The sequence below is a fragment of the Triticum urartu genome, chromosome 5A, assembly GCF_056163025.1.
Source record: "Triticum urartu cultivar PI428250 chromosome 5A, HENAU_Tu73, whole genome shotgun sequence".
In the NCBI taxonomy this organism is placed as follows: domain Eukaryota; kingdom Viridiplantae; phylum Streptophyta; class Magnoliopsida; order Poales; family Poaceae; genus Triticum; species Triticum urartu.
Genome location: NC_141877.1, coordinates 605,499,770 through 605,643,948, shown reverse-complemented (window position 1 = coordinate 605,643,948; position 144,179 = coordinate 605,499,770). Strand labels below are relative to the sequence as shown.

Sequence of the window (144,179 nt, the reverse complement as noted above, 5' to 3'; positions counted from 1 at the left end):
GTGAATCTAAGCCTGACACTTGGCTCGAAGATTACCGAGTGGCTGTATAGATTGGCGGTGGCAATGATGAGGTGGCCATGAAGCATTTGCCTCTCATGTTAGAGGGCTCAGCCAGAGCGTGGTTAAATCAGTTGGCACCCGGCAGCATCTACACTTGGGAGGACCTCTCCCGAGTGTTTGTCACAACCTTCGAGGGAACATGCAAGTGACCCGCGGGCCTTACGAAATTGCGGTCTTGTGTGCAGAAGCCGAATGAAACTCTGAGGAATTACATCCAGAGGTGGATCACACTGCATCACACGGTTGAGAATGTGCCAGACCATCAAGCAGTTTGTGCCTTCAAGGAAGGTGTTAAATATAGAGAATTGAATCTGAAGTTCGGTCGAACTGGAGAGATGTCTCTGAATCGGATGATGGAGATTGCCACCAAGTACGCTAATGGTGAAGACGAAGATCGACTCCGGAGCGGCAAGTACAAGGCAGTCGCCCAAGAAACCGGAGGGAACTCCAGTCGAAAACAGAAGCGGAAGGCCGAGCCAGCTGCCCCTGGGGAGGCCCTGGCCGTAGCCCAGGGAAACTTCAAGGGAAAACCCAAGGGCACCTGGAAGCCCAAGAAAGTCAAGGATCAGGATGGGAACGATGTTTTGGATCTGCCATGTCACATCCACACCAAGAAAGATGAAGAGGGTAATTTTATTTACCCAAAACATACCACTCGACAGTGCCGGCTCCTAATCCAACAGTTTCAAGGCAAGCAGTCCAAGGACAAGGAAAAAGAGTCGGACAGAGTTGAGGACAAGGAAGACAGTGACGATGGATACCCCAACTCAATTCCACCCTGATGATTTTTGCCGATGTCGAAAGCAAAAGTCGACTGAAAGTCATTAACCGCGAGGTGAACATGGTTGCTCCGGCAACACCTAGTTACCAGAAGTGGTCTCAGACTGCCATCACCTTCGACCAGTCTGATCACCCGACGCACATTGCCACCCCTGGGAGGCAAGCTTTGGTGGTCGACCCAATTGTCGAAGGCACTCGACTGACCAAAGTCCTGATGGATGGTGGCAGTGGCCTGAACATACTATATGCTGAAACATTGAAAGGGATGGGCATTCTGATGTCCAGGCTCAGTGCCAGTAACATGAGCTTCCACGGAGTCATTCCTGGGAAGAAAGCCCAATCACTCGGCCAGATTGCTCTTGATGTGGTTTTCGGTGATTCAAAGAATTACCGCAAGGAAAAGTTGACATTCGAGGTTGTGGACTTCCAAAGTGCTTATCATGCCATTTTGGGCAGGCCAGCTTACGCACGCTTCATGGCCCGACCATGTTACGTGTATCTCAAACTGAAGATGCCTGGCCCAAAAGGTGTGATCACTGTTATGGGCAATCGGAAGAAGGTGGAAGAGTGTTTTCAGAAAGGCTCAAAGATTGCAGATGCTCAGATGGCAGTGGTCGAACTGCAAGAGTACCAAAAGACTGCCGATCCGAGTGAATTGCTACGAGCCAAGAAGCCTGCTTCAGAATCTGCTTTCCAGTCGTCCGGTGAAACAAAGACAGTCCACGTTCACCCGACCGACCCCAATGCTGCCCCGACGCTTGAATCTAAATAGGAAGAAGCGCTCGTCCAGCTCCTCCGTGAGAACTGGGACATCTTCGCATGGAAACCCTCTGACATGCCTGGAGTTCCCAGAGGGCTGGCCGAGCACCGTCTACGAGTCGACCCAAAATTCAAGCCTGTGAAGGAACATCTTCGACGGTCCGCCGTCCAGAAGAAGCAAGCCATTGGCGAGGAGGTGGCTTGGCTCTTAGCAGCAGAGTTCATCCGAGAGATCTACCACTCCGAGTGGCTCGCCAATGTCGTCATGGTCCCCAAGAAGGACAAGTCACTTCGCATGTGCATTGATTTCAAACATATCAATCGGGCCTGCCCGAAAGATCATTTCCTCTCCCTCGCATCGACCAAATAGTCGACTCGACTGCGGGGTGCGAGAGACTGTCTTTTCTAGATGCCTATTCCGGGTACCATCAGATCCGTCTGTATGGACCCGACGAGATCAAAACAGATTTCATCACTCCATTCGGATGCTTCTGTTATGTCACCATGCCGTTCGGCCTCAAGAACGCCGGAGCCACGTTCATGAGAATGATTCAGAAGTGTTTACTCACTCAAATCAGTCGGAATGTGGAGGCATACATGGATGATATTGTGGTCAAGTCACGCAAAGGTTCCGACCTGCGGGCTGACCTTGCTGAAACCTTTGCCAACCTCAGGAGGTATGTTATCAAGCTCAATCCATCAAAATGACATTCGGAGTTCCAGGTGGAAAGTTACTCGGTTTTCTCGTTTCTGAACGGGGGATCGACGCCAATCCTGAAAAAATTGGTACCATACTCCGGATGAAGCGTCCTATGCGTGTGCACGATGTCCAAAAGCTTACGGGCTGCTTGGCCGCCCTAGTCAATTCATTTCTCGTCTCGGTGAAAAGGCGTTGCCTCTTTACCGACTGATGAAGAAGTCTGAGAAGTTCGAGTGGACTCCAGAAGCTGATGTAGCATTTGCAGAACTCAAAGTTCTGCTCTCCACCCAGCCGGTGCTTGCTGCCCCAATCAGCAAAGAGCCTCTGCTGCTTTACATTGCAGCCACAGGACAAGTTGTCAGTACAGTACTTACGGTCGAGCGGGAAGAAGAAGGAAAGGCCTTCAGAGTTCAGCGCCCAGTCTATTATGTGTCTGAAGTTTTGACCCCTTCAAAGCAAAGATACCCCCACTACCAGAAGCTTGTATATGGGATTTACATGACCATGAAGAAGGTTGCACATTACTTCTTTGACCACTCCATTACAGTCGTCAGCAACGCCCCATTGTCAGAGATCCTGCACAACAGAGATGCAACTGGTCGAGTGGCTAAGTGGGCGATTGAACTCCTTCCCTTAGATATCAAGTTCGAAGCAAAGAAGGCTATCAAGTCCCAAGCAATCGCAGATTTCATCGCCGAGTGGATTGAACAGCAACTTCCGACTCAAGTTCACTCGGAGCACTGGACCATGTTCTTCGATGGATCTAAGATGCTGAATGGTTCCGGTGCTGGGGTAGTATTAGTCTCCCCCCGAGGAGATAAGCTCAGATACGTTCTCCAGATTCACTTCGATTCCTCCAATAATGAAGCAGAATATGAAGCACTTTTATATGGGTTGCGCATGGCCATTTCACTTGGCGTCCGTCGCCTCATGGTCTATGGCGACTCAGATTTGGTGGTTAATCAGGTGATGAAGGAGTGGGACGTCAGAAGTCCAGCTATGACTGGGTATTGCAATGCAGTGAGGAAATTAGAGAAGAAATTTGAGGGGTTAGAGTTCCATCACATCCCCCGACTGAAAAATCAAGCGACTGATGATTTGGCAAAGATAGGCTCCAAGAGAGAAGCCATCCCCAGCAATGTGTTCTTGGAACACATCCACTCGCCATCAGTCCAAGAAGATCCTTTTACAGATGAAGCCCCGCAGCCAAAGAGCGCCACAGATCCGACTGAAGTTGAAATTCCGGCAGTGGTCGGCCTAATCATGGAAGTTCATAAGGCGTCGTCTCAACGGATTTTGATGGTGCCCTATTTAACGTGAATGCAGCCGTCTCTAGAGCATAACCCCAAAACGATAGCGGTAAATCAGTAAGAGACATCATAGATCGCACCATATCTAGTAATGTACGATTACGACGTTCGGACACACCATTACGCTGTGGTGTTCCGGGTGGCGTGAGTTGCGAAACTATTCCATAGTTTTTCAAATGTACACCAAACTCGTAACTCAAATATTCTCCACCACGATCAGATCGTAGAAACTTTATTTTCTTGTTACGATGATTTTCAACTTCACTCTGAAATTCTTTGAACTTTTCAAATGTTTCAGATTTATGTTTCATTAAGTAGATATGCCCATATCTGCTTAAATCATCTGTGAAGGTGAGAAAATAACGATATCCGCCATGAGCCTCAATATTCATCGGACCACACACATCGGTATGTATGATTTCCAACAAATCTGTTGCTCTCTCCATAGTACCGGAGAACGGTGTTTTAGTCATCTTGCCCATGAGGCACGGTTCGCAAGTACCAAGTGATTCATAATCAAGTGGTTCCAAAAGTCCATCAGTATGGAGTTTCTTCATGCACTTTATACCGATATGACCTAAACGACAGTGCCACAAATAAGTTGCACTTTCATTATCAACTTTGCATATTTTGGTTTCAACATTATGAATATGTGTATTACTACTATCGAGATTCAATAAGAATAGACCACTCTTCAAGGGTGCATGACCATAAAAGATATTATTCATATAAATAGAACAACCATTATTCTCTGATTTAAATGAATAACCGTCTCGCATTAAACAAGATCCAGATATAATGTTCATGCTCAACGCTGGCACCAAATAACAATTATTTAGGTCTAATATTAATCCCGAAGGTAGATGTAGAGGTAGCGTGCCGACCGCGATCACATCGACTTTGGAACCGTTTCCCACGCGCATCGTCACCTCATCCTTTGCCAGTGCCCGCTTATTCCGTAGTCCCTGTTTCGAGTTGCAAATATTAGCAACAGAACCAGTATCAAATACCCAGGTGCTACTGCGAGCTCTAGTAAGGTACACATCAATAACATGTATATCACATATACCTTTGTTCACCTTGCCATCCTTCTTATCCGCCAAATACTTGGGGCAGTTCCGCTTCCAGTGACAAGTCTGCTTGCAGTAGAAGCACTCAGTTTCAGGCTTAGGTCCAGACTTGGGTTTCTTCTCTTGAGTAGCAACTTGCTTGCCGTTCTTTTTTAAGTTCCCCTTTTTCTTCCCTTTGCCCTTTTTCTTGAAACTAGTGGTCTTGTTAACCATCAACACTTGATGCTCTTTCTTGATTTCTACCTCCGCGGCTTTCAGCATTGCGAAGAGCTCGGGAATAGTCTTGTTCATCCCTTGCATATTATAGTTCATCACGAAGCTCTTGTAGCTTGGTGGCAGTGATTGGAGAATTCTGTCAATGACGCAATCATCCGGAAGATTAACTCCCAATTGAATCAAGTGATTATTATACCCAGACATTTTGAGTATATGCTCACTGACAGAACTGTTCTCCTCCATCTTGCAGCTATAGAACTTATTGGAGACTTCATATCTCTCAATCCGGGCATTTGCTTGAAATATTAACTTCAACTCCTGGAACATCTCATATGCTCCATGACGTTCAAAACGTCGTTGAAGTCCCGATTCTAAGCCGTAAAGCATGGCGCACTGAACTATCGAGTAGTCATCAGCTTTGCTCTGCCAGACGTACATAACATCTGGTGTTGCTCGAGCAGCAGGCCTGGCACCCAGCGGTGCTTCCAGGACGTAATTCTTCTGAGCAGCAATGAGGATAATCCTCAAGTTACGGACCCAGTCCGTGTAATTGCTACCATCATCTTTCAACTTTGCTTTCTCAAGGAACGCATTAAAATTCAACGGAACAACAGCACGAGCCATCTATCAACAATCAACATAAACAAGCAAGATACTATCAGGTACTAAGTTCATGATAAATTTAAGTTCAATTAATCATATTACTTAAGAACTCCCACTTAGATAGACATCCCTCTAATCTTCTAAGTGATTACGTGATCCAAATCAACTAAACCATGGCCGATCATCAAGTGAGATGGAGTAGTTTTCAATGGTGAACATCGTTTATGTTGATCATATCTACTATATGGTTCACGCTCGACCTTTCGGTCTTCGTGTTCCGAGGCCATATCTGCATATGCTAGGCTCGTCAAGTTTAACCTGAGTATTCTGCTTGTGCAAAACTGGCTTGCACCCGTTGTAGATGGACGTAGAGCTTATCACACCCGATCATCACATGGTGTCTGGGCACGACGAACTTTGGCAACGGTGCATACTCAGGGAGAACACTTCTTGATAATTTAGTGAGAGATCATCTTATAATGCTACCGTCAATCAAAGCAAGATAAGATGCATAAAAAGATAAACATCACATGCAATCAATATAAGTGATATGATATGGCCATCATCATCTTGTGCTTGTGATCTCCATCTCCGAAGCACCGTCATGATCACCATCGTCACCGGCGCGACACCTTGATCTCCATCGTAGCATCGTTGTCGTCTCGCCAATCTTATGCTTCCACGACTATCACTACCGTTAGTAATAAAGTAAAGCATTACATCGCGATTGCATTGCATACAATAAAGCGACAACCATATGGCTCCTGCCAGTTGCCGATAACTCGGTTACAGAACATGATCATCTCATACAATAAAATTCAGCATCATGCCTTGACCATATCACATCACAACATGCCCTGCAAAAACAAGTTAGACTTCCTCTAGTTTGTTGTTGCAAGTTTTACGTGGCTGCTACGGGCTTAAGCAAGAACCAATCTCACCTACGCATCAAAACCACAACGATAGTTTGTCAAATAGACTCCGTTTTAACCTTCGCAAGGATCGGGCGTAGCCACACTTGGTTCAACTAAAGTTGGAGAGACAGTCGCCCGCAAGCCACCTGTGTGCAAAGCACGTCGGGAGAACCGGTCTCGCGTAAGCGTACGCGTAATGTTGGTCTGGGTCGTCTCGTCCAACAATGCCGCCGAACCAAAGTATGACATGCTGGTAGGCAGTATGACTTGTATCATCCACAACTCACTTGTGTTCTACTCGTGCATATAACATCAACATAAATAACCTAGGCTCGGATACCACTGTTGGGTTTCGTAGTAATTTCAAAAAAATTCCTACGCACACGCAAGATCATGTGATGCATAGCAACGAGGGGGAGAGTGTTGTCTACGTACCCAACGCAGACCGACTGCGGAAGCGCTGACACGATGTAGAGGAAGTAGTCGTACGTCTTCACGATCCAACCGATCAAGCACCGAAACTACGGCACCTCCGAGTTCGAGCACACGTTCAGCTCGATGACGATCCCCGGACTCCGATCCAGCAAAGTGTCGGGGAAGAGTTCCGTCAGCACGACGGCGTGGTGACGATCTTGATGAACTACAGCAGCAAGGCTTCGCCTAAACTCCGCTACAGTATTATCGAGGAATATGGTGGCAGGGGGCACCGCACACGGCTAAGGAATAGATCACGTGGATCAACTTGTGTGTTTCTGGGGTGCCTCTGCCTCAGTATATAAAGGAGCCAAGGGGGAAGGGGGCGCCGGCCAAGGCAGGAGGGCGCAGGAGGAGTCCTACTCCTTCCGGGAGTAGGACTCCCCCCAATCCTATTCCAACTAGGATTCCCCAAAGGGGGAAAGAGGGAGAGGGGGGCCGGCCACCTTCTCCTAGTCCTAATAGGACTAGGGGAGGGGGAAGTGGTGCAGCCACCTTGGCTGCCCCTTTCTCCTTTCCACTAAGGCCCATGAAGGCCCATATGGCTCCCGGGGGGTTCCGGTAACCTCCCGGTAACCAGGTAAAATCCCGATTTCACCCGGAACACTTCCGATATCCAAATGTAGGCTTCCAATATATCAATCTTTACGTCTCGACCATTTCGAGACTCCTCGTCATGTCCGTGATCACATCCGGGACTCCGAACAACCTTCGGTACATCAAAATGCATTAACTCATAATATAACTGTCATCGTAACCTTAAGCGTGCAGACCCTACGGGTTCGAGAACAATGTAGACATGACCGAGACACGTCTCCGGTCAATAACCAATAGCGGGACCTGGATGCCCATATTGGCTCCTACATATTCTACGAAGATCTTTATCGGTCAGACCGCATAACAACATACGTTGTTCCCTTTGTCATCGGTATGTTACTTGCCCGAGATTCGATCGTCGGTATCCAATACCTAGTTCAATCTCGTTACCGGCAAGTCTCTTTACTCGTTCCGTAATACATCATCTCACAACTACCATATTAGTTGTAATGCTTGCAAGGCTTATGTGATGTGTATTACCGAGAGGGCCCAGAGATACCTCTCCGACAATCGGAGTGACAAATCCTAATCTCGAAATACGCCAACCCAACATCTACCTTTGGGGACACCTGTAATGCTCCTTTATAATCACTCAGTTATGTTGTGACGTTTGGTAGCACCCAAAGTGTTCCTCCGGCAAACGGGAGTTGCATAATCTCATAGTCATAGGAACATGTATAAGTCATGAAGAAAGCAGTAGCAACATACTAAACGATCGGGTGCTAAGCTAATGGAATGGGTCATGTCAATCAGATCATTCAACTAATGATGTGACCTCGTTAATCAAATAACAACTCATTGTTGATGGTTAGAAAACATAACCATCTTTGATTAACGAGCTAGTCAAGTAGAGGCATACTAGTGACACTTTGTTTGTCTATGTATTCACACATGTATTATGTTTCCGGTTAATACAATTCTAGCATGAATAATAAACATTTATCATGATTATAAGGAAATAAATAATAACTTTATTATTGCCTCTAGGGCATATTTCCTTCAGACCACCCCTAACCGGTCGACTGGAAGAACTCCATTCTTTCTGGTCTATGGAGCTGAAGCAGTTCTGCCGACTGATCTTCTTCGCAACGCACCCCGAGTCGAACTGTACACTGAAGATGAAGCAGAACAAGCCCGGCAAGACGCAATCGACCTGCTAGAAGAAGAGAGGGAGATGGCCATGATCACATCGACCATTTATCAACAAGACTTGCGTCGATTCCATGCCCGGCATGTGAAGAGTCGAGCCTTCCAAGAAGGAGATTTGGTGCTCCGAGTGGATCAACAGAAACCACACAAGCTTGCTCCTACTTGGGAAGGCCCCTTCATCGTCACCAGAGTCCTCCACAACGGGGCGTATCACCTCTACAATGTTGATCGCCAGATCGACGAGCCGCGAGCTTGGAACGCGGAGCTGCTCCGCCACTTTTACACTTGAGTTCCTTCCTCTAAAGATGTAATAAGAGAAACTTCTGCAGTTCATTTTTATCAAAGACAAGAGTGTTCCAATGATTGCTGTCACTTTTGTTTGCATACGAAATCCCCAAGTGGGTGACTTAGCCGCGAATCCGTTTCGCCTAAGTTTGAAAAAATCCTACCGAGTGGAGAGCAATCGTCCCACTCGGGGGCTTAGCTGCAGTCTAGTACTCGCCTAAGTTCTGCCACTAAGAGACTTAGCTGCAGTCAGACACTCACCTAAGTATTAAAAATCCTACCGAGTGGAGAGCAAACCTCCCACTCGGGGGCTTAGCTGCAGTCCAGTACTCGCCTAAGTTCTCCCACTAAGAGACTTAGCTGCAGTCAGCACTCGCCTAAGTTTGAAAAAATCCTACCGAGTGGAGAGCAAACCTCCCACTCGGGGGCTTAGCTGCAGTCTAGTACTCGCCTAAGTTCTCCCACTAAGAGACTTAGCTGCAGTCAGACACTCGCCTAAGTTCGAAAAATCCTACCGAGTGGAGAGCAAACCTCCCACTCAGGGGCTTAGCTGCAGTCCAGTACTCGCCTAAGTTCTCCCACTAAGAGACTTAGCTGCAGTCAGACACTCGCCTAAGTATTAAAAAAATCCTACCGAGTGGAGAGCAAACCTCCCACTCAGGGGCTTAGCTGCAGCCCAGTGCTCGCCTAAGTATTCAAAAATCCTACCGAGTGAGAGCAAACCTCCCACTCGGGGGCTTAGCTGCAGCCCAGTGCTCGCCTAAGTATTAAAAAATCCTACCGAGTGGAGAGCAAACCTCCCACTCGGGGGCTTAGCTGCAGCCCAGTGCTCACCTAAGTATTCAAAAATCCTACTGAGTGAGAGCAAACCTCCCACTCGGGGGCTTAGCTGCAGCCCAGTGCTCACCTAAGAATTAAAAAATCCTACCGAGTGGAGAGCAAACCTCCCACTCGGGGGCTTAGCTGCAGCCCAGTGCTCGCCTAAGTATTCAAAAATCCTACCGAGTGAGAGCAAACCTCCCACTCGGGGGCTTAGCTGCAGCCCAGTGCTCGCCTAAGTATTTAAAAATCATACCGAGTGAGAGCAAACCTCTCACTTGGGGGCTTAGCTGCAGCCCAGCGCTCGCCTAAGTACGGAACGCAACCCGATCCGCAAGGACGATGAGGTGCAAATCGACTGCTACCTTCTCCTTCGGAGCTGCACCACAAATACAAAGTTATTTCGAGCGAAGACCAAGTTCCACTCGACGGATCATCCACAAAGATGTTCAACGATAAATCAAGTTCAAATAAAGCCTAAAAGGCCCCAGACCTCAGATCAAAGCATTCGAACCCTCGGCTCGGCAGAGTTTAAACTGTTACAATTCCACTCGGCATTCCGAGGCGAATTTAAGGCAGAAGTTCAACGCTTACAGATCCACTCAGCATTCCGAGGCAAATTTAAGTGCAGCTTAAAAGTTTTTCATTCCTCAGGTGGAGGACTGGAAGGGGCGATGAACTCATCCAAGTCGATCCCGTCTGCGATACGGGTGGCAGCAGCAATAAATGTCTCCATGAAGTCCTGGAAGTTGTGCTTCCTCGTATTGGCAACTTGGATGGCGGCCAGCTTCTCCTCCCGCGCCTCCTTGCAATGGACGCGGACCAGAGACAGAGCCACATCAGCGCCACACCGAGCAGAGGACTTCTTCCACTCCTGCACTCGGTCAGGGATTCCGTTAAGTCGAGTCATTAGAGACTCGAGATCGTTCTGGAGCGTAGACTCTGGCCAAAGTGCCGGGTCGATCCGCGACATGGCAACCTTCAGTCGAGCCAAGTAATCCACGACGCCGTCAATGCGAGATTCCAGTCGGAGCAGATTCATGGCAGCTTCATCTTTCACCGGAGAGTTGATTGGATCCAAACCTGTTTCGATCCGCCCAGTCTCCTCTTCAAAGTTCTAGCAAAGCTCTGCACACACGATCCAAGGATGAGTCAATTTTCATAAGACTGAGTCGACACAAAAAAACCAGTCGGAACTGAATGTGCACCTTCGAGTTTGATGTACAACTTCTTGGAGAGGCTCCTCAAGTAGCTCTCCAGGTCGTCCCTCCTGCGAGCGATGCCTTCCATCTTCTCGTTCAGGGTGAGGTTCTCCTTCTTCCAACGTGAACACTCCCTGTTGGCTTCATTCAGAGCGGTCTTCAGCTCGGTATTCTCTCCTTCCAATTGGTTGACTGAAGCCAGCTTCTGTACGGCCAGAGCGGTCTTGTCATTAGCCTCCTTACGGGCAGCAGCCAAGTCCTGATCCTTCTTCGCCAGAGCTTCGTTCAGTTTTTCTGCGAAGAAATGATGATTGATTCGGAGATAGCAGAAGGGTACTCAAGCCTAAAAACCAACCAGTCGACAAAATCGTCTTACCTGCGGCGCCGTCTCTGACCTTTTGCAGCTCTGTCCTGGCCAGCTCCAGATCAAGGTTCAGTTGAATATGCTGCTTCTCCAAGTCAGCCAAGCGGGCTCCAAGATTGCAAGATTTCTGAGGAGAGAAGTTATCGTTACAGTAAAAAAACAACAAAGGCAATAAATGCTAAGACTACGGTCGACTGCCAGCAGTCCACCATAGTCTCGGGGACTACACCCAGTGGGTGCACTTAGCGTGCCCCCACCGGTTCCTACCCCACCCGACCGGCCCCCGAAGTCGAGTCCAAAACAAGTTGCTTCCGAGTAACTAAGAGACAATGATGGTGTTTCTAAGACTACAGCCGAAGCAAAAACATTCGACAGTAGTCTCGGGGACTACACCCAGTGGGTGCACTCAGCGTGCCCCCACTGTATAAAAAAAAGTCGACTTCCCGCAGTCGACAGGATACCGTTCCATTCGACATGGCCCTACCAGACCGAGTGAAGAAACACAGCTACAACAACTCAATATAAAGACTACAGTCGACTGCCAGCAGTCCACCATAGTCTCGGGGACTACACCCAGTGGGTGCACTTAGCGTGCCCCCACTCGTCCAAGAATTGGCAGACACACCCAGTGGGTGTACAAACATAAAGATCTTCGGAAAAGAGATTCTTCAAAGAACATATCGTAACAGACCAAGTGTTGAAGTATACTGACCTGGACGTCGCTCTGAAGAGCCGAGCTCGTTTCATAAGCCACCTGGCAGGCCTCCCGAGCCACTTTCACTTGTTCCATCATGATCCCCGCCTGGTGTACAGCCTCTTTTGCAGCAGCCGCTTGATCCTCAGGGACGGGGTACGCAGCAAAAAGCGAAGACGGATCCGCAGTCGACGCCGAGGGCCGCACAGTCGTCAGAGGAACGGCGAAAGTCACAGAAGTCCGAGTGGGTTCGCCATCATCCCGAGCTACGGCCTCAGGCGCCGGAGTGTATTGTGGGGTCTTTCCAGTCGACGCCCTCTTGTTCCTCCTCACTCTCAGTGGTTCGTTGTCGTCGTGGTCCGGGAGGTCGATAACGTGAGGAGGAGCTACAAGGAAAACATTCAATCGACCAGAGTTGCAAAAAGTGTTCAGTCAACTCAAAGCGGAATGTCAGTAATCGTACCAGGGTTGGAGGTAATAGCATCCTCCACCTCTTGGTCGTCATCCCTGGCGGAGACCTCAGAAGTAGCACCGCTGCAAATCTCGAGAGTCAATCGGTTGACTCAACGAATCGACCAAGGATCTGTCCACGGTCGACTAAGGAAAACGAGTTTTGCTATTACCCGGAGATGGTAGGAACAGCTATCTTCATCTTAGGCAGAGCCTTGGGCGGCTTGGACGGCGTCACGCGTGGGTGCTTGGGAGCCTTCCCAGTCGGCGGAGGAGAAGAGGTCCGAGGGCGTTTTGACGACTGCCCAACAGGAGCAGTCGCCTTGCCACGTTCCCGCGCTGGATCGTGGGTGAGCTTGGATCGCCCCTCCAGACGGGGGGGGGGGGGGGTTCAACCTCCTCCTCCTCCTCTTCGCTGGAGAAGACGTCGTCGCCTCCCTCTCCCTCACTGTCGGACTCCCACTCGCCTTGGTCGTCCCCGCTCTCGCCTCCGCTCGCCTCCCCTTCCTCAGTCGACCCCTCTGCCCCGTTGGGCGTCGAATACATCTCGGTGGTCGCCTGGAAAACAACAGACAAGACGAAAGTCAATCGACCTACTCAAAGGAGACCAATGCAGAAAACAAGATATCAGTCGAGGGCATAAGACATACCTGGTCCACCTCATACGAGTTGTCGAGTGGGATTACCCTCCTGGCTCCTCGGGGGTTGTCCTTGTTCCCCGTGATGCTCGACAGCCACCCCTCCAGCATCTCGTCGGTGACCTCCTCTGGGTGGATCCGAGTGGTGTCGTCGAGACCCGAATACAGCCACATCGGGTGGTCGCGGGCCTAGAGCGGTTGGATGAGCCTTTGGAGGAAGACCTCTAGCAGGTCGATTCCAGTCACACCCTCACGGACAAGCTCAACCACTCGACCTGCCAACACCTTTACTTGGGCCCTTTCCTCCGGCGCGACTTTCAGAGAGGCAGGCTTCTCGGCTCAGTCGAGGGAAAAAGGAGGAAGACCAGTCGACTGTCCTGGGGTCACCTAGTCCTGGCAGTAGAACCAGGTTGACTGCCAACCACTGACCGACTCCGGGAAGGTGATAGATGGAAAACAACTCTTTCCCCTCGTCTGGATCGCCAGGCCACCGCACAGCTAGATCACCTGCGTCCTCTCGTCACTCGACTTGGCCTTCTTGACCGATTGAGAACGGCAGGTAAAGATGTGCTTGAAAAGCCCCCCATGGGGGCGGCAACCCAAGAAAGCCTCACACATGGAAATGAAGGCAGCAAGGTACACGATGGAGTTGGGAGTGAAGTGGTGGAGCTGCGCTCCGAAGAAGTTCAGGAAACTCCGGAAGAAAGGATGGGGCGGCAGAGAAAACCCTCGGTCGATGTGGGTGGCTAGGAGCACGCACTCACCGTCGCGGGGTTGAGGTTCGATCTCTCCCCCCGGAAGACGTGCAGCTTCGTGGGGAATGACTCCCCCCTCGACCATGTCGTTGAGATCCTCTTGCCGGAGCATCGACGACATCCAGTCGCCCTGGATCCAACCTTTGGGCAGAGCGGTCCTGGAGGAGGATCCGCCCCGAGGAGACCTCTTCCCTTTCCCCGCCGCCGCCGCCTTCTTCGCGCGCTCCAAAGCAGTCGTCTTGCCCTTCACCATCATCGCTGGTGAGATCTCACACGGGCTTGCAGCGCTAGGGTGAGAGCGGAGGTAGCGGAAGGACTTGCGAAGGGAGAGAGGAAGAAGGAAGGAGAAGAGAGCGCACGGCTTGGAAACCACGAGCCGGCAACTTATAAGGGGACGCTCCCGAGTGGCTGACTGGTAGGCCCAGGCTATCCAGTCAAATCCCGCAGCAGACGCGCGTGCAGTACGTGCCGAAAAAGGCGACGCGGGGATCGAGGAGCTTCCGCTTTATCGCTTCCGATTACTGCGGCTACTCCCGTCCCGCGCGCTTCCCAAAATCCGAATCCCGCGACATCCGCGGGACACAGAACAACTTGTCAAAACAGAAGACCCCGCTCGCGCCGACACTCGTCATGTCACAAGCAAAGAAATTCACTTGACGAAAGGCCTGGAATGGATCAAGGCGACTGAAAGAGGTTGATGACGTCATCCGTGACAATTGGCCCGAAACGAGGCACTCATGCAGCCCCAAAGAACCAGTCAGAAAGATCCCCAACTCTTTCCCCACTCTAACCTCGATCCATTCGGGGGCTAATGATGAAGCTATGTACCTAGGGTAGGGGCACGGACCCGTCCAAAGAGCCCTACCCAAGGTCATCCCTAGGAGAAACCACCTTTCAATCGACTTGAAGGTATCCTACTTGACGGGTTCAAGACACTCGACCAAGAAGCCATCACTCGACCATGAAGCCAACCACTCGACTGACCAGGAGACCTAAAGTCACTCCGCAGGCAAACGGTCGGCTATAAGTAGTCTTTATGGTCATTATAGCGCCTTATTAGGGGCGTTATCTGTAACGCCCAACCTTAAACGTACCTTAAAACCCTGCATTACTGAGGGCAGGAGGGGGCCGGCGAACTCTATATAAGCCACCCCCTCCTCAGTATGAAGGCTTCGCACCCCTGTAATCCAGACACGCATAATCCAGTCGACCGCCTCCGGGCTCCGAGACGTAGGGCTATTACTTCCTCCGAGATGGGCCTGAACTCGTAAACCTCGCGTGTTACAATTTCCCAATAGCTAAGATCTAGCCTCTCCATACTCACCCCCCTACATCACTGTCAGAGTTAGAACCACGACACCACCACTGCCGCGATCTCCCGCCGCCGCCTCCACCTCTCCTCCCCGCGCGCCCTCTGTCGTGGTTCTAACTCTGACAGTGATGTAGGGGGGTATGTATGGAGAGGCTAGATCTTAGCTATGGAGGAGTTGTAAGCACACGAGGATTACGAGTTCAGGCCCTTCTCGAAGGAAGTAGCAGCCCTACGTCTCGGTGCCCGGAGGCGGTCGACTGAATTATGTGTGTGTGAATAACAGGGGTGCCAACGCTAGATACTGAGGAGGGGGTGGCTTATATAGAGTTCGCCAGGCCCCTCCAGCCCTCAGTAATGCAGGGTTTAAAGTACATTAAGAATGGGGGTTACAGGTAACGCCCCTAATAAAGTGCTATGATGACCATAAAAGCTACTTAATGACCGACCGTTTGAGTGCGGAGTGACTTTAGTTCTCCTGGCAGTCGAGTGGTTGGCTTCGTGGTCGAGTGATAGCTTCGTGGTCGAGTGTCTTGAATCCGTCAAGTGGGATACCTCCAAGTTGATTGAAAGGTGACTTCTTCTAGGGATGTCCTTGAGTAGGGCACTTAGGACAGGTCCATGCCCCTACCCTAGGTACGTAGCTTCATCATTATCCCCCGAATGGATCGAGGTTTGAGTGGGGAAGGAGTTGGGGATCTTTCCGACTGGTTTTTCATGTTATATGAATGTCTTGTTTTGGATCAATTGTCACGGATGACGTCGTCAACTTCTTTCAGTCGCCTTGATCCATTCTTGGCCTCTTGTCGAGTGAATTTCTTTACTTGTGAAGTTCCGAGTGATGGTGTGAAAGGGATCTTCTATTTGACGAGTTGTTCTGCGGCCCGCGGATTTTGCGGGATTTGAATTTCGGGAAGCGCACGGGACGGGGGCGGCCGCAGTAATCGGATGGGATAGGACGGAAGCTCCTCGATCCCCGTGCCACCTTTTTCGCCACGTACCGTGCGCATGCCTGTTGTGGGATTTGATGGGATTGCTTGGGCCTACCAGTCAGCCACTCGGAGGCGACCTCTTATAAGTTGCCGGCTCGGGGCCCCCGAACAGTGCGCCTCCACTTTTCCCTCTTCCTTCACAAGATCCTCCGCCACCTCCGCTCTCACCTTGGTGCCGTAGGCCTATTCGAGCTTCGCCAGCGACGATGGTGAAGGAGAAGACGTCGGCTCTAGAGCGCGCGAAGAAGGCGGCGGTGCAGGGGAAGGGGAAGAAGTCCGCTCGGGGCGGATCTTCCTCGGGGACTGCTCTGCCCAAGGATTGGATCCAGGGCGACTGGATGCCATCAGCGATTCGGCAGGATGATCTTGATGATCTGGTCAAGGGGGGATTCATTCCCCACGAATCTGCGTGTCTTCCGGGGAAAGAAGTCGAACCCCAGCCTCGTGATGTTGAGTGCGTCCTCCTCACCACCCATATCGATCGCGGATTCTCTTTGCCTCCTCATCCTTTTTTCCGGAGCTTCTTGAACTTCTTCAGAGCGCAGCTCCATCACTTTACTCCCAATTCTATTGTGTATCTTGCAGCTTTCGTTTCCTTGTGTGAAAACTTCTTGGGTTGCCGCCTGCATTGGGGACTCTTCAAGCACATCTTCACTTGCCGCTCTCAGTCGGTCAAGAAGGCCAAGTCGAGTGACGAACGACGCAGGTGATTCAGCTGTGCGGGGGCCTGGCGATCCAGACGAGGTGAAAAAGTTCCTTTCCATCTATCACTTTTCCCGAGTCAGTCCGTGGGTGGCAATCGACTTGGTTTTACTGTAAAGACCAGGTGACCCCGAGACAGTCGACTGGGCTTCCCCCTTTTTCTCTGAATCGAACACAAAAACCTGCCTCTCTGAAAGTGATGCCGGAGGAAAAGGCGCAAGTCAAGGTGCTGGTCGGTCGAGTGGTTCAGCTTGTCCGCGAGGGTGTGACTGGCATGGACTTGCTGGAAGTCTTTCTTCGGAGGCGTATCCAACCGCTTCAGGCTCGTGACCACCCGATGTGGCTGTACTCGGGTCTCGAAGACACCACTCGGATTCACCCAGAGGAGGTCACTGACGAGATGTTGGAAGGGTGGCTGTCGAGTATCACAGGGAACAAGGACAACCCCCGAGGTGCCAGGAGGATTCCTCCACTCGACCAATCATACGAAGTGGATCAGGTCTGACCTTGCGTTTCCGACTGAGATCTTGCTTTCTTTATTTGTTCTCTTTGGATCAGTCAATTGACTTTTGTCTTGTTTGCTGTCTTCTAGGCCACTACTGAGATGTACTCGACACCCAATGGAGCACAGGAGCAGGCCGAGGAAGGAGAGGCGAGCGGAGGCGAAAGTGGAGATGAGAGAGAAGAGTGGGAATCTGACGGCGAAGGAGAGGGGGATGATGACGACGACTCCAGTGAAGAAGAGGAGGAAGAAGTCGAACCTCCCCGCTCGGAACGGCGATCCAAGCTTACACACGACCTTGCGCGGGAACGTGGTAAGGCGACTGTCCCTGTTGGGCAGTCGTCGAAGCGCCCTCGAACCTTATCTCCAGCACCGACAGAAAAAACTCCCAAGCATCCACGCGCGATGCCGTCCATGCCGCCCAAGGCTCTGCCCAAGATGAAGATGACTGTCCCCACCATTTCTGGGTAATAGTAGAATTTGTTTTCCTTTGTCGAACGTGACAGACTCTTGGTCGACTCGTTGAATAAGCCGACTGACTTTCGAAATTTGCTGTGCTGCCACCTCGGAGATCTCCGCCAAGGACGATGATCAAGAGATAGAAGACGCTGTTACCTCCAACCCTGGTACGATTACTGATGCTCTGCTTTTAGTCGACTGACAATTTCTTATAATTCTGGTCGATTGGATTTTTCTTGTAGCTCCTCCTCATGTCATCGACCTCCCTGATGATGAAGACGAAGTGCCGCTGAGGGCGAGAAGGAACAGGAGAGTGCCGGCTGGCCAGACCCCACAAACTACTTCAGCGCCTGAGGCCGTAGCTCGAGAGGGTGGTGACACCACTCGGGCTTCTGTGACCTTCGTTGTTCCCCTGACGAGTGTCCAGCCTTTGACGTCGACTGAAAATCCGCCTTCGCTTTTTGCCACACACCACGTCCCTGAGGACCAAGCGGGTGCCGCTAAGGAGGCTATACGCCAGGCGGGGATCATGATGGAGCAAGTGAAGGTGGTTCGGGAAGCCAGCCAAGCAGCTTATGACGCGAGTTCAGCTCTTCAGAGCAACGTCCAGGTCAGTCGATTCACCGCTTGTTCTGTTAGGATATGCTATCTGAAGAATCTCTTTTCCGAAGATCTTTATATCTGTACACCCACTGGGTGTGAGTGGGGGCACGCTGAGTGCACCCACTGGGTGTAGTCCCCGAGACTACGGTGGACTGTTGGCAGTCAACTGTAGTCTTTATATTGTTTTGCTTTAGTTGAACTTCTTCACTCGGTCTAGTCAGGCCATGTCGAATGGAACTGTACATGGTCGACTACGGGCAGTCGATTTTTTTGGTCGAACCAGTGGGGGCACGCTGAGTGCACCCACTGGGTGTAGTCCCCGAGACTACTGTCGTATGTTTTTGATTCGGCTGTAGTCTTAGAAACGCCATCATTGTCTCTTGGTTACTCGGAAGCAACTTATCTTGGACGTCTGTCGACTAATTTTTTGCAGAAATCCTGCGAACATGTGGCTCGCTACACTGAGTTGGAGAACAAACAGATCCAGCTCAACCTTGACTTGAAGCTTGCTTAGGAGAACTTGCAGAAGGCGAGGGACGAAGCAAAAGGTATGGCTGGTGAGCTTTTGTTGACTGTCCTTTCTTTCTGGCCGTCCTCGATGTTGATCTCACTTGCTGTTTCGCAGACAAAGTGGAGGAGGCTCTGAAGAAGAAGGATCAAGACCTTGCCGAAGCTCAGAAGGAGGCCCTGAACAAAACGAAGCTTGCTGAAGAAAAATTGGCTTCGGTCGGTACTCTTGAAAAGGAAAACTCCAGGCTGAAAAGTGCTCTCGACGTGGCTAATCAAGAGGTCAGCCGTCTGGAGAAAGACAAGATGACTCTGAGTGACCAGGCAGGTGAACTGGCGGGGCAGAGGAACGATCTGGAGGTTTATCTTGGTGGACTCGCCAAGAAGCTGTTCGTCATGCTCGAGGGTAATTACTCCGGTCCGACTAACTTGTAGTTACCAAACCTGCGTAGAGCCACTGACTTATCCTTGAATTTTGTTTACAGAATTCTGCCAGAACTTCAAAGAGGAGACCAGTCGAGTGGAGACAGGCTTGGACCCCATCAATTCTTCAGTGAAGGATGAGGCTTTTATGAACGTGCTCCGACTGGAATCTCGTGTTGCCGGAGTTGTGGACTATCTTGCTCGGTTGAAGGTTGCGATATCGCGGATCGACATGTCGCTCTGGCCTAGGACGACGCTTTAGAATGACCTCGAGTCCCTGATGACTCGACTGAATGAAGTCCCAGGTCGAGTGGTGGAATGGAAGAAATCTTCTGCTAGATGTGGCGTTGACGTCGCTCTGTCTCTGGTCCGCGTCCACTGCAAGGAGGTGCGAGAAGAAAAGTTGGCCGCCATCCAAGTTGCCAATACCAGGAAGCACAACTTTCAAGACTTCATGGAGACTTTTATCCAAGCTGCCACTCGCATTGCAGACGGGATCGACTTGGACGAGTTCGTCGCCCCTTCCAGTCCTCCGCCTAAGGAATAAAAACTTTTATGCTTCACTTTAATTTTGCCTCGGAATGCCGAGTGGATTTTGTAACCGTTAAACTCTGTCGAGCTGGAGGCTCGAGTACTTTGATCTGTGGTCTAGGACCTTTGGATCTTATCTGAACTTGATTTATCGTTGAATATCTTCATGAATTATCTGTCGAGTGGAACTTGTTCTTCACTCGAAATAACTTTGTATTTGTGGTGCAGCTCCTAAGGAGAAGGTAGCAGTTGATTTGCACCTCGTCGTCCTTGTGGATTGGGATGCGTTCCGTACTTAGGCGAGCACTGGGCTGCAGCTAAGCCCCCGAGTGGGAGGTCTGCTCTCCACTCGATAGGATTTTAAAAAATTAGGCAAGTACTGGACTGCAGCTAAGCCTCCAAGTGGGAGGTCTGCTCTCCACTCGGTAGGATTTTTTCAAACTTAGGCGAGTACTAGACTGCAGCTAAGCCTCTGAGTGGGAGGTCTGCTCTCCACTCGGTAGGATTTTTTCAAACCTAGGCGAGTACTGGACTGTGGCTAAGCCCCCGAGTGGGAGTCTGGCTCGCCACTCGGTAGGATTTTAAAAACTTAGGCGAGTACTGGACTGCAGCTAAGCCTCCGAGTGGGAGGTCTACTCTCCACTCGGTAGGATTTTTTCAAACTTAGGCGAGTACTGGACTGCAGCTAAGCCCCCGAGTGGGAGTCTGGCTCGCCACTCAGTAGGATTTTAAAAACTTAGGCGAGTACTGGACTGCAGCTAAGTCTCCGAGTGGGAGGTCTGCTCTCCACTCGGTAGGATTTTTAAACACTTAGACGAGCACTGGGCTGCAGCTAAGCCCCAGAGTGGGAGTCTGGCTCGCCGCTCGGTAGGATTTTTTAAACACTTAGGCGAGCACTGGGCTGCAGCTAAGCCCCCGAGTGAGAGTCTGGCTCACCACTCGGTAGGATTTTTTAAACACTTAGGCGAGCACTGGGCTGCAGCTAAGCCCCCGAGTGGGAGTCTGGCTCGCCACTCGGTAGGATTTTTTAAACTCTTAGGCGAGCACTGGGCTGCAGCTAAGCCCCCGAGTGAGAGTCTGGCTCGCCACTCGGTAGGATTTTTTAAACACTTAGACGAGCACTGGGCCGCAGCTAAGCCCCCGAGTGGGAGGTCTGCTCTCCACTTGGTAGGATTTTTTAAACACTTAGGCGAGCACTGGGCTGCAGCTAAGCCCCCGAGTGAGAGTCTGGCTCGCCACTCGGTAGGATTTTTTTAAACACTTAGGCGAGCACTGGGCTGCAGCTAAGCCCCCGAGTGAGAGTCTAGCTCGCCACTCGGTAGGATTTTTTAAACACTTAGGCGAGTACTGGGCTGCAGCTAAGCCCCCGAGTGGGAGTCTGGCTCGCCACTCGGTAGGATTTTTAAACACTTAGGCGAGCACTGGGCTGCAGCTAAGCCCCCAAGTGGGTGTCTGGCTCACCACTCGGTAGGATTTTTTTTACAAACTTAGGCGAAACGGATTCGCAGCTAAGCTACCCACTGGGGGATTTCATACCAAACAAAGGAGACAGCAATTATAGGAAAAATTGTAACACTCTTGATAAATAGACTACAGAAGTTTTTCTTATTACATCTCATCCGAGTGAGAATTCAAGTGTAAAAGGGCCAGAGCAGTTCCGCATTCCAAGCTCGTGGCTCATCGATCTGGCGACCGATATCGTAAAGGTGATATGCTCCATTGTGGAGGACTCTGGTGACGACGAAGGGGCCTTCCCAAGTAGGGGCGAGCTTGTGTGGTTTCTGTTGATCCACTCGGAGGACCAAATCTCCTTCTTGGAAGGCTCGACTCTTCACATTTCTGGCATGGAATTGACGCAAGTCTTGCTGGTAAATGGTCGATCGGATCATAGCCATTTCTCTTTCTTCTTCCAGGAGGTCGACTGCATCTTGCCGGGCTTGTTGAAAGTGCAACTATCCCTAGGTGGTTTTGGTAATTCATAACAACATATAGCTCATTGAGCTAATGCTATTTCAAGATGATTATTTCAGGAAAGCTCAATGATTGGCATGGCATGGATGGTGAAAGTGGAACCCTCAAAATGCTAAGGACAAAGGATTGGCTCAAGCTCAAAAGCTCAAGACTCTTCATTTTATATTTTAGTGATCCAAGATCACATTGAGTCTTTAGGAAAAGCCAATACTATCAAGGAGGGATGAGGTGTTGCTTAATGAGCCTCTTGCTTCATGTGCTTAATGATATGCTCCAAATTGCTCAGCTACTTTCCCATATCCACAAATGACCTAAACCCTAAGCCAAACTCGGTCCTACCGATTCTTTCAATCCGGTGCCACCGAGTTTCACTTGTCATAAGCCACTGCCAAACCCTAGCAATTCGGTTCTACCGATGGGGATCTCGGTCTCACCGAGATGGGATTGCAAACTCTCTGTTTCCCTTTCGTAACTTTTCGGTCTCACCGAAAGAGCGAATCGGTCCCACCGAGATTGCAATGTAAACTCTCTGTTTCCTTTTTGTAACTTTTTGGTCTCACCGAAAGAGCAAATCGGTCCCACCGAGTTTGCCTGACCAACTCTCTGGTTAGCTAATTACCAAAATCGGTCTCACCGAGTTTGTGTAATCGGTCTCACCGAGATTACGTTATGCCCTAACCCTAATCATATCGGTCCTACCGAGTTGCATGTCAGTCCCACCGAAAATCTCTAACGGTCACTAGGTTTACATTTTCGGTCCGACCGAGTGTGTTGATTCGGTCCCACCGAGATTGGAAAACTGTGTGTAACGGTTGGATTTTGTGTGGAGGCTATATATACCCCTCCACCTCCTCTTCCTTCGTGGAGAGAGCCATCAGAACACATCTACACTTCCAACTCATATGTTCTGAGAGAAAGCTACCTACTCATGTGTTGAGACCAAGATATTCCATTCCTACCCTATGAATCTTGATCTCTAGCCTTCCCCAAGTTGCTTTCCACTCAAATCTTCTTTCCACCAAATCCAAATCCTGTGAGAGAGAGTTGAGTGCTGGGGAGACTATCATTTGAAGCACAAGAGCAAGGAGTTCATCATCAACACACCATTTTTTACTTCTTGGAGAGTGGTGTCTCCTAGATTGGCTAGGTGTCACTTGGGAGCCTCCAACAAGATTGTGGAGTTGAACCAAGGAGTTTGTAAGGGCAAGGAGATCGCCTACTTCATGAAGATCTACCACTAGTGAGGCAAGTCCTTCGTGGGCGATGGCCATGGTGGGATAGACAAGGTTGCTACTTCGTGGACCCTTCGTGGGTGGAGCCTTCCGTGGACTCGCGCAACCGTTACCCTTCGTGGGTTGAAGTCTCCATCAACGTAGATGTAGGATAGCACCACCTATCCGAACCACGGGAAAACATCCGTGTCTCCAATTGCGTTTGAATTCTCTAAACCCTTCCCTTTACATTCTTGCAAGTTGCATGCTTTACATTCCGCTGCCAATATACTCTTTGCATGCTTGCTTGAATTGTGTGATGATTGCTTGGCTTGTCCTAAGATAGCTAAAATCTGCCAAGAACTAAAATTGGGAAAAGGTTAAGTTTTTATTTGGTCAAGTAGTCTAATCACCCCCCCCCCTCTAGACATACTTTCGATCCTAGACTTGTTCTGCTTCATCTTCGGTGTAAAGCTCGACTCGTGGCGCATTGTGAAGTAGATCGCTCGGCAGGACTGCTTCAGCTCTGTAAACCAGAAAGAACGGAGTTCTTCCAGTCGATCGATTTGGGGTGGTCCTCAATCCCCACAGAACTAACGGAAGCTCGTTGACCCATGCGCCCGCTGCGTGCTTGAGATCACGCATCAGCCGAGGCTTTAGTCCTTTGAGAATCAGACCATTTGCCCTTTCTGCTTGTCCATTCGACTGGGGATGGGCGACCGATGCGTAGTCGACTCGTGTGCCTTGAGAGGCGCAAAAAGCTCTGAACTTGTCCGAATCAAAGTTTGACCCATTGTCATTGATGATGCTATGCGGGACTCCATATCTGAATGTTAACTCCCTGACGAAACTGATAGCAGTGCAAGCATCAAGATTCTTGATAGGCTTAGCTTCAATCCATTTGGTAAACTTGTCGACTGCCACAAGCACATGTGTGAAACCGCTCCTGCCTGTTCTCAGTGGACCAACCATGTCCAGTCCCCAAACAGTGAAGGGCCAGACGAGTGGAATGGTCTTCAGGGCTGATGCAGGCTTGTGTGACATGTTGGAGTAGAACTGGCACCCTCCACACTTGTCGACTATCTCTTTTGCCATTTCATTCGCTCTTGGCCAGTAAAATCCCGCCCGGTATGCTTTAGCCACAATGGTCCGAGAGGACGCATGATGACCACAGGTCCCCGAGTGGATATCATCAAGGATTATCTGACCTTCTTCTGGTGTTATACACTTCTGACCGACTCCAGTCGCACTTTCTCTATACAACTGTCCCTTTATGACTGTAAAGGCCTTGGATCGACGGACGATCTGTCGAGCCTCTTCTTCGTCCTCCGGAAGTTCCTTTCTCAGGATATATGCGATGTACGGTATCGTCCAGTCGGGGGTGATTGCCAAAACTTCCATGATTAGGCCGACCACTGCCGGAATTTCAACTTCAGTCGGATCTGTGGCGCTCTTTGGCTGCGGGGCTTCATCTGTAAAAGGATCTTCTTGGACTGATGGCGAGTGGATGTGTTCCAAGAACACATTGCTGGGGATGGCTTCTCTCTTGGAGCCTATCTTTGCCAAATCATCAGCCGCTTGATTTTTCAGTCGGGGGATGTGATGGAGCTCTAACCCCTCAAATTTCTTCTCTAATTTCCTCACTGCATTGCAATACCCAGTCATAGCTGGACTTCTGACGTCCCACTCCTTCATCACCTGATTAACCACCAAATCTGAGTCGCCATAGACCATGAGGCGACGGACGCCGAGTGAAATGGCCATGCGCAACCCATATAAAAGTGCTTCATATTCTGCTTCGTTATTGGAGGAATCGAAGTGAATCTGGAGAACATATCTGAGCTTATCTCCTCGGGGGGGGGGGGGGGGAAACCAATACTACCCCAGCACCGGAACCATTCAGCATCTTAGATCCATCGAAGAACATGGTCCAGTGCTCCGAGTGAACTTGAGTCGGAAGTTGCTGTTCGATCCACTCGGCGACGAAATCTGCAATTGCTTGGGACTTGATAGCTTTCTTTGCCTCAAACTTGATATCTAGGGGAAGAAGTTCAATCGCCCATTTGGCCACTCGGCCAGTTGCATCTCTGTTGTGCAAAATCTCTGATAGCGGAGCATCGCTGACGATTGTAATGGAATGATCAGAGAAGTAATGTGCAACCTTCTTCTTGGTCATATAAATCCCATATACAAGCTTCTGGTAGTGAGGATATCTTTGCTTTAAAGGAGTCAAAACTTCAGAAACATAATATACTGGGCACTGAACTTTGAAGGCCTTTCCTTCTTCTTCCCGCTCGACCGTAAGTACTGTACTGACAACTTGTCCTGTGGCTGCAATGTAAAGCAGCAAAGGCTCCTTGCTGTTGGGGCAGCAAGCACCGGCTGGGTGGAGAGCAGATCTTTTAGCTCTGCAAACGCTGCATCAGCTTCTGGAGTCCACTCAAACTTGTCGGGCTTCTTCATCAGTCGGTAAAGAGGCAATGCCTTTTCACCGAGACGAGATATGAATCGACTTAAAGCGGCCAAGCAACCTGTAAGCTTCTGAACGTAATGTACACGCATAGGATGCTTCATCCGGAGTATAGTACCAATTTTTTCAGGGTTGGCGTCGATTCCCCGTTCAGAAACGAGAAAACCGAGTAACTTTCCACCTGGAACTCCGAATGCGCATTTTGATGTGTTGAGCTTGATATCATACCCCCTGAGGTTGGCAAAGGTTTCAGCAAGGTCAGTCAGCAGGTCGGAACCTTTGTGTGACTTAACCACAATATCATCCATGTATGCCTCCATGTTCCGACTGATTTGAGTGAGCAAACACTTCTGAATCATCCTCATGAACATGGCTCCGGCATTCTTGAGGCCGAATGGCATGGTAACATAACAGAAGCACTCGAACGGAGTGATGAAAGCTGTTTTGATTTCGTCGGGCCCGTACAAACGGATCTGATGGTACCCGGAATAGGCGTCTAGAAAAGACAAGCGCTCACATCCCGCAGTCGAGTCAACTATCTGGTCGATGCGGGGGAGAGGAAAATGATCTTTCAGGCAGGCCCGATTGATATGCTTAAAATCAATGCACATGCGAAGTGACTTGTCCTTCTTGGGGACCATGACAACATTGGCGAGCCACTCGGAGTGGTAAATTTCTCGGATGAACTCCGCTGCTAAGAGCTGAGCCACCTCCTCGCCAATGGCCTTTCTCTTCTGGACGGCGGACCGTCGAAGATGTTCTTTCACAGGTTTAAATTTTGGGTCGACTCGTAGGCGGTGCTCAACCAGCCCCCTGGGAACTCCAGGCAAGTCAGAAGGCTTCCATGCGAAGATGTCCCAGTTCTCACGGAGGAACTGGATGAGCGCTTCTTCCTATTTGGAGTCGAGCGTCGTTGAGATGTGAGTCGGAGCAGCATTTGGATCGGTCGGGTGAATGTGAACTGCCTTCGTTTCACCGGACGAATGAAAAGCTGATTCTGAAGCAGGCTTCTTAGCTTGTAGCAACTCACTCGGATCTGCAGTCTTCTGATACTCTTGCAGCTCGACCACTGATATCTGAGCGTCAGCAATCTTTGAGCCTTTCTGAAAACACTCTTCTGCCTTCTTCCGATTGCCTGTAACAGTGATCACACCTTTGGGACCAGGCATCTTCAATTTGAGATACACATAACATGGTCGAGCCATGAAGCGTGCATAAGCTGGCCTGCCCAAAATAGCATGATAAGCACTTTGGAAATCCACAACTTCGAATGTCAACTTTTCCTTGCGGTAATTCTTGGAATCACCAAAAACCACATCAAGAGCAATTTGGCCGAGTGACTCTGCTTTCTTCCCAGGAATGACTCCATGGAAACTCATGTTACTGGTACTGATCCTGGACATCGGAATGCCCATCCCTTTCAATGTTTCTGCATACAGTATGTTCAAACCGCTGCCTCCATCCATCAGGACTTTGGTCAGTCGAGTGCCTTCGACAACTAGGTAGACCACCAGAGCTTGCCTCCCAGGGGTGGCAATGTGCGTAGGGTGATCAGACTGGTCGAATGTGATGGCAGTCTGGGACCACTTCAGATAATTGGGTGTTGCCGGAGCAACCATATTTACCTCACGGTTAATAACCTTCAGTCGACTTTTGCTCTCAACATCAGCAAAAATCATCAGGGTGGAATTGACCTGGGGGTACCCATCGTCACTATTTTCCTTGTCCTCAACTTTGTCCGACTCTTTTTCCTTATCTTTTGACTGCTTGCCCTGAAACTGCTGGATCAGGAGCCGACACTGTCGAGTGGTATGCTTTGGGTAAATGAATTTACCCTCTTCATCTTTCTTGGTGTGGATGTGACACGGTAGATCCAAAACATCATTTCCATCTTGGTCTTTAACTTTCTTAGGGTTCCAAGGCCCTTTGGGTTTTCCCTTAAATTTTCCCTGGGTTACGGTCAGGGCCTCTCCAGGAGCGGCCGGCTCGGCTTTCCGCTTCTGTTTCCGATTGGAATTTCCTCCGGTTTCCTGGGCGACTGCTTTATGCTTGCCACTCCGGAGTCGATCCTCATCTTCACCATTGGCATATTTGGTGGCAATCTCCATCATCCGATTCAGAGACATCTCTCCGGTTCGACCGAATTTCAGAATCAATTCTCTGTACTTAACACCTTCTTTAAAGGCACAAACTGCTTGATGATCTGGTACATTTTCAACTGTGTGATGCAATGTGATCCACCTCTGGATGTAATCTCTCAGAGTTTCATTCGGTTTCTGCATGCAAGACCGCAATTCCGTAAGGCCTGCAGGTCGCTTGCATGTTCCTTCAAATGTGGTGACAAACACTCGGGAGAGATCCTCCCAAGTGTAAATGCTGCTGGGTGCTAACTGATTCAGCCACGCTCTGGCCGAGCCTTCTAACATGAGAGGCAGGTGCTTCATGGCTACCTCATCATTCCCACCACCAATCTGGACAGCCACTCGGTAATCTTCGAGCCAAGTATCGGGCTTGGACTCACCGGTGAACTTACTAACTCCAGTCGCCAACCTGAAGTTGGGAGGAATTACCGCGGCTCTGATGGCTCGACTGAAACACTCCGGCCCTGAAACATGTACTCTGCTACTGGTAGGCGCATCTCTGTCGTGGCCTTCTCGGTGAGCTCTATTCCTGTCGACCAAACCTTCAACGAGAATGGATCTTGCATCAAAGCCTGGTTCCCTGGGGTCGACTGGAATTCTCCACCCAACACTATGAGGGCGCCTGTCATCCTGCTGTCGAGGCACATATGATCCACTCCTCGGGGGAGGGGTTGGCACTCGACGTCGATCATCACGATCGAATCGGTGATCATACTGCTCATTCCTTCTGTACTGATCATGCCGGTCTCCACGTCCCTCACGCCTCAGAGGCGATCTTGGGCTGTGAGCCGATTGGACTGTATCCGCTGCAACGGATCGATTGTGGATCCTGTTCCGCAACTGAGAAACAGCGGAATTCTGGTCTCCTGCTGCCCGGTGCAACGCTCTGATTTGCAACAAACCTCTGCCAGCCTCTGACTAGGAGGGCTGAATTGACTCTGCTATACGGGCTGCAGCTGCTAAATTTTGAATCGGAGTTCGATATTGTAGGACCTTGAAGTAGATGTGTCTAGAGGGGGGGTGATTAGACACTTAATGCTAAAGTTGCAGTTTTTAAGCTTTTTCGGTTTAAGTGGAGTTTAGGCACAATTTCAACATTCACAATACATATCAAGCAAGCATGCAAAGAGTATATAGGCAGCGGAAAGTAAAGCATGCAACTTGCAAGAATGTAAAGGGAAGGGTTTGGAGAATTCAAACGCAATTGGAGACACGGATGTTTTTCCCGTGGTTCGGATAGGTGGTGCTATCCTACATCCACGTTGATGGAGACTTCAACCCACGAAGGGTAACGGTTGCGCGAGTCCACGGAGGGCTCCACCCACGAAGGGTCCACGAAGAAGCAACCTTGTCTATCCCACCATGGCCATCGCCCATGAAGGACTTGCCTCACTAGCGGTAGATCTTCACGAAGTAGGCGATCTCCTTGCCCTTACAAACTCCTTGGTTCAACTCCACAATCTTGTCGGAGGCTCCCAAGTGACACCTAGCCAATCTAGGAGACACCACTCTCCAAGAAGTAACAAATGGTGTGTTGATGATGAACTCCTTGCTCTTGTGCTTCAAATGATAGTCTCCCCAACACTCAACTCTCTCTCACAGGATTTGGATTTGGTGGAAAGAAGATTTGAGTGGAAAGCAACTTGGGGAAGGCTAGAGATCAAGATTCATGTGGTAGGAATGGAATATCTTGGCCTCAACACATGAGTAGGTGGTTCTCTCTCAGAACATGTGAGTTGGAAGTGTAGATGTGTTCTGATGGCTCTCTCCACGAGTGAAGAGGAGGTGGAGGGGTATATATAGCCTCCACACAAAATCCAACCGTTACACACAATTTACCAATCTCGGTGGGACCGAATCAACAAACTCGGTCGGACCGAAATAGTAAACCTAGTGACCGTTAGAGATTTTCGGTGGGACTGACATGCAACTCGGTAGGACCGATATGGTTAGGGTTAGGGCATAACGTAATCTCGGTGAGACCGATTTGGTAATAAGCTAACCAGAGGGTTGGTCAGGCAAACTCGGTGGGACCGATTACACAAACTCGGTGAGACCGATTTTGGTAATGAGCATACACAGTGAGTTTGCATTGTAACCTCGGTAGTACCGATTGCCTAAACTCGGTGAGACCGGTTTTGGCAATGGACATACACAGAGAGATTACAATCCCATCTCGGTGAGACCGAGATCCCTATCGGTAGAACTGATTTGCTAGGGTTTGGCAATGGCTATGACAAGTGAAACTCGGTGGCGCCGGATAGAAATAATCGGTAGGTCCGAGTTTGGCTTAGGTTTAGGTCATATGTGGAAGTGAGAAAGTAGCTGAGGATTTTGGAGCATATCATTAAGCACTTGAAGCAAGAGGCTCATTAAGTAACACCTCATCCCTCCTTGATAGTATTGGCTTTTCCTATGGACTCAATGTGATATTGGATCACTAAAATGTAAAATGAAGACTCTTGAGCTTTAAGCTTTAGCCAATCCTTTGTACTTAGCATCTTGGAGAATTTCCCACAACCTTTAGTCCATGCCACTCCATTGTTGAACTTATCTGAAACATACTAGATAGAAACGTTAGTCCAACAAGAGATATGTTGTCATTAATTACCAAAACCACCTAGGGGGCACTTGTGCTTTCAATCTCCCCCTTTTTGGTAATTGATGGCAACATACATCAAAGCTTTAGATAAAGATATAAAGAACAGCAAGTAAAGCTTTGGAAGGACATGTAACAAGCATAGGCTCCCCCTACATGTATGCACTCATGTAAATGTGAAATATAGAGGCATGTGAGAGCATAACCATGACAGAGTAGCCAATGTGTTACATGTATCTTGGCCATATGCATCAGAGCAAAAGATTATCAAGGAAAATACCTTCATGCTCATGAGTCCTTGCAAATAGTATGTACATAAGCAAGAATTCCTCATACTCATGATTTTGATGCATACACTTACCTTGTAGTCTTTAGCTGGCTTAGGATGGAATGAATCTGCACAAACAAGGTTAGATAACACAGGTACCTCCACTAGCCAGAGCAAACCAAAGAAGCCACAAGAGTACCAAGACTGGGATGACATGTAGAGAGTGAGTACAAGGTACCACAATGGATTCAACATGTCCCCAAGAGTAAAGATATGCAATGAATTTGACTGATTTCTTTCCCTTAGGCGTCTTGCTCCCCCTGAATCTTACATGGGATATTGGGAGAAGATAGGGAACAGAAAATCAGAGCTGAAAGATATAAATGGATAGAACTTAATGCAAATAAGCACATATGAACATATGAACATGTCTTTCCCCCAAAAAGACATGTGACATCTCTCCTCTTGAACATCAAGCATCTGGGATCCTTGAGTATTCTCTCCCCCTGGAAATCTCTTTCTCCCCCTTAATACTTTCTCCCTTGTAGGTGATAAGCTTTGATGTGATCTCTCTCTCCCCCTTTGACATCAATTTCCAAGAAGGGCTTTCTGGAATCCGTCGTATAGGTTTGGTCCTTGAGACTCAGCATAAAGCAATGGATAAAACTGTGATGCTTGTAGAGGACAAGATTCATTGAGTAGAGCTGGATCAGAAGAAATATAGAACAAGTGGCAAACTATTTTTCCTGTTGTGAAGTCGGTGGCACCGAGTGGCATGTTTCGCTGGGGCCGAAAAGATTCAGTTGGACCGAAAACTACAAGTCGGTGAAACCGAGTTCAACACAGAGAAAAACACTTGTCACCTCAGCTCACTAAACATGTAGGATCTCACAAAGATTTGCAATGAATTATCTGAAGGATTTGCAAGGAATTGAATGCAGAGAATGCAAAACAAAAACAAAAAGAAAAGAGAAGAAACTGAAAGATCTAGATGAAGTTTTTTTTGAAAGAAAATAAATATGCATGAGACAAATGCAATAACACAGAAAAGAACACAAGATAACTTCATCTAGAGTTGGGCGGTGACATAGTCACCTATGTTAGAGTATATTGACTTAGGAGTCAAGTGAGAACACTTGATCATAGGTCATACTCATCGTTTAAGCTCAAAATGGGGTTACCATTTTTCGTTTAAGCATCTTGATGTATTCACATCTTGTTGAGTTGCTTTGACTCATGTCTTGGAGTAAAGCTTCTCTAAGATGGAATAACATACCTTGGGTGGTGGTGCGGTTCTTGCTCATGTAGTTGAACTTGTGTGGGTGCTCAAGGTTGATGTAGCTCATCAAGAGTTGGGAGCACCACTTGGAGTTTGAGTTCATCTACCTACATGGGTTAGTTCTTGCAAGGAAGAGCACTTGTGTATCCAAAAATGACAATCATGAAGCTCAACATAGAATTTGTCAAAGGATATGTTTGAATGGTTTTGTGCTTCCTTGTCTTCAACCACCATTGTGTAGAGACTTGGTGATGTAGAGATTGCTCAAGATGTGAGTGAGTCGCAATCTCATGGAATTAGATTCAACCAAGCACCTACATGGGTTAGGCAACATGCAAGGTACAAATATATCCAAGACATAAGATAGTCATCATAAGAGATATATCATGGATTAGTCATAAGCTCATGTCTTGCATGTATCCAATGGAGTTCCTACTCCAAGTTCGAAGCATCAATAATGTTCAATTCACCTCTCAACCTGAAAAATGCTTTCTCATCAAGAGGTTTAGTAAATATATCCGCTAATTGCTTATCGGTGCGAACATGCTTAAGATCAATGTCACCCTTAGCAACATGGTCTCGAATGAAATGATGACGAACTTCAATATGCTTAGTTCGAGAATGTTGTACATGATTATGACCAATTTTGATAGCAGTTTCATTGTCACAAAGCAGTGGAACATGTTTCACATAGATCCCATAATCTTTAAGAGTTTGGGTCATCCAAAGTAATTGAGCACAACATGAACCAGCGGCAATGTATTCCGCTTCGGCGGTGGATAAGGATACCGAGTTTTGTTTCTTGGAAGACCAAGACACAAGAGATCTACCAAGAAATTGACAAGTACCCGAAGTGGACTTTCTATCAACCTTGTCTCCGGCATAATCCGAGTCAGAATAGCCAACAAGATCAAAAGAAGACCTCTTAGGATACCAAATGCCAAAGTTTGGTGTATGAATTAAGTATCTCACTATCCTTCTCACGGCCTTAAGATGACATTCTTTAGGAGCAGCTTGATAACGTGCACACATGCACACGCTTAGCATAATGTCGGGACATGAAGCACATAGGTATAACAAAGAACCAATCATAGAGCGATAAACCTTTTGATCAACCGGTTCACCATCTTTGGTCAAATATAGATGTCCACTAGTAGGCATGGGTGTAGGCATACCTTTGCATTCTTGCATATTGAACTTCTTGAATAAGTCCTTGGTGTACTTCGTTTGAGAGACAAATGTACCTTCCTTAGTTTTCTTGATTTGCAAACCGAGAAAGAATTTGAGTTCACTCATCATAGACATCTCAAACTTCTCTGACATTAGCTTTCCAAACTTTTCACTAAAGAGAGAGTTAGTTGAACCAAATATGATATCATCAACATAAATTTGGCATAAAAATAGTTCTCCATTAACCCTTTTAGTAAAAAGAGTAGAATCAATTTTACCAATTTCAAAACCACTTGCAATAAGGAACTTGGTCAAGCATTTATACCATGCTCTAGGAGCTTGTTTAAGACCATAAAGAGCTTTGTGAAGTTTGTTAACATGATTTGGTTTCTTAGGATTGATAAAGCCGGGAGGTTGTTTGAAATAAACTTCCTCCTCTATTTCACCATTTAGAAAAGCACTTTTAATGTCCATTTGGTACAAGGTGATATTATGGTGATTAGCATAGGCAAGTAAGATGCGAATGGACTCAAGTCTAGCAACGGGAGCATATGTCTCACCATAGTCCATACCTTCGACTTGTGTGTACCCTTGGGCGACGAGACGTGCTTTGTTGCGAACCACTTGTCCATCTTCATCTTGCTTGTTGCAAAACACCCATTTGGTACCAATGATGTTGTGGTTGTTGTCGGGCTTCTCAACCAATGTCCAAACTTGGTTTCTCTCAAAGTTGTGTATCTCTTCATGCATAGTGTTTATCCAATCCGGATCTTCCAATGCTTCTTCAACCTTCATAGGTTCAATGCTAGAGATGAATGAATAGTTTTCACAAAAGTTAGCTAAACGAGTTTTTGAGTGAGTGATTCTCCCGGTTTGAATATCATTGTAGATTTGCTCGACGGGATGATCTCTGGCAATTCTTGCTCTAACTCGTGAGAGCTTTTGCTTGGGTCTTCGTTGAACATCTTCTTCATCTTGTTCTTCTTCTTGGCCTTCTTCATTGTTGACGTTGTCATTCTCTTGTCGTGGTGGAGAAGGAGGTTGTTGATGTTCGTCTTGATGCATTTCCTCGTCTTCTTCATCTTGGTGTGTCCCACTTATGGATGCTTCCGTATCAATTCTTGGTTCACCTTCTCGTGAAGTAGAAGCTTCCACTTGGACGAACGAGGTACTCTCCTTCACCTCCGTTGGACGAATTTTGCCAATAGACAAGTCTTGGATTGCTTCTGAAGGGTCTTTGTCTCCTACATCGATTGGCAATTGCTCTACTTGCGAGCCATTAGATTCATCAAACTTCACATCTACCGTCTCTTCAACCTTTCGGGTGAAATTGTTGTAGACACGGTAAGTGTGAGAGTTTGAGCCATAACGAAGTAGAAAACCTTCATGAGATTTAGGAGCAAACTTTGAACGACGATGCTTGTCAAGAATGTAGCACTTTGAGCCGAATACTCGAAAGTATCCAACTTGGGGTTTGTTACCGGTGAGGAGCTCGTATGCCGTCTTGCCGAGTAGCTTGTGAATATACAAGCGATTTGTTGCATGACAAGCTGTCTCAACCGCTTCTGCCCAAAAGTGCTTCGGCGTCTTGTACTCATCAAGCATCGTTCTCGCCATTTCGATGAGCGTCCAGTTCTTCCTCTCAACAACTCCATTTTGTTGAGGTGTGTACGTAGCCGAGAACTCGTGTGAAATCCCTTCTTCGTCAAGAAAGGTCTCCACATTTGCGTTCTTGAACTCCGTTCCGTTGTCACTCCGAACCTTCTTGATCTTCACGTCAAACTGATTTTGGGCCTTCCTAGCGAAGTTTTTGAAGATCTTCTGGACCTGCGACTTGTCATCAAGAAAGAACACCCACATAAATCTTGAAAAATCATCAACTATAACTAGACCAAAAGAATTTCCACCGAGACTCTTGTAGGCGTTGGGACCAAAGAGATCCATATGAAGTAGCTCGATTGGCCTCCTTGTGGTCATGATGTTCTTCACGGGATGCCTTCCTCCAACCTGTTTACCTGCTTGACAAGCACTGCAAAGTCTATCCTTATCAAATATGACATCGTTAACTCCAAGGATATGATTTCCTTTAATAAGCTTGTCAAGGTTTCTCATGCCAACGTGACCTAGTCGTCTATGCCACAACCAACCTTTTGAGGATTTAGCAATAAAGCAAGTTTTAGGTTGTGCCTTCTTAGAGAAATCGACAATGTAAAGATCACCTCTACGTATACCGGTAAAGACCATTTTATGATTGTCTCGACGAAACACTTGGCAATCTACCTTAGTAAATAGGACATTCAAACCGAAATCAGCAAGTCTAGATACTGAAAGTAAGTTGTAGCCGAGAGATTCAACGAGCATGACATTTTGAATGGAACTATCATGTGAGATGGCCACCTTACCAAGGCCAAGCACTTTACCCTTTGAATTATCACCAAAGGTGACATATTTTCGAGGGCCGTCATTTTCAGCAAGCTCACGGAACATCTCTTCATCTCCGGTCATATGATCAGTACATCCACTATCAAGAACCCATTCCTTTCCTCCTGACACATATCCCCGAAGATTTGCCATAAGAGCAAAATGTCTCATTGCATCATCAAGATCGAAGTCACTATCATCATCATCATCATCATCATAGTATCCATGTTCACCATGATCTTGTGACTCATCATTTCCTAGAGATGGTAATTCATTAGATAAATGATCATCAAAGTGGTCACCTTTATGAATTCTTATAGCTTCGGATATAATATCACTAATGATTCCAACATCTCCTTTAGCACGCTTGAGATTGGTAAGCTCAAATAGACAATCACCAAAACTAGGATCACTAGAGTTCATCTTACTCAAGGCAATAGATTTATGGAGAATTTCATCCAAATTTTTCAAGGAATAATTGGGAAATCGTTCCTCAAGAAATTTCCATATAGTATAGGCACAATTAAGAGTAGGCAAACTAGCAATCAAATTTTTGGGCAATCCTCTAATGATGAGCTCAATAGTTCTAAGATTGCGAATTATGTTGATATCTTCATCTAGGGTAGGATGCAAAGGATCAATATGAGGTGCACAAGGGCTAGCAATATACTTGTTCAAATGATATTGATTGAAAATTACAAGCATCTCATTTTTCCACTCATGAAAATACTCTCCATCAAGAATAGGCACTCTATGTCTAAGACTCCCTAAAGTAGACACATCCATCTTCCTCCAATGGTGATTAAACCAAGGCAATGGAGACCAAAGCTCTGATACCACTTGTAGGACCTTGAAGTAGATGTGTCTAGAGGGGGGGTGATTAGACACTTAATGCTAAAGTTGCAGTTTTTAAGCTTTTTTGGTTTAAGTAGAGTTTAGGCACAATTTCAACATTCACAATACATATCAAGCAAGCATGCAAAGAGTATATAGGCAGCGGAAAGTAAAGCATGCAACTTGCAAGAATGTAAAGGGAAGGGTTTGGAGAATTCAAACGCAATTGGAGACACGGATGTTTTTCCCGTGGTTCGGATAGGTGGTGCTATCCTACATCCACGTTGATGGAGACTTCAACCCACGAAGGGTAACGGTTGCGTGAGTCCACGGAGGGCTCCACCCACGAAGGGTCCACGAAGAAGCAACCTTGTCTATCCCACCATGGCCATCGCCCACGAAGGACTTGCCTCACTAGCGGTAGATCTTCACGAAGTAGGCGATCTCCTTGCCCTTACAAACTCCTTGGTTCAACTCCACAATCTTGTCGGAGGCTCCCAAGTGACACCTAGCCAATCTAGGAGACACCACTCTCCAAGAAGTAACAAATGGTGTGTTGATGATGAACTCCTTGCTCTTGTGCTTCAAATGATAGTCTCCCCAACACTCAACTCTCTCTCACAGGATTTGGATTTGGTGGAAAGAAGATTTGAGTGGAAAGCAACTTGGGGAAGGCTAGAGATCAAGATTCATGTGGTAGGAATGGAATATCTTGGCCTCAACACATGAGTAGGTGGTTCTCTCTCAGAACATGTGAGTTGGAAGTGTAGATGTGTTCTGATGGCTCTCTCCACGAGTGAAGAGGAGGTGGAGGGGTATATATAGCCTCCACACAAAATCCAACCGTTACACACAATTTACCAATCTCGGTGGGACCGAATCAACAAACTCGGTCGGACCGAAATAGTAAACCTAGTGACCGTTAGAGATTTTCGGTGGGACTGACATGCAACTCGGTAGGACCGATATGGTTAGGGTTAGGGCATAACGTAATCTCGGTGAGACCGATTACACAAACTCGGTGAGACCGATTTGGTAATAAGCTAACCAGAGGGTTGGTCAGGCAAACTCGGTGGGACCGATTACACAAACTCGGTGAGACCGATTTTGGTAATGAGCATACACAGTGAGTTTGCATTGTAACCTCGGTAGTACCGATTGCCTAAACTCGGTGAGACCGATTTTGGCAATGGACATACACAGAGAGATTACAATCCCATCTCGGTGAGACCGAGATCCCTATCGGTAGAACCGATTTGCTAGGGTTTGGAAATGGCTATGACAAGTGAAACTCGGTGGCGCCGGATAGAAATAATCGGTAGGTCCGAGTTTGGCTTAGGTTTAGGTCATATGTGGAAGTGAGAAAGCAGCTGAGGATTTTGGAGCATATCATTAAGCACTTGAAGCAAGAGGCTCATTAAGTAACACCTCATCCCTCCTTGATAGTATTGGCTTTTCCTATGGACTCAATGTGATATTGGATCACTAAAATGTAAAATGAAGACTCTTGAGCTTTAAGCTTTAGCCAATCCTTTGTACTTAGCATCTTGGAGAATTTCCCACAACCTTTAGTCCATGCCACTCCATTGTTGAACTTATCTGAAACATACTAGATAGAAACGTTAGTCCAACAAGAGATATGTTGTCATTAATTACCAAAACCACCTAGGGAGCACTTGTGCTTTCAATCTCCCCCTTTTTGGTAATTGATGGCAACATACATCAAAGCTTTAGACCGATGACCGAAACAGGATTTCCTATATATAAATCTTTACCTCCGGACCATTCTGGAACTCCTCGTGACGTCCGGGATCTCATCCGGGACTACGAACAACATTCGGTAACCACATACAAGCTTCCTTTATAACCCTAGCGTCATCGAACCTTAAGTGTGTAGACCCTACGGGTTCGGGAGACATGCAGACATGACCGAGATGTTCTCCGGTCAATAACCAACAGCGGGATCTGGATACCCATGTTGGCTCCCACATGTTCCACGATGATCTCATCGGATGAACCACGATGTCAAGGACTTAATCAATCCCGTATGCAATTCCCTTTGTCTAGCGGTACGATACTTGCCCGAGATTCGATCGTCGGTATCCCGATACCTTGTTCAATCTCGTTACCGGCAAGTCTCTTTACTCATTCCGTAACACATCATCCCATGATCAACTCCTTGATCACATTGTGCACATTATGATGATGTCCTACCGAGTGGGCCCAGAGATACCTCTCCGTTTACACGGAGTGACAAATCCCAGTCTCGATTCGTGCCAACCCAACAGACACTTTCGGAGATACCTGTAGTGTACCTTTATAGTCACCCAGTTACGTTGTGACGTTTGGTACACCCAAAGCATTCCTACGGTATCTGGGAGTTGCACGATCTCATGGTCTAAGGAAATGATACTTGACATTAGAAAAGCTTTAGCATACGAACTACATGATCTTGTGCTAGGCTTAGGATTGGGTCTTGTCCATCACATCATTCTCCTAATGATGTGATCCCGTTATCAACGACATCCAATGTCCATGGTCAGGAAACCGTAACCATCTATTGATCAACGAGCTAGTCAACTAGAGGCTTACTAGGGACATGGTGTTGTCTATGTATCCACACATGTATCTGAGTTTCCTATCAATACAATTCTAGCATGGATAATAAACGATTATCATGAACAAGGAAATATAATAATAACTAATTTATTATTGCCTCTAGGGCATATTTCCAATAGTCTCCCACTTGCACTAGAGTCAATAATCTAGTTCACATCGCCATGTGATTAACACTCACAGGTCACATCGCCATGTGACTAACACCCAAGAGTTTACTAGAGTCAGTAGTCTAGTTCACATCACTATGTGATTAACACTCAATTAGTTCTGGGATTGATCATGTTGCTTGTGAGAGAGGTTTTAGTCAACGGGTCTGAACCTTTCAGATCCGTGTGTGCTTTACAAATCTCTATGTCATCTCCTAGATGTAGCTACCACGTTCTATTTGGAGCTATTCCAAATAACTGTTCTACTTGGAGCTATTCTAAATTGTTGCTCCATTATACGTATCTGGTATCTCTACTCAGAGCTATCCGGATAGGTGTTAAGCTTGCATCGTCGTAACTCTTTACGTCGAACTCTTCATCACCTCCATAACCGAGAAAATTCCTTAGTCCACTAGTTACTAAGGATAACTTTGACCGCTGTACTGTGATCCATTCTTGGATCACTCTTGTACCCCTTGACTGACTCATGGCAAGGCACACTATAGGTGCGGTACACAGCATAGCATACTGTAGAGCCTATGTCTTAAGCATTGGGGACGACCTTCGTCCTTTCTCTCTATTCTGCCGTGGTCGAGCTTTAAGTCTTAACTCCATACCTTACAACTCAGGCAAGAACTCCTTATTTGACTGATCCATCTTGAACACCTTCAAGATCATGTCAAGGAATGTGCTCATTTGAAAGTACCATTAAGCGTTTTGATCTATCCTTATAGATCTTGATGCTCAATGTTCAAATAGCTTAATCCAGGCTTTCCATTGAAAAACACTTTCCAAATAACCCTATATGCTTTCCAGAAATTCTACGTCATTTCTGATCAACAATATGTCAACAACATATATTCATCAGAAATTCTATAGTGCTCCCACTCACTTCTTTGGAAATACAAGTTTCTCATAAACTTTGTATAAACCCAAAACTTTGATCATCTTATCAAAGCATACATTCCAACTCCGAGATGCTTACTCCAGTCCCTAGAAGGATTGCTGGAGCTTTGCATACTTATTAGCATCTTTCAGGATTGACAAAACCTTCCGGTTGTATCACATACAACCTTTCCTCAAGAAAATCGTCGAGGAAACAATGTTTTGACATCCTATCTGCAAGATTTCATAAATAATGAAGTAATCGCTAATATAATTCCAACAGACTCTTACATCGCTACGAGTGAGAAAGTCTCATCGTAGTCAACTCCTTGAACTTGTCGGAAAACATCTTAACGACAAGTCGAGCTTTCTTAATGGTGACATTTACCATCATTGTCCGTCTTCCTTTTAAAATCCATCTGCACTCAATAGCCTTACGACCATTGAGTTGTTCTGCCAAAGTCTACACTTTGTTTTCATACATGGATCCTCTCACGGATTTTATGGCCTCGAGCCATTCATCGGAATCCAGGCCCACCATCGCTTCTCCATAGCTCGTAGGTTCATTGTTGTCTAGCAACATGACTTCCAAGACAGGATTACGTACCACTCTGAAGTAGTACGCATCCTTGTCATCCCACGAGGTTTGGTAGTGACTTGATCCGAAGTTTCATGATCACTATCATAAGCTTCCACTTCAATTGGTGTAGGTGCCACAGGAACAACTTCCTGTGCCCTGCCACACACTAATCGAAGAGACGGTTCAATAACCTCATCAAGTCTCCACCATCCTCCCACTCAATTCTTTCGAGAGAAACTTTTCCTCGAGAAAGGACCCGATTCTAGAAACAATCCCTTATTGCTTTCGGATCTGAGACAGGAGGCATACCCAACTGTTTTGGGTGTCCTATGAAGATGCATTTATCCGCTTTGGGTTCGAGCTTATCAGCCTGAAACTTTTTCACATAAGCATCGCTGCCCCAAACTTTTAAGAAATGACAACTTAGGTCTCTCTAAACCATAGTTCATATGGTGTCATCTCATCGGAATTACGTGGTGCCCTATTTAAAGTTAATGTGGTTGTCTCTAATGCCTAACCCATAAACTATCGTGGTAATTTGATAAGAGACATCATGGTACGCACCATATCCAATAGGGTGCAACTATGATGTTCGGACACACCATCACACTATGGTGTTCCAGGCTGTATTAGTTGTGAAACAATTTCCACAATGTCTTAATTCTGTGCCAAACTCGTAATTCAGATATTCATCTCTATGATCATATCATAGATATTTTATCCTCTTGTCACGACGATCTTTCAACTTCACCCTGAAATTACTTGAACCTTTCAATAATTCAGACTCGTGATTCATCAAGTAAATATACTCAACATCTACTCAAATCATCTGTGAAGTAAAAACATAAGGATATCCACTACATGCCTCAACACTCATTGGACTGCACACATCAAAATGTATTACTTCCAACAAGTTGCTTTCTAGTTCCATTTTACTGAAAACGAGGCTTTCAGTCATCTTGCCCATGATTTGCATGTCTCAAGTGATTCAAAATCAAGTGAGTCCAAACGGTCCATTTGCATGGAGTTTCTTCATGCATATACACCAATAGACATGGTTCGCATGTCTCAAACCTTTCAAAAACGAGTGAGCCCAAAGATCCATCAACATGGAGCTTCTTCATGCGTTTTATACCGATATGACTTACGTGGTAGTGCCATAAGTAGGTGGTACTATCATTACTATCTTTTGGCATGAACATGTGTATCACTACAATCGAGATTCAATAAACCATTCATTTTAGGTGCAAGACCATTGAAGGTATTATTCAAATAAACAGAGTAACCGTTATTCTCCTTAAATGAATAACCGTATTGCGATAGACATAATCCAATCATGTCTATGCTCAACGCAAACACCAATCTCGATGGTAGAGGGAGCGTGCGATGCTTGATCATATCAACATTGGAAACACTTCCAACACATATCGTCAGCTCACCTTTAGCTAGTCTCCGTTTATTCCGTAGCTTTTATTTCGAGTTACTAACCCTTAGCAACCGAACTGGTATCTAATACCCTGGTGCTACTAGGAGTACTAGTAAAGTACACATCAACACAATGTATATCCAATATACTTCTATCGACCTTGCCAGCCTTCTCATCTACCAAGTATCTAGGGTAATTCTGCTCCAGTGGCTGTTCCCCTTATTACAGAAGCACTTAGTCTCGGGTTTGGGTTCAACCTTGGGTTTCTTCACTAGAGCAGCAGCTGAATTGCCGTTTCATGAAGTATCCCTTTGTTCCCTTGCCCTTCTTGAAACTAGTGGTTTCACCAACCATCAACAATTGATGCTCCTTCTTGATTTCTACTTTCGTGGTGTCAAACATCGCGAATATCTCAAGGATCATCATATATGTCCCTGATATATCATAGTTCATCACGAAGCTCTAGCAGCTTGGTGGCAATGACTTTGGAAAAACATCACTATCTCATCTGGAAGATTAACTCCCACTCGATTCAAATGATTGTTGTACTCAGACAATCTGAGCACAAGCTCAACAATTGAGCTTTTCTCCCTTAGTCTACAGGCTAAGAAAATCGTCGGAGGTCTTATATCTCTTGACGTGGGAACGAGCCTGAAATCCCAATTTCAGCCCTCGAAACATCTCATATGTTTCGCGACGTTTCAAAAACCGTCTTTGGTGCCTCAACTCTAAGCCGTTTAACTGAACTATCACGTAGTTATCAAAATGTGTATGTCAGATGTTCGCAACATCCACAGACGACGTTCAAGGTTCAGCACACTGAGCGGTGCATTAAGGACATAAGCCTTCTATGAAGCAATGAGGACAATCCTCAGTTTACGAACCTAGTCCGCATAATTGCTACTATCAACTTATTTTTTTTCTCTAGGAACATATCTAAACAGTAGAACTGAAGCGCGAGCTACGACATAATTTGCAAAAACCTTTTGACTATGTTCAGGATAATTAAGTTCATCTTATGAACTCCCACTCAGATAGACATCCCTCTAGTCATCTAAGTGATTACATGATCCGAGTCAACTAGGCCGTGTCCGATCATCACGTGAGACGGACTAGTCAACATCGGTGAACATCTTCATGTTGATCGTATCTGCCATACGACTCATGCTCGACCTTTCGGTCTTCTGTGTTCCGAGGCCATGTCTGTACATGCTAGGCTCGTCAAGTCAACCTAAGTGTTTGCATGTGTAAATCTGTCTTACACCCGTTGTATGTGAACGTTTGGATCAAACACCCGATCATCACGTGGTGCATTGAAACAACGAAGTGTCGCAACGGTGCACAGTTAGGGGGAACACTTTCTTGAAATTTTTAATGAGGGGTCATCTTATTTACTACCGTCGTTCTAAGCAAATAAGATGTATAAACATGATAAACATCACATGCAATCAAATAATAGTGACATGATATGGCCAATATCATATAGCTCCTTTGATCTCCATCTTGGGGCTCCATGATCATCTTGTCACCGGCATGACACTGTTGGAAATATGCCCTAGAGGCAATAATAAAAGCATTATTATTATATTTCCTTGTTCATGATAATTGTCTTTATTCATGCTATAATTGTGTTATTTGGAAATCGTGATAGATGTGTGAATAACAGACACCAACATGTCCCTAGTAAGCCTCTAGTTGACTAGCTCGTTGATCAACAGATAGTCATGGTTTCCTGACTATGGACATTGGATGTCATTGATAACGAGATCACATCATTAGGAGAATGATGTGATGGACAAGACCCAATCCTAAACATAGCACAAGATCGTATAGTTCGTTTGCTAGAGTTTTCCAATGTTAAGTATCTTTTCCTTAGACCATGAGATCGTGTAACTCCCAAATACCGTAGGAGTGCTTTGGGTATACCAAACGTCACAACGTAACTGGGTGACTATAAAGGTCTACTACGGGTATCTCCGAAAGTGTCTGTTGGGTTGACATGGATCAAGACTGGGATTTGTCACTCCGTATGACGGAGAGGTATCACCGGGCCCACTCGGTAATGCATCATCATAATGAGCTCAAAGTGACCAAGTGTCTGGTCACGGGATCATGCATTATGGTACGAGTAAAGTGACTTGCCGGTAACGAGATTGAACGAGGTATTGGGATACCGACGATCGAATCTCGGGCAAGTAACATATCGATTGACAAAGGGAATTGCATACGGGGTTGATTGAATCCTTGACATCGTGGTTCATCCGATGAAATCATCGTGGAGCATGTGGGAGCCAACATGGGTATCCAGATCCCGCTGTTGGTTATTGACCGGAGAGTCGTCTCGGTCATGTCTGCTTGTCTCCCGAACCCGTAGGGTCTACACACTTAAGGTTCGGTGACGCTAGGGTTGTGTAGATATGTATATGCAGTAACCCGAATGTTGTTCGGGGTCCCGGATGAGATCCCGGATGTCACGAGGATTTCCGAAATGGTCCGGAGGTAAAGAATTATATATAGGAAATGTTGTTTCGGCCATCGGGACAAGTTTTGGGGTTATCGGTATTGTACCGGGACCACCGGAGGGGTCCCGGGGGCCCACCGGGTGGGGCCACCTATCCCGGGGGCCACATGGGCTGTAGGGGGTGCGCCTTGGCCTGCATGGGCCAAGGGCACCAGCCCCACTAGGCCCATGCGCCTAGGGTTTCCATGGGGGAGGAGTCCAAGTGGTGGAAGGCACCTCCAAGGTGCCTTGGGGGGGAGGGAATCCTCCCCCTGGCCGCCGCACCTAGGAGATCAGATCTCCTAGGCTGCGCACCACCCCCCCTTGGCACCCCTATATATAGTGGGGGAGAGGAGGGACTTCATACCATAGCCCCTGGCGCCTCCCTCTCTCCCCGTTACGTCTCTCTTCCTCGTAGTAAAGGCGAAGCCCTGCTATTGTGACGCCCTGCATCCACCACCACGCCGTCGTGCTGCTGGATCTTCGTCAACCTCTCCTCCCCCCTTGCTGGATCAAGAAGGAGGAGACGTCTCCCTTCCCGTACGTGTGTTGAACGCGGAGGTGCCGTCCGTTCGGCGCTTGGTCATCGGTGATTTGGATCACGTCGTGTACGACTACATCACCACCGTTCTTTTGAACGCTTCCGTGCGCAATCTACAAAGGTATGTAGATGCATCCAATGACTCATTGCTAGATGAACTCCTAGATGATCTCGGTGAAACGAGTAGGAAAATTTTTGTTTTCTGCAACGTTCCCCAACAGACACCACGATCTCCATCATCATGATCTCCATCATTGTGTCTTCATGAAGTTGTCTCGCCAACTATTACTTCTACTACTATAGCTAACGGTTAGCAATAAAGTAAAGTAATTACATGACGTTTATGTTGACACGCAGGTCATAAATAAATTAAGACAACTCCTATGGCTCCTGCCGGTTGTCATACTCATCGACATGCAAGTCGTGATTCCTATTACAAGAACATGATCAATCTCATACATCACATATATCATTCATCACATCCTTTTGGCCATATCACATCACATAGCATACCCTCCAAAAACAAGTTAGACGTCCTCTAATTGTTGTTTGCATGTTTTACGTGGCTGCTATGGGTTTCTAGCAAGAACGTTTCTTACCTACGCAAAACCACAACGTGATATGCCAATTGCTATTTACCCTTCATAAGGACCCTTTTCATCGAATCCGATCCGACTAAAGTAGGAGAGACAGACACCCGCTAGCCACCTTATGCAACTAGTGCATGTCAGTCGGTGGAACCTGTCTCACGTAAGAGTACGTGTAAGGTCGGTCCGGGCCGCCTCATCCCACGATGCCGCAAAATCAAGATAAGACTAGTAACGGCAAGCATATTGAACAAAATCAATGCCCACAACTACTTTGTGTTCTACTCGTGCATAGAAACTACGCATAGACCTAGCTCATGATGCCACTGTTGGGGAACGTAGCAGAAATTCAAAATTTTCCTACGTGTCACCAAGATCTATCTATGGAGAGACCAGCAACGAGGGGAAGGAGAGTGCATCTACATACCCTTGTAGATCGCTAAGCGGAAGCGTTCAAGTGAACAGGGTTGATGGAGTCGTACTCGTCGTGATTCAAATCACCGATGACCAAGTGCCGAACGGACGGCACCTCCGCGTTCAACACACGTACAGCCCGGTGACGTCTCCCACGCCTTGATCCAGCAAGGAGAGAGGGAGAGGTTGAGGAAGACTCCATCCAGCAGCAGCACAATGGCGTGGTGGTGATGGAGGAGCGTGGCAATCCTGCAGGGCTTCGCCAAGCACCACGGGAGAGGAGAAGTACTTGGGAGAGAGGAGAGGGCTGCACCAAAGGAATAAGGGGGTCTTAGAGGCCCTCCTACCCCCACTATATATAGGGATCCCAATGGGGGGGTGCGCCAGCCCTAGGAGATCCAATCTCCTAGGGGGCGGCGGCCAGGGGAGGTTTCCCTCCCTCCCCCCCCCCAAGGCACCTAGGAGGTGCCTTCCCTCCTTGGGACTCTTCCTTAGGGTTCCCCCTTCACCCTAGGCGCATGGGCCATAAGGGAAGTGGCGCCCCAGCCCACTTTGGGCTGGATCCCTTCCCACTTCAGCCCATGGGACCCTCCGGGATAGGTGGCCCCACCCGGTGGGCCCCCGGGACCCTTCCGGTGGTCCCGGTACAATACCGATGACCCCGAAACTTGTCCCGATGGCCGAAACAGGATTTCCTATATATAAATCTTTACCTCCGAACCATTCCAGAACTCCTCGTGACGTCCGGGATCTCATCCGGGACTCCGAACAACATTCGGTAACCACATACAAGCTTCCTTTATAACCCTAGCGTCATCGAACCTTAAGTGTGTAGACCCTACGGGTTCGGGAGACATGCAGACATGACCGAGACGTTCTCCGGTCAATAACCAACAGCGGGATCTGGATACCCATGTTGGCTCCCACATGTTCCACGATGATCTTATCGGATGAACCACGATGTCAAGGACTTAATCAATCCCGTATGCAATTCCCTTTGTCTAGCGGTACGATACTTGCCCGAGATTCGATCGTCGGTATCCCGATACCTTGTTCAATCTCGTTACCGGCAAGTCTCTTTACTCGTTCCGTAACACATCATCCCGTGATCAACTCCTTGATCACATTGTGCACATTATGATGATGTCCTACCGAGTGGGCCCAGAGATACCTCTCCGTTTACACGGAGTGACAAATCCCAGTCTCGATTCATGCCAACCCAACAGACACTTTCGGAGATACCTGTAGTGTACTTTTATAGTCACCCAGTTACGTTGTGACGTTTGGTACACCCAAAGCATTCCTACGGTATCCAGGAGTTGCACAATCTCATGGTCTAAGGAAATGATACTTGACATTAGAAAAGCTTTAGCATACGAACTACATGATCTTGTGCTAGGCTTAGGATTGGGTCTTGTCCATCACATCATTCTCCTAATGATGTGATCCTGTTATCAACGACATCCAATGTCCATGGTCAGGAAACCGTAACCATCTATTGATCAACGAGCTAGTCAACTAGAGGCTTACTAGGGACATGGTGTTGTCTATGTATCCACACATGTATCTGAGTTTCCTATCAATACAATTCTAGCATGGATAATAAACGATTATCATGAACAAGGAAATATAATAATAACTAATTTATTATTGCCTCTAGGGCATATTTCCAACACTGACGTGCTCGCTCGTCGAGTGCTCGCTGGAGATTCTCCAGTTGAGTGCGCTCCGCCAAGTTAGCCAAGCGCGCATCCTCCAAGGCCCGGGCCTCGGGGGTTTCTCCAACGATAGGAGTGCAGAGTGCATCCATGTTTTGGCGGCGAAGCTCCTCTCGCTGCACTGGCGTGAGAGGCTCAAGGAGATACTCTTCGTGGGGACGCGACGGGTCGCCTCCATCCGCGCCTCCGTCAGTGCGGGGAAAACCGGGAGGACTGTGTGGCCCATCGATCACCAGAACCTCTGCCGCCGGGTCACTGCTATCGCATTCGGATGCGGTCTCTGCGGAGCCAGTCGACAGGTCGAACAGGCCATAGAGGGATTCGTCGGGCTCGATCGTCGCGACTTGTGGGGTGGCCGACTGGCGGGCCACCGCATGCCTCACCCACCTCTGAAGCCTCGACCGACCGGAGCGCTTGCGCCGGCGAGAAACAGGGCGGGGAGATGCCAAAGGAGCCGACCGATACTGGGTCGACGGCTGCCGCAGGAGGACACCACGGACGCATGCGCGAAATGCGTCGCCCTGCGGACGGGGAGCGCATCGATGTCGAGTGGAGCCTCCTGAAGCCAAGCGGAGTCGTCGGCGATGAACGAGAGCGCGCCGAGACGGATCTCGCGGCCCTCCACCAAAGCTCCGCCCGAAACCATGATCTAAGAGATCGGAAAAAATCGCAACTTCTCCAACTAGGCGCTAAGACTCCTAGCCCCAAGGTGGGCGCCAACTGTCGTGGTTCTAACTCTGACAGTGATGTAGGGGGTATGTATGGAGAGGCTAGATCTTAGCTATGGAGGAGTTGTAAGCACACGAGGATTACAAGTTCAGGCCCTTCTCGGAGGAAGTAACATCCCTACGTCTCGGTGCCTGGAGGCGATCGACTGAATTATGTGTGTGTGAATAACAGGGGTACCAACCCTTGATACTGAGGAGGGGGTGGCTTATATAGAGTTCGCCAGGCCCCTCCAGCCCTCAGTAATGCAGGGTTTAAAGTACATTAAGAATGGGGGTTACTGGTAACGCCCCTAATAAAGTGCTATGATGACCATAAAAGCTACTTAATGACCGACCGTTTGCGTGCGGAGTGACTTTAGATCTCCTGGCAGTCGAGTGGTTGGCTTCGTGGTCGAGTGATAGCTTCGTGGTCGAGTGTCTTGAATCCGTCGAGTGGGATACCTCCAAGTTGATTGAAAGGTGACTTCTTCTAGGGATGTCCTTGAGTAGGGCACTTAGGACAGGTCCATGCCCCTACCCTAGGTACGTAGCTTCATCACCCTCCCTCCACCATGCGCCTCCTTCCCCACGCCGCGCCGCCTCTCCCCGCCGCGCCGCCTACCTCCTGCCGCCGCGCCGCTCCTCTCCAGCCGCGCCGCCGCCTCCTTCCCACGATCCTGCCGCCATGTCGTTCAATGCCTCCACCTACTCCAACCCCTTCGCCGTCGACCCCACCGAAATCCGCGACATCAACGTCCACGCACGTGTCCCCGTCATCCTCGACGCCTCCAACTCCACGTATTTCGCGTGGAAGACGTACTTCACGCTGCTCTTCCACGAGAACAATCTCGTGGACCACGTGGATGGCACTGTGGACTCCCGCGCCATGGTGGATGACGCTGAGTGGACCGCGATTGACGCCACGATCATCCGGTGGTTCTTCACCACCATCTCCAAGGACTTGTTCCACACGGTCGTGAGTGCCGGCGACGACGCCCGTGCCCTGTGGGTCAAGCTGAACAGCCTCTTCACCGACAACAAGCTTCAGCGCCGTGTTTTTTTGCAACAGGAATTTTTTGACTGTCACCTGGATGAACAGTCCATTGATGACTACTGCCGCCGCCCGAAGACGTTGGCGGACAAGCTCCGTGACATTGGAGCCAAGGTGGACGACGACCTCCTCCTCAGCACGCTCATCGCCGGCCTCAACGAGGACTTCGGCAATGCCGCCTCCAACCTCACCTTAATGCCGGAACCCTCCTTCCCCAAGTTTGTGGCGTACTTGAGGTTGGAGGAGCGCCGGATGAAGGGGGTCAAGAAGCGCGTGCAGCACCACGCCCTCGCCGCCGGCACCTCACGCGGCACCCCTCCATCGGCCGCCCCACCCGCGCCGCGCCAGCAGCCGCTGCCCCCCGCGCCTCCGGGGTACTTCCCCCTCCCACCCGCGCCTCCCGCTGCCCCCCAGTAGCCGGGTGGCGGGCGCCGCGGCAACCGCCGCGGGGGCGGCCGCAAGCAGCAACAGGCGCTGGGGGGGCCCTCGTCAGCAGCAGCAGCATGTGACTTCCCCATGGACGTACGACACCAACCTGTGGACCGGCGTCGTCCACGCATACTCCATGCCGGTCCCTCGGGCTCCGGCTCCGGGCATCCTTGGGCCCCGCCCGGTGGGCCACCAGGCCCTCTTCGCTACGCAGAACGCCGCTCCTTATAGCGGCTATGGGTCCGCACCGACCTATGGTGCCGCCGCCGCGCCGGCTTATGGGGCCGCGCCCGCCTATGGCGCCACCGCTTCGGCCTTCGGGGCTGCTCCCGCGCAGGCCTATGGAGGTTCCTACCCTCCTTAGGTGCCGCCGCTGTGAGACCCGGCCCTGCTCGCTGCCCTGCACTCCGCCCCGTCACCAAGCTCCTATGGTGGCGGTGGTGACTGGTACATGGACTCGTGCGCTACTGCTCACATGACTGCTTATCCTGGTAACCTCACGTCTGCCACTCCCGTTCATACTCCCACTCGTATCACCGTTGGTAACGGTTCCTCCCTACCCATTACTCACATTGGTCATATGTCTTTTGCTTCTACTTCCACTCATGTGCATATGTCTAATGTTCTTGTGTCTCCTGACTTAGTCACCAATCTCGTTTCTGTTCGTCGCCCTGCTCGTGAGAATCCTATAACTGTTGAATTTGACGATATCAGTTTTTCTGTGAAGGACGCCCGTACACGGATGGTGCTCCACCGATGTGATAGCCCGGGCGAGCTTTACCCAGTGCATCCCTCCGGCGCCACCACCACCCGTCGCCCCGCCGCCTTCGCCGCCAGTGTCGATCTTTGGCATGCCCGTCTTGGTCATCTCAACTCCACCGTTATGCTTTAGATTCTTCAGAGTTTTTCCTTCTCATGTAATAAGGTCGACAATCACACTTGTGAGGCTTGCCATCTTGGCAAGCACGTTCGTCTTCCCTTTAGCGAGTCTACAAACATTTTCACCTTTCCGTTTCAGTTATTGCATAGTGATGTTTGGACGTCCTCGGTTGCTAGAAACACGGGCTATTTATACTATCTGGTGATATTGGATGATTTTACTCATTATGTGTGGACCTTCCCTCTCCGTCGCAAGTCCGACGCTCTTGCCACACTCACCGCTTTTTATTCATATGTCACCACACAGTTTGGTCGTCCTATTCTCGCCTTGCAAACTGACAACGGCAAGGAGTTTGACAACGTCGTTGTCCGCAATTTACTTGCGTCCCACGGCACCATCTTTCGCCTCACCTGCCCCTACACGTCTCAGCAGAATGGTCGCGCCGAACGCGTCCTTCGCACGCTGAATGACTGTGTCCGCACGTTGCTCTTTCACTCCTACGTGCCTCCTCGGTTCTGGCCGGACGCGCTCGCAACCGCCAGCCTACTCATTAACATTCGCCCATGTCGTTCCCGCTGGAACTACACCCCTCACCAGCTCCTCTTCGGTGCGGTTCCATCTTATGATGGTCTTCGCATTTTCGGGTGTCTCTGTTATCCTAGCATCGCGTCTACTGCTCTTCAAAAACTCACGCCCCGGTCCCTTCCTTGCATCTTTCTTGGATATCCTCCCAACACCAAAGGTTACCGGTGCTACGATCCAGTCTCCCACCGCGTTTTCACTTCACGGCATGTGTACTTTGATGAGCTCGTGTTCCCGTTTCAGCAAGTACCGTCACCTTCGGAGTCTTCTGCGGCGCGGTTCGTCCCTGCCCCCACCTCTGACGGACCGCCCAGCCGCGCCCCGGGTCCGGCCTTGCCCGCGCTCCCCGCGCCGGCGGCCCCTGGCGCTGAGGCTCCTGCCGCGGCCCCTGACGCCGCGGCCTCCTCTGCCGCCCCCGCCACGGCCCCCGCCGCGGACCTCGTCGCGGCCCCCGTCGCACCCCTCATCGGTGTGGTCACTCGGGCTCGGACTGGGACGTTGTGTCCCAGCACGCGCTACCCGTCGGACGAGTACGCGTGCGCGACTTCTACCTCGACACCGTCCCCGCTCCCCACCTCCGCTCGCGCAGCCCTTCGGGGTCCGAACTGGCTAGCTGCGATGCGTGAGGAGTTTGACACCCTACAGCGCAACCGCACATGGCAGCTTGTCCCGCGGCCACCCCGTGCCAATGTCATCACTGGCAAGTGGGTCTTCCGCCACAAGACTCGCCCCGACGGTTCTCTCGAGCGCTACAAGGCACGTTGGGTGGTGCGCGGCTTTCGCCAGCTCGCCAGCGTGGACTTCACCGACACCTTCGCCCCGGTCGTCAAACCGGGCACGATCCGCGCTATTCTCCAGCTTGTTGTTTCTCGCGCTTGGCCTGTTCACCAGCTCGACGTGTCTAATGCTTTCTTGCATGGTCATCTCGATGAGCGGGTGTTCTGTCAGCAGCCGACTGGTTTCGTCGACACCGCCTATCCGGACCACGTGTGCTTGCTCTCCCATTCTCTATACGGGTTGAAGCAGGCGCCTCGAGCCTGGTACCAGTGGATCGCGGCCTTCCTCCAGCAGTAGGGGTTCCGATGCCTCCCTGTTTGTCTACCACCAGGGCCCCGCCACCGCGTACCTCCTACTGTACGTCGACGACATCATCCTGACTGCGTCCTCGCCAGCGCTTCTTCAGCAGATCACAGCTCGCCTCGGCACCGAGTTCTCCCTCAAGGACTTGGGGGCTCTCCACTATTTCCTCGGCATCGAGGTCGTGCGCCGGGCTACTGGCTTCTTCCTGCACCAGCAGAAGTACGTCTACGAGCTTCTGGAGCGAGCGGGCATGCTTATCTGCAAGCCTGCTTCCACGCCTGTCGATACGAAGGCTAAGGTGTCCGCCGTCGAGGGCTCTCCGGCGTCCGACACTCCTTTCTACCGCTCCATCGTCGGTGCGCTTCAGTACCTCACACTGACGCGTCCGGACATTCAGTATGCTGTCCAGCAGGTGTGCCTTCACATGCACGCTCCTCGTGACACCCATTGGCCTCTCGTGAAACGTATACTTCGGTACATACGTGGCACTACAGCCATGGGTCTCACCCTGACGGCCTCGCCGGATACCAGCCTTGTCGCCTACTCCGACGCCGACTGGGCTGGGTGTCCCGACACTCGACGCTCCACTTCCGGCTACTGTGTCTACCTCAGGCCCTCTCTGATTTCGTGGTCGTTTAAATGACAACCCACGGTCTCACGATCGAGCGCCGAGGCCGAGTATCGGGCCGTAGCCGTCGCGGAGTGTTCATGGCTACGACAGCTACTTCAGGAGTTGCTATGTGAGGTCACCAAGGCGACGCTCGTCTACTGCGATAACATCTCCGCGGTGTACCTAACTGCCAACCCTGTCCATCACCGACGGACGAAACACATCGAGCTCGACATCTACTTCGTCCGGGAGCACGTTGCACTTGGTCGTGTTCATGTTCTACATGTGCCCACCGATCAGCAATTTGCCGATGTGATGACGAAGGGACTACCCACCTCGACTTTCGAGGGCTTTCGGTCCAGTCTTTGCGTCACCGGCGACGCTTCAACTGCGGGGGGGGGGGGGGGGGTGTTGAATATGTGTACATGTACGTAGGTCTGGGTCCTGTATGCAGTACCTGTTGTATCTGTCTCTCTCTGTATGTACGTGTATTTTAGAAGACAAGATACCGGTCGCACCCCTTGTACCTATATATATGTGCCTAGTGCACGATCAATCAATCATCGATGCACCAAATCATTCTCTACACCTACAATGATCATAAATTTTTTTTCCGCCATGGATGGCGGTAGAGGGACTTTGTTCTTTAATATCCCTTGGTTGCGTTCGAGCGAGATGCGACATCGCGAGTAGAGAAAAACCGAGTTCATGCCATACCTGCACTTAGCAGGGACAACCGTACAAATTCCCGTCCACCAGGAGAGGACCTCGCTCTCAGCGCTCAGACTTGGTTGGAAAGGTCAATCCAAGAGTGGATGAGGATCCAGACCTCATGTGCATAGACACAGCGTACCGGCAAGTGCTCGATGTTCTCTGACTCATGGAAACAAACAGGGCGGGCGAGATGTCTGTTGGGGTAGGCCTTTATTCGCTAAGCGGTCCGATGTCCAAGCGCGGTTACAAAGGACGAGCCATGCCAAGTACTTGAATTTCAATCAATGGCGCCCAGGCTTCCAGAAGAGCTGCTCCAACCACATTGGATGCGCACAACAAAAGTTGTATCATAAGCAGACTTGGTGGAATGGATACATGATGCCGTCCACTTCCATAACCAAATATCTGGCCCTCGAAGGAGAGGTTGACACGATAGTCTAGGCCATAGATCAATGAATCGTGGGATCACAACAACTGAAATGGCGGCCATGCAAGTCACCAATCTAGGAGGAGGCCATCACTCGGTTTGATATGATCCATTGAGTGTGGCTTGAGTTGGGAGAAGCAAGCTCTGTCAGTCCCATGACCCTGCCAGTATAGGGTGGAGGTGCCACTGTTAACCTGAACCGTGGATGAAGCCATAAAGATGGCTTCTGCCTCGTCGGAAATTTCGAGATGCAGCGTGTTCCAGGGAAGGGAATTAGACGTCTTGGCGTCTAAGAGCCACTTGGAATGAAGGGCTTAATGATGAACATTTTTTCAAATCATCCATTGTCTTGGCGTATAGTTTTTAATATACGATGAACATTTTTCAAATACACAAGGAAGATTTTCTTAATATATGATGAATATTTTTATATACAATGAACTTGTATTAATGTATGGTGAACTATTTTAATATACGGTGAATATGTATAGCATACATGAAACTTTTTTAAGCACATAAAACATTTAAATATTTTTATTTTTGGAATAGGATTTTAAAAATTCTCGCGGACGGTTTTTTTTAAGAAACGACCAGAAAACCAAAGAGAAAAAACAAAAAGACATCATTCAAGTGAGTTTGCCAGAGTGGGCCGGCCCATTTTGCGCCGCCTCAGGCGTGGCCTCTTCTATTTTGACGCCAACGTCCGTCAAATAGGCGGTCTCGTGAAATAGGGTTAGGGAGGTGACTGCTTCTTGGATCTCCATGGCCAACGCAGGCGCGGCCGTGCCGGAGGAGGAGACCTTCGTCTTCCCCGATTGGGTGATGATGGATCGCATGAGCCGCACCCACTGGCACAACGGCCTAGACGCTGCTCGTGAAGCTGTCAACGGGAACAAGACCGCCATTCAGGTCAACATGGACAGCGGCCACTCCTTCTTCGTGTCCTTCACCATCGCGGCTCCTCCACAAGGGGGTGCCTCTTACCTCGACCTCCACTGGCCGCTGGAAGGCTCAGACAAATCCGTGTCCACCTACGAGAAGTCCGCCTATCCTTACGTGTCAGGCCCTGATATGTACCCGTCATAGTTCAGTAAGTCACCAGGACGATACAGTTATCCAACGGCTAGGATCAAATCCGTGACGATAGGATCATCTAGACCGTTGAGCGTTATTACCGTTGTAACAGTAGTAACAGAGAGTTACTGTTCTTTCTGTTCGGGTTAAAACCCCTCCCTATAACTAGTCGGGTTGTGGCTGGATGGAATATGCTTTTTCTAATGAATTCTCCTATCGCCGTCATGGCTAATACACTGGAACCCTAGCGTTCCTCTTACTCACACGAGATCCGTCCAATTTTCCTTTACAATTTCATAGATAGATCCCAAATTACTGTCTGGGTCCTAACAAATTGGTATTCAGAGCATAGGTTTCTTCCTCAGCCACACATTTTTTTTTCTAGAGAAAGAGTAATCCCACCCAATTCCCTCCCTAAGTGTTGATCGGGATCGAATTGAGCATAGGCGACGTTGGCGGCGGTGATCAGGAGATGGGACGCGCAAAGACAATCGATGAGGCGGATCTTCAGGAGGTTCTCTCTTTGCGCGAGGATTTCGGAGTTCTGCAGCAAGATAACATCCAGATCCAGAACCAGGTGTCCAAACTGCAAGAGCAAGTACAATTTATTGGAGCCAAGCAGGAGCAGATCTCTGAAACAGTGGGCACAGTTGAGCAAGTTGTGCGTGATTTGAGCAAGCAATTGGCGACGATCAGCACTGTTCGGACAACTTTGGTGAAAACGACTCAACCTGCAGCCCAGCAAGATATGCCATCCAGTTCAGCACAAGTGGCCAAATCTCCTACTCTGCATAGAGAACAGACACAGGAACAAACAGCTCGGATAGAGCAACTGAAACAACAATTAGCAACAGAAAAGGAAAAGACTAAGCAGTTGGAAGAGATTCAGTTGCAGAACCTACCACCTATCAGAACAAATAGAGCTACTATGCCTCCTGGTTATGGTCAACAAGGGAGAGCTGATAACGCCAGTGCAATTGGAACTCCAGTTACTGCCAGAGACAGGGCAAACACACCTGCATGTAATCAGTATTTTCACCAGAACAGAGATAGGCAATTATGGCAAGGTTATTACAAAACCTATGAGCAGGATATGCAAGCCCAGTTTATGAAATCAATGACTAAAGGCCCCAGGCTGTATTTTCCTAGATTTGCTGGAACAGACCCAGTAGGATGGATAAGACAATGTAATAAGTATTTTCAAACGCCTGGAGCTCCAGAAGAGTACAAAGTCTCACTAGCTCAAATGTATATAGTAGATGAAGCAGATGTGTGGCTCAGGAGATCTGGTCTACTGAAGAAACAGCTTAATTGGAAACAATTTGGAGCTGAAGTGATTAAAAGATTTTCCGACTAGGGCTCTTATGACTTGACAGAAAAATTTAATTCAGTCAAACAGTTACATCATACTGTCACTGAATATACAAAAATCTTTGAGGATTTGATGGCTGATGTGCAAGAGGAAAACCCTGAGCTAGGAGAGCTCTGGTTTGTCAGATGTTATGTCAATGGACTAAGAGAAGGAATTAATTTCCAGATTAGACCACTCAGGCCACAAACATTAACAGATGCTTATTGCATGGCCAAGGATATAGAACCAAACCACCCACATGTAGCAGTTGTTGTTAAGAAACAAGGCACCTCCTATAAGAATTTCTACCAAAAATCCAATGGAACAGTGCAGGCCAAGTACAGTGCAGTGGAAACACAACAGCAAATTCCTATCAGACAAGCTGAAACAACAGCCAACACTACACAAAAAATCAGGAAAGTGGGAGAGTGTTGGAGGTGTGGAGATAAATGGGTGCATGGACACAAATGCAAGTTAATCCCCAACATTCATTTGCTGCAACAGGACAATCCAGAACAATTTGTAATAGATCAAGAAGAAATACAACAACAAGAACAGCAAGAGAATATAGAGGAAGGAGAACAAGCAATGTTCATTTCTGCTCATGCAATTGGACATCAATTAGCAGTTCCAATCCTACTGCTATAATATACATAAATGGCAAAAGAGCAGTAGCTTTACTTGACTCTGGTGGTACATCCTCTTTCATTAACCAAGATTTTGCTGTTAAGGCAAACTGCCAATTGTTACATGTCAAGGGCAGAACAATAGCAGTGCCAGGGGGAGGAAAATTACTATCTATAGCAGTGGTTCCAAACTGTGAATTCCAAATGGCAAAATTGAAGTTGACTCACAACTTCAGAGTGTTATCACTGCCAAGTCATGATGTCATCCTGGGCTATGATTGGATGACTGTAGTCAGTCCTGTTTCATTCAACATACCTGAGAAACTATTCAGTTTTACTATGGAAGGAAAACAGACTGTAACTACTGCAGTTTTCAACAATTCTAACAATATAAAAGAAGTGCCAGCTGAGGAAATGAACAAGTTGTTGGATAAAGGAGTAGAAGGGTTTTTGTTACAAGTGCATAATATATTGATGGAAGCACCTGAAGGAACACCAACACCTCCTCAAATACAGAAATTACTCTTGCAGTATGTTGATCTGTTTGAGGAACCCAAAGAATTACCACCCAAAAGAGCTCTAGACCATACTATTCCATTAGTCCCTAGTGCCACTCCTCCTCATGTGAGACCATATAGAGTTCCCCAACATCAGAAGCAAGAAATGGAAGAGCAAATCAGAAAATTCTTAGTTGCACACCTCATAAGGCACAGTCAAAGCCCATATGCAGCCCCAGTTCTGCCAGTCAAGAAGAAAGACAGTTCCATGAGGCTGTGCACTGATTTTAGGAAACTAAATTCTATCACGGTAAAGAACAAGTTTCCAATACCAGTTATTGAAGACCTGCTGGATGAATTAAATGGAGCAACATATTTTTCAAAAATTGATCTGAGATTAGGTTACCACCAAATAAGAATGCATCCTGAAGATATACAGAAAACTGCATTCAGGACTTATTTGGGCACTTTGAATATTTAGTGATGCCTTTTGGGTTGTCAAATGCTCCTGGAACATTCCAAGCACTGATGAACAGTATATTTGGCCCATATCTCAGGAAATTTGTGCTTGTCTTTTTTGATGATATATTAATTTACAGCAAAAGCCTACAAGAACACAAAGAACATCTTCAAATAGTGTTGCAATTACTGAAAGAGCACCAACTATTTGCTAAAATGTCTAAATGTGTTTTTGCTGTGCAACAAGTGGAGTATCTGGGACACATCATTTCTGAGAAAGGAGTAACAACTGATCCTAAGAAAATACTAGCTATTGCTGAGTGGCCAACACCAGATTCTGTTACTAAATTGAGAAGTTTCTTGGGCCTAGCAGGCTACTATAGAAGATTTATCAAAGTGTATGCCACGATTTGCAGACCATTACATGATCTTCTCAAGAAAGGGCAGTTCTCCTGGAAACAGGAACATGATCAAGCATTTGCACAACTGCAAAAAGCACTAACAACAGCTCCTGTACTGGCTCTACCAAACTTCTCTCTTCCATTTGTATTGGAGACAGATGCTTCAGGGAAAGGAATAGGAGCAGTTTTAATGCAGCAAGGCAGACCAATTGCATACTACAGCTCTTCTCTTTGCCCTAGAAATGCAGCATTGTCAACTTATGAAAAAGAAGCTCTTGCTATCTTGGAAGCACTGAAGAAGTGGAGGCACTATCTACTTGGAAATGAGTTAATCATTAAAATAGATCAACAATCATTAAAGTTCATTACTGATCAAAAGATTACAGAAGGAGTACAACACAAACTAATGATGAAGCTTTTGGAATTTAATTTCAAAATTCAGTACAAGAAAGGAAGTGAAAATAGAGTTGCAGATGCTCTTTCAAGAGTACTCCCAAGCTGTTTTGCTATGTCTGTTGTCACACCTGTCTGGGCAGAAGATCTCATTTCCAGTTACCAAAATGATCTAGTGTCACAACAATTAATGGAACAATTGCTTCTCAAACAACCATCTACTGATTCTGAGTATACCATCCATGCTGGAATTATCAGGTACAAGGGAAAAATACTGGTTGGCAATAATGTTGCCTTAAGAACTAAGTTAATTCAAGCATTACAAAGTTCACCTGTGTAACACCCTCGATGCGACTATATCTCCCACGTGTCGAGTCACGACTTAGAGGCATAATCGCATTGAAGGCATATGTTGCAAGTAAGGCAATCTTCACAACATCCCATGTAACATAAATAATAAAGGGGAGATAACATAGTTGGCTTACACTCGCCACGTCAATCAAGTACATAAATAACATTACATCATCCAAACACTCATGGCCCGACTACGGCGCCAAAATAGAAGATAACCCAACATGCGACACGGTCCCGATCACCCCCAACTGGGCACCACTACTGATCATCAGGAAAGGAAACATAGTAACGTTGAGAGTCCTCGTCGAACTACCACTTGAGCTCAAGCGCGTCACCTGGAGCGGAATCATCAGGCCCTGCATCTGGTGTAATAGTAATTTGTGAGCCACAGGGACTCAGCAATCTCGCACCCTCGCGATCAAGACTATTTAAGCTTATAGGTAAGGTAAGGTAAGTATATGTGGAGCTGCAGCAAGCGACTAGCATATATGGTGGCTATCCTGTTTGCAAAAGAGAGCGAGAAGAGGAGGCAAAGCGCGAGCGAGAAACTAGAGAGCAACCTGCGCAAATATTACTCCAACACCGTGTCCACTTCCCGGACTCCTCCGAGAAGAGGCCATCACGGTAACACACTCAGTTGGTTCATTTTAATTAAGTTAAGGTTCAAGTTATCTACAACCGTACATTAACAAATTCCCATCTGCCCATAACCGCGGGCATGGCTTTCGAAAGTTCAAATCCCTGCAGGGGAGTCCCAACTTAGCCCATGACAAGCTCTCATGGTCAACGAAGGAATAGACCTCCTCCCAAGACGTTCTGATCAGACTCGGTATCTCGGTTCTTCAAGACACTTCGACAGGTTAAAACAAGACCAGCAACACCGCCCGAATGTGCCAACAAATCCCGATAGGAGCTGCACATATCTCTTTCTCAGGGCACACTCAGATTGTCCTAGGTACGAGTAGGCCAGCCCAGAGTTGCCCCTGGTGGCCACCGGTAGCTGACAGGTGGACCAACACTCAGAGGAGCACTGGCCCGGGGGGTTTAAAATAAGTTGACCCTCGGGCTCCGGAAACCCAAGGGAAAAAGAGGCTAGGTGGCAAATGGTAAAACCAAGGTTGGGCATTGCTGGAAAAGCTTTAATCAAGGTGAACTATCAAGGGGTTCCCATTATAACACAACCGCGTAAGGAACACAAAATCCGGAAACATAACACCGATATGACGGAAACTAGGGCGGCAAGAGTGGAACAAAACACTAGGCGAGAGGCCGAGCCTTCCACCATTTACCAAGTATATAGATGCATTAAGATAACATGGCAATATAATGATATCCCAACAAGTAAATAAATGTTCCAACAAGGAACGGCCTTCAATCTTCACCTGCAACTAGCAACGCTATAAGAGGGGCTGAGCAAAGCAGTAAGATAGCCAATCTACGGTTTGCTAGGACAAGGTGGGTTAGAGGTTTAACATGGAAATTTGAGAGGCTTGAAAGCAAGTGGTAGGCATCGTAGCATTGGCATAGTAAAAGAGCGAGCAAACTAGCATAGCAAAGATAGTAGTGATTTCGAGGGTATGATCATCTTGCCTGCAAAGTTGTCAGAGTTGACTGGATCCTCGAAAGCAAACTCAACGGGCTCCTCGTTAGCGAACTCGTCTCCCGGCTCTACCCAAACAAGACAAACAAGCAACAAGGACACAATCAACCACATGCAAGGATCAAACAATATGATGCAATGATGATATGTTATGCGGGATGCGATGCGGGATGCATATGCAAGATTTAAAAAGGGATGCATGAACCTGTCCTCAACTTGGGAATCCAAGTGTGCCACTAGAAAGATGAGGTGAAATCGCTTGAAAATGATATAAAGAACACCGGAATCAGAGTTACGGTTTGGAAATGACAAGCGATTCAAATATGGCCACGTTCTGCGATTTACAGCAAGTAGCCATCTAAATGCAATGAGATGAACATGTTACAGCACCCAAACATGATAACAAAATACATGGCAGGGATGCATTCAAGATGTTTAACAAAAGTCTAGCACTGAGCTACGACCAATTCATCCATTAACAGGTTCAAACAAGCATGGCAAAAATGCATATGGTAAACAGATTTCAGACTTAGTGAAATTAACACTTGTCTGAAATTTCAGATCAGGTAGCCCACTTTGGAGCAACAAAACTACATGCTACAGGACCTGAACATGGCAAAGTAAAACATGGCATTGAGCTACTCAAAAATCTTAACAAAAGTCCCTTAGTGACCTTGAGCCAAAAGGGATCAGAAAATATACTAACAAGCATGTGAACATAGCAAAAACATCGTCAGTTTTCAGACTTAGTGAAAACTGGCACATGCTGAAACATATCTCAAGTAGGCATGTTTACGAGCTCGATGCACTCACTACGGTGCAAGTCATGATAAGCTAAGCATACATCTATCAAGAATACACAAAATGAAAGCTAGACATGGCAAGAACAATAGCATATCATGCACGGATCAACTACAACATCACCGGCAAAATTGCAAACAAGCTGACAATCTGCCCAGATTCACAAAGTAGCAAAAGTAGAGCTCGATTGACTCAAGCTAGGGTGCTCCATAATTGCAAACAAAGACATGGATGGATAGAGCACTACAAGATTAATAAAACATCTTTACTGATCATCCTCAAAAGAGGCACGGATCACTAGGAAACAACATGAACATATGGCAACATGAGATAAACAGCTCAAGGACTTGGTGGAAATGCTAACTCCCTGAAATCAAAAATACCAAGTGCCTCACTTTCCAAGCTTGTGCTAGTCACCACACACATCACAAAAATACATGGGTTGCACCTCCGAAAAGATGACAAAACCCTTAACAAAACATATGTAGAGCATCAGGGCATATCATGCACACAATAATCATGGCAAAAATGACAAAAACCTAAATGGAGTAGCAGATCTGACAATTATCTCAAGTAGCACTCTTTAACAGCATTTCAGGCATCAAGATGAACTCAAATGAAAATGATGCAATGGAATGAAATGATGTACTCTCTGAGATGAACATTTTGATATGCTATATGCCAAAAACGGAGTTACGGATGAGGAGTTACAGCATGATGAACAGGAGCACATGGATCTGAGATTTGAGGACTTAGGGAAAAAAACAAAGTCAGCCTAGGGTTAGCTCGGATCTGGATCTGGCGCACGCCGACCGAGGCAAGTCCGGCGAGCTCATCGGGGAGGCAGGTCGGTGGCTTGCCGACGAGGAGAGGAGGCCGGGCGGCGGGGCGGCGGACCCGGCCGCGGGGCGGCGTGGCGGCGAGGGAAGGCGGCGGGGCGCGGCTCCGGGCGGCGAGGTGCGGCTCCGCCGGCCGGCGTCGAGCGGGGCGCGGCGGCTCCGGTCGCCGGGGCGGAAGGAGGCGGCGGCGGCGGGGCGAACGCGGCGGCGGGGTCGGACGCGGTGCGGCGGCGCGGCTTCGGGCCGCGGGGGCCCCGGCTGGGCCGAGCGGGCCGGCAGGGAAGTGGGCGCGCGTCTCGGCGAATCGGCGGCTGACACGTGGCGGCGGCGGCCGGTGGCGGACAGGTCCAGCCCAAATCGAACGTGTCCGTCGGCGAGAGGTGGGAGGAGACTAGGTTAGGGTGGATTTGATCAGGAATTTCGGGAGGGGGTGCCTTTTTATAGGTAGAAGGAGCTAGGAGAGTCCAAATGAGGTGCGGTTTTCGGCCACGCGATCGTGATCGAACGCTCTAGATGATGGAGAGGGTTTTGGTCCAAATTGGAGGGGTGTTGGGCTGCAACACACACGAGGCCTTTTCGGTCCCTCGGTTAACCGTTGGAGTATCAAACGAAGTCCAAATGGTACGAAACTTGACAGGCGGTCTACCGGTAGTACACCAAGGCCACTTGGCAAGTCTCGGTCCAATCCGGAAATGTTTAATCCCCACACACGAAATAAAGGTAGAAATGACCACCGGAGGAGAACGAAGCGCCGGAATGCAAGACGGACAACGGGAAAATGCTCGAATGCATGAGATGAACATGTATGCAAATGCAATGCACATGATGACATGATATGAGATGCATGACAACGATAACAACACACGGAGACAAAGACCCGAACCCGAGAAAATAAAATAACTTAACGCCGGAAACGGCAAGAGTTGGAGTACAAATTGGGAAAGTTACATCTGGGGTGTTACAACACTCCACCACTACGAAAGGATCTCATCCCGAGATCTAGGACTGAAAGAACGCCGGGTACTCAGAACGGAGGTGATCCTCGCGTTCCCAGGTAGCTTCACGGTCGGAATGGTGTGACCACTTGACTTTGAGAAATTTGATTGACTTGTTGCGAGTCTTGCGTTTAGTCTCTTCAAGAATAGCAATTGGGTGCTCACGATAAGAGAGATCTTCTTGGAGCTCAATGTCCTCGAAGTTGACGGTGCGATCAGGAGTCTTGAAGCACTTTCGGAGCTGAGAGACATGGAACACGTCATGAACATTTGCAAATTTTGAAGGAAGCTCAAGTTGATAGGCGAGGTCGCCTCTCTTGCTGACAATCTTGAAAGGTCCCATGTATCTGGGGGCAAGCTTCCCTTTGATACCAAAACGGCGAGTACCTTTCATAGGAGAGATGCGGAGGTAAACATGATCTCCGATCTCGAAAGCCAAATCACGGTGCTTACTGTCATAGTAGCTCTTCTGGCGGGATTGGGCTGCTTTGAGGTTATCACGAATGACTTTGCACATTTCCTCTGCCTCTGTGATTAAGTCATTACCCAAAAGCTGACATTCACCGGTTTCAGACCAGTTGAGAGGGGTACGGCACTTCCTGCCATACAGAATTTCAAATGGGGCCTTGCCCAAACTTGCTTGAAAACTGTTGTTGTAGGAGAATTCAGCATAAGGAAGACAATCCTCCCACTTCATGCCGAAGGAGATCACACAAGTCCTGAGCATATCTTCAAGAATCTGGTTGACACGCTCGACTTGTCCGCTAGTTTAAGGATGGAAAGCTGTGCTGAAGCGGATGTTGGTGCCCATGGCCTTCTGAAAAGAATCCCAAAACTTTGAGGTAAAGATGCTGCCACGGTCTGAAGAGATCACTTGTGGAATACTGTGCAGAGAGACAATCCGAGAGGTATAGAGTTCCGTCAATTGAGCTGCAGTGATCGACTCTTTGATAGGCAGAAAGTGAGCCACTTTAGTGAGTTTGTCGATGACAACGAATATAGCATCATTGCCACGCTTGGACTTTGGAAACCCAGTCACGAAGTCCATTTCAATGTGGTCAAACTTCCATTGTGGAATGGCAAGAGGTTGGAGGAGACCAGCTGGCCTTTGGTGTTCTGCCTTCACTCTTCTGCAGACATCACATTCATTCACGAATTGAGCAATCTCGCACTTCATTCGAGTCCACCAATAAGCCTACTTAAGGTCCTGATACATCTTCGTACTCACAGGGTGGATGGAGAGAAGAGAATTGTGAGCCTCGTTCATGATCATTTTACGAAGTTCACCTTTGGGTACAACAATACGATCCTCGAAGAAGAGAGTCTCCATGTCATCAAGGCGGTAGCACTTGTACTTGGGTTGACTCTTGGCAATCCCAATCTTCACCTTTTTCACCATAGCATCAAGAAGCTGGGCTTGGCGAATCTGGTCTTCCAAGGTAGGAGAGACTTGAAGGTTGGCGAGGAAACCTTGAGGAACAACTTGCAGATTAAGTTTGCGGAAAGCTTCACAAAGCTTGGATTGATAAGGCTTAAGAATCAGACTGTTGCAATAAGCTTTCCTGCTCAAAGCGTCAGCAATCACATTGGCCTTGCCTGGAGTATACTCGATACTCGGATTATACTCTTGAATCATTTCGACCCATCAAGTTTGCCTGAGGTTGAGATTAGGCTGAGTGAAAATGTACATGAGACTCTTGTGGTTAGTGAAAATGTCCACTTTTCTTCCCAATAGAAGATGTCTCCAAGTCAAAAGAGCGTGCACAACTGCCGCCAACTCGAGATCATGAGTGGGGTAGTTCTTCTCATTAGGCTTCAACTGGCGAGAGGTATAAGCAACAACTTTCTTCTCTTGCATCAACACTGCACCAAGACCTTGGAGAGAGGCATCACAAAAGACCTTGTACGGTTTGGATTCATCAGGCGGAGTCAGAACTGGAGCAGTGATCAATTTCTCTTTCAAAGTGTTGAAAGCAATGTCACACTCCGGAGACCAAACGTACTTGACGTGCTTCTGGAGAAGATTTGAGAGAGGCTTCACGATCTTAGAAAAGTTTTCAATGAATCTTCGGCAATAGCTTGCGAGACCGAGGAAGCTACGGAGTTGCTTCACGTTCTGAGGAGGTTCCCAATTCACAATTGCAGACACCTTCTCAGGATTCACGGAAATGCCCTTGGCAGAGATGATATGACCAAGATAGAGAACCTCATCGAGCCAAAATTCACACTTGGAGAACTTGGCGTAGAACTGGTGTTCCCTGAGCTTATCGAGCACCAAACGCAAGTGCTTGGCATGATCTTCCTTGTTCTTCGAGAAAACCAGAATGTCGTAGAGATAAACCAAAACGAAGTCATTGGTGTAGGCGTTGAAGATGAAGTTCATCATGCGAGAGAAAGTCGGAGGAGCGTTGACGAGGCCAAAAGACATGACAGTGTATTCGTATGAACCATAGCTTGTCCTGAAAGCCGTCTTGGGAATATCTTGCTCACGGATTCGAATCTGATGATAACCCATACGGAGATCAAGCTTGGAGAATACTTGGGCACCTTTGAGTTGTTCGAACAGCTCGTTGATGTTGGGAAGTGGGTATTTGTTCTTGATGGTCTTCTTGTTCAATGGACGGTAATCAACACAAAGTCGGTCCGTTCCATCCTTCTTCTTCACAAAAAGAACACCACAACCCCACGGAGAAGAACTAGGCCGGATGAGACCCATTCTCTCTTGAATATCGAGTTGCTTCTTCAGTTCCTTCAACTCTTCAGGTCCGAGCTTGTAAGGACGCTTGCACACAGGTTCCGTACCAGGCTCAAGATCAATAACGAATTCAACTGGCCGGTGCGGAGGCATTCCTGGAAGCTCTTTCGGAAAGACGTCTTGATATTCACAAATGACTGGAATTTGAGAGATGGGATCGAGTTCACCCTTCTCATTGAGAGAAAACAGACGGATGGTATCATCACGAGTGGCAAAGACAATTACATCCTCAGACGAATGAGTCAATTGAATCTGCCTGGCTGCACAATCAAGATGTGCCTTGTGCTTAGAAAGCCAATCCATTCCGAGAATAAGATCAATATCCGAGTCACCAAGAACCGTTGGAGAAGCCAGAAACTTGTAGTCACCCAAGGTGATAGTAACATCCGGAACGATGGAGTTAGCATGCATGCACTTACCGGGAGAGACAACTGCTAATGGATTAGGCAAAACTTGCGAAACAAATTCATGCCTAGATGTAAACGGTCTCGAGATGAAACAATGCGATGCACAAGTGTCAAAAAGAACTTTAGCTGGAATATCATTAAAAGGAAGGTTACCCATGATGACATGTGACGAATCCTCTACATGCGCTGCATTCATCAAGTTGACCTTGGCATGCTTGGGGTTATGCTTGACCACAGCTGTACTTGCCGATCTGATAGGAGGAGGAGGAGGAAGACACCTCTGGTTGAAACACTTGTTGGCATAGTGACCCTTCTGTTGGCACTTGTTGCACGTGACCTCTGAAAGCGGACGGTGATACGGAGCACTCGATCTTGGAGCTTGAGACGAAATCTTGTTCTGAAAGCCAGGGTTGGTTGGGTGGGAAGATCCACTGCCACCTTTGCTCTTCTGATACGGCTGACGGAACAGAGGAGGAGGAAGCCAAAACTTCTGCTGCTTGGCCACTTGAGTAGAGGAAGAAGGAGTAACATCTCTGACTCGCTTCTTGGAAGCATCACACCTCAACTGAGCAGCCTCTTGCTTCAATGCCATGTTGTAGAACTCATCGTATCTCAAGGGCTCAAAGAGAACAAGACCTAGCTTAATTTCTTCTCTGAGACCACCCCTGAACTGGTATATCATGCTCTTCTCATCAGGGACGTCCTGCTTGGCAAAGCGGGCGAGCTTCTGGAACAACTTGTTGTAGTCATAGACAGACAAAGAGCCTTGCTTCAGGTTGCGGAATTCCTCACACTTGCTTTCAACCACACTCTGAGGGATATGTGAGCTCGGAAATCTTGACGGAATTCATCCCAAGTGATAACACGTCCACCTCTGGAATCCTTGTACTGCTGGAACCATTCTGCAGCTTGATCTTTGACTTGGAAGGAAGCAAACTTGACAAAGTCCTCAGGCCTGACATTGCTGCACTCGAAATGCTTGCACAAATCCACAAGCCAATCGTCAGCATCGGTTGCCTCAACACAATTGCTGAAAGTCTTTGGCCCGTTAGCAAGGAACTGGTTGAGTGTAGCAAAATGATTCTGATTGTTGCCTTGATTCCCTTGGTTGCCTTGATTGCACTCTTGAAGAATTTGCATGATCAACTGTGTGTTTGCATTGGTTGCGGCCATCACAGCTTGCCATGCCTCCGGAGGAGGTGGAGGTGGTGGCGGATCAGGATTCGGAGTCGTGCGCATTGGAGGAGCCATCTTGAAGAGGTTGACATCCATTAGCACATTGATAGACAAATATTGAAGCTGAATCCAACGGAATGAAAATTGCAACATATAGTCTTCACATCCGAACAAAATGAACGAATGCATTCCTCTTGAAATGGTCACATATCCATAAATTGAGAAGCCACTTAGAATTAAGGTAGAGAAATAAATCCACAAGGTACGGATCAAGAACGAATAATCGGTAAGAAATCCCAATCTCAAACCAATATCCGTGGAAGAAGAACTAGAGCTACAAGAATTCCCACCTATGAAACTCCCGAACCTTTCCGGTTATGCAATCAGGTGTTGGGGATACAGGGGAAGCATAATATCTCACCCAAATCTAACAAATCCTACATCCAGCTGTATCCATCCTTCAACACATAACCAAGAAAAACTTCGGAAACCATCTACCTCAACCTTCGAAAAGCATCTGTTATACAAGTTATGGCGATACTCCCGAACTCCAGCCCCAGTACTGGGTGGCGTCGAGGTTATCTCACCAACGAACTGCACAAAAGAGATTTTCGATGCCGGCGTACTAAACTAAGGTATTCCAGAACTGCAACGATAAGATTATGACGACAACACCTCAGAGCTCAACTCCCCGGGACACTTCCACAAAACCCCGGACATGAGGCACCAAGACAATGTTCTCATCATAAAACCATCGGAACGATTCCAAGATACCCGCGTGATCCTAAAAAAAATTTAGTGAAATTTGAGAAGAGAAGAGTCAAAACTCTACGTCAGGATGCCTTACCAGAGCGATGAGGAGACTGGGAAGTAAAAAAGAATTCCTAACTCTCCAATATATAATTCCTAAAGGACTCAAAACATTTTTCTAGACACAACTCGGCTGCTAAAAACGATCAAGCAATGGGGCTCCTAAGGTCGGGGAAGGCTCTGATACCAACTTGTAACACCCTTGATGCGACTATATCTCCCACGTGTCGAGTCACGACTTAGAGGCATAATCGCATTGAAGGCATATGTCGCAAGTAAGGCAATCTTCACAACATCCCATGTAACATAAATAATAAAGGGGAGATAACATAGTTGGCTTACACTCGCCACGTCAATCAAGTACATAAATAACATTACATCATCCAAACACTCATGGCCCGACTACGGCGCCAAAATAGAAGATAACCCAACATGCGACACGGTCCCGATCATCCCCAACTGGGCACCACTATTGATCATCAGGAAAGGAAACATAGTAACGTTGAGAGTCCTTGTCGAACTCCCACTTGAGATCGAGCGCGTTACCTGGAGTGGAATCATCAGGCCCTGCATCTGGTGTAATAGTAATCTGTGAGCCACAGGGACTCAGCAATCTCGCACCCTCGCGATCAAGACTATTTAAGCTTATAGGTAAGGTAAGTATATGTGGAGCTGCAGCAAGCGACTAGCATATATGGTGGCTATCCTGTTCGCAAAAGAGAGCGAGAAGAGGAGGCAAAGCGCGAGCGAGAAACTAGAGAGCAACATGCGCAAACATTACTCCAACACCGTGTCCACTTCCCGGACTCCGCCGAGAAGAGGCCATCACGGCAACACACTCAGTTGGTTCATTTTAATTAAGTTAAGCTTCAAGTTATCTACAACCGGACATTAACAAATTCCCATTTGCCCATAACCGCGGGCACGACTTTCGAAAGTTCAAATCCCTGCAGGGGAGTCCCAACTTAGCCCATGACAAGCTCTCACGGTCAACGAAGGAATAGACCTCCTCCCAAGACGTTCTGATCAGACTCGGTATCTCGGTTCTTCAAGACACTTCGACAGGTTAAAACAAGACCAGCAACACCGCCCGAATGTGCCGACAAATCCCGATAGGAGCTGCACATATCTCTTTCTCAGGGCACACTCAGATTATCCTAGGTACGGGTAGGCCAGCCCAGAGTTGCCCCTGGTGGCCACCGGTAGCTGGCAGGTGGACCAACACTCAGAGGAGCACTGGCCCGGGGGGTTTAAAATAAGATGACCCTCGGGCTCCGGAAACCCAAGGGGAAAAGAGGCTAGGTGGCAAATGGTAAAACCAAGGTTGGGCATTGCTGGAAAAGCTTTAATCAAGGCAAACTATCAAGGGGCTCCCATTATAACCCAACCGCGTAAGGAACGCAAAATCCGGGAACATAACACCGATATGACGGAAACTAGGGCGGCAAGAGTGGAACAAAACACTAGGCGAGAGGCCGAGCCTTCCACCCTTTACCAAGTATATAGATGCATTAAGATAACATGGCAATATAATGATATCCCAACAAGTAAATAAATGTTCCAACAAGGAACGGCCTTCAATCTTCACCTGCAACTAGCAACGCTATAAGAGGGGCTGAGCAAAGCGGTAACATAGCCAATCAACGGTTTCCTAGGACAAGGTGGGTTAGAAGTTTAACATGGAAATTTGGGAGGCTTGAAAGCAAGTGGTAGGCATCGTAGCATTGGCATAGCAAAAGAGCGAGCAAACTAGCATAGCAAAGATAGTAGTGATTTCGAGGGTATGATCATCTTGCCTGCAAAGTTGTCAGAGTTGATTGGATCCTCGAAAGCAAACTCAACGGGCTCCTCGTTAGCGAACTCGTCTCCCGTCTCTACCCAAACAAGACAAACAAGCAACAAGGACACAATCAACCACGTGCAAGGATCAAACAATATGATGCAATGATGATATGTTATGCGGGATGCATATGCAAGATTTGACAAGGGATGCATGAACCTGGCCTCAACTTGGGAATCCAAGTGTGCCACTGGAAATATGAGGTGAAATCGCTTGAAAATGATATAAAGAACACCGGAATCGGAGTTACGGTTTGGAAATGACAAGCGATTCAAATATGGCCACGTTCTGCGATTTACAGCAAGTAGCCATCTAAATGCAATGAGATGAACATGTTACAGCACCCAAACATGATAACAAAATACATGGCAGGGATGCATTCAAGATGTTTAACAAAAGTCTAGCACTGAGCTACGACCAATTCATCCATTAACAGGTTCAAACAAGCATGGCAAAAATGCATATGGTAAACAGATTTCAGACTTAGTGAAATTAACACTTGTCTGAAATTTCAGATCAGGTAGCCCACTTTGGAGCAACAAAACTACATGCTACAGGACCTGAACATGGCAAAGTAAAACATGGCATTGAGCTACTCAAAAATCTTAACAAAAGTCCCTTAGTGACCTTGAGCCAAAAGGGATCAGAAAATATACTAACAAGCATGTGAACATAGCAAAAACATCGTCAGTTTTCAGACTTAGTGAAAACTGGCACATGCTGAAACATATCTCAAGTAGGCATGTTTACGAGCTCGATGCACTCACTACGGTGCAAGTCATGATAAGCTAAGCATACATCTATCAAGAATACACAAAATGAAAGCTAGACATGGCAAGAACAATAGCATATCATGCACGGATCAACTACAACATCACCGGCAAAATTGCAAACAAGCTGACAATCTGCCCAGATTCACAAAGTAGCAAAAGTAGAGTTCGATTGACTCAAGCTAGGGTGCTCCATAATTGCAAACAAAGACATGGATGGATAGAGCACTACAAGATTAATAAAACATCTTTACTGATCATCCTCAAAAGAGGCACGGATCACTAGGAAACAACATGAACATATGGCAACATGAGATAAACAGCTCAAGGACTTGGTGGAAATGCTAACTCCCTGAAATCAAAAATACCAAGTGCCTCACTTTCCAAGCTTGTGCTAGTCACCACACACATCACAAAAATACATGGGTTGCACCTCCGAAAAGATGACAAAACCCTTAACAAAACATATGTAGAGCATCAGGGCATATCATGCACACAATAATCATGGCAAAAATGACAAAAACCTAAATGGAGTAGCAGATCTGACAATTATCTCAAGTAGCACTCTTTAACAGCATTTCAGGCATCAAGATGAACTCAAATGAAAATGATGCAATGGAATGAAATGATGTACTCTCTGAGATGAACATTTTGATATGCTATATGCCAAAAACGGAGTTACGGATGAGGAGTTACAGCATGATGAACAGGAGCACATGGATCTGAGATTTGAGGACTTAGGGAAAAAAACAAAGTCAGCCTAGGGTTAGCTCGGATCTGGATCTGGCGCACGCCGACCGAGGCAAGTCCGGCGAGCTCATTGGGGAGGCAGGTCGGTGGCTTGCCGGCGAGGAGAGGAGGCCGGGCGGCGGGGCGGCGGACCCGGCCGCGGGGCGGCGAGGCGGCGAGGGAAGGCGGCGGGGCGCGGCTCCGGGCGGCGAGGCGCGGCTCCGCCGGCCGGCATCGAGCGGCGCGCGGCGGCTCCGGTCGCTGCGGCGGAAGGAGGCGGCGGCGGCGGGGCGAACGCGGCAGCGGGGTCGGACGCGGTGCGGCGGCGCGGCTTCGGGCCGCGGGGGCCCCGGCTGGGCCGAGCGGGCCGGCAGGGAAGTGGGCGCGCGGCTCGGCGAATCGGCGGCTGACACGTGGCGGCGGTGGGTGGTGGCGGACAGGTCCAGCCCGAATCGAACGTGTCCGTCGGCGAGAGTTGGGAGGAGACTAGGTTAGGGTGGATTTGATCTGGAATTTCGGGAGGGGGTGCCTTTTATAGGTAGAAGGAGCTAGGAGAGTCCAAATGAGGTGCGATTTTCGGCCACGCGATCGTGATCGAACGCTCTAGATGATGGAGAGGGTTTAGGTGGGTTTTGGTCCAAATTGGAGGGGTGTTGGGCTGCAACACACACGAGGCCTTTTCGGTCCCTCGGTTAACCGTTGGAGTATCAAACGAAATCCAAATGGTACGAAACTTGAGAGGCGGTCTACCGGTAGTAAACCAAGGCCGCTTGGCAAGTCTCGGTACAATCCGGAAATGTTTAATCCCCACACACGAAATAAAGGTAGAAATGACCACCGGAGGAGAACGAAGCGCCGGAATGCAAGACGGACAACGGGGAAAATGCTCGAATGCATGAGATGAACACGTATGAAAATGCAATGCACATGATGACATGATATGAGATGCATATTTTTCATTGGCCTGGTCTCAAGAAAGAGGTAGAAAAGTTCACTTCTGCATGCCCTATCTGTCAGAGAGCAAAGCATGAACAATGCTTGCAACCTGGTCTCTTGGATCCCCTACCTGTGGCTGATATGGCCTAGCAGCATGTCACAATGGATTTCATTGAGGGTTTGCCCAATTCCCAGGGAAAGGAGGTCATAATGGTGGTTGTGGATAGGTTTACTAAATATGCTCATTTCATTCCACTGGCACACCCCTATTCTGTCTTAACTGTTGCTCAGGCATTTGTGGACCAGATCATTAGATTGCATGGGCCTCCTAAGTTGATCATCTCAGACATAGACAAAATATTCACAAGTAAACTAGGGAGAGATATCTTTCAGGCTTTGAAAAGTGGAGCTGAGGTATAGCACAGCCTATCACCCACAAACTGATGGGCAGACAGAAAGAGTAAACCAGTGTTTAGAAACATATCTGAGGTGCATGACTACAAATGAACCAAAGAAATGGATGTTTTGGGTGCCCCTAGCAGAGTACTGGTACAATTCCACATATCACACTGCTTTGAAAATGTCCCCTTTTCAAGCTCTCTATGGATTTCCTCCTCCTTTAATTAGTGAGCTAGCAATTCCTGGTCCAGATCACTAGTAGAAAAAGGACCTAATGTGAGACACATTTGTCCCGGTTCGATTTTGGCCCGGTACTAATGGCACCATTAGTGCCGGTTCGAACGGCTATGCATTAATGTCGGTTCGTGTTGAACCTTTAGTACCGTTTCGTGCCACGAACCGGTGCTAAAGGGGTGGTGGCAGGCTAGCGTCAGGCCGAGGCCCCATGATCACCTTTAGTACCGGTTCGTGGCACAAACCGGTACTAAAGGGCTAACCTTTAGTACCGGTCCGTGCCATGAACCGGGACTAAAGGGGTCTGACCTATAGTCCCGGTTGGAGACACAAACTGGGACTATAGGGTAATTTTCAAACTCTACCCCCCTGATACGTCTCCAACGTATCTATAATTTTTGATTGCTCCATGCTATATTATCTACTGTTTTGGGCAATATTGGGCTTTATTATCCACTTTTATATTACTTTTGGGACTAACCTATTAACCGGAGGCCCAACCCAGATTTGTTGTTTTATGCCTATTTCAGTGTTTTGAAGAAAAGGAATATCAGACGAAGTCGAAACAGAACGAAATCAACTGGAGAAGTTATTTTTGGAAGGAAACACACCTGATGGACTTGGACCCCATGTCAAAAGATACGAGAGCTGCCCACGAGGGTGGGGGGAGCGACCACCCCGGTAGGGCGCGCCCCCTGCCTCGTGGGGCCCTCGTGGCTCCCCTGACGTACCTCCTACGTCTATATATCTCCATATACCCTAAAACTTCCAGAACGCAACATAGATCGGGAGTTCCGCCGCCAGAAGCCTCCGTAGCCACCAAAAAGCAATCTAGACCCGTTCCGGCACCCTGCCGGAGGGGGCAATCCTTCTCCGGTGGCCATCTTCATCATCCTGGTGCTCTCCATGACGAGGAGGGAGTAGTTCTCCCTCGGGGCTGAGGATATGTACCAGTAGCTATGTGTTTGATCTCTCTCCCTCGCGTTCTTGATTTGGCATGATCTTGATGTATCGCGAGCTTTGCTATTATAGTTGGATCCTATGATGTTTCTTCCCCCCTCTTGTAATGAATTGAGTTTCCCCTTTGAAGTTATCTTATCGAATTGAGTCTTTAAAGATTTGAGAACACTTGATGTATGTCTTGCCGTGGATATCTGTGGTGACAATGGGATATCACGTGATTCACTTGATGTATGTTTTGGTGACCAACTTGCGGGTTCCGCCCATGAACCTATGCATAGGGGTTGGACACGTTTTCATCGTGATTCTCCGGTAGAAACTTTGGGGAACTCTTTGAGGTCCTTTGTGTTGGTTGAATAGATGAATCTGAGATTGTGTGATGCATATCGTATAATCATACCCACGGATACTTGAGGTGACATTGGAGTATCTAGGTGACATTAGGGTTTTGGTTGATTTGTGTCTTAAGGTGTTATTCTAGTACGAGCTCTAGGGCTATTTGTGACACTTATAGGAATAGCCCAACCACATGTAGAAAAAGGGCCTGTTGTCCCGGTTCGTAAGGGCCTTTTGTCCCGGTTCCTGAACCGGGACTAAAGGGTCGGTACTAATGCCCTGTCCCTTTAGTCCCGGTTCAATCCAGAACCGGGACAGATGGGCCTCCACGTGGCCTGTGCGCGGAGCCCAGGCAGGAGACCCTTTGGTCCCGGTTGGTGACACCAACCGGGACCAATAGGCATCCACGCGTCAGCATTTCTGTGGCTGGGGTTTTTGTTTTTTTAAGGGGGGGGGGTTGGGGTTTTGGGGGGTTAATTTAGGTGTTTCATATATTGTTTTAGCTAGCTATAATTAATAGAGAGAAGTGTCCTCTCTTATGTCCATGCTTGGTCGACGCTACGTACTATACATACGTATAGAGAGGACTAGACATGCTAGCTAGCTAGTAAGCAAACGAAGGAAACAGAAGATCGTCATGAACATATATGCATACAGAGAGAAGTGATATCGACCACCTCTCCTTCTCCGAGAGATTGGTCGAACAACAAGTTCTCGTATATCTATCCGACACTACCGGCTACATATATACAATAATTATCTCTTACAAATATAATCTCCTAACATACGGACTCATGGTCGACATAGTATTCTCTGTCTTCAGTGATCACGTGGTCAAGAAAGAATGCCGCCAATTCCTCTTGAATTGCTCGCATGCGAGCTGGTGCTAGGAGTTCATCCCGCTTCCGAAACATCTAATTTGAAGAAGGGGGTCAATACATATATATATGAATGAATGAAACTCAACACAAATGATGGTAATAAAATAAAATTGTGAATGTTGTTATTTACGCACTTCATATTGTTCGTCAGAGTAGCCCCGCTCACAGGTCGTGTGGCGGATGGACTCGCAAACGTAGTATCCACAGAAATCATTCCCTTGTTCCCGCCACAACCACTTTACAAGAAATAGAGGTTAATCAAACTGATAAGCAAGAATGCCAAATGGTATTGATGAAACTAGCGCTTGAATCAATAGGAGATGCGCGGAACATGCTACTATAGTACTTACTTTCGGGTCTCTAAATTGCAGCTTCTTCAGGAGTCCCGGAGCTTTTTTGGTGAATTTTTTCCAAACCCTGCCAGACAAAGAAAACAATTACTTGATACATCAGGAAATGAACAAAGTTGCTGATATGGTGGATAATGATCGACTTAACTTACTTCTCGAGCATTTGAGTCATGTCCGCATAGTCCTGGGGATCTTTTCGTCTTGAGTCTAAGACGGTTACTAGTCCCTGCTCAAGCTAATCTCTAGGAGAATATAGTGGAAACTGCACACGCATGCATAACTCATCAATTACATTACTATAACCTTGACTAGTATATAAGGGAAACCGAATACGCACAAGACAGTAACACTCACTCGAAGTTGTAAGGAAAGAGTATTATATATTTGTTTTCATTTATTACCAACGATCATAGCAAGTTGGCCTCGGTATCTGCGGCATGAAATTTAACCTGAGTTGCATCTATGATATTTGTGTTAATGAACCCAATATCACCGATTTGTCGTTTCTTCAATTCGACGATCTTCAATCTGCATAATATAGTGAGGATAATTATAAATACATGCAATGAAAGAGCTGAGCTATATAGAGAGACTTAATGATAGAAGTAGTACTACTTACAGACAGTAGCAGGTGACCATTGCTTTATCGAGGACCAATTGATTGAAAAACTGAAAGAACTCCTCAAATGGAACAGGCAACAGATCAATTCCAACGAGGTCATGCTCCTTTTTAACTCTCACATACAAAGTACTCCTCCCCCCAGACTCTCTGCAGATTTTCAAGTACCAATCATGCAATCTTCGCATCATCGTTGATAGAGATCTTTCATCTTTGACGAGAGGCTTCCCGTACTCGTATCTTTGTATCTGCACCTCCATGAAATCATAATGTACATCATCGGGCAGGTAATATCCAAGATTGCTATAACCGGGCACCATCCTCGGATCATTAGCGACGATGTCGCTAGGCACCTTGAGCGGGGAGCACGATTGCTTCGCTTGTTCGCCGAGCTGTGCAATTTGTTTCCCAGCTCGTCGTTCTTTCAGCCTTTGATCACTGATAGTACTTCCCGACCGCTCCGCTTCGGCAAATTCCTTTCCAATAATGCGCTCATAGTTTCCTTTCAGCGGAGACTTGGGTGGTTTTGTCAGGGCAGCCAGAGTGCGCTTCGCTTTCACCGAATCTACCTTCTCCTCCGGAGGTGGATGTTTCTTTGCTTTCACCCCTTCAAAGAAGTTCCTCACTTCTTCTCGCGCGATCTCGGCGTTCTCCTCCGGGGTCCTATCGTATGGTAACTTCTCTGGAGTCTTCAGAGAAGGACCGAATCTGTATGTCCTCCCGCCTCTGGCTGTACTGCTAGACACCGGCAGAGCAGACGAAGCGGTTGTCTTCTTTACTTGCTTACGAGGCGGAGGAGAAGGACTACGACGCGCCGGAGCAGCCGGAGCGGCGGCAGGTCTCTTCCGCCCTTGCTGACGAGGCGGAGAAGGAGGAGGCTGGCTGCTCGGGTGCGCCGGCACAGGCGGAGAAGGAGGCGGAGTGCCACCACGCGCCGGAGAAGGAGCCGGCCGAGTGCCCTGATCGTCACTCACCGGAGGAGGAGGCGGTGGAGGAGGCGGAGTGCCCTGACTTGCCGGAGGAGGAGGAGGAGGCGGAGGCGTCCAGTTCGGAAGGTTGATGAGCTCATTCCGCCATAGGCATGGAGTCTTCAGAGCAGAACCCAGCCTAGTCTCCCCTTCACCGGTAGGGTGGTCAAGCTGGAGGTCCTCAAATCCCTCCGTTATTTCATCCACCATCACCCTAGCATATCCTTCTGGAATCGGCCGGCAGTGAAAAGTTGCACCGGGCTCAGTAGGAGAAACAGAGCCAACAGCCGCCTTGACCTTCAAATTCATCCATTGCGTCATAAGGTGGCAATTTTGAGACTCCATGATAGCATCCACGGGATAGCTGGCAGGAGCCGTCAAGGCATGCTCCGGCTGAAGCAGCTCGGTGGAAGCCACGCTGCTTCTCCGCTGAGATGGCGGGGTAGCTTCGGGGGAAGCTTCGGCAGTTCGTTTGCTGCGATTTGCTTCTCGTTCCTCTATCGCTTGTACCCTTGCTTGCAGCGCCTGCATTTGGGTCTGCTGCACTTTTTTCCTCCTCTCCTGGCATTTGTAACCGCCTGCGTCCGGAAACCCAACCTTCCACGGAATGGAGCCTGGCATGCCTCGTGTCCGTCCAGGGTGCTCAGGATTCCCGAGGGCCATTGTGAGCTCGTCGTTCTCTCTGTCTGGAAAGAACGTCCCTTGCTGCGCTGCTTCGATATACTGCTGAAGCTTCTTGACTGGTATGTCCATTTGATCGTTCGTCCAAATGCACTTCCCTGATACAGGGTCCAAGGTTCCGCCAGCCCCGAAGAACCAAGTCTGGCAACGGTCTGCCCAGTTAATTGTCTCTGGTTCGATCCCTTTATCAACCAGATCATTCTCAGTCTTGGCCCACTTAGGCCGGGCTACAAGGTAGCCACCTGACCCCGTGCGATGGTGATGCTTCTTCTTCGCAGCATTTTGCTTGTTTGTCGCCGACATCTTCTTACTCTTTTCCGATGTCTTGTGGGCCACAAATGTGGGCCAGTGATCTCTGATCTTCTCATGTCTGCCCTTGAATTCTAGTGTCTCTTTATTTTCGACAAACTTATTCAGCTCTTTCTTCCACCTCCTGAATAGTTTTGCCATCCTCTTAAGAGCAAAAGACTTGATTAATTGCTCTTTAACTGGCTTCTCCGGATCATCCTCTGGCGGTAGGGTGAAATTTGACTTCAGCTCAGCGACCCTGACCCTCGACGACCCTCGTTCCCGATAAAATAAAGAGGAAGAAGAAGAAGAAGAAGAAAAGAGAAGAAGAAATCTTTCTTCTCCTCTTCTTTTCTTCTTCTTCCTCTTTTTTTAATCGGAAACGAGGGTTGTCGAGGGTCGCCGAACGGTAGAGGAAACCCTAAATAGCAAGTATCGTGGGTGTGAGATACATGTGGCCGTCGGTGTCGGACACTACATCCACGTCCCACAAGTTCTTCTCCTCTATTCTTTCTTCTCCTCTTTTTTTCTTCTTCTTCCTCTTTTTTTTCTTCTTCCTCTTCTTTTTTATCCTCTTCTTCCTCTCATGTTCGATGACCCTCGACGCCTCGGCGACCCTAGACCCCCTCTCGACCCCCTCATGTCGAAGTTATCGGGTAGGGGGTTATCGACAACGACATACCCGATACATACATACATATCACATGCATCCATACATATATGAACAAAATTAATATCTACTAATTAACAACCTAAATAAAAAAACTAATACATATAGGAAGAAGAAGAAAAAAGAAGAGAAGAAAGAATAGAGGAGAAGACTTCCTCTTCTTCCTCTCCTCTTCTTCTCCCTCTTCTTCCCCTTCTTCCTCGCCTCTCTCATGAATGTCCGACGTTCTCGACCCTTGACCCCCTAAACTAGTTCTCAACCCTCGACCCCCTAAACTAGTTCTCGACCCCCCCCCTCATGTCGAAGTTATCAGGGAGGGGGTATATCGACCCCCCTCATGTCGAAGTTATCGGGGAGGGTTATATCGACCCCCCTCATGTCGAAGTTAACGGGGAGGGGGTATATCGACAATGACATACATACATGGAAAAAAATGCTACCCATCTATACATACATAGCCACATACATATATACATGGAAATAATGCTATGAAAAAAATATGAACAAAAAAATGCTATGAACAAAAAAAATAATACACATAAACAAAAAATACATGTATGAACAAAAATGCTCTGAACAAAAAAAATAATACACATATATGAACATCTATACATACATATAGCCACATACATATATACATTATATATACGAACAAAAAATGAAAAAAATGATAAATCGGGGTGGCGCGCGGCGGCTCACAGCGAGGTTGACCGGCGAGGGCGACGGCGGGGGCGGCGAGGGTGTCGGCGAGGGCGGCGGCGAGGGCGGCGGATGGCGTCAGGGCGGCACCGGCTCAGGGAGGAGGGCTCAGGGACGACGGCGAGATCGGGGGCGGCACAGGCTCGGGGCGGTGCGGGCTTGGGGACGACGGCGAGCTCGAGGGGCGGCGTGAGCTCGGGGAGGAGGGCTCGGGGATGACGGCGAGCTCCGGGGCGGCGCGGGCTCGAGGGCGGCGCGGGCTCGAGGGCGGCAAGGGCTCGGGGGCGGCGCGGGCTCGAGGAGCGGGCGGCGGCGGCGACAAAGAGCGGGCGGTGACGGCGACGGCGACCTCGGGGCGGCGACGGCGAGCACGGGCAGCCTGGCGGCATCGATGAGCTCGGCGTCGTCAGGGGGCAAATGGCGATGAAATCTGAAACTGCTAGGTATATATACAGGCAGCTATGGTCCCGGTTCGTGGCATGAACCGGGAAGAATGCCTACCTATGGTCCCGGTTCGTGCCACCAACCGGGACCAAAGGTCTCTTTTCAGCAGCCCAAAGGGCGGGAAACAGAGGCCTTTGGTCCCGGTTGGTGGCTCGAACCGGGACCATAGGTGGGCATTCGTCCCGGTTCACGCCACCAACCGGGACCAATGCCCCCCTATGGTCCCGGTTGGTGCTACCAACCGGGACCAAATGTCCTGTGCTGGCGTTGTGCGGTCATAAGTTTAGTCCCACCTCGCTAGTTGAGAGGGGCTCGCAGTGGTTTATAAGCGCTGTTGCGCCCACCCACTCGAGCTCCTCTCAACTGCAGGCTTACGGGCTTAATCTATGCACTGCTATGCCTGTTGGGCCTGCTGGGCCTTCTGCGGGCCTGAATCCTGGCCCATGGAAGGGTTTCTAGTCGTATTCAGGCCATGGAGGCCTAGTAGGTGGCATTTTTTGTTTTATTATTTTGTTTTCTTTTTTGCTTTTTATTTTTTTATTTGTACTAAATACTTATAGTTTTTTAGTGATTTCTTTTTGCTTTTAGGTCACAAAAATTATAAACTTTCTATTAGTGCCATTAGTTTTAAAATTTGATTTTTTTTTGTTTTCTTCTTTTTTTATATTTTTTGCTTTTTCTTTTTTTATTTGTACTAAATACTTATAGTTTTTTAGTGATTTCTTTTTGCTTTTAGGTCACAAAAATTATAAACTTTCTGTTAGTGCATTTACTGATTTCATTTGTTATTTTCAACCCTTTCAACCCTTTCTGACTTCATTTGTTATTTTTCATGCATTTACTGATTTTTTTGAGCTATAAGACCCTGAAATTGAAAAGCATTTCAAATGAATTCCAAAAGAACTCCGAAAATTATAAACTTTCTATTAGTGCCATTAGTTTTAGAAAAATTATAAACTTTTTGTTAGTGCCATTAGTTTTCAAATTTGAATAGTTAAATTTGAATTCTTTGAAATTTGTGTGAATCACAAGTTTGTGATTAACTTTACTAAAAAATGAACATAGATGCACCTATAGAGAAAATTCGACCTAAATTCATAGTTTTCAAATGAACTCTGAAAAAGTTGGCATAGCATACTCGTGTGTTACAAAGTTGGCATGGTATCATCATAATAGTTGCGGGAGAAAGTCTTCACTTTTTCTTCGCTTGTGTCATTTGCTTATTGCGCCGTAACCATGGATAATCTTCATCGTTTATCAGGATGCTTGGGTCAGCCTTGACATTGAAGGGAAGAATTTCATGAAACTTTTCATAATCTTCAGACATGTCTGTCTTGCCGTCCACTCCCAGGATGTCCCTTTTTCCTGAAAGAACTATGTGGCGCTTTGGCTCATCGTATGATGTATTCGCTTCCTTATCTTTTCTTTTTCTCGATTTGGTAGACATGTCCTTCACATAGATAACCTGTGCCACATCATTGGCTAGGACGAACGGTTCGTCAGTGTACCCAAGATTTTTCAGATCCACTGTTGTCATTCCGTACTGTGGGTCTACTTGTACCCCGCCGCCTGACAGATTGACCCATTTGCACTTAAACAAAGGGACCTTAAAATCAGGTCCGTAGTCAAGTTCCCATATGTCCACTATGTAACCATAATATGTGTCCTTTCAGCTCTTGGTTGCTGCATCAAAGCAGACACCGCTGTTTTGGTTGGTGCTCTTTTGATCTTGGGCGATCGTGTAAAATGTATTCCCATTTATCTCGTATCCTTTGTAAGTCAATACAGTCAAAGATGGTCCCCTGGACAACAAGTACAACTCATCACAAACAGTGTTGTCACCTCTGAGACGTGTTTCCAACCAACTACTGAAAGTCCTGATGTGTTCACATGTAATCCAGTCGTCGCACTGCTCCGGGTGTTTGGAGCGCAGACTGCTCTTGTGTTTATCGACATACGGGGTCACCAAGGTAGAGTTCTGTAGAACTGTGTAGTGTGCTTGAGACCAAGAATATCCGTCCCTGCATATTATTGAGTCACTTCCAAGAGTGCCTTTTCCAGTCAGTCTCCCCCCATACCGCGATTTAGGGAGACCTATCTTCTTAAGGCCAGGAATGAAGTCAACACAAAACCCGATAACATCCTCTGTTTGATAGCCCATGGAGATGCTTCCTTCTGGCCTAGCGTGGTTACGGACATATTTCTTTAGGACTCCCATGAACCTCTCAAAGGGGAACATATTGTGTAGAAATACGGGCCCCAGGATGACAATCTCGTCGACTAGATGAACTAGGATGTGCGTCATGATATTGAAGAAGGATGGTGGGAACACCAGCTTGAAATTGACAAGACATTGCGCCACATCACTCCTTAGCCTTGGTACGATTTCTGGATTGATCAACTTCTGAGAGATTGCATTGAGGAATGCACATAGCTTCACAATGGCTAATCGGACGTTTTCCGGTAGAAGCCCCCTCAATGCAACCAAAAGCAGTTGCGTCATAATCACGTGGCAGTCATGAGACTTTAGGTTCTGAAACTTTTTCTCTGGCATATTTATTATTCCCTTTATATTCGACGAGAAGCCAGTCGTGACCTTCATACTGAGCAGGCATTCAAAGAAGATTTCTTTCTCTTCTTTCGTAAGAGCGTAGCTGGCAGGACCTTTATACTGCTTCGGAGGCATGCCGTCTTTTTCGTGCAAACGTTGCAGGTCCTCCCGTGCCTCAGGTGTATCTTTTGTCTTCCCATACACGCCCAAGAAGCCTAGCAGGTTCACGCAAAGGTTCTTCGTCACGTGCATCATGTCGATTGAAGAGCGGACCTCTAGGTCTTTCCAGTAGGGTAGGTCCCAAAATATAGATTTCTTCTTCCACATGGGTGTGTGTCCCTCAGCGTCATTCGGAACAGCTAGTCCACCGGGACCCTTTCCAAAGATTACGTGTAAATCATTGACCATAGCAAGTACGTGATCACCGGTACGCATGGCGGGCTTCTTCCGGTGATCTGCCTCGCCTTTGAAATGCTTGCCTTTCTTTCGACATTGATGGTTGGTCGGAAGAAATCGACGATGGCCCACGTACACATTCTTCCTGCATTTGTCCAGGTATATACTTTCAGTGTCATCTAAACAGTGCGTGCATGTGTGGTATCCTTTGTTTGTCTGTCCTGAAAGGTTACTAAGAGCGAGCCAATCGTTGATGGTCACGAACAGCAACGCCTTTAGGTTAAATTCCTCCTGTCTGTGCTCATCCCAAGTACGTACACCGTTTCCATTCCACAGCTGTAAAAGTTCTTCAACTAATGGCCTTAGGTACACATCAATGTCGTTGTCGGGTTGCTTAGGGCCTTGGATGAGAACTGGCATCATAATGAACTTCCGCTTCATGCATATCCAAGGAGGAAGGTTATACATACATAGAGTCACGGGCCAGGTGCTGTGATTGCTGCTCTGCTCCCCGAAAGGATTAATGCCATCCGTGCTTAAAGCAAACCATACATTCCTTGGGTCCTTTGCAAACTCATCCCAGTACTTTCTCTCGATTTTTCTCCACTGCGACCCGTCAGCGGGTGCTCTCAACTTCCCATCTTTCTTTCGGTTCTCACTGTGCCATCGCATCAACTTGGCATGCTCTTCGTTTCTGAACAGACGTTTCAACCGTGGTATTATAGGAGCATACCACATCACCTTCGTAGGAACCCTCTTCCTGGGGGGCTCGCCGTCAACATCACCAGGGTCATCTCGTCTGATCTTATACCGCAATGCACCGCATACCGGGCATGCGTTCAGATCCTTGTATGCACCGCGGTAGAGGATGCAGTCATTAGGGCATGCATGTATCTTCTCCACCTCCAATCCTAGAGGGCATATGACCTTCTTTGCTGCGTATGTACTGTCGGGCAATTCGTTATCCTTTGGAAGCTTCTTCTTCAATATTTTCAGTAGCTTCTCAAATCCTTTGTTAGCCACAGCATTCTCTGCCTTCCACTGCAGCAATTCCAATACGGTACCGAGCTTTGTGTTGCCATCTTCGCAATTGGGGTACAACCCTTTTTTGTGATCCTCTAACATGCGATCGAACTTCAGCTTCTCCTTTTGACTTTCGCATTGCGTCCTTGCATCGACAATGACCCGGCGGAGATCATCATCATCGGGCCCATCGTCTGATTCCTCTTGATCTTCAGCAGCTTCACCCATTGCAGCATCATTGGGCACATCGTCTGGTTCCTCTTGATCTTCACCAGCTCCCCCCATTGCAGCATCACCATATTCAGGGGGCACATAGTTGTCATCGTACTCTTCTTCTTCGTCGTCTTCCATCATAACCCCTATTTCTCCGTGCCTTGTCCAAACATTATAGTGTGGCATGAAACCCTTGTAAAGCAGGTGGGAGTGAAGGATTTTCCAGTTAGAGTAATACCTTGTATTCCCACATTCAGTGCATGGACAACACATAAAACCATTCTGCTTGTTTGCCTCAGCCGCATCGAGAAACTCATGCACGCCCTTAATGTACTCGCAGGTGTGTCTGTCACCGTACATCCATTGCCGGTTCATCTGCGTGCATTATATATAATTAAGTGTCCAAATTAATAGAAGTTCATCATCACATTAAAACCAAAGTGCATACATAGTTCTCATCTAACAACATATAGCTCTCCACAGCATCTAATTAATTAAACCATACATTGAAACTATGTAAAACATTTCAATGCGAAAACAAATGCGATCATAATCGCAACCAAGGTAACAATTGATCCAACGGCATAATGATACCAAGCCTCGGTATGAATGGCATATTTTCTAATCTTTCTAATCTTCAAGCGCATTGTATCCATCTTGATCTTGTGATCATCGACGACATCCGCAACATGCAACTCCAATATCATCTTCTCCTCCTCAATTTTTTTTATTTTTTCCTTCAACAACTTGTTTTCTTCTTCAACTAAATTTAACCTCTCGACAATAGGGTCGGTTGGCATTTCCGATTCACATACATCCTACATAAATAAAATCTATGTCATGTTGGTCGGCATAATTTTCATAAACAATAAATGAACCAATAGTTATAAAGATAATATATATACCACATCCGAATCATAGACAGGACGAGGACCGACGGGGGCGGATACCAAAACCATCGCACTATATAAGATGCAATAATAAAAGTAAGAAAATAATACAAGTATCTATGTAAACATACAAGTAAGAATATTTTTCCTTTCAGAAAGAAGATAAGAACAAGAGGCTCACCACGGTGGTGCCAGCGATGAGCTCGGCGCGGGTGATCGACGACGCTGAAGACGGGGACGGGGCGTGATGGACCGCTAAATCTAGACAAATATTGAGGAAAATGGAGCTTGGAGGTCGAGCTTGGAGTGGAGAAAGCTTAAGTAGTGTGGCTTGGGCATTCCATCGAACACCTTGTGTGCATAGGAGGTGAGCTAGAGCACCACCAAGCCCTCTCCCCCTCGGCCAGAAAAAAACAGAGCAGTGTGCTCTGCTCTTACGCGAGGGGGTATATATAGGCACCTCATTGGTCCCGGTTGGTGGCATGAACCGGGACTAAAGGGGAGCCTTTGGTCCCGGTTCAAGCCACCAACCGGGACCAATGGTGGTGGGCCAGGAGCGAGGCCCATTGGTCCCGGTTCGTCCCACTAACCGGGACCAAAAGGTCCAGATGAACCGGGACCAATGAGTTGGAAATATGCCCTAGAGGCAATAATAAATTGGTTATTATTATATTTCCTTGTTCATGATAATCGTTTATTATCCATGCTAGAATTGTATTGATAGGAAACTCAGATACATGTGTGGACACATAGACAACACCATGTCCCTAGTAAGCCTCTAGTTGACTAGCTCGTTGATCAATAGATGGTTACAGTTTCCTGACCATGGACATTGGATGTCGTTGATAACGGGATCACATCATTAGGAGAATGATGTGATGGACAAGACCCAATCCTAAGCCTAGCACAAAGATTGTGTAGTTCGTATGCTAAAGCTTTTCTAATGTCAAGTATCATTTCCTTAGACCATGAGATTGTGCAACTCCCGGATACCGTAGGAGTGCTTTGGGTGTGCCAAACGTCACAACGTAACTGGGTGGCTATAAAGTTACACTACAGGTATCTCCGAAAGTGTCTGTTGGGTTGGCACGAATCGAGACTGGGATTTGTCACTCCGTGTAAACGGAGAGGTATCTTTGGGCCCACTCGGTAGGACATCATCATAATGTGCACAATGTGATCAAGGAGTTGATCACGGGATGATGTGTTACGGAACGAGTAAAGAGACTTGCCGGTAACGAGATTGAACAAGGTATCGGGATACCGACGATCGAATCTCGGGCAAGTATCGTACCGATGGACAAAGGGGAATTGTATACGGGATTGATTGAGTCCTTGAAATCGTGGTTCATCCGATGAGATCATCATGGAGCATGTGGGAGCCAACATGGGTATCCAGATCCCGCTGTTGGTTATTGACCAGAGAGTTGTCTCGGTCATGTCCGCATGACTCCCGAACCCGTAGGGTCTACACACTTAAGGTTCGATGACGCTAGGGTTATAGGGAAAGTATGTACGCGGTTACCGAATGTTGTTTGGAGTCCCGGATGAGATCCGGGACATCACGAGGAGTTCCGGAATGGTCCAGAGGTAAAGATTTATATATGGGAAGTCCTGTTTTGGTCACCGGAACAGTTTCGGGTGCTATCGGTAAGGTACCGGGACCACCGGGAGGGTCCCGGGGGTCCACCAGGTGGGGCTACCTGCCCCAGAGGGCTGCGTGGGACAAGTGTGAGAGGGGACCAGCCTCAGGTGGGCTGGTGCGCCCCCCACCAGGGCCCAAGGCAAAGAGAGAAGAAAAAAGGGGGAAACCCTAGGCTCAGATGGGCCTAAGGCCCACCTAGTGGTGCGCCCCCCTCTCTCCCCCTTGGCCGCCCCCTAGATGGGATCTAGGGCTGGCTGCCACCCCTAGGGAGGGAACCCTAGGTGGGGGCGCAGCCCCTCCCCTCCCCCTATATATACTTGAGCAAAGGGGCAGCCCAACACACGATTCAATCTCCCTGTTGGCGCAGCCCTACCCCTCTCCCTCCTCGTCTCTCGTAGTGCTTGGCGAAGCCCTGCTGGAATCTTGCGCTCCTCCACCACCAGCACGCTGTCGTGCTGCTGCTGGATGGAGTATTCCCCAACCTCTTCTTCTCCCCTTTCTGGATCAAGGCGTAGGAGACATCACCGGGCTGTACGTGTGTTGAACGCGGAGGTGCCGTCCGTTCAGCACTAGGATCATCAGTGATTTGGATCACGACGAGTACGACTCCATCAACCCCGTTCACTTGAAAGCTTCCGCTTAGCAATCTACAAGGGTATGTAGATGCACTCTCCTTCCCTCATTGCTAGATTACTCCATAGATTGATCTTGGTGATGCGTAGAAAATTTTAAAATTCTGCTATGTTCCCCAACAGTGGCATCATGAGCTAGGTCTATGCATAGTTTCTATGCACGAGTAGAACACAAAGTAGTTGTGGGCGTCGATTTTGTCAATTTACTTGTCGTTACTAGTCTTATCTTGATTCGGCGCCATTGTGGGATGAAGCGCCCGGACCAACCTTACACGTACGCTTACGTGAGACCGGTTCCACCGACTGACATGCACTAGTTTCATAAGGTGGCTGGCGGGTGTCTGTCTCTCCCACTTTAGTCGGATCGGATTCGATGAACAGGATCCTTATGAAGGGTAAATAGAAATTGGCAATTCACGTTGTGGTTTTGGCGTAGGTAAGAAACGTTCTTTCTAGCAACCTATAGCAGCCACGTAAAAACTTGCAACAACAATTAGAGGACGTCTAACTTATTTTTGCAGCAAGTGTTTTGTGATGTGATGTGGCCAAAGGATGTGATGAATGATATATCTGATGTATGAGATGATCATGTTCTTGTAATAGGAATCACGACTTGCATGTCGATGAGTATGACAACCGGCAGGAGCCATAGGAGTTGTCTTAATTTATTTATGACCTGCGTGTCAACATAAACATCGTGTAATTACTTTACTTTATTGCTAAAGTGTTAGCCATAGTAGTAGAAGTAATAGATGACGAGACAACTTCAAGAAGACACGATGATGGAGATCATGATGATGGAGATCATGGTGTCATGCCGGTGACAACGATGATCATGGAGCCCCGAAGATGGAGATCAAAAGGAGCAAAAGGATATTGGCCATATCATGTCACTATTTAATTGCATGTGATGTTTATCATGTTTTACATCTTATTTGCTTAGAACGACAGTAGCTTAAATAAGATGATCCCTCACTAAAATTTCAAGAAAAGTGTTCCCCCTAACTGTGCACCGTTGCGAAGGTTCGTCGTTTCGAAGCACCACGTGATGATCGGGTGTGATAGATTCTAACGTTTGAATAGAACGGGTGTAAGCCAGATTTACACACGCAATACACTTAGGTTGACTTGACGAGCCTAGCATGTATAGACATGGCCTTGGAAAATGGAAGACTGAAAGGTCGAGCATGAGTCGTATAGAAGATACGATCAACATGAAGATGTTCACCGATGTTGACTAGTCCGTCTCACGTGATGATCGGACACGGCCTAGTTGACTCGGATCATGTTTCACTTAGATGACTAGAGGGATGTCTATCTGAGTGGGGGTTCATTAAATAATTTGATTAGATGAACTTAAGTATCATGAACATAGTCTAAATTGTCTTTGCAAATATGTTGTAGATAAATAGCTCATGTTGTAGCTCCCTGTTTCAATACGTTCCTAGAGAAAGATTAAGTTGAAAGATATTGTAAGCAATGATGTGGACTAGGTCCGTAGTCCGAGGAGTGTCCTCACTGCTACACAGAAGGCTTACGTCTTTGATGCACGGCTCGATGTGCAAACCCCTACAACATCGTCTGTGGATGTTGTGAACACCTGACAGACACATCCTGATGACTACTTGATAGTTTAGTGCACCATACTTTACGGCTTAGAATCGGGATTCCAATGACGTTTTGAATGCCATAGAACATATGAGATGTTCCAAGAGCTGAAATTGGGATTTCAGGCTCATGCCCGTGTTGAGAGGTGTGAGACCTCTGACAAGTTCTTTTGCCAACAAGATGGAGGAGAATAGCTCAGCTAGTGAGCATGTGCTCAGAATGTCTGGGTGCTACAATCACTTAAATCAAGTGGGAGTTAAACTTCCAGATAAGAAAGTGATTGATAGAGTTCTCTAGACACTGTCACTAAGCTACTAGATCTTCATGATGAACTATGACATGCAAGGGATGGAGTTGATCCTGGAGCTGTTCGCGGTGCTTAAGACCGCAAAAGGTAGAAATCAAGAAGGAGCATCAAGTGTTGATGGTTTAACGAGACCACTGGTTTCAAGAAGGGCAAGGGCTAGAAGGGAAACTTCATGGATGGCAAACCAGTTGCCGCTCCAGTGAAGGAACCCAAGGTTGAACCCAAACCCGAGACTAAGTGCTTGTATTGTAAGGGAAATGGTCACTGGTAGTGAAATTACCCCAAATGCATGGTAGATAAGAAGGCTGGCAACTTCAATAAAATTTATACGTGTTATTAATGTGTACCTCACTAGTACTCCTGGTAGCACCTGGGTATTGGATACCGGTTCAGTTACTATTATTGGTGACTTGAAGCAAAAAGCTACGGACTAAACGGAGACTGGCTACGGGCAAGGTGACGATGTGTGTTGGAAGTGTTTCCAAAGTTGATGAGATCACCGTTGCATGCTCCATCTACCTTCGGGATTAATATTGAACCCAGATAAATGTTATCAGGTGTCTACGTTGAGCATGAATATGATTAGATCATGTTCATTGCAATACGGTTATTCATTTAAGTTAGAGAATACTGGTTATTCTGTTTACATGAATAATACCTTTCATGGTTATGCACCCTATGTGAATGGTTCATTGAATCTCGGTCGTGGTAATACACATGTTCACGCCAAAAGATGTAGAGTTAATAATTATAGTACCACTTTCTCGTGGCACTGCCGCTTAGGTCATATTGGCATAAGATGCATGAAGAAACTCCATGTCGATGGATGTTTGGAGTCACTTGATTTTGAATCACTTGACACATGCGAGCCATGCCTCATGGGCAGGATGACTAAGACCCCTTTTTTAGGTACAATGAAACGGGCAAGTGACTTGTTGGAAATCATGCATGCTGATACATGTGATCCAATGAGAATTGAAGCGTGCGGTGGGTATCGCTATTTTCTCATCTTCACTGACGATTTGGGTAGATATAGGTATATCTACTTAATGAAGTACAAGTCTGAAACGTTTGAAAAGTTCAAGCGATTTCAGAGTGAAGTTAAGAATCATCATAACAATAAGATAAAATTCCTACGATCTGATCGATGAGAATTTCTAAGTTATGAGTTTGGCAATCACTTAAGATATTGTGGAATTGTTTCACAGTTGAAGCCACCTAGAACACCACAGTTGTAATGGTGTGTCCAGAAGTCGTAATCGAACCTTATGAGATATGGTGCGATCTATGATGTCTCTTACCGATCTACCATTTTTCATTTTGAGGTTATGCGTTAGAGACAGCTGCATTCACTTTAGATAGGACACCATCTAAGTCCGTTGAGACGGCGTCATATGAACATTGATTTGGCAAGAAACCAAAGTTGTCGTTTCTTAATGTTTGGGGATGCGATGCTTAGGGCTTCACCCGGAGAAGCTCGAACCCAAAGCGGACAAACACATCTTCATAGGATACCCAAGGGTGACAATTGGGTATACCTTCTATCTCAGATCCGAGGGCAAATTGTTTGTCGCTAAGAAAGGGTCCTTTCTCGAGAAGGAGTTTCTCTCGAAAGAATTGAGTGGGAGGAAGATAGAACTTGATGGGGTTGTCAAACCTTTACTTCAACCAGAGAGTGATGCAACACAGAAAGATGTTTTCTGTGGCGCCTACTTCTGTTGAAGAGGAAGTTAATGATAGTGATCATGAAGCTTCGGATCAAGTTGCTATCAAACCTCGTAGGTCGACAAGGATATGTACTACTCCTGAGTGGTACGGTAATTCTGTCTTAGATATCATGTTGTTAGACAACAATGAACCTTTGAGCTATGGAGAAGCGATGGTGGGCCCGTATTCCAACAAATGGTTAGAAGCCATGAAATCCGAGATAGGATCCATGTATCAGAACAAAGTATGGACTTTGGTGGACTTGCCCGTTGACCGGCAAGCCATTGAGATAAATGGATCTTTAAGAAGAAGACGGACGTGGGCGGTAATGTTACAGTCTATAAAGCTCGACTTGTGGGAAAGAGTCTTTTCACAAGTTCAAGGAGTTGACTATGATGAGAATTTCTCACCCGTAGCGATGCTTAAGTCCGTCGGAATCATTTTAGCATTAGCTGTATTTTTCGATTATGAAATCTGACAGATGGATGTCAAAACAAGTTTTCTTACCAGTTTCCGTAAGAAAAGGTTGTATGTGATACAATAAAAGGTTTTGTCGATCCTTAGGATGCTAAAAGGTATGCTAGCTCCAGCAATCCTTCTATGGACTAGAGCAAGCATCTTGGAGTCAGAATACATGCTTTGATAGAGTGATCAAAGCTTTTAGGTTTATACAATGTTTGATAGAAACTTGTATTTACAAGAAAGTGAGTGGGAGCACTACAACATTTCTGATAAGTATATGTGGATGACATATTGTTGATCCAAAATAATGTAGAATTTCCGGAAAGCATAAATGGTTGTTTGAAGAGTTTTTTTTTCAAAGGAAGACCTGGATAAAGCTGCTTACATATTGGGCATCAAGATCTATAGAGATAGATCAAGACGCCTGATGATACTTTCAAAGAACGCACACCTTGACATGTTTTTGAAGGAGTTCAAAATAGATCAGTCAAAGAAGGGGTTCTTACCTGAGTTGTAAGGTGTGAAGTTGAGTAAGACTCAAAGCTTGACCACGACAGAAGAAAGAGGAAGGACGAAGGTCGTCCCCTATGCTTTTGTCATAGGCTCTATACGGTATGCCATGCTGAGTACCGCACCTGATGTGTGCCTTGCCACATGTCTGGCAAGAGGGTACAAAGGTGATCTAGGAGTAGATCACCAGATAGCGGTCAAAATTATCCTTAGAGGAATAAAGAAATGTTTCTCGGTTATGGAGGTGATAAAGAGTTCGACATAAAGGGTTACATTGATGCAAGCTTAACACCTATCTGGATAGCTCTGAGTAGAGATACCGGATACATATAATGGAGAAATAATTTGGAATAGCTCCAAGTGGAATGTGGTAGCAGCATCTACAATATAAAGTTTTGCGAAATACATAGGGATCTGAATATGGCAAGACCCGTTGACTACAACCTCTCTCACAAGCATAACATGATCAAATCAAGAACTCTTTGAGTGTTTATCACATAGTGATGTGAACTAGATCATTGAGTCTAGTAGACTCTCGGATGTTGGTCACATGACGATGTGACCTGTGAGTGTTAATCACATGGCGATGTGAACTAGATTATTGACTCTAGTGCAAGTGGGAGACTGTTGGAAATATGCCCTAGAGGCAATAATAAATTGGTTATTATTATATTTCCTTGTTCATGATAATCGTTTATTATCCATGCTAGAATTGTATTGATAGGAAACTCAGATACATGTGTGGACACATAGACAACACCATGTCCCTAGTAAGCCTCTAGTTGACTAGCTCGTTGATCAATAGATGGTTACAGTTTCCTGACCATGGACATTGGATGTCGTTGATAACGGGATCACATCATTAGGAGAATGATGTGATGGACAAGACCCAATCCTCAGCCTAGCACAAAGATCGTGTAGTTCGTATGCTAAAGCTTTTCTAATGTCAAGTATCATTTCCTTAGACCATGAGATTGTGCAACTCCCGGATACCGTAGGAGTGCTTTGGGTGTGCCAAACGTCACAACGTAACTGGGTGGCTATAAAGGTACACTACAGGTATCTCCGAAAGTGTCTGTTGGGTTGGCACGAATCGAGACTGGGATTTGTCACTCCGTGTAAACGGAGAGGTATCTCTGGGCCTACTCGGTAGGACATCATCATAATGTGCACAGTGTGATCAAGGAGTTGATCACGGGATGATGTGTTACGGAACGAGTAAAGAGACTTGCCGGTAACGAGATTGAACAAGGTATCGGGATACCGACGATCGAATCTCGGGCAAGTATCGTACCGATGGACAAAGGGGAATTGTATACGGGATTGATTGAGTCCTTGACATCATGGTTCATCTGATGAGATCATCGTGGAGCATGTGGGAGCCAACATGGGTATCCAGATCCCGCTGTTGGTTATTGACCGGAGAGTTGTCTCGGTCATGTCTGCATGACTCCCGAACCCGTAGGGTCTACACACTTAAGGTTCGATGACGCTAGGGTTATAGGGAAAGTATGTACGCGGTTACCGAATGTTGTTCGGAGTCCCAGATGAGATCCGGGACATCACGAGGAGTTCCGGAATGGTCCGGAGGTAAAGATTTATATATGGGAAGTCCTGTTTTGGTTACTGGAAAAGTTTCGGGGTGCTATCGGTAAGGTACCGGGACCACCGGGAGGGTCCCGGGGGTCCACCAGGTGGGGCTACCTGCCCCAAAGGGCTGCGTGGGCCAAGTGTGAGAGGGGACCAGCCCCAGGTGGGCTGGTGCGCCCTCCACCAGGGCCCAAGGCAAAGAGAGAAGAAAAAAGGGGGAAACCCTAGGCTCAGATGGGCCTAAGGCCCACCTAGTGGTGCGCCCCCCTCTCTCCCCCTTGGCCGCCCCCTAGATGGGATCTAGGGCTGGCCTCCACCCCTAGGGAGGGAACCCTAGGTGGGGGCGCAGCCCCTCCCCTCCCCCTATATATACTTGAGCAAAGGGGCAGCCCAACACACGATTCAATCTCCCTGTTGGCGCAGCCCTACCCCTCTCCCTCCTCGTCTCTCGTAGTGCTTGGCGAAGCCCTGCTGGAATCCCGCGCTCCTCCACCACCACCACGCCGTCGTGCTGCTGCTGGATGGAGTCTTCTCCAACCTCTCATTCTCCCCTTGCTGGATCAAGGCGTAGGAGACGTCACCAGGCTGTACGTGTGTTGAACGCGGAGGTGTCGTCCGTTCGGCACTAGGATCATCGGTGATTTGGATCACGACGAGTACGACTCCATCAACCCCGTTCACTTGAACGCTTCCGCTTAGCAATCTACAAGGGTATGTAGATGCACTCTCCTTCCCTCGTTCCTAGATTACTCCATAGATTGATCTTGGTGATGCGTAGAAAATTTTAAAATTCTGCTACGTTCCCCAACACAATGGCCCACGTGGCCCGGCCGGCCCCCTGGGCTCACGAACCGGGTCCAATGCCCCCATTGGTCCCGGTTCTGGACTGAACCGGGACTAATGGGCTGACCCGGCCTGGACCAAAGCCATGTTTTCTACTAGTGAACGGATTGATTGGAAAGAATAACTTTGAGGTGGTTTCATACCCTACCATAATCTCTTCGTTCGTTCTCCGCTATTAGTGACTTTGGAGTGACTCTTTGTTGCATGTTGAGGGATAGTTATGTGATCCAATTATGTTAGTATTGTTGAGGGAACTTACACTAGCGAAAGTATGAACCCTAGGCCTTGTTTACCATCATTGCAATACCGTTTACGCTCACTTTTATCACTTGCTACCTTGCTGTTTTTATAATTTTAGATTACAAATACCTTTATCTACTATCCATATACCACTTGTATCACCATCTCTTCGCCGAACTAGTGCACCTATACAATTTACCAATGTATTGGGTGTGTTGGGGACACAAGAGACTCTTTGTTATTTGGTTGCAGGGTTTCTTGAGAGAGACCATCTTCATCCTACGCCTCCTACGGATTGATAAACCTTAGGTCATCCACTTGAGGGAAATTTGCTACTGTCCCACAAACCTCTGCATTTGGAGGCCCAACAACGCCTACAAGAAGAAGGTTGTAGTAGACATCAAGCTCTTTTCTGGCGCCGTTGCCGGGGAGGTGAGTGCTTGAAGGTATATCTTTAGATCTTGCAATCGAGTCTTTTAGTTTCTTGTTTTATCACTAGTTTAGTTTATAAAAGAAAACTACCAAAAAAATGGAATTGAGTTTGTCTCATACGCTTCACCTTTTTAATATCTTTCGTGAGTATGATGGAAAGGATAATTGTGCTCAAGTGCTAGAAGAAGAAATCTATAAACTGTTTGGCACTAAATATTTGAATGATGAGCATGATTGCAATGTTGTTAGTACGAATTCTTTGAATATCCATGATGCTAATGATGATTGCACTAGTTATGATGAAAATGCCTCCTATAAACATGTCAATTTTTGTGGAGTAGACTGGGTTTGCAAGTACACACCAAATAGGGAAGATAGATATTGCAAGAGGCATAAGTACTTAGAAACCAAACTGTTGCAAGAAGAGCAAGATTAATGTGCTGAAAGATTCAATATTTTTCGTGCTCCTTGTGAACTTTGCAATGAACATGGTCATTTAAAGCTCCAATGCTATTTGTTTCATGATCAAGTCGTGTCCAAATATTGTGATTATTTGATTACCCTTGAGCATCATAAAGAGCTTAGCCTTCTTTTGGGTTATGAAGTGTAACATCCCAAATTTTCAATTTGGAATGTTATACATTAGATCATCATTGCATATCATAATTTATTTGCTTTTGGTTTTGATCCTAGAAATTCTACGCAACTCAAGGACCCACGGAGAGAGTTGGGGATTTCGTTATTTTCATATTTGAGTTTTCTCAAAGTTTGAGAATAGGATCATTTGATTTTAATTATTTTATCATCAATTATTTCTATTATAAAAATATGAGAGAGGGAATAAAATGACTTTCCCAAAATAAAGAAATATTGAGGATTTAATAATAAAATCAAATAAGGTTTTATTTCGGAGTTTTTCAGTATTTTTTTGAATTTTGGAAAAATGTGCGTTTTTCAAAATGGCATTTAGGCCCCAAATAAATGTTCACCCTGTGCGGCTTAATTTTAGAAGCCGGGGAAAATTTATTTCGGGACTTTTGGAGTCCGTTTAGTATTTCTTTTATTTGCTTTTCTGCGCGGAATAATTTTAAAAAAACAAAAAAACAAAACGCAACCGACCTATGGGCCGTGTCCGACCTGGACACTAGGCCCGACCAGGCTTTATAAGCCGGGAGCCTAGCCCGGGATCCTCCCCAAACCCTAGCGCGCCGCGCCGCCGCCCTAGCGCCGCCGCCGCCACCCTAGCGCCGCCGCTTCGCCGCCGCCGACCGCCGGAGCCTAGCCGGAGTTGCCGGGTAGTTTTTTTTTAGACGCCGGTTTTTTCCGCAAAACCGTTCGGTTTTTCCGACGGTTTTGTTCATTTTTTTTAGTTTCGGTTTTTTTAAATAGATCGGTTTTTCCGATTTATTTAAATAGCGAGCGTTCGTTCGTTCGTTCGATCTAGCGAACGTTCATCCTTTTTTTCTTTTCTCGGATTAAATCCGCGATTTTTCTGATCGCGATTCGTGATCCGATTTTCGTTTTAGTATAACTTTTCGCTCGTTTATCGAAATCAGGCGATTCAAGCGCCTGGAGTTTCGTCTCGAAACCCTCTATCTGTTTAACCAACTTAAACAAGTTTTTGCCACTGTAAAAATTGCCCTAGATCCAGAATAGAAAACGAAGCCTGTTTCTTTTGCCGTTTGACTTTCGTTGCTTCGTTTGATTTGATTCTTTTTGCAAACCGGAGTTCTTAAGTTGAACTTTCTGGTTAGATCTCTTATTTGAGTTTTACCTGTGCATTAGTTGAATACTTATTGTATGCTTGTTTGTTTGTCTGCGATAGAATACCGGAGTGCGCCGCATGTTACTTCGAATCTCTAGGTTTCGCGGATCATCAGCAAGGCAAGTAATACTTTGATCATACCTCCTACTACCCAGTTTTATTGCATTAGATCAATCCTCAAACATTGCATGATTAGGATCTAATTAAATTGTGGGATGGGAAGTAGTTGAGGTAGTACCTATTACCTGTTGTATTATCAAACCTTTGGGAGTTACTTCTACGTTTGCCTATTATGCCATGCTATGCTAGTAGACGTGGATTGGGTGAGTGATATCCATGACAGATGTGAGTTTGTTAATTAATGGTTTATCTAAGGTGGCAACTTAAATACACATCTGAGTGGATTGAGGTACCTGGGTATTCTAGGATTGCCTGTTTTTCTTTATGGACCGCCACCCAGGCCCAAAGGGATCATGAGATTTTTCATACTAGAAACTTCCATGTGCAGCCACAAGCTATTATGGGCTCTAGCATAGTTGATTAAGTCGTGCGAACTCTTACAGGGTAGACTAGCAGATGTAGGGGATAGTAGGTGTAACGGTCTATCCATCGTAAGGTGCTAGCGCTTCTGAAAGACTATATCTCGGTCATCCGTCTTCTCAAACACCATGTAGTGCGAGAAACCAAACGGAGGCGATCAAGTTTTATGGGGAAAAGTGTGCAAACCTCTGTAGAGTGTATAAACTAATCGTGGTTAGCCGTGTCCCCGGTTATGGACATCTTGAGTATCTAGTACTTGGATTATCATGTGAATCTCAACATGTTACTCTAAAATTTAATTTTGATGGGTTTTGTTTAAAGATGATGCTTAATTGGGATTGAGAATGCTGTCAACCATTCTCAATGTTTAACAACTACCATGATATTTAAATAAAATTTATTCCTTTGCAGTAGGGAAAAATTAGCTTTACGCAAAATTGTAACCATAGAGCTTTCCACCAGCCAAATATGCATATAGTATAGCTATTTCATTCCATTACTCTCTATGTGTTACTTTGCCAGCATATTCCATGTGCTGACCCGTTTCGGGCTGCAACGTTAATGTTGCAGACTTTTCAGACGACGATTAAGGAGGTTTAGGTCGTGGTTCTATACTCAGTGATGCCGTTGGAGTTGATGGACTCACTTATCTTCCAAGCCTTCCACTGTTATCGTTATTAGATGGCCTTAAGCCATATTTATTGTAATAAGTTCTCTATTGAGACACTCGATGTAATAAGAGTGTGATTGCTACTCTATTATAAATCCTTCAAGTACTGTGTGGTGTCGGCATTACTGATCCAGAGATGACACCTGAGCACAGAGATCAGACTGTTTGAGGTATGGTCGCTACAAAGATGGTATCAGAGCACACGCTGACTGTAGGACACGACCACTAAGCTAAAGACCTAGATCACTATTCACTCTCTTCTCTTCTGACCTCTCATCTTTTCTACCCTTTAGGATGGCGGATGCAAGGAACAAGTTCACGCAACCGGATGAAGATACACCCTTTGGACGTCACCTGAAGGAAGTCACTAGATACCTGAACATAGGAGTACCAAGTTTCACCGGAACCTACAACGCCACTTTACCTGAAGAAGAGCGCTGGATGATTCAAGTTCAAGTTCCAGGAAGGACGTTCATGCCAGTCACTGAGCCCATAGAGTTTTCTTTTGATGCACCCACTTGGAGTCTAGGAAAGAGCATGGCAGCTCACATCGCCATGGGACGCATTGGAGAAGTCTACCGCAATGATCTCAAGGATACTATCTACCAGATTTGTGGGCGCCAAGATGAGCACTGGGAGATGATCAGCACCAGAAAGGATAGATCAATTGCAGATTTTATCCAGGAATTAAATCAGCACATTCGACGTTAGGAGAACCAGATGTGCGCCGACATGATAGATCTAAAGAAGGCAAGGACAAGAATCAAGGAACTGGAGGAAGAACTCAAGGCTACACGTGAAGATTATGAAGAAGAAATTGAAGTATTAGTGGATAAGAATGCCGACCTAACAATGAAGATCAGGATATTTATGGGAGGCCCTACACCAGTAGATGAAGACGAAGAACCCAAGGAGATTCGCCTAGAAGACTACATCATCATCGACGACACCGACTCGGACCCAGATGATAGCGATGATGACTATGTTGATGAAGCCGGAGTAGATATCATGGAGTCTGCAACCGAAGAATATTTCTAGTAGACCACCTCATCAGTAGTAGTTGTCCACCATGTAAATACAGTAGTCCGAGCACTTTTGCGATAGTTAGATCGATTGTATGCCCTTGTTTGATTGAATGAAGTGAATTGTTTGCTTTTGCCTCATGTGCATATGGGTAGTGTTTTCTCTTTAGACTCCCTATATTCTTAAATCTCATCTTTTCTAAACCCTCAGATGCCTCCGAGACGTGACCCCGGATTTACCTTCCCACCGGAGCTCACCCAGTTGATCCAGTAGCAGAACACATTGATGCAGTTGCTAGTCCAGAATCAGAATCAGGGGAACAACAACAACAACCCAGCACCACCACCACAACCTGTTGCTCACTTAGCCCATTTTCTTAGGCTGAATCCGCCGGTGTTTTCCAGTAGCACCGAGCCGATAGTAGCAGATGATTGGCTCCACAAGACAGCTAGGGAGTTGACCACAGCAGGGTGCACAGATGCGGAGAAGGTGAAGTTTGACGCACATCAGCTTGAAGGACCCGCAGCATCATGGTGGGAGAATTTCACAGCCACTTTCCCTGTCGACACTGTCACATGGGACCGGTTTCAGCAAGCTTTTCGAACTGCCCATGTTTCAGTAGGAGCTATGGCCTTGAAGAAGCGAGAGTTTCGCAACTTGCACCAAGGAGGACGGACAGTTGGCCAGTATGTGGAGAACTTTAGTAAATTAGCACGTTATGCCCCAGATGACGTTGCTACGGATGCAGCTAAGCAGGAGAAGTTTCTGGAAGGACTGAATGATGAGTTGGGCATGCAGTTGATGGTAGCAACCTTCAACAACTACCAGGAGTTGGTAGATCGTGCTCTTATGATTGAAGGGAAACATCAGCAAATTGAAAATCGCAAGAGGAAGTATGCACAAGGAAAGTACAATTTAGGAGCTCAGCAGAAGCCACGATTTACCCCTAGACCGGGAGGACATTTTCAGCATACGCATGGAGGAGGTAGCTCGCACAACCACAACGGCACCAAGAATGGTAATGGTAATGGAGGAAGCAACGGCCAGAATCATACCAACCCATCAACCCCATCCAAGACAAACCTGAGCCAAGTCACTTGCTTTAAGTGTCAAAAGACCAGACATTATGCCAATGAATGTCCTGAAAGCCAGAATGGCAATGGAAGCTCTGGGAAGAAGCCGAACCCTTTCAACAGGGGACAGGTGAACCACGTTAATGTGGAGGAGGTTGAAGAGCAGCCGGATGTAGTAATCGGTAAGTTTTTGGTTAAGTCATTTACTGCATTCGTTCTTTTTGATACTGGTGCATCGCATTCATACATATCAAGGTGATTTGTGGATAAGTATAACTTGCCCACTAAGGTTCTTAGAACACCTATGCCAGTAAGCTCACCAGGAGCGGAGTATATGGCCAGTCAAAGATGTTTCCAAGTGCCATTAAGTATAGGAAGGCATATTTTCCCAACGGATTTAATTATTCTAGAATCCCAAGGTTTGGATGTAATTCTCGGTATGGATTGGTTGTCGATGTATGTGGGAAACATCGATTGCTCCAGTAAGACAATTTTTCTTATGACGCCAGAAGGGAGAAGGATCAAGTATGTATCCCGGCATGCGCCAAATAGGACACAAGTAAATTCCTTATCAGGAGTTATGCAGGAGGAAGTACCAGTGGTAAGGGATTTCCCTGACGTATTTCCCGAAGAGTTGCCAGGCATGCCACCGGATAGAGATATTGAATTTTTGATTGAGCTATTGCCAGGCACAGGGCCAATATCAAAGAGACCATATAGGATGCCTGCAAAGGATTTGGTGGAGATCAAGAAGCAGATTAAGGAGTTACTGGATAAAGGTTACATTCGCCCAAGTTCGTCGCCTTGGGGATCACCAGTACTTCTAGTGGAGAAAAAGGATGGATCGTTAAGGATGGTTGTTGACTATCGTGGGTTGAATGAAGTAACGATCAAGAACAAGTACCCACTACCAATGATCAATGATCTGTTTGATCGATTGCAAGGAGCTAAAGTGTTTTCCAAGATTGATTTGCGATCAGGGTACCATCAATTCAAGATTCGAGAGCAAGACATACCTAAGACAGCTTTTACCACCAGGTATGTTGGGTTTCGTAGTAATTTCAAAAAAATTCCTACGCACACGCAAGATCATGGTGATGCATAGCAACGAGAGGGGAGAGTGTTGTCTATGTACCCACGCAGACCGACTGCGGAAGCGTTGACACAACGTAGAGGAAGTAGTCGTACGTCTTCCCGATCCGACCGATCCAAGCACCGTTACTCCGGCACCTCCGAGTTCTTAGCACACGTACAGCTCGATGACGCTCCCCGGGCTCCGATCTAGCAAAGCTTCGGGGATGAGTTTCGTCAGCACAACGGCGTGGTGACGATGGATGTTCTACCGACGCAGGGCTTCGCCTAAGCACTACAACGGTATGACCGAGGTGGAATATGGTGGCAGGGGGCACCGCACACGGCTAAGGAACGATCACGTGGATCAACTTGTGTGTCTAGGGGTGCCCCCCTGCCCCCGTATATAAAGGAGCAAGGGGAGGAGGCCGGCCGGCCAGGTGTGGCGCGCCAAGGAGGAGTCCTCCTCCTAGTAGGAGTAGGACTCCTACTAGGAGGGGGAAAGAGGTGGAGAGGGAGAAGGAAAGGGGGGGCGCCGCCCCCCTCCCCTAGTCCAATTCAGACCAGGGTGGAGGTGGCGCGCGGCCCACCTCTGGCATCCCCTCTCTCTCTCTCCACTAAGGCCCATATGGCCCATTACTTCTCCCGAGGGGGTTTCGGTAACCCTCCGGCTCTCCGGTTTTCTCCGAAATCACCCGGAACACTTCCGGTGTCCGAATATAGCCGTCCAATATATCAATCTTTATGTCTCGACCATTTCGAGACTCCTCGTCATGTCCGTGATCACATCCGGGACTCCAAACTAACTTCGGTACATCAAAATGCATAAACTCATGATAACTGTCATCGTAACGTTAAGCGTGCGGACCCTACGGTTCGAGAACAATGCAGACATGACTGAGACAAATCTCCGGTCAATAACCAATAGCGGGACCTGGATGCCCATATTGGCTCCTACATATTCTACGAAGATCTTTATCGGTCAGACCGCATAACAACATACGTTTTTCCATTTGTCATCGGTATGTTACTTGCCCGAGATTCGATCGTCGGTATCCAATACCTAGTTCAATCTCGTTACCGGCAAGTCTCTTTACTCGTTCCGTAATACATCATCTCGCAACTAACTCATTAGTTGCAATGCTTGCAAGGCTTATGTGATGTGTATTACCGAGAGGGCCCAGAGATACCTCTCCGACAATCGGAGTGACAAATCCTAATCTCGAAATACGCCAACCCAACATCTACCTTTGGAGACACCTGTAGAGCTCCTTTATAATCACCCATTTACGTTGTGACGTTTGGTAGCACACAAAGTGTTCCTCCGGCAAACGGGAGTTGCATAATCTCATAGTCATAGGAACATGTATAATTCATGAAGAAAGCAATAGCAACATACTAAACGATCGGGTGCTAAGCTAATGGAATGGGTCATGTCAATCAGATCATTCAACTAATTATGTGACCTCGTTAATCAAATAACAACTCTTTGTTCATGGTTAGGAAACATAACCATCTTTGATTAACGAGCTAGTCAAGTAGAGGCATACTAGTGACACTCTGTTTGTCTATGTATTCACACATGTATTATGTTTCCGGTTAATACAATTCTAGGATGAATAATAAACATTTATCATGATATAAGGAAATAAATAATAACTTTATTATTGCCTCTAGGGCATATTTCCTTCAGTCTCCCACTTGCACTAGAGTCAATAATCTAGATTACACAGTAATGATTCTAACACCCATGGAGTCTTGGTGCTGATCATGTTTTGCTCGTGGAAGAGGCTTAGTTAACGGGTCTGCAACATTCAGATCCGTATGTATCTTGCAAATCTCTATGTCTCCCACCTGGACTAGATCCCGGATGGAATTGAAGCGTCTCTTGATGTGCTTGGTTCTCTTGTGAAATCTGGATTCCTTTGACAAGGCAATTGCACCAGTATTGTCACAAAAGATTTTCATTGGACCCGATGCACTAGATATGACACCTAGGTCGGATATGAACTCCTTCATCCAGACTCCTTCATTTGCTGCTTCCGAAGCAGCTATGTACTCCGCTTCACATGTAGATCTCGCTACGACGCTTTGTTTAGAACTGCACCAACTGACAGCTCCACCGTTTAATGTAAACACGTATCCGGTTTGCGATTTAGAATCGTTCGGATCAGTGTCAAAGCTTGCATCAACGTAACCGTTTACGATGAGCTCTTTGTCACCTCCATATACGAGAAACATATCCTTAGTCCTTTTCAGGTATTTCAGGATGTTCTTGACCGCTGTCCAGTGATCCACTCCTGGATTACTTTGGTACCTCCCTGCTAGACTTATAGCAAGGCACACATCAGGTCTGGTACACAGCATTGCATACATGATAGAGCCTATGGCTGAAGCATAGGGAACATCTTTCATTTTCTCTCTATCTTCTGCAGTGGTCGGGCATTGAGTCTGACTCAACTTCACACCTTGTAACACAGGCAAGAACCCTTTCTTTGCTTGATCCATTTTGAACTTCTTCAAAATCTTGTCAAGGTATGTGCTTTGTGAAAGTCCAATTAAGCGTCTTGATCTATCTCTATAGATCTTTATTCCTAATATTTAAGCAGCTTCACCGAGGTCTTTCGTTGAAAAACTCTTATTCAAGTATCCTTTTATGCTATCCAGAAATTCTATATCATTTCCAATCAGTAATATGTCATCCACATATAATATCAGAAATGCTACAGAGCTCCCACTCACTTTCTTGTAAATACAGGCTTCTTCGAAAGTCTGTATAAAACCAAATGCTTTGATCACACTATCAAAGCGTTTATTCCAACTCCGAGAGGCTTGCACCAGTCCATAAATGGATCGCTAGAGCTTGCACACTTTGTTAGCTCCCTTTGGATCGACAAAACCTTCCGGATGCATCATATACAACTCTTCTTCCAGAAATCCATTCAGGAATGCAGTTTTGACATCCATCTGCCAAATTTCATAATCATAAAATGCGGCAATTGCTAACATGATTCGGACAGACTTAAGCATCGCTACGGGTGACAAGGTCTCATCGTAGTCAACCCCTTGAACTTGTCGAAAACCTTCTGCGACAAGTCGAGCTTTGTAGATAGTAACATTACCATCAGCGTCAGTCTTCTTCTTGAAGATCCATTTATTCTCAATTTCTTGCCGATCATCGGGCAAGTCAACCAAAGTCCACACTTTGTTCTCATACATGGATCCCATCTCAGATTTCATGGCTTCAAGCCATTTTGCGGAATCTGGGCTCACCATCGCTTCTTCATAGTTCGTAGGTTCATCATGATCTAGCAGCATGATTTCCAGAACAGGATTACCATACCACTCTGGCGCGGATCTCGCTCTGGTTGATCTATGAGGTTCAGTAGTATCTTGTCCTGAAGTTTCATGATCATCATCATTAGCTTCCTCACTAATTGGTGTAGGTGTCGCAGAAACAGGTTTCTGCGATGTACTACTTTCCAATAAGGGAGTAGGTACAGTTACCTCATCAAGTTCTACTTTCCTCCCACTCACTTCTTTCGAGAGAAACTCCTTCTCTAGAAAGGATCCATTCTTGGCAACGAATGTCTTGCCTTCGGATCTGTGATAGAAGGTGTACCCAACAGTCTCCTTTGGGTATCCTATGAAGACACATTTCTCCGATTTGGGTTCGAGCTTATCAGGTTGAAGCTTTTTCACATAAGCATCGCAGCCCCAAACTTTAAGAAACGACAACTTTGGTTTCTTGCCAAACCATAGTTCATAAGGCGTCGTCTCAACGGATTTTGATGGTGCCCTATTTAACGTGAATGCGGCCGTCTCTAAAGCATAACCCCAAAACGATAGCGGTAAATCAGTAAGAGACATCATAGATCGCACCATATCTAGTAAAGTACGATTACAACATTCGGACACACCATTACGTTGTGGTGTTCCGGGTGGCGTGAGCTGCGAAACTATTCCACAATTTTTCAAATGTACACCAAACTCGTAACTCAAATATTCTCCTCCATGGTCAGATCGTAGAAACTTTATTTTCTTGTTACGATGATTTTCCACTTCACTCTGAAATTCTTTGAACTTTTCAAATGTTTCAGACTTATGTTTCATTAAGTAGATATACCCATATCTGCTTAAGTCATCTGTGAAGGTGAGAAAATAACTATATCCGCCACGAGCCTCAATATTCATCGGACCACATACACCTGTATGTATGATTTCCAACAAATCTGTTGCTCTCTCCATAGTACCGGAGAACGGTGTTTTAGTCATCTTGCCCATGAGACACGGTTCGCAAGTACCAAGTGATTCATAATCAAGTGGTTCCAAAAGTCCATCAGTATGGAGTTTCTTCATGCGCTTTACACCGATATGACCTAAACGGCAGTGCCACAAATAAGTTGCACCATCATTATCAACTCTGCATCTTTTGGCTTCAACATTATGAATATGTGTATCACTACTATCGAGATTCAATAAGAATAGACCACTCTTCAAGGGTGCATGACCATAAAAGATATTACTCATATAAATAGAACAACCATTATTCTCTGATTTAAATGAATAACCGTCTCGCATTAAACAAGATCCAGATATAATGTTCATGCTCAACGCTGGCACCAAATAACAATTATTTAGGTCTAATACTAATCCCGAAGGTAGATGTAGAGGTAGCGTGCCGACCGCGATCACATCGACTTTGGAACCGTTTACCACACGCATCGTCACCTCATCCTTTGCCAGTGTTCGCTTAATCCGTAGTCCCTGTTTCGAGTTGCAAATATTAGCAACAGAACCAGTATCAAATACCCAGGTGCTACTGCGAGCTCTAGTAAGGTACACATCAATAACATGTATATCACATATACCTTTGTTCACCTTGCCATCCTTCTTATCCGCTAAATACTTGGGGCAGTTCCGCTTCCAGTGACCAGTCTGCTTGCAGTAGAAGCACTCAGTTTCAGGTTTAGTCTAGACTTGGGTTTCTTCTCCTGAGCAGCAACTTGCTTGCCGTTCTTCTTGAAGTTCCCCTTCTTCTTCCCTTTGCCCTTCTTGAAACTAGTGGTCTTGTTGACCATCAACACTTGATGCTCCTTTTTGATTTCTACCTCCGCCGCTTTCAGCATTGCGAAGAGCTCGGGAATAGTCTTATTCATCCCTTGCATATTATAGTTCATCACGAAGCTCTTGTAGCTTGGTGGTAGTGATTGAAGAATTCTGTCAATGACGCAATCATCTGGAAGATTAACTCCCAATTGAATCAAGTGATTATTATACCCAGACATTTTGAGTATATGCTCACTGACAGAACTGTTCTCCTCCATCTTGCAGCTATAGAACTTATTGGAGACTTCATATCTCTCAATCCGGGCATTTGCTTGAAATATTAACTTCAACTCCTGAAACATCTCATATGCTCCATGACGTTCAAAACGTCGTTGAAGTCCCGATTCTAAGCCGTAAAGCATGGCACACTGAACTATCGAGAAGTCATCAGCTTTGCTCTGCCAGACGTTCATAACATCTGGTGTTGCTCCAGCAGCAGGCCTGGCACCCAGCGGTGCTTCCAGGACGTAATCCTTCTGTGCAGCAATGAGGATAATCCTCAAGTTACGGACCCAGTCCGTGTAATTGCTACCATCATCTTTCAACTTTGCTTTCTCAAGGAACGCATTAAAATTCAATGGAACAACAGCACGAGCCATCTATCTACAATCAAAAATAAACAAGCAAGATACTATCAGGTACTAAGTTCATGATAAATTTAAGTTCAATTAATCATATTACTTAAGAACTCCCACTTAGATAGACATCCCTCTAATCCTCTAAGTGATCACGTGATCCAAATCAACTAAACCATAACCGATCATCACGTGAGATGGAGTAGTTTTCAATGGTGAACATTGTTATGTTGATCATATCTACTATATGATTCACGCTCGACCTTTCGGTCTCCGTGTTCCAAGGCCATATCTGCATATGCTAGGCTCGTCAAGTTTAACCTGAGTATTCTGCGTGTGCAAAACTGGCTTGCACCCGTTGTAGATGGACGTAGAGCTTATCACACCCGATCATCACGTGGTGTCTGGGCACGACGAACTTTGGCAACAGTGCATACTCAGGGAGAACACTTCTTGATAATTTAGTGAGAGATCATCTTATAATGCTACCGTCAATCAAAGCAAGATAAGATGCATAAAAGATAAACATCACATGCAATCAATATAAGTGATATGATATGGCCATCATCATCTTGTGCTTGTGATCTCCATCTCCGAAGCACCGTCGTGATCACCATCGTCACCGGCGTGACACCTTGATCTCCATCGTAGCATCGTTGTCGTCTCGCCAAGCTTGTGCTTCCATGACTATCGCTACCGTTTAGTGATAAAGTAAAGCATTACAGCGCGATTGCATTGCATACAATAAAGCGACAACCATATGGCTCCTGCCAGTTGCCGGTAACTCGGTTACAAAACATGATCATCTCATACAATAAAATTTAGCATCATGTCTTGACCATATCACATCACAACATGCCCTGCAAAAACAAGTTAGACGTCCTCTACTTTGTTGTTGCAAGTTTTACGTGGCTGCTACGGGCTTAAGCAAGAACCAATCTCACCTACGCATCAAAACCACAATGATAGTTTGTCAATTTGACTCCGTTTTAACCTTCGCAAGGACCGGGCGTAGCCACACTCGGTTCAACTAAAGTTGGAGAGACTGTCGCCCGCAAGCCACCTATGTGCAAAGCACGTCGGGAGAATCGGTCCCGCGTAAGCGTACGCGTAATGTCGGTCCGGGTCGTCTCGTCCAACAATACTGCTGAACCAAAGTATGACATGCTGGTAGGCAGTATGACTTATATCGCCCACAACTCACTTGTGTTCTACTCGTGCATATAACATCAAACCATAAAACCTAGGCTCTGATACCACTGTTGGGTTTCGTAGTAATTTCAAAAAAATTCCTACGCACACGCAAGATCATGGTGATGCATAGCAACGAGAGGGGAGAGTGTTGTCTACGTACCCACGCAGACCGACTGCGGAAGCGTTGACACAACGTAGAGGAAGTAGCCGTACGTCTTCCCGATCCGACCGATCCAAGCACCGTTACTCCGGCACCTCCGAGTTCTTAGCACACGTACAACTCGATGACGCTCCCCGGGCTCCGATCCAGCAAAGCTTCGGGGATGAGTTTCGTCAGCACAATGGCGTGGTGACGATGATGATGTTCTACCGACGCAGGGCTTCGCCTAAGCACTACAACGGTATGACCGAGGTGGAATATGGTGGCAGGGGCACCGCACACGGCTAAGGAACGATCACGTGGATCAACTTGTGTGTCTAGGGGTGCCCCCTTGCCCCCATATATAAAGGAGCAAGGGGAGGAGGCCGGCCGGCCAGGTGTGGCGCGCCAAGGAGGAGTCCTCCTCCTAGTAGGAGTAGGACTCCTACTAGGAGGGGGAAAGAGGTGGAGAGGGAGAAGGAAAGGGGGGGCGCCGCCCCCCTCCCCTAGTCCAATTCGGACCAGGGAGGAGGTGGCGCGCGGCCCACCTCTGGCAGCCCCTCTCTCTCTCCACTAAGGCCCATATGGCCCATTACTTCTCCCGGGGGGGTTCCAGTAACCCTCCGGCTCTCCGGTTTTCTCCGAAATCACCCGGAACACTTCCGGTGTCCGAATATAGCCGTCCAATATATCAATCTTTATGTCTCGGCCATTTCGAGACTCCTCGTCATGTCCGTGATCACATCCGGGACTCCGAACTAACTTCGGTACATCAAAATGCATAAACTCATAATAACTGTCATCGTAATGTTAAGCGTGCGGACCCTACGGTTCGAGAACAATGCAGACATGACTGAGACAAATCTCCGGTCAATAACCAATAGCGGGACCTGGATGCCCATATTGGCTCCTACATATTCTACGAAGATCTTTATCGGTCAGACCGCATAACAACATACGTTGTTCCCTTTGTCATCGGTATGTTACTTGCCCGAGATTCGATCGTCGGTATCCAATACCTAGTTCAATCTCGTTACCGGCAAGTCTCTTTACTCGTTCCGTAATACATCATCTCGCAACTAACTCATTAGTTGCAATGCTTGCAAGGCTTATGTGATGTGTATTACCGAGAGGGCCCAGAGATACCTCTCCGACAATCGGAGTGACAAATCCTAATCTTGAAATACGCCAACCCAACATCTACCTTTGGAGACACCTGTAGAGCTCCTTTATAATCACCCATTTACGTTGTGACGTTTGGTAGCACACAAAGTGTTCCTCCGGCAAATGGGAGTTGCATAATCTCATAGTCATAGGAACATGTATAAGTCATGAAGAAAGCAATAGCAACATACTAAACGATCGGGTGCTAAGCTAATGGAATGGGTCATGTCAATCAGATCATTCAACTAATGATGTGACCTCGTTAATCAAATAACAACTCTTTGTTCATGGTTAGGAAACATAACCATCTTTGATTAACGAGCTAGTCGAGTAGAGGCATACTAGTGACACTCTGTTTGTCTATGTATTCACACATGTATTATGTTTCCGGTTAATACAATTCTAGCATGAATAATAAACATTTATCATGATATAAGGAAATAAATAATAACTTTATTATTGCCTCTAGGGCATATTTCCTTCAAGGTATGGGCTGTATGAGTATACCGTTATGTCATTTGGTCTGACTAACGCACCTGCCTATTTTATGAACATGATGAACAAAGTGTTTATGGAGTTCTTGGATAAGTTCGTCGTGGTGTTCACTGATGATATTCTAGTTTACTCAAAGAATGAAGAGGAGCATAAGGAACATTTGTGTTTGGTTCTTGGAAAGCTCAGGGAACATCAAATATATGCCAAGTTTAGCAAATGTGAGTTTTGGTTGGAGGAAGTAGGATTCGTCGGACACGTTATATCCGGAGAAGGAATAGCAGTTGATCCCACTAAAGTTGATATCGTGACCAAGTGGGAGGCACCAACAACAGTTGGAGGGATCCGGAGTTTCCTTGGACTCGCAGGATACTACCAGAGATTTATTGAGAATTTCTCCAAAATTGCAAAACCTATGACGGAGTTGTTAAAGAAGAATACCAAGTTCATATGGACTGAGGAGTGTGAGGCTAGTTTCCAGGAGTTGAAGAAACGCTTGGTTACTTCACCAGTGTTGATTTTGCCAGACCAGACCAAGGATTATGAGGTGTATTGCGACGCTTCACGACAAGGACTTGGAGCAGTGCTTATGCAGGAAGGGAGAGTTGTTTCATATGCCTCACGACAACTGAAACCCCACGAATTGAATTATGCCACGCATGATTTGGAGTTAGCAGCCGTAGTGCATGCATTGAAAACATGTAGACATTTCCTCATTGGAAATCATTGTGAGTTGTACACGGATCACAAGAGTTTGAAATACATTTTCACACAGAAGGAGTTAAACCTCAGACAAAGGAGATGGTTGGAGCTCATCAAGGATTATGATATGAGATTGCATTACCATCCCGGAAAGGCTAATGTAGTAGCTAACGCGTTGAGCCATAAGAGCCATGTCAATACACTAATGACGGGAGAAATACCAAAGGTATTAGCCGAGGATCTTTTGTGAGCTATGTTTGGAAATAGTTCCGAGAGGCTATGTAGCAGCATTGGAGATTCAGTCAACTTTGATCGATAGCATCAGAGAAGCTCAGAAGACTGACAAGGAGATTACCTCTATAAAGGAAAAAATGAGCGAAGGAAAGGCTAAAGGATTTCGTGAGGATGAGCACAACACCCTATGGTTTGAAGACCATGTTTATGTGCCCAATGACCCGGAGATCAGGAAATTGATTCTGCAAGAGGCACACGATTCACCATATTTGATTCACCCAGGAAATACCAAGATGTATTTGGATTTGAAGGATACCTTCTGGTGGACCGGAATGAAGAAAGATATTGCGGAGTATGTAGCGGTTTGTGACGTATGTCAGAGAGTAAAGGCAGAGCATCAGAAGCCAGCAGGATTGCTACAGCCATTGCCGATACCCGAATGGAAGTGGGATAAGTTAGGCATGGATTTTATCACGGGATTACCCAGGACTCGTTCAGGCTATGACTCGATTTGGGTTGTAGTTGATCGGTTGACGAAAGTAGCTCATTTCATCCCGGTAAAGACCACTTACACCAGTACTAAGTTGGCAAAGATATACATGACCAGGATTGTATGCTTACATGGAGTTCTGAGGAGTATAGTATGAGATAGAGGAACCCAGTTTACCTCAAAGTTCTGAAATCAGTTGCACGAAACTTTGGGTACCAGGCTAGAGTTCAGCACAGCTTTTCATCCACAGACAGATGGATAGACCAAGAGAGTCAATCAGATTTTGGAGGACATGCTGAGAGCTTGTGCGCTAGATTATGGATCTAGTTGGGACGACAATTTGCCATATGCAGAATTCTCTTACAATAGCAGCTATCAATCCAGTTTAAAGATGGCCCCTTTCGAAGCCTTGTATGGAAGAAGGTGCAGGACCCCATTGTCGTGGGATGAAGTTGGAGACCGCCAGTTGTTTGGACCTGATTTGATTAAGGAGTCTGAACAGAAGGTGAAATTGATTCGCGATAGGCTCAAGGTAGCCAATTCAGGAAGAAGAGTTATGCAGATTCAAAACACATGGAGACAGTTTAGGAAGTCGGAGACCGAGTTTATCTTCGAGTATCCCCACTTCGGGGAATAAAGCGCTTTGGTGTTAAGGGAAAGTTAGCGCCACGATTTGTAGGACCATACCGAGTATTGGAACGTATGGGAGAAGTGGCCTACAAGTTGGAATTGCCCGAAGGATTGTCAGGAGTTCATGATGTGTTCCACGTTTCTTAGCTGAAGAAGTGCCACGCGGAGATGGATGACATACCCTTGAGAGACACAGTACCATTGGAAGCAATTCAGTTGGATAACAATTTGACCTGTGAGGAGAAACCAGTTAAGATTCTCGAGTTTGCCAGCCGAGTCACCCGCAGCAAGGTTATAAAGTTTTGTAAGGTTCAGTGGAGCCACCACACGAAGGATGAAGCCACCTGGGAGCGAGACGAAGATTTGCTCAAGGACCACCCTCACCTATTTTCTAGCCAACCTGAATCTCGAGGGCGAGATTCATCTTAAGGGGGGTAGGTTTGTAACATCCCAAATTTTCAATTTGGAATGTTATACATTAGATCATCATTGCATATCATAATTTATTTGCTTTTGGTTTTGATCCTAGAAATTCTACGCAACTCAAGGACCCACGGAGAGAGTTGGGGATTTCGTTATTTTCATATTTGAGTTTTCTCAAATTTTGAGAATAGGATCATTTGATTTTAATTATTTTATCATCAATTATTTCTATTACAAAAATATGAGAGAGGGAATAAAATGACTTTCCCAAAATAAAGAAATATTGAGGATTTAATAATAAAATCAAATAAGGTTTTATTTCGGAGTTTTTCGGTATTTTTTTGAATTTAGGAAAAATGTGCGTTTTTCAAAATTGTATTTAGGCCCCAAATAAATGTTCACCTTGTGCAGCTTGATTTTAGAAGCCGGGGAAAATTTATTTCGGGATTTTTGAAGTCCATTTAGTATTTCTTTTATTTATTTTTCTGCGCGGAATAATTTAAAAAAAACGCAACCGACCTACGGGCCGTGTCCGACCCGGACACTAGGCCCGTCCAGGCTTTATAAGCCGGGAGCCAAACCCTAGCACGCCGCCCCGCCGCCCTAGCGCCGCCGCCGCCCCGCGCCGACGACCGCCGCCGCCACCGGAGCCTCGCCGGAGTTGCCGGGTAGTTTTTTTAGACGCCGTTTTTTCCGAAAAACCGTTCGGTTTTTCAGACGGTTTTGTTCAGTTTTTTTAGTTTCGGTTTTTTTAAATAGATCGGTTTTTCTGATTTATTTAAATAGCGAGCGTTCGTTCGTTCGTTCGATCTAGCGAACGTTCGTCGTTTTTTTTCTTTTCTCGGATTAAATCCGCGATTTTTCTGATCGCGATTCCTGATCCGATTTTCGTTTTAGTATAACTTTTCGCTCGTTTATCGGAATCAGGCGATTCAAGCGCCTGGAGTTTCGTCTCGAAACCCTCTATCCGTTTAACCAACTTAAACAAGTTTTTGCCACTGTAAAAATTGCCCTAGATCCAGAATAGAAAATGAAGCTTGTTTCTTTTGCCGTTTGACTTTCGTTGCTTCGTTTGATTTGATTCTTTTTGCAAACCGGAGTTCTTAAGTTGAACTTTCTGGTTAGATCTCTTATTTGAGTTTTACCTGTGCATTAGTTGAATACTTATTGTATGCTTGTTTGTTTGTTTGCGATAGAATACCCGGAATGCGCCGCCTGTTACTTCGAATCTCTAGGTTTCGCGGATCATCAGCAAGGCAAGTAACACTTTGATCATATCTCCTACTACCCAGTTTTATTGCATTAGATCAATCCTCAAATATTGCATGATTAGGATCTAATTAAATTGTGGGATGGGAAGTAGTTGAGGTAGTACCTATTACCTGTTGTATTATCAAACCTTTGGGAGTTACTTCTACGTTTGCCTATTATGCCATGCTATGCTAGTAGACGTGGATTGGGTGAGTGATATCCATGACAGATGTGAGTTTGTTAATTAATGGTTTATCTAAGGTGGCAACTTAAATACACATCTGGGTGGATTGAGGTACTGGGTATTCTAGGATTGCCTGTTTTTCTTTATGGACCGCCACCCAGGCCCAAAGGGATCATGAGATTTTTCATACTAGAAACTTCCGTGTGCAGCCACAAGCTATTTTGGGCTCTAGCATAGTTGATTAAGTCGTGCGAACTCTTACAGGGTAGACTAGCAGATGTAGGGGAAAGTAGGTGTAACGGTCTATCCATCGTAAGGTGCTAGCGCTTCTGAAAGACTATATCTCGGTCATCCGTCTTCTCAAACACTATGTAGTGCGAGAAACCAAACGGAGGCGATCGAGTTTTATGGGTAAAAGTGCGCAAACCTCTGCAGAGTGTATAAATTAATCATGGTTAGTCGTGTCCCCGGTTATGGACATCTTGAGTATCTAGTACTTGGATTATCATGTGAATCTCAACATGTTACTCTAAAATTTAATTTTGATGGGTTTTGTTTAAAGATGATGCTTAATTGGGATTGAGAATGCTGTCAACCATTCTCAATGTTTAACAACTACCATGATATTTAAATAAAATTTATTCCTTTGCAGTAGGGAAAAATTAGCTTTACGCAAAACTATAACCATAGAGCTTTCCACCAGCCAAATATGCATATAGTATAGCTATTTCATTCCATTACTCTCTATGTGTTACTTTGCCAGCATATTCCATGTGCTGGCCCGTTTCAGGCTGCAACGTTAATGTTGCAGACTTTTCAGACGACGATTAAGGAGGTTTAGGTCGTGGTTCTATACTCAGTGATGCCGTTGGAGTTGATGGACTCACTTATCTTCCAAGCCTTCCGCTGTTATCGTTATTAGATGGCCTTAAGCCATATTTATTGTAATAAGTTCTCTATTGAGACACTCTATGTAATAAGAGTGTGATTGCTACTCTGTTATAAATCCTTCAAGTATTGTGTGGTGTCGGCATTACTGATCCAGGGATGACACCTGAGCACAGAGATCAGACTGTTTGAGGTCTGGTCGCTACATGAAGAAATGAAACGTATAACTGAGGATATTCCAAAATTTGCCCTTGATAAAGTTCTTCGTTTTGATCTAGAGAATATTTATATGTATTGTGCGGTGAATTGCATTGAAAATCCTTATATTGCCAATTACATAAAGAAAAGAAAACAAATAGAAGATGAAGAGAATACTAACGAAAGGGAAGAGACTTCCCAATATCCTCCTATTATTTCTTATGATGAATCAGGTAACGAGGAGGAGCCTCCTATTCAACCAATCTCATTAATAAGGAGCTCCAAAAAGAGAATTGAACCCACGCATGATGTGGTGAAGAAGAAGAAAAGAAAAAGGAAGACAGGTAAAAAGATATCTCTCCCAAATAATGTTGCTCCTATCAATATTGTGCCTCATGAAAATATAATTGTGGAAGATAATGATACTTCTTATGATCTTGAAAATCTTTTTGGCACTTGCTTGGAAGAATATAATAATTGATATACTATTGGTGCTATCCATGCTATTAATGATGAGAGTGATTATGCTTATGATACGAAAAGGCCCAAGCTTGGGGAAGCTATGCTTGATGAGGATGACATATTTGAGAATATATTTACTGCAATTAATGTTTGTCCCAAGCTTGGGGATGCTACGCTTAATGAAGATTATATTTTAGTCTACCAAATTTTGATATGAAAAGTGATTATGATGAGAACAAAGTTGCTACTTATGATGATTATTGTGATGAAACTTATGCTATAAAAAGTAGTGATGATTATATTTATAAAACTTGTCATGATTATGATTACCCTTTTTCTGAACATTACTCTTTTAATGTGGAAACAATTTATAATATTCAAATCTCTTATGATACTCCCACTATTATCCATGAGAAGAATTTTGCTTATGTGGAGAGTAGTAAAATTTCTATGCTTGTAGATCATGAAAAGAATGCTTTAGGTGCTGGTTATATTGTTGAATTCATTCATGATGCTGCTGAAAATTATTATGAGGGATGAATATATGCTTGTAGGAATTGCAATAATATCAAGTTTCCTCTCTATGTGCTTAAAGCTTTGAAGTTATGCTTGTTTTACCTTCCTATGCAAGTTGATTCTTGTTCCCACAAGTTGTTTGCTCACAAAATCCCTATGCATAGGAAGTATGTTAGACTAAAATTTGCTAGTCATATTCTTTATGATGCTCTCTTTATGTTTCAATTCTTATCTTTTTTGTGAGCATCATTGAAATCATCATGACTAGCTAGGGGCGTTAAACGATAGTGCTTGTTGGGAGGCAACCCAAGTTTATTTTTGTTCCTTGATTTTTGTTCCTGTTTAGTAACAAATAATTCATCTAGCCTCTGTTTAGATGTGGTTTTATGTGTTTAATTAGTGTTTGTGCCAAGTAGAACCTTTGGGAAGACTTTGTGAAAGTCTTGTTGATCATGCTGTCAAAAACAGAAACTTTAGCGCTCACGAGAATTGCTGCCATTTTTATTTGGAGAGTGATATTTAGTTAATTATTTTTGCAGATGATTAATAGATAAATTCCTCAGGTCCAGCAATTTATTTGAGAATTTTATGAGTTCCAGAAGTATATGTTTGATCTAGATTACTACAGACTGTTCTATTTTTGACAGATTCTGTTTTCATTGTACTTATTTTAATGAATCTATGGCCCGTAAAATAGTTTATAAACCATAGAGAAGTTGGAATACAGTAGGTTTAACACCAATATAAATAAATAATTAGTTCATTACAGTACCTTGAAGTGATGATTTACTTTCTTATACTAACGGAGCTTATGAGTCCTTGTTGAGTTTTGTGTGGATGAAGCTTTTGAGATTTAGGGAGACCGAGATATGAGAGGAATTAAGGAGACACAAAAGCTCAAGCTTGGGGATGCCCAAGGCACCCCAAGATAATATTTCAAGAAGTCTCAAGCGTCTAAGCTTGGGAATGCCCCGGTTGGCATCCCACCTTTCTTCGTCAACAACTATCGGTTAGTATCGGTTGATCCTAAGTTTTTGCTTCTTCACATGATGTTTGCCATTCTTAGATGTCATTTTATTTTGTTTTTCTTGCTGTTTGAATAGAATATCAAGATCTGAAATTATTAAATGTTAGAGAGTCTTCACATTGTTGCATAATTATTCGACTACTCATTGATCTTCACTTAAATCTTTCGGAGTAGTTTGTCATTTGCTCTAGTGCTTCACTTATATCTTTTAGAGCATGGTGATAGTTTTATTTTTGAAGAAATATATGAACTCTCATGCTTCACTTAGATTATTTTGAGAGTCTTAAATAGCATGGTAATTTGCTTAAAATCCTAATATGCTAGGTATTCAAGAATAATAAAATTCTCTTACGAGTGTTGAATACTATGAGAAGTTTGATACTTGATAATTGTTTTGGGATATGGAGATGGTGATATTAGGGTCATGCTAGTTGAATAGTTGTGAATTTGAGAAATAGTTGTGTTGAAGTTTTTGATTCCCGTAGCATGCACGTATGGTGAACCGTTATGTGACGAAGTCGGAGCATGATTTATTTATTGATTGTCTTCCTTATGAGTGGCGGTCGGGGACAAGCGATGGTCTTTTCCTACCAATCTGTCCCCCTAGGAGCATGTGTGTAGTACTTTGTTTCGATAACTTGTAGATTTTTGCAATAAGTATATGAGTTCTTTATGACTAATATTGAGTCCATGGATTATACGCACTCTCACCCTTCCACCTTTGCTAGCCTCTCTAATACCGCGCACCTTTCGTCGGTATCATACACCCACCATATACCTTCCTCAAAACAGCCACCATACCTACCTATTATGGCATTTCCATAGCCATTCCGAGATATATTGACATGCAACTTTCCACCGTTCCGTTATTATGAGACACTCCATCATTGTCATATTGCTTAGCATGATCATGTAGTTGACATCGTATTTGTGGCAAAGCCATCGTTCGTAATTCTTTCATACATGTCACTCATGAGTCATTGCACATCCCGGTACACCGCCGGAGGCATTCATATAGAGTCATATCTTGTTCTAAGTATCGAGTTGTAATTCTTGAGTTCTAAGTAAATAAAAGTGTGATGATCAACATTATTAGAGCATTGTCCCAGTGAGGAAAGGATGATGGAGACTATGATTTCCCCACAAGTCGGGATGAGACTCCGGACGAAAAATAAATAAAAGAGACCAAAGAAGCCCCAAAAAAGAGGCCATAAAAGGAGAAAAGGCCCAAATAAAAAAACTAGAAAATGAGAGAAAAAGAGAGAAGGGACAATGCTACTATCCTTTTACCACACTTGTGCTTCAAGGTAGCACCTTGATCTTCATGATAGAGAGTCTCCTATGTTGTCACTTTCATATACTAGTGGGAATCTTACATTATAGAACTTGGCTTGTATATTCCAACGATGGGCTTCCTCAAAATGCCCTAGGTCTTTATGAGCAAGCAAGTTGGATGCACACACACTTAGTTTCTTTTTGAGCTTTCATACATTTATAGCTCTAGTGCATCCGTTGCATGGCAATCCCTACTCACTCACATTGATATCTATTGATGGGCATCTCCATAGCCCATTGATACGCCTAGTTGATGTGAGACTATCTTCTCACTTTTTGTCTTCTCCACAACCACCATTCTATTCCACCTATAGTGCTATGTCCATGGCTCACGCTCATGTATTGCGTGAAGATTGAAAAAGTTTGAGAACATCAAAAGTATGAAACAATTGCTTGGCTTGTCATCGGGGTTGTGCATGATTTAAATATTTTGTGTGGTGAAGATGGAGCATAGCCAGACTATATGATTTTGTAGGGATAACTTTCTTTGGCCATGTTATATTGAGAAGACATGATTGCTTAGTTAGTATGCTTGAAGTATTATTATTTTTATGTCAAAATGAACTTTTGTCTTGAATCTTATGGATCTGAATATTCATATCACAATTAAGAAGAATTACATTGAAATTATGCCAACTAGCATTCCACATCAAAAATTATCTTTTTTATCATTTACCTACTCGAGGACGAGCAGGAATTAAGCTTGGGGATGCTTGATACGTCTCCAACGTATCTATAATTTTTGATTGCTCCATGCTATATTATCTACTGTTTTGGGCAATATTGGGCTTTATTATCCACTTTTATATTACTTTTGGGACTAACCTATTAACCGGAGGCCCAGCCCAGATTTATTGTTTTATGCCTATTTCAGTGTTTTGAAGAAAAGGAATATCAGACGGAGTCGAAACGGAACAAAATCAACTGGAGAAGTTATTTTTGGAAGGAAACACACCTGATGGACTTGGACCCCACGCTAGAAGATACGAGAGCTTCCCACGAGGGTGGGGGGCGCGCCCACCCCCCTAGGGCGCGCCCCCTGCCTCGTGGGGCCCTCGTGGCTCCCCTGACGTACCTCCTGCGCCTATATATCTCCATATACCCTAAAACTTCCAGAATGCAACATAGATCGGGAGTTCTGCCGCCAGAAGCCTCCGTAGCCACCAAAACCCAATCTAGACCCGTTCCGGCACCCTGCTGGAGGGGGCAATCCTTCTCCGGTGGCCATCTTCATCATCCCGGTGCTCTCCATGACGAGGAGCGAGTAGTTCTCCCTCGGGGCTGAGGGTATGTACCAGTAGCTATGTGTTTGATCTCTCTCTCTCTCTCTCTCTCGTGTTTTTGATTTGGCACGATCTTGATGTATCGCGAGATTTGCTATTATGGTTGGATCCTATGATGCTTCTTCCCCCCTCTACTCTCTTGTAATGAATTGAGTTTCCTCTTTGAAGTTATCTTATCAGATTGAGTTTTCAAAGATTTGAGAACACTTGATGTATGTCTTACCGTGGATATCTGTGGTGACAATGGGATATCACATGATTCACTTGATGTATGTTTTGGTGACCAACTTGCGGGTTCCGCCCATGAACCTATGCATAGGGGTTGGCACACGTTTTCGTCGTGATTCTCCGGTAGAAACTTTGGGGCACTCTTTGAGGTTCTATGTGTTGGTTGAATAGATGCATATCGTATAATCATGCCCACGGATACTTGAGGTGACAATGGAGTATCTAGGTGACATTAGGGTTTTGGTTGATTTGTGTCTTAAGGTGTTATTCTGGTACGAACTCTAGGGCTGTTTGTGACACTTATAGGAATAGCCCAACGGATTGATTGGAAAGAATAACTTTGAGGTGGTTTCGTACCCTACCATAATCTCTTCGTTCGTTCTCCGCTATTAGTGACTTTGGAGTGACTCTTTGTTGCATGTTGAGGGATAGTTATGTGATCCAATTATGTTAGTATTGTTGAGGGAACTTACACTAGCGAAAGTATGAACCCTAGGCCTTGTTTACCATCATTGCAATACCGTTTACGCTCACTTTTATCACTTGCTACCTTGCTGTTTTTATAATTTCAGATTACAAATACCTTTATCTACTATCCATATACCACTTGTATCACCATCTCTTCGCCGAACTAGTGCACCTATACAATTTACCATTGTATTGGGTGTGTTGGGACACAAGAGACTCTTTGTTATTTGGTTGCAGGGTTGCTTGAGAGAGACCATCTTCATCCTACGCCTCTTACGGATTGATAAACCTTAGGTCATCCACTTGAGGGAAATTTGCTACTGTCCTACAAACCTCTGCACTTGGAGGCCCAACAACGTCTACAAGAAGAAGATTGTAGTAGACATCACCCCCCCCCCCCCCGGCGTGTATCGCCATTTCAGTTTTGAAAAAATCAAAAGAAAATGATAAAAACTTCAGAAAATAAAATGCTTCGAGAGGTAGTTATATTACTACACCTACTAGTTATGAAAAATTGAAAACTTAAATTTGTACACCTACTAGTTATGAAAATTTGAAAACTTAAATTTGGACATGTTTTGCAAAAAGTGTAGGGAAAATGTAAAACGGTTATAAGTTTTGCATACAATGTTGGAAAACGTATAATATATCAAAAAATTCAGCACGAAAATCCGCATCCGATTTTGATAGCCTACGACATGTTTGCAATTTTTTAGAATCCTCAAATTCCAAAAGGAAAAAAAGATATGCTCAAATTTCAGTTTTTTTAATTTTGGTCAAACTACTTATTCAAGAAGTGTTAATGTTACTACATAATTATTCAAGAATATTAGTGTTACTAAATAATTATTTCATTTTTTGAATTTTGGTCAAATCTGGTCAAACTATGGTCAAACTGTGGTCAAACTATGGTCAAACTTATTCAAGAAATATTAGTGTTACTGAATAATAACTGTTTTTTAGAATAATAGTTTCAAACTCAAATGGTGAAACGAGTGACCTAATGCTCAAGCTAAACTGCTGAGGGTTGATAGGGTTGACAGCTTACATTTTTCAGGAAAACAACAAGTGCAGACTTGGAAAGTAGGGGGAATAGAACTCCGAAGTTAAGCGTGCTCAGGCTGGGGGAGTGAGAGGATGCGTGACCGATCGGGAAGTTAGACGATTTGGAATGAGTGATCCATACTTGAGCAGTTAAGAGGGGTGATTAGAGACTAAATCATCAAATAATTCAATTCAGGAAATTGAAAATCAAAAAAATCCCAAAAGTTTCAAAAAAAATCAAAAAAAAACCTTTAGTACCGGTTGGTAACACCACGGCGCGAGCTCACGCCACGTGGTGGGCCTTTAGTGGCGGTTCGTGCCGAACCGGTACTAAAGGGGGGGGGCCTTTAGTGCCCACACTTTAGTGCCGGTTACAGAACCGGCACTAAAGGCCCTTACGAACCGGTTTTAAAGCTCCGCTTTCTACTAGTGAGAGGACATAGAAGCTCAAGAATTCCTCTCCTCTAAGCAACACATGTTGGAAGAAATCAAGGAAAACTTGCACAATGCGCAACATAGAATGAAGCACTATGCTGATATGAAAAGAGTGGAAAGAACATTTGAAGTGGGAGACCTGGTCTATCTGAAAATGGCACCATATATGTTAGCTGCATTTGGGTTCAGAGGAGCTCTCAAACTACAAAACAAGTTCTATGGGCCGTTCATGATCAGTCAGAAAATTGGCAAATATGCTTACAAGTTGCAATTTTCTGAGGAAGTAAAAATACATCCAGTTTTCCATGTGAGCCAACTCAAGAAGCATATTGGACCAAAATCAATTCCCAGCCCTTATCTCCCAATGGTCAATGAAGATGGCACTATAAAAATTGGGCCAGCTGAAGTTTTGCAAGTTAGGCAAGTGCCTGGACACAACATTCCAGTGGTTCAATGGTTAATTCAGTGGCAAAACTTATATTCAGCAAAAGCAACATGGGAAGATGCAGATTTCATCAAATATGCATTTCTGGAGTTCTCCAAGGAGACCACTCAAGCTTGGCGTGCCGCAGAGCGAACAACGTGAGGACACGTTGTGTCTCAAGGAGGGAGCAATGTCAGGCCCTGATATGTACCCGTCATAGTTCAGTAAGTCACTAGGATGATTCAGTTATCCAACGGCTAGGATCAAATCCGTGACGATAGGATCATCTAGACCGTTGAGCGTTATTACCGTTGTAACAGTAGTAACAGAGAGTTACTGTTCTTTCCGTTCGGGTTAAAACCCTTCCCTATAACTAGCCGGGTTGTGGCTGGATGGAATATGCATTTTCTAATGAATTCTTCTATCGCCGTCATGGCTAATACACTGGAACCCTAGCGTTCCTCTTACTCACACGAGATCCGTCCAATTTTCCTTTACAAATTCATAGATAGATCCCAAATTACTGTCTGGGTCCTAACACTACGTCCGGGCAATCGACAAGGACCTCGTCCTCTTCCACGTCTCCATCCCGAGCCGGACTCGGCACCGCATCGTCCCGCCGGATCTGTTCGTCTACACGGCCGCCGGTCCTTCCCCGTCGGTGCAGCAGCTCCCTCTGTACACCAAGGACAGGAGGCGGCGGTTCCTGATGAGTAACTTCACCACAGGCATCCTGCGGCGGCATGACGACCACTACATCGTTGCGGACCTCATCCTCTACAGGGAAAAAGAGGACACCGGCAGTTATTCCATGCGTGCCGAGCTCTGCGCCTTCAACTCCAAGTCACGAAAGTGGAGGGTCTTCCTCAAGGATGCCCCGCGGCCGCAGGACCAGAGCAACGGCGGCCGGCTCCCCACGCTCCGGGCAACCAACCATGTGCTCGCTTCAGAGGGCCGTTTCCTGTGCTGGGTTGACTACTTCAGCGGCGTCGTGCTGGCCGACTTCTCCGGCACGCGCCCGACCCCGGCGCTCCACTTCGTGCCTTTCCCCGGAGAAGAGGAGTACAGCCCGGAGGTACGGGCGGATAAGTGCTTCGGGGAGAGACACCGAAGCGTGTCCATCAGCCAAGGCAAGATGCGCCTCGTCCACATCGACAATGACCTGCACATCGGCTGGCAACGAGGGCAGCAGCCTCGCCAAAAAATCACCATTTGGACCTTGAACATGATGGATGGTGGTATTGGTGACTCCTCCGGGTTCAAGTGGGAGCCACATCGTGTGATCGACCTGGATCGTCTTTGGGTGAGTAATCCTGGTATACCTCGGTATCTTCCCGAGTACCCAATCCTCAGCGCCCATGACGCGGACGCTCTGTGCTGCCTGTTAAGGAAGCAGGCATTTCATGGCGAGGCCTCCATGATCATGGTTGACATGAACCATGCATCTCTGCGGTCATGTACTCCATATATCAATCGGCGGTCTGTGGATGTGAAAGACCACAAATGCGAGTTTTTCAATATGCCCCTGCTTCCAACCGTCTTCTCCAAATACTACCACTACCTTGAAAGGCCATCAGGTAATTAAGCTCTCTTAGTATGCACTTACTTATACACTGTATTACCAAAACGGCTTGCACCCCGCTTACATACTGTATTACGCAGCAATGCAGCATGATTGCCTTTGCTTAGGTTTCTATTGGATATGGATGTATTTATTTTTTTGCCTTATTTATCCTACCTATATGATGCAGTACATATTCTATCTCGTTGGTTATATGATTTTGAAGGGTATCTAGTGCACGTACACTTCCTGCTCTTTGTTTTTGTTTTTTTGTAGCGTCCCTTCCCCCACTAATCAGCAAATTGTCCTAGACCCGTGACGCTCTATTGCCGATACTTTGACTTTGGACAAAAGTTATATGCAGACTAAAAACACCCGGAAGGAGTACATTTAGCCAATATACACGAAAATTTGCACGGCACGCGGGTGCGGAAGCACGCACCCGTCCAGCCCTGGCCGCCCGTCCGATTGTGTAGCGATTCGTGAAGTAGTTGGATCCCGCGTGAGAACACACGAGGGCATAATAAAATTTTCTACAACTGGTTGCAGAATAGCTATATATGCATCCATAACATGTTAATTGCTTGTCCCACAGTCAATAGATAAGCATCCTTTGGATGGGTATACCATCTAGGAGGTCACTAGTAAGCGTGCACGTGCAGCGCACGAATGAGCGTAAAAGTAAACTTTCTTGTACATCTTAGTCATGAAACAATTATTTAAATAAACACAGTTGTTAACTGGTTCATACCTAGATGCATCTTCTTAACTCATCTTTTTAGATTGATTTTGCAATGTTGTGCAGGATATAACGAAATATGAACGAATATGCATGGGAAGTGCATGGATGAACCCGGATACATATGAACCCTTTTTGAAAAACACATTTTGAAATGTCAAAATATTCAGAAAAAGGTGCGTGTGGACATCTTCATATTCTATGTGTGTGCAGCAAGTTTGACGGGAAGACAATTTTTTGTGGCTTTTGCAAAAAAGACAAAACATTGTGTCGCAAAACGCTATTTAGAAGCACTAAAATTTGTCTTTTTTGCTGGGATAAAATAAAAGTCTTTTTTTATAAAACTTTGTCCCGCGGACATATTTTTGCGAACATGTATGCACACAATTTTGTTTTAAATTTTTTGACATTACAAAATGTGTTTAAAGTACATTTTTGAAAAGCGGGTTCATATTTACCCATTTTCAAGATGTGCCGATTCGAATGTGCACAAGCTATACAATGGTAAAATAATATATAGTGATGTCAAAAGTTGGTTATAAAACCTGTCAAAAGTTGGTGATGTCAAAAACTGTCAAAAGAAGATCTTCATCAGGTGTTGGACTTATAAAAATATAGTGATGTCAAGAGTTGGAATGTCATAAACACTCATATGTCGAAATGAAACCTCCATGCTCGATCCTTATATACAAGAAAAATAGTAATTATATATTTTACAATGTTACTGCAAGAGAAAATCAACCATTTGCATGCATTAGCCAGGTTGAGACAAAGCACCTTCAGGCAAGGGTAGTTATCACTTCTCCACTTTCTCTTTACAGCAAGGTGTTTTTTCACATAAACAAAATATATATTTTGTTAGGGAAAAACTTCTTTTGCAACATTGAGTTCTAACATGCAACCATCAAGGAAAGCAAATCGACATGGGAGATGAACCCATGACATGGTTGTTCATAAGTACATCTATATACATCCATACCTACGACGAGTAATTCAGAACGGAGGGAGTAGGTAACTTGTACTATGGTGTCATTGTGGAGGTACCAGTTCAGTGGGAGATAGTGCAGATGCATTACATGGATGTACATCATGCTATAAGATGAAAACTTCCTAAGATTCACATATAAAAATGAAAATGTGGAAACCATAGAGCATTTTCATTTCATAGCAGGAGCCTAGCTATTTTCCTGCTTGGTATTGAAACTAAACATTTTCATTTTGTCAAATGTATTGTTCTGTTATTCACTCATGGGGCCCTGGTGTATGATAATTTATTCAATACTTCATTATCTGTAGCTGGATTAACTTCAGTTCAACAGCTATGGTACTCAAACCTCATATTCCACGGCAGGACTTTAAATTACAGAACACAAAGAATTATAGTGGACAACAACTATGTTAGTATGGAAGAACAAATACCAGTAAATGAGAACATACCGTATCTTGTTATTATACAGTAATGACAATACCGTATCAACAACTCAGAGCACCGCTTCTTTTCAAATATGTTCATACGGGAAGGGGTGAGAAAGAAAATGCCATATCTTGCAACTAAAAAGAAGACTGGAAATTAGGTGAAAAATAAGAAAACAAGTTGCATGCAGCCAAAAAATCACATTTTCTATATCATCTGATTTCACACCCGATGCTAGCTGCAGAGCAACCCTGACTTCTCCTTCCATCTCTGCGTCAATGTGAATACGTTGGAGAGCATGACGTAGTTGGCCTCATGAGCAAGGTACTCTATAAATCTCAGTTTTGGCTGCCCAAATATAATCTGAACCTTGGTTTTATTAGACAAAGTTGAAAATATGTACACGGGCAGTGAAAGCATTTACAAAGTATTGCCTTCAAATAAAAATGCAGATAATACAAATGCACTTCACCATTAGCAATACTCCACTCTATAGTTGTGCAACTGAAACCTGACGTTTGTACCTAAAATGCACTTCACCATTGACTTCTCGACAGCACTGCTCCGCAGTCAGGCTGACTTCGTTCCTCAGCACCGCGCTCATGACGTAGCAACAACTACAAAATACAGTAGTGAAGTAGCAGCAGTCGGATGCGCACCTGTGTTCGTGTGCTTCACGCTGAGCTGGCCTGCGCACGACACACATGCTGTCGCCAAGTTTGCCGCCCGTGCGCGCTGGCCACCGCCCGCACACCGCCACCACTCGTCGGGCAGCTGCTGCTCCGCAAGGCACCCTGGCCATGTTGGCCGCGCGTGTCGCCACGACGCGCTGGTTCGCGTGTTGGCCGCTGTCGCCGGCACCGATGTCCGCCGCCGGTCTCTGGTTGAGCGCGCTGTCAGTTACCGCTGCCATGCGCCTGCGCAGGTGATGCGCCAAGCCCGGCCTCCTGGCCATACATATACGCGTTCCCGCCATCGCCCCAGCATCCCACCCGTTGCCCGTTGCGTCGCGCGAGGCATGCCCAGGACCCGTTGCCTTCATGGCCATGCCATGCCCGCAGTCCGCGGAGCCCGAGTTCCACCGTGAACCGCCTCAACCACCCTCATAAAAGGCCTGCCTCCCCGCGATGCCACACGCGCCGCCCGGCCCCGCAGGACGGAGCACGCCGCCGTCGCCTGCCATCGTCAACAACCATTAGTCGCCCGCCGTCGCCGCTCGGACGTTTATGAATAACACTAACACCGTCGTCGCTGGTTGACAAGGGCCACGCCGTCGCAGGCCGAGCTCCATGCGCTCCGGTTCATCACCAACACCGTGGCTCCACTCCCGCCCCCCGACGGCCCTCCTGAAGAAATTCATCTCAGCGGCGGTCGAGAACGAAGACTCCTCATCCTCTGGGTTGTTTCCTTGCTTGATGGCCGCTAGTTTCTTTTCCTTGTTTGTTGCCTAACGTGCGTGATTGTAGGGGTGGAGGACTCGGGCGTGGAGTTTGTTACGCGGTGGATTGAGTGGAGAGGTGAGCGCTAATCACGGAAGAGAGGTTGCGGACGCGGGGTGAAGTACGGTCAGTCAAGGTAAATTGCTAAATGCACATAGTAAACGGATTAGATCAAGGCTAGCGGTTGGATTAAGTTTAATGACCCGAATCCTGCGGTGGTAATGGGTTTATGTATATTTATGAGGTGCGTTTAAAGAAGCTTATGCTTGATTGTTTATTAGTAGTAGAGATAGAGAAGAGATGCTGCTGGGTGAAAGGAGAACCTTTTCCCCTCGTGGAGCTTTGTTTGATTTCTTCCAGTATTTTGCTCTGCAAAAAAAAAAAAAACTATCCGTGGTAGAGCTTGTGGTTGATGTCAGCTGGTTGCATAAAAATCAAAAAATCATCCCGGAGACCCACAAGCTCTACCACGGGAGTGTGGTTGTCCCAGGATTAGAATGATGTTTGCTTTCAAAAAAAAAATTATTAGCTCTCTCTTAGGTCATCGACAGGCTTGCTGTTTAGCCGATTTCGTGGTTTGGATGGATAGTTGGGGATAGCTTGACTGGGTCCATATTCAAATCATGCATTCGTTTATTTCTTTCGTCTTGATGGTGGTAGCTTGTTTTAGGGAAGACATTATGGCTTCTGTTAATGGAAATCGGAAAGGAAGCGCTTCTTCTTGGAAAAATAATCTAGGAGGTCATTACCATCGGTACAATATCACCTTTGAGATTGAAGTTTTTATCGCGAGTGGCGACACCTTTGAGCTTTCAGCTTCTCCCACCTGGTTTCAGTTGTGAGCTTCCACTCATGCTTTCCTTCCTTGACTAGTGTCAGTCTCCAATTTCAATGTAAGCTCACCATGTGGTTCCTCCTGGCCGTATGCCTCGTCAACAGTGCGTCGCCGATGTGGAAGAAGAGCAGAGGCACTTTATTCCAAAGCCGCAACAATGTCCTCACCACCGAAACGACACCCCAAGAACAAACTTGACCAACCTTCCGACCAGCGGGAGCAGCATCTCCGGAGCGGCGGGCGAGGACCCGAAGCCTTGGCAATGGAACCGTGAGGAGCGAAGCAGTTTGTGCGGGAGAAGTAAAAGGCGCGAGGATCCAGAAGGACGAACCGGTCAACGCAATCCCGGACGCACGCGTGGCTTCAATCCAGCGGCAGGTTTATTTACAAGAGATTTTTTTCTTTTTAATATATTTTGTCCTCGGCTTCCGCTCGCGACCCACTTCCCAGTTCCCACTCCCACCCGGCTCTCCTCTCGTCGCGTCCTGTGGTATGGCGCCGCAGCGGCCTCGGGCGCTCCTCCGACGACCCCGCCCCTCCTCGTAACCACCGTCCGTGCCGATCCAAACCCCGCGGACCACCACGGCCTCCACGGCAAGCCTAAAAGAGCAGCCTCTCTCCTCCACCCGGACAGCCATGGCGGCCGCACTTCTCGCCGCCGCGCCCTCGCCTCTCCCGCCGGCATCCTGGAGACGGAGGCCTCTCCTCGCGGCCCCGCCGCCCGCTCTCCGCTGCCTCAGGGCTCCAGCCTCCGCTCCTCCCGGAATCTCCCCGACTCCCCGCAAGGCTCTCGCCCCCGTCGCCAGAGCCGCGCGCGCGGCGGCGCCGGCGCGAGGCGGGGCTGACGAGACGGCGGAGCGCGATTGGGGCGCGCTTGCGGGGCGGCTGGCGCTGGGCGCGCTCCTGGGGTCCGCCGCCCTGCTCGGCTGCCGCGGCGCGGCACTCGCGGCGGCCGAGGACTCCATCAAGGCCTCCGGGTTCGGGCTGCGGGTCGCGGCGTCGCTGCGGAGCGTCGGCTGGCCCGACGACGCCGTCGTGTTCACGCTGGCCACATTGCCGGTGCTCGAGCTGCGCGGAGCGATTCCGGCCGGGTATTGGATGCGCCTTCACCCCGTCCGGCTGACCGTCCTGGCAGTTTTGGGGTATATTTCTTATCTCAGTGTCAATGCTTCATTTAGTACATTTTTTAGTGTCAGTTCCTCAAGGTGTTCGACAGTTCTAAATAATGTTGAACTGGATTGACTTTGTAGCATTTTATTTTTGCTTGTTGAAATAAATCACATTTTGTACTAAACCTGAAGAATTAGAACAGCCCCAAAGAAAGGGCAACACGGTAAATCAATTTGTGTTTCTGCCCTTTGACACACAAGTTTAAATGGCAGATAAGTCGTCTGTTGCAAGACGATATCTATCCTAAGATGCAAACTAAGTGAATATTAATGTAGAGTATGAATCATTTTAATTAGTGCGTGGAACTGAGGTTGCTACTTAACTGACGGCCATCTCCAACACAACTTAGCTATTGTCTGTTTTCGCTCAGGTTATTGGTATTAGTTCTCTAGTTGTGCATTGCTAAGGTTTAGAGATAGTGACACTTTATTACCGCTTACTAGTTACTGCAGATTTGCTGTTCCTACATGGTATTAGAGCTTATTCTGAGGAGAGCACATTATGATCAAGTAGGGAGGGAACAGGCCAGTTTTGCGCTGAAAATGCCTAGCAGTTAATTGGCCAGCCGATAATTTGTCCTGACAGCTGATAAATAGGCTTGTCAGACAAATTAACTGGACCTACCAGTTAATGGCTTGAACAGCACGTTCTCGTATCGGGAGTGGTCCGAATAGCAGTTAACTGACCATATCGGCAGTTGACTGACCGATATGGAACTGTGCTCTTATCCACACCAGAGAAAACTTCTCCGGATCTTGTCTATCTTTTTGATAATCCACTTGGACGGTGGAAAAGCAGTGAAGAAATAGGTTGTGAGCGCTGTCAGCAGAGAATTGATAAGCATTAGATGCCCCTTTCTGGACATGAGTTTTCCCGTTCCATGGCTTCAACCTCCCAGCAATTCTGTCCAAAAGAGGTTGGCAGTCAATTGCTGGAGAAAAGAATCCCAGTTAAGCCCCACAAGGTCTCTGGCAAGCCTCTACGAGCAGGGAATTGAAGTGATGCAGTAGCACCTGAGCTTTAGCATCATGGTCAGACGTCTCTTCACCCTTCAGATTTTTCAGAACAGGAATGTGATTCTTCCTCCTCCAGGTCATTCGGTTTAACGCGAAAAACTTTTGTGGTTGCATCTCCAGATTTGATCCAAATAATACAAGATCTCTGACGCCATCTCACTCTGTCAAGCGCTGCAAAGCCAAGCAGCTTCAATTTCAAGAGAAACGTAGGTTTCATTCCTTAGCAAATAGCTCACGTTCCTCCTGATGAAGGTCCAGCTGGAAAATCACATCATTGGCTACCTCCTTTCTGAATCTCACTTCCTTCTTTTATCTTGTATATCACAGTTTCAGACCATGAGCAGTTCTTGACAGCTTGGTGTGCAGAATCTTTACAGCATCCTTATGCTCTTAAGCTCGTTAAGAAAAAGAATCTTATCACTGCCCTCCGGAGGCCCATACACAGCAGCAATATTGGTCAGATCAGTAGTAGTACAAGTAGGCATTCTAGTCGAAGGAAATAGCACAATCATCTCTGCTGGCAACCAGGATCCCACCTCTTGTATCAACAGCAGTTTTGAAGACGAAGTCCTCAGAAAATCTGCTTCCCAGGACCTCAGCACCATACTTTTATCAACATCAACCAATTTAGTTTCTTGAAGGCGTACAATGTTGCACTGGTTTGCTGAGAAAAATTTCTGTAGCGACCTCCTCCAAGCCAGGTTGTTCAACTCTAATGTTCAACAACGCGGTGAACAAACAAGAAGATTGTATTGAGCATCCACCAACTGGATTCAGCAACCAGAGGCGACATAACCAGCACAGCTGGAGACAGAGGGCCGCAAGGCACAATACTCCCCGCCTGGTTTTGGCAACGGCTTTAATTGCGTGGTTGATGGTTTTGCTCGAGTGGCATGCACCTCACCTTGGTTTTGCACACGGGTGGTATTTCAACTTCCTCTTCCTCTTCCCTCCTGACTCTGTCCTCCCTCCCCTCCGCCTCATCCTATCATCAGTGACCTATCCCGGAATCCAATCCTGTGTCACTCACACCTTGAATAAGTCGGCTGCATAGCACGCCTACCAGTGAGAGCTCTCCGTCGCCTCCTTCTCACCGACTTTGCCTATCACCTCTGAATAGCAGTGAGACGATTGCATCCCCTCTCCTTTTGTTTTGCTCGTTTGAGGAATTCTGGGGATCATCAATCCATTATAGATCCGTGCATTAGCGATTAATTCTTGGTTGGAAGCAATGTGCTATGGGGATTGTATGAATGCAGTACAACTTATACGGTACCACTGACTTGTTTCTTCTTTTGAATTGACATCAATAAGATAAATGCACCACACTGGTACCATTTTCAGGAGAATTGGTTGTGCAATATGGACAAGCCATAGGAGTCCCCTTCCCATGAGAGAAACTAGGACATGGTACTGATATTGGAGTACAGGTATTCAGTTTGTAAGAGGATGAGATGAACATATCGATCATCCTATCAAGCTCTTCCCTCTTAAGCTCCAACCACCCGACTCAACTGCTGCCCACCTTTCACTACTACAAAGGTCAGTGTCACCTCTATCTGAAACGTCTTTGACAACTCCCTGCAGAATTCCAATACATTTTTTTTTCAAGGATACATTCCAGCGGATGCGTCAGTATCATAGAAGAAGCAAAGCCAAAGTGACCAGTACAACACTGGAAACCAGTTACAACACCTCCAGCCAGCCGGAGGCCCAAGGTTCCCGAATCAACTACTCACTAACAGCCCACCCCACATCTAACTCCATCGGAAGAGCAGAGCTCAGTAGCTTTGCCGACTTCCAGTCCCTCTGCCTCGTCACAAACCTTCTGAAGAACCACACGCGTGGACGAAGTCACGCTGTTGAAGACTATGTCAATGAGCAAGACCGCCGTTCGAGTATCCCTGGCACTCTGCCCCTCGGTCACTTGCGAGCTCCACCAGTCAACCAAATCTGTACTTAGGTCAGGTATCTAGTCTATCTTCCCCCAAGCCGTCAGAACCGCTGCCCAAACCTCACGAGAGAAGACACATCCCAGCAGAAGAATTCCGATACATCAACATTCGGAGAAAATCTGCACTTCCATTTCTGTAGTGTGCAGAAGACAGAAGAGAGGGAGAGAGGAGGGTGTAGGCAGGAAGAAGGTGATGTGGCATCCACGTGCATAAAATCCGGATGATGTGGAAGCCAAGTGCTATTCAGCGTCGGTGTTAGTAGTTTTTGATACTGGTGATTGATATATAGGGCCGTGATGATGTTTTACTGTCATTTACAATTTGCCGACTAAAATGTAAATTGCTAGTTGTCACTCTAGTGTCAGCAACTTGTCATCTCTCTTCAGAAAATGTTTCATGCTATATATGCACAGAACTTGATATCTACTATTTGTTTCTCCAGGAACATGGTGCCTGTGCCATTCATCATCCTCTACCTGAAGAAACTCGCAACCTTCCTCTCGCAGAGAAGCGCTTGGGCGACCCGGATAATGGACCTCCTCTTCAAGCGGGCGCGACGGAAGGCTGCGCCCGTCGAGGAGTTCCAGTGGCTCGGGCTGATGCTGTTCGTCGCCGTCCCGTTCCCAGGCACCGGAGCATGGACCGGTGCCATCATCGCGTCCGTCCTGGGCATGCCGTTCTGGTCAGGCTTGTCCGCCAACTTCGTGGGAGTCGTCCTCGCAGGTTTGCTGGTAAACTTGCTCATGAACCTCGGTCTGAAGTACGCCATTGGCACCGGCGTGCTTCTCTTCATTGTATCAACTGTCATGTGGAGTGCCCTTCGGGGTGTGAAGAAGTCGTTGAATACGAAATGATGCTCTAGCTGAATGAATCCACACTGAAATTTTTTGCGGTCCGTTGAAAGGAGTTTATTTATAATAACCCTTGCGAGGCCTGTTTGATGAGTTGCAAAGACCATTTATGCTCTGCTTTCCCTCCGTGCAGTAAACTGTCAGCTCATAGTCTTTTGCTTGCAGTTATTCGTCAAAGATTATGAACAACTGAAGTAGTGAACAGATGTTGTGTTTGGCTGAATCCCTTGGGTTTGTAGCAACAGTGGATGGTTGAGATCCAAGTCGTAAGATGGTTATCAAGATGGAAGTCTGTAACTAGGATTTGATGCCACAAACTTGTCGTTGTGGTAACTACAAGATGGAAGTTTCACTGGCGTAAGATATGTAGTAGAGGTCCATGTTATGAAACTACAATGGGGATACACAGTAGAGTAGGTAGTTTGTAACAAGATTTGATAAGAAGTTGTGTTTCGAAGGAAGAAAAAAATCATTGCACAGAAATCACCGAGCGGATCGGCAAGGTAAGATGACAGTAAAACAAAAGGTGGCAGCACTGTGAAAACTTTGGTGGCTGGAAAAGAAAGAAGATGGATGCATGCTTTTGCACATGGCCACCCCACACTTGATCCCACTCCCTCCCTCCCTCGCTCCCTCCCCTGGTCATGGTCATGGTCATGGGCGTGTCGTGTGGGTTCTGGGGCCACCATGCATGCATGCGTTGGGATATCCTCTAATCAGCTTTGCAGGGCCGACATGGAGATCGCCGGAGCCCAGCCCCAGAGCTGCGTCGCGATTCTGCCCTGCCCACCACCCCCGTCCTCTGTCGCCTGCGTCTGTGTGTCCCCCCAATCCCAATCCCAATGGAAGAAAGCAAGGGAAAAGAGATGGTGGGGGAGGAGCGAAAGGGCTGCACGACAACGCCCATCGCCAATGGCAGGCCGAGAAGGGATGCATGCAGGTGGTCACAGCTGAGAGGACGAGATCATCTGGTGCATGCATGCATGCAATGCGCTGCCGAGCGAGCAAGTCTGGGTCTGGCTGAACTGGAGTTTGGTGGGTCTCCACGCCAGCCGGCGACTCCCTCCCTCCGGCCTCCGGCCGTTGCGGTGTGCCTTTCTTGGCCGGGAAGACACCTGCCCCTTCCATTCATTGTCCTCTTTCTCCCTCCCTCCGTCCCCACTGCATAGGATGCCAACCACAGTCCGGTCCGCTGCTTTTGGCCGTGCCGTTTTGAACCTTGGATCCGTGGCACCGATCCGCCCAGCCACCTAGGCAGGTCCGGCACGGTGCATGAGCCGGCGGACGTGCATGCGGTACGTACGCGCGCGTGCCGACCGTTGCGTCCCACCGTTGTCGTTGTACACGACCAGATCCCTCTAGAACCAACCATCCACCGGCTCGCCATCACAAGTCACACGCGCGCGGCTCGATCTCCACCTCCACGGACGCCCTGCCACGCGCGCATCCATCCACCCACCCCTCCCGGCGCCAGATCAACCACCACCCCCGCGCAGCGCGTACGACCCACGCCACCTCCCTCCCTCCCTCCCTGGCCGCGCCGCGCGCGCAGGAACGTACGCACGTCACAACGCACCTCACCGCGCGGCTTTCGCTTTGCTTTTGCCCGGCCGGCGCAGCGGCGGGCAGCCGGATCAGCTAGCAGAGCAGAGCAAGGCTTGGATGGTAGTGGCCAGGCGCCAGGCCGTGCATGTCCCCCCGCGCGCCCGCCCACGTCCCTTTCCTACCCAACCCACCCACCCACACACGCGCGCCCCACCACCCCTCTTTCTCTCGCCCAGCACCGTGCGTGCGTGCGTGCGTGCATCGGCCGTACGTGGCACCGTGGGTTTTTCAATTTTCAAACGCTCGTGTGTGTATATGGCCGCACCGTTTCTCTCTTCCGCTCCGTCGGTCGGATCACGTGCCCGTACGTCCCTCTCGCTCCGATCACGTATCGGCATGAGAGCTCGTGCATGCAAGCATGCATGCATGACCGTACCGTATGCCCGGCCACCGGATCACCGACCACGTGCATCCGCGTTCTAGACTGACAAGGTTTGAAACCCAATTAACATACTACTCCTGCCTAGTGGCACTCTGCGCCCAACGACCGCTAAAACCCAGCTTCACCATACCTAAGCCCACCCTACAATCTACATGCTCATACATGCCTTCATCATACCACTCAAAAAAAAATTTCCTTCATCATGTCGAGTTTCGGCGGATGGCTTTTTGTGCATCGCACGTCTCCGCGTGGTACGTCCCGCCATGAGATTGCTCGTTTATTGGCAGGGGCGGTTTTCCGGCGATCGGAGACACACCAGATCGTCCTCCTCGACGACGAGGGGTTTGTGGTGGACTCGTGGGCGTGTTGAGAGGAAGAAATTTTGGCTTCGTGTACCATGGCGCAGTTTTCGTGTCACGTTGCACATCTATGTGAGCCATGTCGACACGAGCAAGGGCGGAGCCAGCCTTTCGGCCCGCCCCGGGCCGCCTTCATATACAATAGCAGTAATATATAGTAAAATGCTACAGTGTACAAGGAAATGCATGGGCCTCACGCCCCAGGCCTAGGCCTGTCTCCGCCATTGGACACGAGGTCTCCTCGATCTGCGGGCATGGCGGAGGGTGAGCGAGTAAATGGAGCATCTACTTCCCACCCCCAGCCCCGACAAGGTACGTCGTTTCAAGATATCATTCATTTCGAGCTTCTAACCCCTTGCGTTCTCAGCGACACTCCCCCCCCCCCCAATTTGTGTGCTGAGTTCTCTGGTGCCGGTGATGGCGGAGATGGTTGTCAGTGACGAGAAGCTGGGGAGGTTCGCAGCAGGGGATGCATGCAAACTCTTAAGGTCGTGCGCCGCTCATGGTTCAGTCAAGGGATGAGATGAAGATGGAGGCGCATGCGGTGGTGGATTCGGTGTTAGAGGAGAAGGAGGCACGGTTCTTTCCGGTGGACGAACCGGAGAACATGTTGGAGATCCTCCTTTGGGCCATGGACAAGGCGAATTCGGGGATTCTTGCGAAGCAATTCAAATGGGGGTCCCTCATGTCGCTCACAACCACGCCAATGGCTCCCCTTCTGGTGGTCATGGCACTGCCTGCGCTAGGATCCAGGTGAAGGAAATATGCCCTAGAGGCAATAATAAAGTTATTATTTATTTCCTTATTTCATGATAAATGTTTATTATTCATGCTAGAATTGTATTAACCGGAAACATAATACATGTGTGAATACATAGACAAACAGAGTGTCACTAGTATGCCTCTACTTGACTAGCTCGTTAATCAAAGATGGTTATGTTTCCTAACCATAGACAAAGAGTTGTTATTTGATTAACGGGATCACATCATTAGGAGAATGATGTGATTAACTTGACCCATTCCGTTAGCTTAGCACTCGATCGTTTAGTATGTTGCTATTGCTTTCTTCATGACTTATACATGTTTCTATGACTATGAGATTATGCAACTCCCGTTTACCGGAAGAACACTTTGTGTGCTACCAAACGTCACAACGTAACTGGGTGATTATAAAGGAGCTCTACAGGTGTCTCCAAAGGTACATGTTGGGTTGGCGTATTTCGAGATTAGGATTTGTCACTCCGATTGTCGGAGAGGTATCTCTGGGCCCTCTCGGTAATGCACATCACATAAGCCTTGCAAGCATTGCAACTAATGAGTTAGTTGCGAGATGATGTATTACGGAACGAGTAAAGAGACTTGCCGGTAACGAGATTGAACTAGGTATTGAGATACCGACGATCGAATCTCGGGCAAGTAACATACCGATGACAAAGGGAACAACGTATGTTGTTATGCGGTCTGACCGATAAAGATCTTCTTAGAATATGTAGGAGCCAATATGAGCATCCAGGTTCCGCTATTGGTTATTGACCGGAGATGTGTCTCGGTCATGTCTACATTGTTCTCGAACCCGTAGGGTCCGCACGCTTAAGGTTTCGATGACAGTTATATTATGAGTTTATGAGTTTTGATGTACCGAACGAGTTCGGAGTCCCAGATGAGATCGGGGACATGACGAGGAGTCTCGAAATGCTCGAGACGTAAAGATCGATATATTGGACGACTATATTCGGACATCGGAAAGGTTCCGAGTGGTTCGGGTATTTTTCAGAGTACCGGGGAGTTACGGGAATACGGGAGAAGAAGTATATGGGCCTTATTGGGCTTTAGGGGAGAGGGAGAGGCAGGCCCCCCCCCAAGGCCTAGTCCGAATTGGACTAGGGGGAGGGGCTGCGCCCCCTCCTTCCTTCTCTTCCCTCTTCCCCTTCCTTGTCTCCTACTCCTACTACATGGAAGGACTCCTAGTTGGACTAGGAAAGGGGGGATCCTACTCCCGGTGGGAGTAGGACTCCCCTAGGGCGCGCCATAGAGAGGGCCGGCCCTCCCCTCCTCCACTCCTTTATATACAGGGGCAGGGGGCACCCCATAGACACACAAGTTGATCCACGTGATCATATTCTTAGCCGTGTGCGGTGCCCCCTTCCACCATAATCCTCGATAATATTGTAGCGGTGCTTAGGCGAAGCCCTGCGACGGTAGTACATCAAGATCATCACCACGCCGTCGTGCTGACGGAACTCTTCCCCGACACTTTGCTGGATCGGAGTCCGGGGATCGTCATCGAGCTGAACGTGTGCCAAGAACTCGGAGGTGCCGGAGTAACGGTGCTTGGATCAGTTGGACCGGGAAGACGTATGACTACTTCCTCTATGTTGCGTCAACGCTTCCGCTTCGGTCTACGAGGGTACATAGACAACACTCTCCCCTCTCGTTGCTATGCATCACCATGATCTTGCGTGTGCGTAGGAAATTTTTGAAATTACTACGTTCCCCAACACCAGGTTCTCCCCGCCCGCGATCGGCGATGTAGAGGGGGAGGCAGGTCTTGGCGGGCGACGGTTCGCGTTCACCCAGGAGGAGGGCCTGCGATTCCACCTGATCAATCTTCACATCTGGCGCCGACACCGACGGTTCGCCGCTTCGTTGAATGAGCAAGCAAGTTGGATGGACACCCACTTAGTTGCATTAGGAGAGCTTTCATACACTTATAGCTCTGGTGCATCCATTGAGTGGAAATTATGATTCCTCACATCAATATCGATCGTACGACCTCTCCATTGCCTAACAATCTACTGCATTGATGTGGGACTTTCTTACTTGTTGTCTTCTTATAAATCCCCATCATTATTCTATTTGTCATCTAAAGTACTAAGACCAAGGCGTGTAAATTGAGCATTAAGCAAAGTACTAGGTAGTTGAAAAGGGTTCGTCATTGATTTGATTATTTAACCAAAGATCTAGGTTGTTTTATAATAAAATATTTGAATATGATAAAGCCTTGAGTGATGGGGACATGAATATGACATATGAGTATTGATTGGTATTACATGAAAACATTAATCCATGAAAAGCAATAGTAATTTTTGTTTACATAATTTGATGTTACTTGCTTGTTATCAACTATAGATTATTGCTTTGAATCACTTTTGTCTTGAGTTTACACCATGTTGCATCATTTGATCAAGATTATGATGAGTAGCATTCAACACCAAAAATTATCTTTGTAAATCATTTACATACTCGAGGATGAGCAGGAATTAAGCTTGGGGATGCTGACACGTCTCAAACATATCTATATTTTTTATTATCCCATGCTATTTATTATCCTTTTTATATACTTTTTATAGCATTTTATATTATTTTTTGGACTAACCTATTAGTTTAGTGTCTAGTGCCAGTGACAGTTCCTGTTTTCTGCTTGTTTCTGGTTTAGTAGGAAATCAATATGTACAGAGGTTAAAATCACTTGCCAATTTAATACGGTTTTCTGGGCAACAAGGGACCCTAGAAGCTTCAGGAGAGTGTGAGAGGAGCTGCAGGGAGCCCAAACGGTCACCCCACGCGCCCAAGGAGGTAGGTGCTACTTGTGAGTTGCGTTGGGATTTCCTCGAAAAGGAGAGGATGATGCAACACAGTAGAGATAAGTATTTCCCTCCGTTAAGAACCAATGTTATCAATCCAATAAAAGATCTAGGTTGTGTTACAATAAAATGTTTGAATATGATAAAGCCTTGAGTGATGGGGATGTGAATATGGCATATGAGTATTGATTGGTATTACATGAAAACATTAGTCCATGAAAAGCAATAGTAATTTTTGTTTACACAATTTAATGTTACTTGCTTGTTATCAACTATAGATTATTGCTTTGAATCACTTTTGTCTCGAGTTTACACCATGTTACATCATTCGATCAAGATTATGATGAGTAGCATTCAACACCAAAAATTGTCTTTGTAAATCATTTACATACTCGAGGACGAGCAGGAATTAAGCTTGGGGATGCTGATACGTCTCAAATGCATCTATAATTTTTTATTGTTCCATGCTATTTATTATCATTTTTATATACTTTTTTATAGCAATTTATATTATTTTCTGGACTAACATATTAATTTAGTGTCTGATACGTCTCCAACGTATCTATAATTTTTGATTGCTCCATGCTATATTATCTACTGTTTTGGGCAATATTGGGCTTTATTATCCACTTTTATATTATTTTTGGGACTAACCTATTAACCGGAGGCCCAGCCCAGATTTGTTGTTTTATGCCTATTTCAGTGTTTTGAAGAAAAGGAATATCAGACGGAGTCGAAACGGAACGAAATCAACTAGAGAAGTTATTTTTGGAACGAAAGCCACCCGATGGAATTGGACCCCACGTCAAGGAAGGAAGGAGGAGCTCACGAGGGTAGGGGCGCGCCCACCCCCCTAGGGCACGCCCCCTGCCTCGTGGGGCCCTCGTGGCTCCCCTGACGTGCTCCTTCTGCCTATATAACTCCATATACCCTAAAACTTCCGGAATAGAGATTAGATCAGGAGTTCCGCCGCCAGAAGCCTCCGTAGCCATCGAAAACCAATCTAGACCCATTCCGGCACCCTGCCGGAGGGGGCAATCCCTCTCCGGTGGCCATCTTCATCATCCCGGTGCTCTCCATGACGAGGAGGGAGTAGTTCTCCCTCGGGGCTGAGGGTATGTACCAGTAGCTATGTGTTTGATCTCTCTCTCTCTCGTGTTCTTGAGATGATACGATCTTGATGTATCGCGAGCTTTGCTATTATAGTTGGATCTTATGTTTCTCCTCCCCCTCTTCTCTCTTGTAATGAATTGAGTTTTCCCTTTGAAGTTATCTTATCGGATTGAGTCTTTATAGATTTGAGAACACTTGATGTACGTCTTGCCGTGGATATCTGTGGTGACAATGGGATACCACGTGCCACTTGATGTATGTTTTGGTGACCAATTTGCGGGTTCCGCCCATGAACCTATGCATAGGGGTTGGCACACGTTTTCGTCGTGATTCTCCGGTAGAAACTTTGGGGCACTCTTTGAGGTTCTATGTGTTGGTTGAATAGATGAATTGAGATTGTGTGATGCATATCGTATAATCATGCCCACGGATACTTGAGGTGACAATGGAGTATCTAGGTGACATTAGGGTTTTGGTTGATTTGTGTCTTAAGGTGTTATTCTGGTACGAACTCTAGGGTTGTTTGTGACACTTATAGGAATAGCCCAACAGATTGATTGGAAAGAATAACTTTGAGGTGGTTTCGTACCCTACCATAATCTCTTCGTTCGTTCTTCGCTATTAGTGACTTTGGAGTGACTCTTTGTTGCATGTTGAGGGATAGTTATGTGATCCAATTATGTTAGTATTGTTGAGGGAACTTGCACTAGCAAAAGTATGAACCCTAGGCCTTATTTCCACACATTGCAATACCGTTTACGCTCACTTTTATCACTTGTTACCTTGCTGTTTTATAATTTCAGATTACAAATACGTTCATCTACTATCCATATACCACTTGTATCACCATCTCTTCGCCGAACTAGTGCACCTATACAATTTACCATTGTATTGGGTGTGTTGGGGACACAAGAGACTCTTTGTTATTTGGTTGCAGGGTTGCTTGAGAGAGACCATCTTCATCCTACGCCTCCTACGGATTAATAAACCTTAGGTCATCCACTTGAGGGAAATTTGCTACTGTCCTACAAACCTCTGCACTTGGAGGCCCAACAACGTCTACAAAAAGAAGGTTGTGTAGTAGACATCAAGCTCTTTTCTGGCGCTGTTGTCGGGGAGGTTAGCACTTGAAGGTATATCTTTAGATCTTGTAATGGAGTCTTTTAGTTTCTTGTTTTATCACTAGTTTAGTTTATAAAAGAAAACTACAAAAAAATGGAATTGAGTTTGTCTCATACGCTTCATCTTTTTAATATCTTTCGTGAGTATGATGGAAAGGATAATTGTGCTCAAGTGCTAGAAGAAGAGATCTCTAAAATGTTTGGCACTAAATATTTGAATGATGAGCATGATTGCAATGTTTTTAGTATGAATTCTTTGAATATCCATGATGCTAATGATGATTGCACTAGTTATGATGAAAATGCCTCCTATAAACATGTCAATTTTTGTGGAGTAGACTGGGTTTGCAAGTACACACCAAATAGGGAAGATAGATATTGCAAGAGGCATAAGTACTTAGAAACCAAATTGTTGCAAGAAAGTCTTGATGATTGTGCTGAAAAATTCAATATTTTTCGCGCCCCTTGTGAACTTTGCAATGAACATGGTCATTTAAAGCTCCAATGCTATTTGTTTCATGATCAATTCGTGTCCAAACATTGTGATAATTTGATTACCCTTGAGCATCATAAAGAGCTTAGCCTTCTTTTGGGTTATGAAGAAATGAAACGTATAACTGAGGGTATTCCAAAATTTCATCTTGATAGAGTTCTTCATTTTGATCTAGAGAAAATTTATATGTATTGCGCGGTGAATTGCATTGAAAATCCTTATATTGCCAACTACATAAAGAAAAGAAAACAAATAGAAGATGAAGAGAATACTAATAAAAGGGAAGAGACTTCCCAATACCCTCCTATTATTTCTTATGATGAATCAGGTAACGAGGAAGAGCCTCCTATTCAACCAATCTCATTAATAAGGAGCTCCAAAAATAGGATTGAACCCACACATGATGTGGTGAAGAAGAAGAAAAGAAAAAGGAAGAGAGGTAAAAAGATATCTCTCCCAAATAATGCTGCTCCTATTATTATTGTGCCTCAGGAAAATATAATTGTGGAAGATAATGATACTTCTTATGATCTTGAAAATCTTTTTGTCACTTGCTTGGAAGAATATAATAATTGCTATACTATCGGTGCTATCTATACTATTAATGATGAGAGTGATTATGATTATGATATGAAAAGGCCCAAGCTTGGGGAAGCTATTTTTGATGAGGATGACATATTTGAGAATATATTTGCTGCAATTAATGTTTGTCCCAAGCTTGGGGAAGCTATGGTTAATGAAGATGATATTTTTAGTCTCCCAAGTTTTGATATGCAAGTTTATAATGATGATAGCATGCCTCCTACTTATGATGATTATTGTGATGATAATTATGCTATAAAAAGTAGAGATTATATTTATAAAACTTGTCATGGTTATGATTACCCCTTCTCTGAACATTACTCTTTTAATGTGAAAATAATTTATAGTATTCAAGTTTCCTATGATACTCCCACTATTCTGAATAAGAAGAATTTTGCTTATGTGGAGAGTAATAAAATTTCTATGCTTGTAGATCATGAAAAGAATGCTTTAGGTGCTGGTTATATTGTTGAATTCATTCATGATGCTACTGAAAATTATTATGAGGGAGGAATATATGCATGTAGGAATTGCAATAATATCAAGTTTCCTCTCTATGTGTTTAAATTTTTGAAGTTATGCTTGTTTTACCTTCCTATGCAAGTTGATTATTGTTCCCATAAGTTGTTTGCTCACAAAATCCCTATGCATAGGAAGCATGTTAGACTTAAATGTGCTAGTCATATTCTTCATGATTCTCTCTTTATGTTTCAATTCTTATCCTTTATGTGAGCATCATTGAAATCATCATGCCTAGCTAGGGGCGTCAAACGATAGCGCTTGTTGGGAGGCAGCCCAACTTTATTTTTGTTCCTTACTTTTTGCTCCTGTTTAGTAATAAATAATCCATCTAGACTCTTTTTAGATGTGGTTTTATGTGTTTAATTAGTTTTTGTGCCAAGTAGAGCTGTTGGGAAGACTTGGGGAGAGTCTTGTTGATCATGCTGTAAAAAACAGAAACTTTAGCGCTCACGAGAACTGCTGTCATTTTTATTTGGAGAGCGATATTTAGTTAATTCTTTTTGAAGATGATTAATAGATAAATTACGCAGGTCCAGCAATTTATTTGAGAATTTTATGAGTTCCAGAAGTATACGTTTGATCCAGATTACTACAGACTGTTCTGTTTTTGACAGATTCTGATTTTCATGTGTTGTTTAATTATTTTGATGAATCTATGGTGAGTAAAATAGTTTATAAACCATAGAGAAGTTGGAATACAGTATGTTTAATACCAATATAAATAAAGAATGAGTTCATTACGGTACCTTGAAGTGGTCTTTTGTTTTCTTATACTACCGGAGATTGCGAGTTTTTTTGTTAAGTTTTGTGTTGTGAAGTTTTCAAGTTTTGGGTAAGGATTCGATGGACTATGGAACAAGGAGTGGTAAGAGCATAAGCTTGG

The 144,179-nt window shown here is 46.4% G+C and overlaps 2 protein-coding genes and 1 pseudogene across 2 annotated transcripts; all 3 read left to right on the top strand.

Moving 5' to 3' along the window:
• Positions 1-54,889: 54,889 nt before the first annotated feature.
• LOC147973286 (uncharacterized) lies at positions 54,890-124,938 on the top strand. The gene is made up of 3 exons (XM_087524626.1): positions 54,890-55,179; positions 123,096-124,132; positions 124,922-124,938. The coding sequence occupies exons 1-3, from the start codon at positions 54,890-54,892 to the stop codon at positions 124,936-124,938; spliced, it is 1,344 nt and encodes a 447-aa protein (XP_087380752.1).
• LOC147973287 (uncharacterized) lies at positions 55,674-57,030 on the top strand (annotated as a pseudogene).
• Positions 124,939-128,966: 4,028 nt separating the features above from the next.
• On the top strand, positions 128,967-133,661 carry LOC125511013 (uncharacterized). The gene is made up of 2 exons (XM_048676298.2): positions 128,967-129,685; positions 133,127-133,661. The coding sequence occupies exons 1-2, from the start codon at positions 129,180-129,182 to the stop codon at positions 133,536-133,538; spliced, it is 918 nt and encodes a 305-aa protein (XP_048532255.1). The 5' UTR covers positions 128,967-129,179; the 3' UTR covers positions 133,539-133,661.
• Positions 133,662-144,179: the final 10,518 nt, after the last annotated feature.

Bases quoted from the DNA above. Each gene is read 5' to 3' on its own strand.
- LOC125511013 (XM_048676298.2), top strand. From the start codon at position 129,180: ATGGCGGCCGCACTTCTCGCCGCCGCGCCCTCGCCTCTCCCGCCGGCA. The intron at 129,686-133,126 runs GTATATTTCTTA...TTGTTTCTCCAG, and splicing joins ACCGTCCTGGCAGTTTTGGG to GAACATGGTGCCTGTGCCAT.
- LOC147973286 (XM_087524626.1), top strand. From the start codon at position 54,890: ATGGCCAACGCAGGCGCGGCCGTGCCGGAGGAGGAGACCTTCGTCTTC. The intron at 55,180-123,095 runs TTACGTGTCAGG...TGGGTCCTAACA, and splicing joins TACGAGAAGTCCGCCTATCC to CTACGTCCGGGCAATCGACA.